Raw genomic sequence first — 139,015 nt, 5'->3', positions numbered from 1 at the left:
TTTGAGTTTGGGATGGTCAAAATCGGGTCAAAATGTTCACAGTATTTTCACTGTGCGACACTGTGCTCGCCGACGCTCATACCGCGACAGACACCGGCAACTCCACGCGTCGCGTGCGCCGGCGATCCTCGCCCTCCGTGCACTGTCCTTATCCGCTCGCGGCGCCCAACATCGTTTTCCCCTCCCCTTCTTCTCCTTCTTCGAGCTCGTGCCGAGCAGAGTGAGCAGAGCCCGCCGCCGGCATTGCTCCGGCCACCACTCGCCGCCCCCGCTCGAATCCTTCGCGCCCCGAGCTCCATGGCTTTGCCCCGCACCTGTCCTGCCCCTCCACGAGCTCGATTGAGCCGTTCCCCGGCCGAATCGCGCTCGCCACCGCCGGCCGCCATTGCCGCTCACCGGAGCTTCGCCCGCGCTCGTCGATCTCCTACCTCCAGCCACCCTCAGCCCAAATCGAGACCGCGGTGAGCTTTCCCGTGCCCCCCTCGTGCTTCCCGACCCCTTCTCCCTTCTCTTCCTCCGCGGGCGCCGCCGGAACACGGCCATGCCGCCGCCGGCCGGCCCGCCTATCACCGCCGCCGTCGCGGGCCACGCTCGCGCGACCCCACGCCACGCCACTGCGACATCGGGTTCGCCCGCTCGCGCTGGCCGTAGCGTTGCCCTGCCCCACCGCCACCTGCTCCGCGGCCGCTTGGTCTGCAGCGCCACCGCCGTGGCCGCCATGGGCGCCGCCACGCCGTTCCGCGCCGCCCCGTGCGTGCCCCTGCCCCGATGTCGCGCACCCCAGCTCCGCCGGCCCACCCTGGCCGTGGTCGGGCCAGGCCTCGCCGCCGGCCGGCCACCGCCGGCGGGGGAGCGTCGTGCCACCGCCGTGCCCGGCCGCATGCCGGCCGTGGCGTGCGCATGCGCGTGCGGAGCAGAGCAGGGGGGCCAGGCTGGGCTGGGCCTTCCACTGCCAGGTGGGGCCCAGCTGTCAGCCGGTTTAGGGTTTAGGGTTTTAAATTGTTTATTTAGCTGGAGAATTTAAAAAATTGTAGAAAAATGTAGAAAAATGAGAAAAATACAAACTAAATTTTGTTAGGTTGCTTAGATCGAGATATTTAGAGGAAAAATATTCATACTTGTGAAATGTCACTTTTGCCCCTACAAAAATTTTGGTTTGTGTTTAAGCTGGTTTATTTTGTATCGATTGTTCTATTGCTCTAAAAATCGTGAAATTTAGGCAGTAGTTCATTCCTTGTATGTGTAATCCACCGTAAAAATTTCATATGCCGGTGTTGTGCACTGTTGAGTACATTTGTTTATGTTTAGTTTACCTTGCTAGAGCTAAAATAAATACTTTCTATCATCAATAAATATTGGAAAAATTATGTGGCATGTTTTATCAAAATCATGTTATTTTGATAAATTCTTGTTTCTGGATCACATCTGTAAGTTAGGTCCTTGCTTTTAATTTGTTCCTAGCTATGCTCTTTTCTTTTATAGGTGTTGCTAGTTAATTCCTTCATGCATGTGAGCTCCTGTTTTAGTCATTCTAATCTTGTAGGCCCAGGTTGATGCTTGTTGTAGATACCTTACCTAGGGTTGCTTGATAGTAATTTCTTTTAGGTCCATAATTTAATCCATATTGCTTTAGGGCTGTGTTTAAGCCTCCGAAGCAAGTTTAGTAACTGTTATTTGGAGGAAACACTTCAGGCTAAAATAAATTGAATGAACTCTCGTATTGTAGCACCAACTCGTTTTTGCCTTTTGAGCTTGTTTGTCGTGTTTACTCGATAAATGATTGCCCAGTCAGGTCTTTCTTGTAATTGCATTGCATCATGAGCACTAATGCATCATGTGTTGTTTTCTTTATGTTCATGTACTCGCCTCGTTGCCCAGTCAGCTTATTTGTTGTAGCATTATTGTAGCAATTTAGTGTCTAATCACGTCCTAATTAGGCTCATTAGATTCATCTCGCGATTTACAGTCCATTTGTATAATGCGATTTATTTTTTGACTACATTTAGTATATCATGCAAGTAATTTACAAAAATTTTATATTTTGTGTTTTGGAATCTAAACAAGGCTTAAGCTGTTTTCAATTCATTTGGCGTCAGTGTTTGATCCATGACCAGCTAGAGCTAGCGCCAGGAGCATTAGTTGAAACTAATAATTTTTACTAGTATATATTAGTTGAAAGTGATCGATGTCGATGCTGCGAGAAAGGTCACTGACCTGGTCGCTGAGGAAAGGATAAAATAAATAAAAAACAATGAGGAAGAGAGATGATCCTCCCTGCCCGTCAAAAGCAGAGCTACGGCGGGCGAGGAAAATCATCCCCCCTCCGTGGACTTGTACAAAAGGGCCGGGGAAGGCGAACCCAGCAGAAGCCACAGCATTCACATGCATGTGTCAAAAATGTGACTGGTCTAGAAACAACAACAAACAATCCAAATCCAAACGCATGTCCATGTCTCTTCTGTTCTGATTTTGAAACCATACATCATCTTTTTTTTGCTTGCTGTGTTGCTAGTACTTTATGGAAACATGTTTCGGATATCTTTGGAGTCCAAATTGGCTCGAATTTTGAATCTGTGGCCCGAGTCCAAATTGGCTCGAATTTTGACTCTGTGGCCCGTTGGTGGGTGAGTAACAAAAGGAATTGTGTCTTAAACACGGTAGGTGCTGCTTTACTTTGGAATCTATGGAAACTAAGGAATGAAATTTGTTTTCAGGGGAAGTTATGGAAGGACGAACGGGTGGTGTTGAACAAGATAGCACAAGCACTAAAGAGTTGGAGACCGTTATACAAGGCGGGACACGAGGAGGAGTACAACAGAGCAATCAACAGGATAGCGGAGAAGAGCCTGCAACCGCTTCGTTTGACAGCAAGAAGTTCAGAGAGTGTGACGTTACCTTCATCAACATCGGCTCCACCATCATCCGAGTCGGAAGCTTTGAATCTTGCCTCGGGCGTCATGGTTGACATTTCCTTTTCTGTTAGATCATGTGCTGTGTAGCGGGCGCGCCTAGAATACGCATAAGACTTTGAATTGTACAAGGCTGAAAACCTTGAAAAATACTTTGTTCCTATGGAATAAAGTGGGGAGACCTTTTCTCTAAAACGCATGTCCATGTCCTGCCTGCCTAACACGCGATTGACTCGATCATCATCCCGGCACGCCAACAACTGGCTAAGCTGGAGGCATTTGCAGGCTTCCCATACATACAGTTCACACGCACCCGGGCGATCTCGATTAGTAAACTAGCACTACTTGTTACAGCTAGTGGCACCGATGGGGGGAAACAAGTGACATGCCTGCACGACGCAGCAGGCAGCAGCTGATACTGATCAGCAGCTACACAGTATATACGTGCAGCTAGCTACTCCCTCCGTCCCTATTTAAATGTCTGTCTTTCATATACGTGCTACAAGTTTGATTCGATTTATAGAAAATACGATCAATATTTGTATCTCCAAATAAATTTATTAAAAAATCTAAATTAAAAGATCTATCTAATGATATCAATTATGTATCATAAATATTAATATTTTTTATATAAAATTAATTAAAGTTATTTCTCGGAAAACGAAAGTGACCGATTTAGGGACGGATGGAGTAACTGTGTGCTTGTCTGAATTGAACTGGCCGGTTCGATTCGATCGTCTCCGTCGGCTGATCGATTTGCCAGCTCGCTCGGGCGGCGGCACCAGCCACCAGGGGGGTCGGTGATTTGCTTTGCTAGCTGCTGCTGCTCCTGGACGCGAGCTGGCGGCCGCGGCAAGTGGCCGCCACTGACTGAGCCCCAGCCGGCCAACCTCCTGCCGGGGCCCCTGAGCGCCTGAGAGAGAGGCGCGCGCGCACACAAACACACAGGCCGATTGACCTGTACCTCGCGTGCGTGCTCTTCCCTGGGCCTGGCTGCGTGTGTGAGGCGAGGGGGAGAGAGAGAGAGAGCAGTGCTCGTAATATTGTTTTCGGCGCGGCAATCAGGTACCGGTCGATTTGTTGTCATCGTTGTTGTTGACACGGCATATGTCAGGCTAGATTATCTATCGATCCGTGGGAGCACAATCCAAGCTGGACACCAACAAATCATGCTGCATCCATCTGCCGCTTTGTTTGTACTATACCGTATCCTTCTTCTGCAGTTCTTCTTTGATCTGATGCCCCGGCCCGGCCGGCTAAACTCACTCCAATCAATCACGCCCCCCATCAGCTCCGATCCATCATACTACTATACTGTACAGCACGTTCTATGGTCGTATATATCAGCGCTGCCAAGCCTACAGCTAATTGCAGGTAGTGTTGTTGAAAGATCGAATCGGGTGCTCTAGTCTAAAAAGGGAGAGGATAAATTAGGCAACTTAAAATCTAGACCTATGGCTCCAACTCAATTACACAATATTAAACTAAAACATGATATCTATATGTGCAACCAAGATGGTTCTAGTGTGAAATACCTATCCTAAAAAAGTTTAGCAACATATAGCTTTTCCTATCAAGAAACTACTCTATGAAAATAAAGACATACAAGAATTGCTAGTATGAAATGCAGAAACATAAAGAGCGGAATATGAGGAAGCAAACTCTTGACGCGGGTGTTTATCCCGTGGTTCGGTTAGCCACAAAGACATCCCTACATCCACGTTGTTGAAGCACTCACTAAGAGTATTGCTTCTCGGCAATCAAGGCTCTCTTGTGAACTCAATCACGGTCACATTGATCCCGAATTCCACTAAGTAGCTTCTCCACAAAGGATGGGGTCTCCACGTCCTCCGCACAAGATCGTCTACGCCGCTCCACACCAAGTCGGAGGGTCGTTGACGTTGCCGGCGAGCCTCAAAGCTCCAAGGGGCCGGCGCACCAAAATCTTCTTGTGGTTCACTCTAGAACCAGCTCACAAGGTACAACACCTTGCAATCTCACTCACTAAAGAGCTAACCTTTACACAACACTCTCAAAGTGTGCTAAGAACTAAAGATACGAACACTAAGCTTTTCGATGGCTTGGAGATGTTCTTGGGTGTGGGTGTGATGTTTCTAAACTCCAGCAAACTTCAAATGGCCGGGGGATGGCATATATATAGGCCACCAAGTGGAGAGAGCCGTTGGGAGCCGTTACCCAACTTTTCTGCGTAGCGTCGGATAGACCGACAGTGGGTCACCTGATCATCCGGTCACACTGAGCCACAGGGTAGCCGTTGGGGTCTCTGACAGCTGACGCAGGAGGCACCGGATAAACCGATGGGGTGGCGTCGGTTCATCCGGTGTGCGTTGGATCATCCGGTGCTGAAGGGATCTTCGGCTGTCTGCTGACGTCATTACTCCGATGCTATGCTCCGGTGCCCTTCGGATTATCCGGTGCTGAAAGCTTGGCTTCAGCTCGCTTGACATCGTCTCTGATACGTTCTCCGGTGATTGCTCCGACGCTTTAATCTTGGTAGCGTCGGATCATCCGGTGCCACTTGGCCTTCTCCCACTTGTGCTGCAAATTGCACCGACACCTCTGCGTCGGTTTATCCGGTGCCAACCGGATACACCGGTGCCCCTGCATCGGATCATCCGATTCCACTGACTTTAGCAGAACTCGTCCATTTAAAAAAAATTGAGTTCTTTCTTCGTGTTTAGTTTTGCTTGGCCTTTTTGCATTATCTCTGGGATCTATAATTATTCACTTGACAAACTTATTAGTCCCATTGATTACGTTGTTACTCAATTACTAAAATCACAAAATAATAACCTAACGGGGCCATTTTCCTTGTACCTAACTGCTCGATCATCTCTTGATATGACAAACCTGCATGCAGCTTGCGCAGGAAGGATGCTACGAATGGTAATAGACTATGACCCTAATGATTTCTTCACAATCTTATTTAATTTTTAATTTTTTATTTAAAATTATATAAAATTAGAGCTCGGTTTTTTAGAGCCCGATCCTTAAATTATTTAGGCTAAAAATTAAGACCCTTTTACCACCCCTAGCTACGATACTACATTACAACCACTTTATTTAAAAAAAAAGAGAATATGCATTACAACCACAGGATGACAGCAGATTAATTGAGGGCGCGTTTAGTTCCCAAAAATTTTCACCTCCCTTTTAAACACATATATGAAGCACTAAATGTAATTAAATAACAAAACTAATTACACAGTTTGGATGTACATGACGAGACGAATCTTTTAAGCCTAATTAGTGCATGATTAGCCATAAGTGCTACAGTAACCCACATGTGCTAATGACGCGGTCAAAGGCCTCAAAAGATTCGTCTCGTGGTTTCCAAGTGAGTTCTGAAATTAGTTTTTTAATTAGTGTCCGAAAAGTCTTCCCGACATCTGGTCAAAGTGCTGATTTGACATCCAAAAATTTTTAGATGGAGAACTAAACGCGCCCTGAAGCGACGATCTCGAATATATATAATGCTGTCAAATCAAAGAGCAGCTAGCTGATATGATACGATCCACAAGATGGATGGGGAGCAGAGGATCCATCAGGTAGAAGAAGAGTATCGGAGGAGGAGGAGGGAACGAAAGCAAGGAAACGTGGGGGCTGTCACCTCACCTCCTCCGGCCCGCCGACCCTGGGCCATGTTTGGTTAGAGGGTAGAAAAGTTTTGATGAGAGAGGAATGAAGCTTTGACCACTAATTAGTGGTATTAAATAAAGTCTAATTATAAAATTACCTCCACAACTGTGGTACTGTAGCAGTTGCTCTAGGTAGTGAGGCCTTTGACAGTACGTTTAGAGGATGATTGAACGCGGTTACTGTAGCATCACTGTAGCCAATCATGATGAAACTTGGCTCATTAGATTCGTCTCGAAAAATTACACCCATTCCTAAAAAGGTTTTGCAAATAAACTTCGTTTAGTACTTCATGCATGCATTCGTCTTTTTGTGCAAAAAATTTCATGATTTTATCCAAACAAGGCCCTGAATTAATTTAGGGAGGACGATCACGATGACGCGGCGTTATCCTTCCTCTCCCGTTTGCTTACGTCGAAACGATGATAGTGGAAAGACGACGTCCCGTTGACCTAGGTCTAGAGGCACGCGGACACGACGCGTGTTTGTCGACTTTTTTTTTTTTGAAGCAACGAGTTTGTGGACTTGCGCCATAGGAGTACATTACTGGCGCACGTCCGGCCGGGATTCCCTGCGGCGACCGACGCCTTTCTATCCCGTCTTCCTCTTCTTCTCTCCTAGTACTACCTGAGTCGGCTGCTCTGCAGACCATCAAATCATTCTCGTCAGATCATCACCACTGCATTATCGAACATGGAAGCCATGCATTCTTCACTCTTCCTCCCTAAACATAAGCTGCTAGTATTATTACCTGTACTAAATAAATCCTTCTAAACTTTATCCACTTTGTGTGCCTTTTTTTGGCAAAAAAAGTTGAGTAGGATAGATAAACCTTTTCAGATGTTGGGGGAATGGAGAGAATTTTAGACCAAAGACAACATTGGCCCTGCTTTTATTTAGAAAGCATTGAGATTCTGACAGAAGCTAACAGAAGTAAAGCGAAGCAAAAAGAGAATGATCTTCATCAGTGAACTGGGACTCCGGGGGCAGCAAGCTAAGTTGTCCCACAAAAATTAAGAAAGAATTCATTCGCTGATCGAGCCCACGTAACAGATGATGAGAAAGCCCACTACCGGCAGCGCTAACGCCACACCTAAGGCCCACACTTACATGAGCCCAGCAATCGAAGCCCAAGAGAACGTCAAGTCGTGAAATTCGCAGCCCACTTCCACGCGTCCGCCTCCGCGCCCCCTCATCGCTTTGCGGTTGCAGGCTTTGCTCTGCTCCATCAGCAGCAGGTCATCCCCTTTCTTGCCAGCAGCCAGCTGCAGGCGCGCAAGGGGTCTACCACGGCTGTTGTTGTTGCTTCAGAGAAGAAGCCCGGCCGCAAGCTGCACTGTGGATGCCTCGACGCGACCGCGCCAAGCTGCCCGGTGCGGCATGCTATAGCACGCCGCAGACACGCACGCCAGGTGTTCGACGAAACGCCGGCCGGTGGCAGTGCCTATCAGCCACCATGTCTCCGGTGGCCCTGCCAGCCTGCCCCTGCTGTTCTGGTGAATTCCATTCCATCCCATAATTGCGCTGCCACTCCCCGTTGATATTTCATCCCGTCGTCAACAGTTTTAACCTCTTTTCACCTTGTCCGTGCCGCTGTGCCTCTACAGTGGGATGGCCACTCGGATCCGAGCATCTCAATGCTTTAGGACCAATTAATTTCGTGTTATCTGACATGACTGTATCTTTCTGGTTGGCGTGCCGGGCTTCATGTCCACCACTATGCCAGCACAGTGTCCGTGCCGTGGGCATCAGCCTGTCATCATCTGCTGCTTCCTCACCGTTGAGATGCCAAATAAATCTAATCGGCTGTCTTTCAAGTGCCGAGCAACATCCTTTTCTGGAGTATAAACTAGAAAGGCGTCGCGGCATTGCCGCGATGGCCAGCAGAGGACCCTTTGATTTTAGCAGTTGAGACTTCGATGATGTTTTCCATTCATATAAGTGTGAGGCTGTGATGATGTCAGCAATGAAAGTTTATCTGGAGATGCTTTTTGTAACCATTTGAAGAAATAAAACTGTTAAATAAGCATGGAGTACTAATTCAAATGTTATGGCAAAGACAAAATACTGAGAATTATAAAGTACACAGTCGCTACACTATTCTTGTGGTTGCCTTTGCCAACAGTTAGCAGCAGACAATGGCAGATGACAGCAACAGCCTTTAGCAGGGAGTACAGTAAGGTTTTCAGTTGAGATCCCGCTATGCAAAAGACATCCATTTTGAGAGTCTATAACTATGAGGCTACCAGAATGGTGCTTGTAGTTATTAGATTGGTAGTCTAAATTATAGCTAGCTCCCACGTGGCTTTGCACTCCAAAATATTGCTCCCAGAACCTGTGTACGAAAGAGCAAATCAATTTTAATGGTTTGTTAAAGTAATTAGTGTATAAAGCACTAAATAACAGTTGTGTATGTATAATTTAATTTTTAGAGAGGAATTGAATAATGAGTAGAAATTGGATATTATATCATGAGTTATAGGTATCTCACCAGTGTCTTTGCTGACCAAAATGCTTCCCCAAGAACCTCTTGCGCTTCAAAGTTTAAAACACACACACAGGGAAATAGAGAGAGAAAACACATTCTAAAATTACAGGAAGGGGTTGTTTTGGTACCTTGTCTTATTCATGACGCTTCAGCTTCTTTGTTTTGTTCTCATCGTCTTCCTCGTCATCAGTGTTGTTATGGCTCTCAGTCTGATCCCAAGCACTGCAAATTTATTTTCAGCGGTAAATATTTGAGGATGTTTATTTGCTTGTTATTAAAATATATGCTACAGATATACATACAAAGATTGTCGATCTATGTCCATGTCCTTTATGTCTGCGTACTGTGTGACTTGTGATGATGAAGCCTGCAACAATATTACCATGAGTGATAGAAAATATAATGAAGGGTAAACAGGAAGTTCTAGTATCATACCTCAGTACTTTTTCTTTTGGATGGTATTGTTATCAGCGGTGGTAAATCATTATGCTCGGTTGTGTCAGTGTTGCCTTATTGAGGTCTTGTACCTAATAGTTGGTAGTGTTGCTTGTTTACCATGCCTTTCTTTAATCAAGAGTACCTCGAAAGAAGGATCAATGCTGTGGGCACTTTTCTTGGATAGCACTTTCACTATGAATGTGAATTTGTGTCCTATCCATTGTGATATCTCTGGTGGAATGGTGCTTGGTTCGTACTGTTTTCGTAGAGTTTCAGCTGATTTGCCTATGAGTTCTGCTCCTTTCTTTTCAAAAAACATGAACTCTAAGCTGTGAGTATCATCAGCTCCGACAAATGAAACTTTGTACCTAAAACATGTAGAATTATGAAAATTTAAGATTCTGTGTGAGGAAACCAAGAATTCAGAAACTGAAAGCATTATGTAACGTTGTTAAACACTACTGTGAAATTGAAGAAATAGGGAAGGTGCTGTTAATATTAAATCTAAGATGGCCTATGTACAGACAAACATAATTTACTTGGAGTAATCTTACTTCCAATCAAATTGTGTGCATGGGCAACCACTAACTTTTGTGCACTGATATCCATCTGTGCCCGGAATCATTTTCGAGTAACAAACTTTGCAAGCTTGATAACACCAGTGCTGATTATCCGATATGGAAATTAGTGTAGCTGTGCATTGGTATCTTTCAGTCTGCAGATTGAAACACAGTAGTGAGGTCAAAATTCAGTTTAATTTTGTATATAAATATGTATATATATTAAAAGAATATGTTGTAGTTGAGAAAGGTAAAGTTTTAGTACCCTTTGGGTGAAAGGATCTATTTCTCTAAGCTGGAACAATGTTTTTTTGCTCAAAGTTGTGCTGCATGTAGTCCTCACTTTGTAAGTGAAGTTGCTGAATGGGCGTGACGTGAGGTGGCAGCCTATGACATTTAGTGATGAATATTAGAAAAGTAGAATATTTTTTAATAGAATTGATATCAAAACATGTCATGAAAGACTTACGTTCTTTGGAATTCTTGATAGCAAAAATATCATTTTGATTAATATACCAACGACAGGCTGAAGTTCCACTAAGAAACTTGAAGTTCTCTTTGTATGTTTTCATCAAGGTACCTACAAATATTGCAATAATGTGGTTGCTCTGGCCAACTTGTAGGACTGCCTCACCATCAAACTCAAGAGCTCTTTGTCCTTGGAGCGATAGATCCATTGCGTTTCCCCTGCGACAATGGAAATTAAAAGTTAACATGAGTGAAAGTTACCTACACTATGAGGGTTTATTTATATGTAGAGGTATGTATTGAAAATTACTTATGGTCTTCAAGTTTTATCACTCTACGCATTGTAACATCACCAGAAGCATTGCGCACGACTGCTGCATTTGATACTGCTATAATTTTTCCAATAACATCTGTAGAGACATATTATTGCTTTAGTGGTTGTATGAGAGATGTTGTGTAATATAATATACATGATGAATATGTTACTCTTACGTAGGAAACGATCAGTTCTTCCCACATATTGTGATAGGTCTTCAATTGAAGTTAAGGAGAATACATACTTTGGAAATGTTGTATCATCAGTATCCGCATGTATCATCTCTGTTCTGATTCCAAATTTTAACTTGTAGGGCCCATCTACGACTCTATAGCCCGGTTTAGCCTTTTCCACACCTAGCTTGCTTATATAAACAATGTTCCCTTCTTCTAGATATGGCTTAAACTTATTTATCAACTGTGGTGGTATTTCCGAGTAGATTGCATGTCCCTGTATGTAAAGCAAAATGGTTGTTAGTCGGCATGTCTTAATTTCGCATGACTTCTAAATGATAGGTCTTCTGCTTGCCCAAATAGTAGAATGAGTATATAAGGTTGTTAAGAAAATGTGATTTATCGGTGATTGAGACAACAGAAGTAAAATGACAGGTGAATTTATTCTTGAATCATTTGAGACAGGTATCCCTATTTTTTTGTATTTAGATATAACCATCTACTATATTTAATTAAAATTTATGACTAAAAGTCAAAAGGTAGTTTTTATGACTGAAAAAAGGGAATGAAGTTGCACTATTACCTTCTGATCGATCAGAACCATGTCAAGATGCTTGATGGCGTTCTGTTCACTATTACCTCTATGCTCCCAGATCCTTGAGATCCTCACATGGATAGTAATTGCATCTTTTGTTGCACGAATCTCTGAAATTGGTGTAATCTTCGCCTAATCAGAAATAAAAAATCATGTGTTAGCCTTGTCCATGATTAATATTATTTGCATAAATGTGATTTGCTTACTTGCATTTCCGATCTGTAAGGAAAACACGAATATAATTAGAGGGGATATAGTAATTGCTATCAATCATGCAATCCAACTAACATAAGTTGTTTTTAAGGACATACCCTTATCTCTGCTGTTCTTTTTGAGAAGCTCCCTTATGTCGATTCTTTTTGTTTCCAGATCCTAAAAATGTTATTGGAAAAAAAAAATTCAGTTTTGCAATCCAAACAAGGATTATGAATGTTTGTCAAACATGCAGAATAAGGCAATAGTAGAGGTATAGAAATCTTTGTTCCACCAGATTGCAATAGATAATATTATAGTTACAGATTTCAGGGAATGTGCCAAATAGCAATCTAGGGCTTATTCTGAGCCATTGGCTTGGTTGCTTCTCGGTTTTATCTACGCGCTCGTGCCCACTGGCTAGGGCCTTCGCCAACCTCTAGGTTCGAGCCCCGGCGGTGTGGACATGTTGCGGGCGACGTACATCTAGGTCTGATCGCGCTCGCCAAGTGTAGGTCAGAGCAGCAAATGCAAGGATGGAGGTGTGTGGCAGCTTCGGCGGACTCAGGCGCGGTTGCTGGCCGGACACATCGATAGCGCCATGACCGCCCAGCGCGATGGGACGGCGGCCGGGCAGGTGGGACAGCGTATGGCTATGGCATTAGGAGGAAGGTAATCGTGGGGACCGAATCCAACACCGTTTGAGGAAGAATGAAATCAAGCTATGGAAAGGGAGAAGAAGCGCACCTGTTGCTTCGCTCTTTCTGTGCCGCTGTTGCAGATCGATTTAATCGGAGAGAAAGGGGGGTTGCGAGACTTGTATATTTATACCCGGGGGAGACGAACGGTCGGGGATGCGAGGCGGTGCCAGCTGCAGGGGGCACCGCGGCGGTGCTGTTGGACCGTGGGCTCTTTTTGTGGCGCTCGGCCCCATCGACGGTGCGCGTCGCCGCCTACTTCGGCCAATCGGTGCACCCCATATATCCGCCTCCCTCCCTGCACGCCTCTGCGCTTCCCTCCCCAGGCGCCTCTGCTCCTCTCTCCCGGGCCGCCGCCCGTGCCCCCAGCGTGCCTCCCCCACCGCCCGCCTCTGCGCCTCCAGGGCCGACCGCAGGAGCCAAGGAAGGAAGGAAGGAAGTAGATAGTAGCAGCAGCGGGCCGGGAGATCAGAGGCCCCACCTCATGGCGGGAGGCATGCTCCTGACCGCGCCGCCGGCGCTCGCGGCGTCCGGGAGCCCGTACGAGGCGCTGCGGGTGGGACGCGCCGGCACGCAGGTGGAGATCAAGGGCGCGTACCGCGCCATGGCCAAGCGCTTGGAGTTGAGTGCCGGCCTGCTCTCCACGCCGGGGTGCAGGCCGACGTCTGGGAACGGGACGACAGCGAGCTCGACAACCTGGGCGCTCTCGGTGCTGCGGCACGCGTGTTGCTGCGGACGACGGGTGTGCCGGAGGTGCGGGCGTTGGGCAACCTTCCTGATGCTGCTCCCATGCTCCGAGGTATGTAACAGTATGCACTCCATTTGTTTGCTGAAATGCCTGTGGGAGATTGAAAGCAGTTTTGAGCTAGGGGTGAGTGCTAGGATCCTTATCTATTCAGATGTAACGTAGGGTGAGAACAATGGCGATACTAGTAACTGAATGACAATGATCAAGTCAAAGATGTATAAATTTCAATCACCAACACTCGTATGATAAAGGCGCACAAATAAGTTAGCACCGCAGTGTTCTAGCACAAATTTGTACCACAGAATATATAGCTCTTTTTCTAGCTGTGTGCTTTGAAAATTGTAGGCAACCTTTTTAGACTGCAGGATTTAAAGCTGCTATTTCAGAGACTATTACTTGAACAATTCTATATGCTAATTTCAGTATATTGCCATTCAGTTAACCTGTACTCCCTAGAGACATCTATCTTCCAGCTAACATGGTGTAAATCTGAACTTATTCACAACACTGAACCTGCCATTGCTCACCATTAGGGGGGCACACTAATTGCCTCTGCTCTGCTGCTACTAAACTGCACTTGGACGTGCAACACAGGAGAGAAGCTATGATCAAATAGGCATTACTTTCAAAGAAGAAACGGAACAGAATTTGGCATTGGATATATGCTCTAAAATTACAACTTGTGATTTTGATCTGCTATATGACTAATGTGCCCTAGGCCTAAGTATGCCTACAGCTATTCCTTGGCTGGTAAGCTCAAAGATGGCGTGGCAACGCCAAGCCCATAGTTCAAACTGAGCAATCATCTCACAGAGGCAAAATATTGAACATTTGTTGTGCATATGTGCTCTTAATATACAGAGGTGGGTAGGAGGGCACGTACATGGCTACGACAGCAGACTGGGCAAGGGGCAAAATAGGCGAGCGTCATAGCGTGGCCGCTGGTTCTCCTGCTCCTAGCGTCACATCGCGGCGCCTTCCCGACCAACTAATTGCTTTCTTTTAATCTGCAAGTTCTTAAAAAAGTGTTGTCATGTGGACTTTAATCTATTATATGTAAAATTTCTTTGTAAACAATATTGTTTGTTTTATTTCCACAAGTTCCATCTTCATTTTCTATTCATATTTTCAGTCCACTCCTATCTTTTACTCGTGACACTGCAACATAAAGCTGTCCATGTGTAAATACTGGTTTTCTAAGGTATACTCCTACATTTGACAGTGTTTGTCCTTGGCTTTTATTTATCGTCATAGCGTAACAAACTTTTATTGGAAATTGCCTCCGACATAGGACAAATGGCCAGAGGCAGCCTTTTGTAGTTAGATTTATTCTAGGAATGTAAACTTTATCGCCAATATGTGTACCAGTAATAATAACAGCCTCTATAATGTTTTGCCCTAGGTTTGTCACTATTAATCTTGTTCCATTGCACATACCTAAGCTCTGGTTTAGATTTCGTAATAGCATGATTGGTACACCAATCTTTAGTTTCAGTTTGTGTGCTGCAAAATTATTTGCGTTTAGAATATTCAAATCTTCAATAGGATACAATACATCTGCATCATTGCAAGTATCTGTGCACTTAGATATTGAATCCGCACTGTAGAATTCTCTTTCATCTCCAGGTAATAAATCAAGCATGTAGTCATTGACTTCATCTACTATTTCATTGGTAGTTGCTAAGTTGCTCTATTCTTGATATAATCAGTGTTCTTATAGTTTGATAAGAAATCTGGATATGTTGATTCTACTAGTGCTCTGATTTTATTATCTGCCTCTTTGATTAATAAATCATCTGGAATTTGTACTACTTGGCTGTCGATATTGTCATCTGTGTTAGCTACTGAATCATTTTGTGTGTTTCCATTGCCTATACTTAGTATCCAATTGTTGAATTCATTTAGTTGTTTGTATTCTGATGTATTCATATCTAGTTTTTTTAATCTCATGTTCTCATATAGGTATATTTTTTTGATGTGGTTCCATAGATATGATCGAAATATGGTGGCATTAATAATTTGTGCTCTTGTTCCGTTTTCGATAACAGGTAATATTTGTTTTGGATCCCCTCCCAGTACAACAACTTTCCCCCCAAACGGTATATTCTCTAACTCTGCTTCTCAGATAATATATCTCTTAATGATCTATCTAGGGCTTCAAAACATTGTCTGTTTGTCATTAAAGCTTCATCCCAGATTATAAGATCTGTTTTCACAATAAGGTCGGCTAGCTTTGTTCCTCGCTTGATATCACATATTGACAATTCATCAAGATCAATAGGAATTCGGAATCTAGAGTGAGCAGTACGTCCATTTGGAAGTAGCAAAGATGCAACCCCTGATGAAGCCACTGTGAGTACAATTTTTCTTTTTGCTCTTAAATATGTAATAATGGTATTCCATAAAAATGTTTTTCCAGTTCCACCATGTCCAATAATAAAGAAAATATTTGGCTCTTTATTTAGAACAGAGTTGACTATACTATGGAATGCATTTCTTTGATCATTGTTTAGTTGGTAGTAGAGTTTATTTGATTCTTCTTCTAATTTGCAGTAGTCATAGTTAAGTTCTTCTTCAATCAATTTTTTATTTTCATCGATTCTGTACTGAGTTGTCTTGTGTGGTAGATTATAGGTGTACATGCTAATCCTATTCTTGGCAAATATTTCTTCAAGCTGTTCTAGTAATTTGTCTTGTACCTCTTCATCTGTTGGTGTATATATTACTGGTTGATATTTGTGTACTAAGTATCGCTCAATGTCATCACTCATTTTTCTCCAATTTTCATTATAAAATTTTCGCTCATCTTGTAGATTGCAGAATACAAGCATGGTAAAGAACAAATATCGTAATTGTGATGCTGTTGCCCAATTTGCTGCTTCACTAAATGTATCATGCCATTCCTTGTCAACTTTTAGTAACCCCCTTGCTGCGCATGCTTCCTTGAATGTTTCATACATTGTTCCATTGTATTTTTTTAAGTCATCATAGTTTTTTGCTCCTTTAACTATCATAAGTAGCATCCGTAAATAGAAGCGTTCTCCTTCTATTGGATTTACATAGTACAATCGACCAATCTTAAATTTTTGTTGTCTCTTAGTCCATTTCCTATTTTTTGCATCCCAGGTCCACTCTTGGGGGAATTCGCAGTATGTTAATTTTCTTGCATCTTCATAGTTTTTATTTGCTTCAAACCACTCTGTCAATTTTGTTTTATGTAATTTTGGATCTGTAGCAATTGATTTCAGTTTAGTTGCTTTACGTATTGATACTATATTTTGTAATGGTAAATGCACAGGCAACCGTTCGACTGGTGGCCAATGGTAATGTATGTCGTATCCTAAAAGTCTCCATAGTGCATCTTGCTCACATATGTATCGACAATCTAGGTATTCCTTAATCTCATCAATGTCTTTTAACCTTTTTGTGAACCTTCTTGCTCTCTATTGCAAATTTGTTCAAAGATCACGGTTGCTTGATCTGCCTTTTTGTTATCATATTTGCAAAGATATTTTAATAATTTGCTCTTGTTCACATATTCTACATTTATATGAGCTTGATATTTTTTAAGTAGTTTCAAATTATATGGAACCACCCATCTGTTATCTAAGTTGTGGTTTCCTCTTCTAATATAAATCTTACTGTCGCGTCTGCGATATAGTGTAAACCCATCATCTGTAAATGTTGTTTCATGTCTGAAATCTTTAGGATAATATTTTGAGCATTTTCCTTTTTTCATGCAAGGAGAACTTTCATTTTTGTCACCACAGGGTCCATGCATCATATGTTCAGATACAAGGACATATCCTAAAGGATCTTTTTCTGGATCAGGAATCTCAGCTGATATCCATGAATCAATTATTTCTGTATTGATATTTATTTTTTTATCTATCCACACTAATATATGCACATGTGGCAATCCTCTTTTTTGAAATTCTATTGAATATAAGATAGCAAGTACAGGACCGAACAGTTTACCAGACCAGATATCTTGTATAAATTGATTTAGTTTCATATGGAACACTCTGACTATAACATCAGGTCTATCACTTGGTTGTTCACCAGGTTTTAAAGCACGAATTATTTCTTCCCATCTAGGGTTAAATGTGAACGTTATAAAAAGATCTGGAGGTCCATATACTCGACAAATAGCTATTCCATCATGGTAGTTTTGTATGACAACGTTTTGATCCTGTATGGCTTGATGGTAATAATATTTTCTTACCAATTTGATTGCTATCAGTGAATCCTTTTTCTATTGCATCAAAGACACCTTGCAAATATTCAGCCCGTAGTTTATCTTGGTTTCTAGCTATGTATGCCAATCTATCTTCATCTTCCATTGCACGTGCATATACTATTGCTTGTTTTGATAGCCTTCCGTAGCTCAGAAATGGATTTGGTTGACCTGGTCTGTAATGCATGTGATACTTGTAATATTCATGCATTGTAACATTTTTCCTCTTCTTATTGTTAGTTGCATTATTTTGATTCTCATAATATGGTATACCAAGTTGGAATCCTCTTTCACCATAAGGGAATAGTAGTGGATATTGCAATGCCATATATGCTGGATGGAAAATAGTTATACACTGGAGGCCTCTTTGTTTTGTACTAACTATAATATCTCTTTTATATTTCTCAAGACTTAGGTCACCGACTACTAGCATTGCTAGTTCTTCTATGTGTGGCTTTTGATATTGTACTGCGTCACCTTTTCCTGCTCCTAGTATGCGTATGCTTATATCAATTCCTTTATTTTTGTCAAGTAAATCACGTGCATGTCGAAATATTTTTACCAAAGGATTGCATTTGTCAAGCATATCTTTTAGGTGTTCGACTATAAATGGATTAATATCTGATTCATTTGATTGTTCTTTATTTAGCGCCTTAATTCTATTTTCAATTCCATTCTTTGTGAAAAAAACATATAATTCAGCATATTCTGGTCTATGGCCTTGCTCTGGAAGCAAAGATCCAATGCGATGATGTATTTGTCCGTTTATGCAAAATATGTATGGACCCTCACCTTTGTTAATATCTTTTATTATATTGGCACCCATTGAGGTAAATGCAAATAGACTGTTGTATTGCCTTATTTTTTGAAAGAAATGCCTTGATATTGGATTGTTTTTATTATTGACTAATTGTGAAAGTAGCTCTGGTGGATTTTTGTATGGTGGTATTTTTATCTTTCCATTTTTGCAACAGTTTGTATACACAATTTGTCTATTTCGCTGGCTTTCTCGCTCGTTATGTTCGTTGTACCAAAACATTGCATTGCAATGTTTGCATCTATAGATAGGTTTGCCTAAATATGACCTTTCATTATATGTTTGTTTCAATTGCTCAATATATTCAGTTGAGAAAGATACCATACCTCGACAACTATTCAGATACGAATGGTGTGTGTCTGGTGCAGGTATTATTACCCTTTTATTCTTTTCAGTTGCTTCATCACTGGTCTCATCATTTCTTTTCCTTTTCTTTTTCTGGAGCACTGAAATTCTTTCTTGTCTAAATTTTTTATATTTTGGCTCAATATTTGTTTGATATTTCCTTTTTGTTCGTGCCATTTATGTGCTGTATATATGCCTTGAAATTTTTCTGTAAATATTGTCGCTTATATATATGGAGGCTTACATATATATCAGTTTTATATATCTGATTATTGGTTAGCTTATTTTCGCAGGCTATTTTTTGGGCAACAAATAGTACATCAAGTCGTTAGTATAGTCCTTGAAAAAAGAAAAATAGAAGTGGAGTTGATCTATGTAGTAGAAGAAAGATTCATTGCACAGTACAATCGAAATAGCAACATTAAAATGTGGTTGATGAGAAAAACTGCAGCTAGCGTGAGTAATTGGTGAAGTATTGAGGCAGATCAATACAGGGTAAGCTATTATTTTTTTCCCTACTTAGAGTGTGGAATGTATATTTCTAATTCTATCGAATAGGTTTGTGAAGGATAGATAGCTTAACGCTATTAAATTTCATGAACTCTGGTCTGGGTTATGGCATGAATGTAGTTGGACTTGCAATTGAAGGTCCCTGTGATTCCTTTGTGAAATAATTGTTGGCACATTTCTATGTTTACTCCTTACTTTTCTTGTATCTTTATGCCGTAATAAATTATTTGTGTCATTTGTTCAATTAGGTTGGTGATCAGTCACAGCGACATCAAAACGCACCATCCTTAGCGATCTAAATACGGTGTGTTTATGTAGCTCATGGAAATTTTAGATGCTTTTCCCTCCCCTATTCTCACTTTTCTGTTTGACTTTGTTGACCCTTGTGATAAATTAAATGGTACAAATAGCTAGCGCATGTTTGTTTTAAACATATAGGTATAATTTTTACTCTTACATGGTGTATAATTTTTTCTGCCTGAGAACATAATTTCATCCATGCATCTGCCACGTATATTAAACATATATGGATTCAGTTTATATATTAAGCTGAAACGTGCGAGACTGTGATTCTTGAATTCTTGTGTGAAACGTGCATCTGCCACGTATATAGGCTAGATCTGGCCACTGAGAGCAGCATTGCCTTTAATTGCTGGGCTTCGTTGGACCTGTCCATGCTTTTTGGTTTTTTTAATCAGGCAAGAACACTTGCTTTTTTATCTGGGGAGAGCACTTCATCCTACTTTTTACCCCCTGCTCATTTCCCTTTGATCATTAGCCTACGATAAGAAGTTTGAAATACCCTATGGGCAAAAAATGTTAATACTATCCTATTAAAAATAATATTGACCAGAAGAATCACATTCCTTCTCACAGGAAAAAGATTGGCGGTGAGCACGATATGAGCCCAATAGCTGTACCTGAATCAAGTTCTTTCAGCTACAAGATATGTCTAGTTGGTTGGTGACATGGATTTCAGATTTCTAAACACTATCTTAATGCAAGCTTTAGAGGTTCTCTTTGCATTCACAATGATAGAAAGGTTTGGACATCGATCTCATCACCAACTTATGTGTGATTGATGATCAAAAAAACTTATGTGCATGTCAGTGGACCTTTTTCCATTAATCCAAAATTCATTTTGAAGCACGATGCATACTTCAGACTTCAGAGCATCATTGCTCTGCCGTGTCATTTTTTCACAGTTTTGATTTCAAACATACTGTAGGATTGCCAGATGAGGTTTCATTGGCACTGACCAGTATTGCTTATGAGGCACTTCATGGTGATATTTGACAGTATCAGCGTGAGAGGACACTAAATGGATTTCGTCAAGGGAAATTTATTGTTTTAGTAGCAACTGATGTTGTTGGCCATTGTCTGCATATACCAAATGTTGATTTTGTGGGTTTGCAATCTAATTATTGAGAATCTTCAAATTAAGGGAACAGATCAGCTTACCTGTCGATTTGTTGCTTTGACTTTCTTCAGTGGCGTTGAGTTCCTGATTTTGGGTTAGTGCACGAAGTGGAGAGAAGGAATAGTAGTAGAATGGAGGAGTTGTTGAAGACAATAGTAGAAGATGTACTGATGCAGCGTGTACATATTATATATATGTTTGTTGTTTCCCAGCGGTAGAGTTTTGGTGACCTGTTTGGAACGGTGTGGAACATTCTTTTCAGCGGACGTCTCCCTTGTTGTAACGGGCCGAGCAGACCAGGCCGTTCTGGAAGTTTTATTGCCCATGACAAATTGATTTTGTAAAAATCAATTTTGATTAGCTACTGATAATCAAATTGATTTGTATTTGTGGCTTAATAATAGTATATATTCTTGTGTGGTGTAACGGGCCGAGCAGACCAGGCTGCTCTGGAAGTTTTGTCGTCCATGACAAATTGATTTTGTAAAAATCAATTTTGATTAGCTACCGATAATCAAATTGGTTTGTAGTTGTAGCTTAATGATAGTAAAATTATTGTCTTTTTTTTAAAAAAAAAATTGTTCGTAACTACTTGAGAAAACTACTTGTATTTGAATCAATCCATACGGTCGTACATATTAGATACAGGGTATGCTTAAATTAGGATATTGCATCCATATATATTAATCTATTATTTAACAAAAGGAATGAATATAGCACTGGTCTACGGAGTACGTAGTATCACTATGCATTATCTACATATCTTTATTTTTTACATTTGTTCTTATCCTCTCTATGCTGGACGCTCCTTTTTTTTTGTCTGGGAATGTGTGATTGACTTCCATCTCCTTCGTTGCTATCTTTAGGCTCTCTGCACTGGGGATCTGTATCCCGTCCTTGAGTATGGGATAGAGAAAATTTTTGCTACAGCGGGGCTCTCAATCCCATCTGCAAGTGTTGCGGACGAGAGTCCCGTCCGCCATGCCCAGCGCAATACAGAAGCTGCGCTACCGGCCAGCATGGCGCGGGCCCCACGCAACGCGCGCGCAGCCGCCTCGCTCGCCCGCGAGATCCAGGGCTGCTCGTCAGGGACCACGCCCCCGCTCGCCCACCGCTCGTCTAGCGCGCCGGTGAGGGGGCCGAGCCTGTCCGCCGCCGCCAGCCCCTTGCACCCGGTCTGGTGCGGGCAGGCTCGGCCGCGCCGCGCCGCCGCCGCCGAAGCCGGGAGGGTGGACAAGGAGGGCAGAGACGGCGGAGGGGGCAGTGGCCGGCCTCCATGGCCCCGGGCGGAGGGGTAGGTAGGCCCGGACGCGCGCGCTGCTGGCAACCTACGGGGGAGGGGGCGGGCAGAGCAGAGCAGGGCGGCGGCGCCCGAGCAGTGCCGCGGGAAGCTCGAGCAGCAGAGCAGCTCGTGGGGGAGGGGGCGGGCGCCCCCCGAAGCTGCCCGGCTGCGCCGCTGCAGCTCGGCCGAGAGGGAGCCCGGCGCGCTCGGCCCCTGCTCGCGGCGACCGGGGGGGGGGGGGGGCGCGAGGCTCCGCCGCCGGAGCCGGCGAGGAGGCGCGGCGGAGGGAGCAGGGCGCTCGAGCAGAGCCGAGCAGCCCGGCCCCCGCCGTGCTGGCCGCCCCGCCCCACGCGAGCCCGCCCTGCCTCGCCATGGCCGCGCCGCCACCGCCTGGCCCGTCGTGGCCTCAGCCCCACGCCGCTCGGAGTAGGGGAGGGGCCGCACGGAGGGGGCATGAGAGGGGCCGCGCCGCCCGGACCAGGGGCATGGCCGCCCCGGCCATGGCCGCCGCCTTCCCGCGCGCTGCGGTCCCCGTGCCTGCCGGGCGCCGCCGCCTCCCTGCGCGCTGGCCTGCTCCCCGCCCCGCCTCGCCGCTGGCTTGCGCAAGCGTGCGCTGTTGCTGTCCGCGAGCTCCGGGGGGGGCGGCGGCGGCGGTGGCCACCGCAAGCTCCAGGGGCCTGCGGCCCCGAGCTCCGGGGGGAGGCGTCCGCGAGGGAGGGTGAGGAGGAGCGCCGGCGAGGGAGGGTGAGGAGGAGCGCCGGTGAGGCTGCGGGTGCGCCGGGTGGAGAGAGAGAGGAGTGGGAGGGAGGGGGAGTTGCGGAGGGGTGAAAAGGTTAAAAATTTTCTGACACGTGGGTTCTGTAGTTGGTAGTTGATATAGAGAGGAGATATAGAGAGTGGATGGGTGCGGAAGAATGAGATATAGAGCAGAGAATCTTGATGACCAGGACAAAATATTCAGTTTAGAGAGTGAGTTTGGAGTATGACGAGTGCAGATAGCCTTAGCCGCCGGGTGGAGCCGCAATAGAGGAGAGAGGAAAGCGCCCCCTCCTCTGTTTTTGCTCCTCCGCCGTCTTCTGTCTCCGGGGTGGCTCGCCGCCTTGACTTCGTGGAGCTGTAGGGAGGGAGCGCGAGTGCCCGGCCCGCCGCGCCAGCGGGGCGGCGGCGATGGAGTGTGCGGCGGCGGTGCGTGGAGGGCAAGCAGGCGGCCGCCGGGTGGCCGTCGTGGATAAGCGTGGTGGCTGCCGAGGCCGTGCAGGGGTGGGTGCCGCTCGGAGCCGAGAGCTTCGAGAAGCTGGAGAAGGTCGGCAGGGGATCTACAGCAGCGTGCTCCGGGAGCGAGAGGTCGCCATCGGCCGCTTGGTGGCGCTCAAGAAGGTGTGGTTCGACAGGGAACTATAGATGGCCAAATGGGCGGCACGGCACGACCCGGCCCAGGCACACCTAGGCACGGCACGACTAGGCACGGCACGCCTGGGCACGAAAAGACTTTCGTGCCGTGCCGTGCCGCCCAACGTGCCGGACTTGAGGCCCAGGCACGGCACTAAACCCTTTCGGGCCGGGCCGTGCCGTGCCGCCCGCCGGGCTCGTGCTGCCCAAGTGCCCAGGCACGAGGCTAGGCACTAAAATCGCAATATGGCTCATTCAACAGATCGATTCATCTTGAGTAACAAAAAATGACAGAAATCAACAAAATATCAAGGATGAACTGTTTTGTGCAATGGCTGCCTCATTAAAAACCTATCTAGGTAAAAACTCACACCTCGTGAGAAAACCCTAGATAGGAAAAAAGAGTACAGCCCAGCTCATTAGTTCAAGTTCCAGTGTTAAGTTAATCTCATAGTCATACAGTGCAAATAAACTATCCTATTGCACAGCAGCTTGTGCTGGAGTTTCATCAAGGTACTGATCTTCATAAGCTGCCTCCAGGTCTCCATCCTCCACCATGTGCTGAGCTCTTTCATCTGCAGCCTCCCAGTCTTTGATGCATGTGAGCATTTCTACCATCTCTGTCTTCAACTGACGTCTCCTCTCCTCTATGATCTTGCCAGTTAGACTAAAGGTAGATTCTGAAGAGATGGTAGAAACAGGCACAGTTAAAACATCCTTAGCTAAGATAGAAAGTACTGGATAAGACTGTTTGTGCTCATGCCACCAGGTCAAGATGTTGAAATCATCATCAAACTGGTTGACAGTGTCACTATCTAGGTAGGCAGTAAGTTCAGAAGAAATACCATATGTACCACCAGTGCTTGCTGCTTGCAGCAAAGCACTTGCAGATGTCCTCCTACTAAGAGGAACAGTAAAAGAGCCACCAGTACTAACACTGCCAAGACCAGACCCAAGAGAAGTAGTAGAAGTAGAACCATCACCAAGGATCTTATCCCATTGAGCTTTTTTCTTACCAGTAGAATGTTTATGTGTAGGCCTTGCCAATCTAATAGAACCAAACTTGCTTTCATACTTGCCAAACATGTCAGACAGAGCAGCTCTCACAGAGGTAAAATAAGCAGAATAGTCAGTACCAGTTAAACTAGAGAGCAGCCTGAGAGCATTGCTAAAACCTTTTATTTTAGCTCTAGGATCTATTATGAATGCAATGGAATAAAGCAGAGGTATGTCATTCCATTACTTAAGGTATTTAGATTTCATAGGAATTACCACCTCTCTAAGCATTCTGTCATTTTCATAATTTTTAAGTTGCCCAGCAATTGAAATTTCCTAGGCCTCACACCCACAGCAATATAGTAGGACTTATAAGCAGCAATACGCTGGTTAGAAGAGTTCACAAATGAAATAGCAGTCCTAAATGCTTCCAAGTAAGGTTTAAGCCTTTTCAAGCCAGACTTAACAATCAAATTAATTATATGGCATGCACATCTCTGATGCAAGTATTCATCACCAATATAACCTCTAATTAAAGGTGTCAGTGCTTCCATAGCAGAGACATTAGCAGAAGCATTATCTAGAGTGATAGAGAACACCTTATTAGTCAAGCCAAAGTCTGAGATCACAGTGTGCACACGCTCAGCAATGTTGTCACCACTGTGACTGACATCAATAAGGCTGAGACCCAACACTCTCTTCTCTAGTTGCCAATCAGAATTAACATAATGACAAACCACACTAAGGTAATCTTCCTTAGCATTACCAGACTATATATCAGAGGTAAGACCAACAGAGCTAACAAAATTAGAGCTTAAGTACTTCACAAGATCATCACGGCGTTCACTAAAGTACTTGGCAATATCTCTAGTAGTGGTCTGCCTACTAACAGGAGTAAATCTAGGGTTATGAGCAATCTGAATGTACTCTTTAAACTCATTTGTTTTACCAAACCCTAGAGACAGATCAAGCTTTGCAATCAAACGGCACAATTGAGTACGAGCCACATCAGGACTGCACTCCCAGGAAACCACACTACCGTCAGCGTCAAAACTAAGGATTGACTGAGCACCAGACTTCTTTTTCTTACTACGGCAAGTTAGAAGATGCCGACTAAGATGGCCAGTGCTGCTACTGGAAAAGCCAGAAAGGACGGATTTGTAGTGAAGGCACTTGGCTCCATACCTGACGGTCTTACCATTGATCTGCTTGAAAAGCTTCTCGTACTCGTCCCACACCTTGGAGGTGCAGGGCCGTCCCCGCTTCTCGCCGGCGTGGCTGACAGAGTCCGGCGCGGCACCGTCAGCTGCACCACCAGCGCCACCAGCGCTAGTACCAGCACCGGCACCTACACCAGCATCAGCACCCGCACTGGCACCACCAACACCAACGGGAGGGGGAGGGGGTATGATTACTTCCACATTACCACGCCGACCAAAAAGCTCCTCCCGTTCCTCCTCCATACCGTCCTCGTCGTCCCCCTCCAGGCCCATCATCCGCAACTCATCGTTGATGGTGTGGCCCTCGTCGTCGTCCATGGCCTGGAGGGCAGGCCGCAGGCCAGGCCTTCGGCGCGTCACGGCTTCGCGTCGGCTGGCAAAACCGAGGGAACCAAGCTGCCGGTTAGGGTCCAAAGACCCCATATCCAGCCCCCTCAGGTACCCCAACGGCTTTGCATCGGCCGAGCAACTGCGCAGAGAGGTCAAAAAGATCAGAACAAGAGAAAGAAATAAAAAAACTGAAAAAAAACATGTTAGTGTTTAGGGACTTACCAGATCCGGAGCACCAAGGACGCCGGCGAGATCGAGGACGGCCGGATCTACGAGATTTATAGAGGGATGACCGGGTTTGGGGACAGATTTGAGTTGAGGAAGCGAGTCAATCGGTGAAGATGCAAAAGTAGGGAGGAAAAAAGAGAAGAGGGTAGAGTGGATGGCCAACGGCGGCGAGCCGGCGACCGGAGTTGGAGAAGATGGTCAGATCGAGACGGAGACGGGAGGGGAGCGGAGAGGCTTGATCTAGGGTTAGGGTTAGGCGAGGCCGCGAGGGGAGCGGAGAGGCCGAGAGGGGTCGGGGACGGGCGGGGCGAGCGAATGGAGGCCGGGGGCGAGCGAATGGAGGCCGGCGCCCCTTACATACCCGCTCCGCTGGGCTGGGCCGGCAGCAGGCCTCCAACGGCTCTTTTGCTGGCCTGGCCTGGGGAGCGGGCCGTGGGCTGTGCCTAGGCCGCCGTGCCGCCCATCGGGCCAATCGGGCCGGCTTTTTTTTCGGGCCGTGCTTGGACGTGTCCATGGGCCAGGATTGAGGCCTAGGCACGGCCCGGCTATCGTGCCCATGCCGGCCCGAGCCCAATAATATTCGGGCCCGTGCCGTGCTCGGGTCGGGCTAATATGGGCCGGGCTTAGGGCCCCCATGGGTATCGGGCCAAATGGCCATCTATACAAGGAGCCTTCGGATATTGGCTTGGAAGTGGCAAATCTACCCAGACCGGGAACGGATCTGCCCCTCTCAGCGCCGGCGGAGGCAAGAGGTGTGGTGCAGCGACGACGTGCCGGGCTGCCGGCGGCGGGCGTGCACGCCGGGAGCCTGTACGGGCGCCCAGGTCTGGCTTAACAGGCCGATCTACATGCCCGGTCCACTTAACAGGTAGGAGGCCCGATCCACTGCATGGTCCGGGTTTGCGGGTGAGATCCGATCCAACGGCCAATATTGTGTCTTGTGCGGATCCGACGGTTACCGGGTAAACGGGTGACGTGGATCGGGTCCCCGAAGAAGATTGCACAGCATTCGGGGAGCTGGGTGATCTCGACCGGAATCACCTTTTCTTCTCATCTTCTTCGACATCAGAATTCACAATTCAGCTCACCTGGTTTACAGGCCTTGGTTCTTCAAGGGCTGAAGGTACCGTAAAAGACCCATTAATGCTACTTCTATGTGGCTCATACTTCTTACCCTTTTTTATTCCTGAATGCTCCACATTGGATGCACTGACGCGCTACTCCTGCTTGCTTAGGTTTTATTCAGTGGCGCATGACAGAATGCTGACCACTGCTGATATATGCCACTAAACCATGTGGAGGTCAGCTTTACCGCATCTTCACCTTTTGTGCTTGTAAAGTCACCCGCAATAGTTTCATAATCCAAGTCCTTTCTTGGATGCCTGAAGAGCTACCAGCTAGCTCTGTAGCTAGTTCGGCATCAGCTATTCACCATCTCCACCCCAGAACAACAGACTGCTGGACTCTTAAACACACACATGAAAATGCAGGAATCTGTTCCTGGATCGACCTGTTACCCTTCATCGAATGCCCGACAATTCAATCGTCCTCAGTGTCCTTTTACATGTCCAAATCCCACCACGCATGCCTGTCTCCATTTCTTTGTACATTCTTGAAGCTGGGAAAGCAACGTGACGCTGTTAAACAGCGACTTTGCATCACCAAAGTTCTTGCAGGCAGCTCTCAACATTTGCCTAGCTGTTTTTTATTGGGAATAGTCCCACATGGTGAGTTGTGGGTGGGCAAGTATGGTTTATATGGTTGAGGGCACATCCCCCTAATGGGCTAGCTTTTTGGGGGGAGTGATGGCCCAACAGACCTAAGACCCGCTGCTATGCGTTCGGGCGCGTATGTCGCGGCCCGACGGCCTGGGCGCGTATGTCGCGGCCCGACGGCCTGGGGTGTGTGGCGGGCACGCTGTGCGTCGGCGGCCCGGTTCCAACATTTGGTATCAAGAGCTTGGTTATCATGGGATTCGTTCCCGTTGCCGAAGGCGCGCGGGTGCTGGCCGGCAGTCTGACGGCGTGGTGCGGTGCGGCAAGGTTGCACGGCCGTGTGCGGCCCTTGCGCGTGATCACCAATGGAGGCGCTACGGCTATCGATCGTGTGTCGATCCTGTCGGGCACGCTTATCTACATCCATCGCCGGTGGAGAAGAAGCTCGGCGTGTGTCGCTGAGGAAGAAGATGGGGCTGCGGCGTGTGGCGCTGCTCCCATGGCTAACGCGCGTGTGTCGACGGAGCCGAAGAAGACGCCGGAGGGTCCTGCCATGCGTCGAACGGCGTGTGTCGCCGGAGACGGAGAGAAGTGGCGTGTGTCGCCGGAGAAGGCTTCGACGTTCGCGTGGAGTTGAGGCACGCAGCAGTGGCCGTGTCACGTCGGGAGGCTGCAACGGCGGCCGTGGCGATGAAGACAACGGGAGAGCTGCAGCAACTCCGGCAACTGCAAGTCAAGATGGAAGAGGCGTGAGCCGGCGCTCCTGTACGACAGGACGCGCGGCGGAGTCAAGATTAGGGGGGAAATTGTTAGCACTAATCTTGACTAGTTAGATTGCATAGGTTGCATTTTGGCTAGGACGTGATTTGTTCACGGTGTGCCTGTGGTAAGCGCATGCATGTGTTGCATGCTTGCATGTAGATTAGTTTGTGCTAGTCCATGCATGCGTAGATAGTTAGCTAGTTAGTTCGCGTGTGCGCGCGTTCTGTTAGGATTGCAGCAGCAGGAATGGCCAGGAGTGAGCGGTTGGCGGCATCGGCGTAGGAGCACGACGGGCCACGGATCAACACTGGAAGACCGGTTCTCCCGGTGGAGTAGGAGCTCACGAACGGCAGAACGGCCGGGTCTCCAGGAAGCGTACGTGCGCAGGAAGATCGGTGTGGTGGGAGTCGTGTGGGCGCTGCGTCGCCAAAATGGGGCTACAAAAAGGCCATGTACATCCTGTGTAACTTTGAGCCGAGTCCTTGAGAGGGATGGGGTGCGTGTCCTGATCTGCAGGGAGGAGTGTCGCGACGTGCGGAACGAGCGAGTGGATCTCGTGCCGTCGCTGAGCCGTTCATGCAGTTCGTGGGCACAAGGGCCGGCTTGGAGATGAGCTTTCCCTGACCTATTTAGCCTGTGTACTCTTACGGTTGTGACTTGCCGAGTCCATTTTTAGTTGAATCAAGGCCAAGATACCGGAGCTATTGGCTCCGCGGCGTTCGTCGCCGAAAATCACTGTTCATCTTCCTCCTCGGATTCCCTCTGTGTGTGAGCGTTAGACAGAGCGAGGCAAGGTGTAGGCAGGTGGAACGTGCGTTCCTGGGCGTAGCCAACATACAGGCCGTCCGTGCGGCCGGGGCGTTCGTCGCCATTATCGTGTGTGTGCTGTTCATCATCTTCCTCCTCCGTCCGTGCGTGAGAGAGTGAAGAATCCGAGTGTATCAAGGGCTGGTTCCAACATCTTTGCAGTAATTAGAGTTCAGTAGCCAGTCCACTTTTCCCACGCTGAAATATCAAATATTGCTCTCAGAAAGAGAAATGTTCTACTCCCTTTTACTATGCGTGGATCAGTGTCTGTTCTCATGGTTTAGTCAGCTTCAGTCAGATAGTTTTTTTTTCTCCCTAAAAGAAAGTTCCAATTGAACTCACTAATGAATCCATGCTCTGCTGAAGAATGGAAATCGTCAAAAGGGAGTCAACACAAAACACACCGAAGTTTTACGTCTTGAAAAAAAAAAAAGTCAGATAAAAGTTTTCAAATACAAGCAGTCGTTTTATGTCTTAGTTACGACCAGTCAATAATTACTTTATGTCATGATGCGAGTAAATTATCTTACCTTGGCCCTTTCCTCCTCTCCCTTCAGCTTTTCACTTGTGACTTGTGCCATCACTTGGAAAAATGGTTGAAAGTTGCTTTTCATTGACAGGCAGAAATATCTATCTGCCTTGACTAACTGGTGTTTCTGCGCACCCCTATGAGGATCTATTTCGCAACAAGTGCCCTCTGCACAAAGTGGTAGTGACTTCCAAGAACTTTGCATTTCCCCTGATCTCACAGGGTGATATAATTGGTGATAAAGTGGAGCATTTCCATCAGTGAACTTGTCCTTTCAAAAGTAGAATCATGTCACTGTTTTGCTGGTCTATGCTATGGCAACTTTCTAGCACGGTAAGCTTGTTTTTTCTTACTCGATTCAAAGCATAAGAAAAAGGAAGGACATCAAAAGTTTGCCTCATCTTTTGGTAGCAACGCGGGTATTGAAAGGAGGTACTATCATGGGATGAAAAGTTGGCAAAAGGGAAAGGCGAGAAGAAAATTTCTGGAATGGGGTTCTAGAAGTTTTGGATTTGATTGCCTCAATCCTTTCTTTCTTAAGGTAAGTGATCTGTCGAAATCATATGAGCTGTCTACACTCTGGTTGCTTCACTTTCAGATCTGCAAGAGTTTTTCATATCAGTTTTACCATTATGCCGATATGAATGCTTGTCTAGAAAAGCTAAGCGTATGGCTAATTCAGATCCATACTTTAATCATCCCTTAAAATTTCGCAAAGTCTTGTGACCTTTTTTTTATTATTTTTGGAGGACCCGCGTATGGTTGTTTTCTTGCTGATTGTGGAGGGGTTTCACACTCTTTAACCTTTATAACCCAGAAGTAGTTTGAGCAGTGAGGACACTCAAAAGCTAATTAAATGGAAAGGACCTTTTCTTCTGTGGCACACTCGTATCCTCGTATCATTGCAATTTTACATGATAAAGAAAGAGAAAGGGCAATAGATTCGAGCATCATCATGATACAGTACACGAATCATTAGGCTGTTGTGTATCTACCATACATATCTCAGGAGAAGCTGCACAAATCTTGAGGCCCTGTTCAGTTCGCGAAAAGGTGATGGAAAGTTACTGTAGCACATTTCGTTGTTACTTGACAAATAATATCCAATCATGAACTAATTAGGCTTAAAAGATTCATCTCGTGCTAATCAGTTAGATTGTGTAATTAATTATTTTTTCAACTATATTTAATGCTCCATGCATGTGTCCGAAAATTCGATGTGAGGAGTACTGTAGAAAAATTTTTGGGAAGTGAACGGGGCCTGAGTTTCCCTGGGCATGTTGCTTCCTCTTAGGATTTTCTAGCAAATAGACTGTCTTGTTCTTGCTGAAGCATTTTCCTCTGGGAGAATTCTAACATAAGCTAGTTAGGAGCACCCAGGAGTCTATTGTTTTTGGTTTCCTCCTCACTTTGGAAAAAAGTTCAGAAATCAAAACAATTTTTTTGAATATATAAATATTTCTTAATGTTTCTCCATCGAGCTGATCATGCACCTTGGTTTACTGTATTCTTTTTTTTTTTGAATTCTTCTAAAGGACAGCAACTTACCCACCCTCTGTTAATGTTTAGACCAGTGGTAGAAAAAAAAGGGTGAAGAGGAGGACAGCATGATGGCGCGAAGGACTAGAGGAACAAGTGGACCCGCGTGAGGCACACCCACACGATGACACGAGGGGAGGCAGGAGGACGCATCGCTCACAGCATGTGGGCCCGTTTCTGTTGCTGGGGCGAAGCGGGCTTTTTACTTGCGTGTGGGGTCGGCCTCTCAGACACTTCACATGACCATTGTCTTGGTGGCTTCGTGTGGTGCCACGTGGGCCCCAGAGGTGCACACACACGCCCGCCTGCGTGTTCCAGTTAAGTAGCTTTAAGCCCCTTCCTGAATTTAGAGGTTTTCACTGGAACCATAGGGTTTTAATTTCTTTCAATGCAGGATCTTCAAATACATACACGAACTTAAGAGGTTTCCGGGTATGATGTTAGAAGCACATGAATTGAATTCTCAGAGGAAGAAGAGCAGCACAACTCCTCCGGCCACTCTTTCTTCTATTACAAGTAATCCTTTATCGATCTCCCCTTATTAGCTAGTGGAGTAATATTTTTTTCCGAGAGTAAAGTTTTTTGCATTATTCTTTTCAAGTAGCTCGATCTTTTCACAAGTCTCTGCATAGTCTTTTCCTCCCATGCAGCCTAGCTCTATTGTATAGTGGTAGGGAGTGGTCAGCATCAGATGGCGATGCTGCTGAAGGAATTTAACGTACGTACGTCTTGCGGTTAGATGGATAGATAGATCACCTAGGTTTAGGTAGCTAGCTGCGCCCCTTTCTTGAAAGTTGGATGCACCAGACACATAAATTTTGAGCAAACATATATGAATTCGCACTAAATTTTTGTAGACAAGGCGGTAGGTTGGTACATGGAGGTTTTGGAAAGTGGAAACCCTTGCTTGGGCCAAGCAAGTTGTACGTTAACCTTGTTGAGTCTTGATCTTATAGTGGTACGTTGACAGAAGAATATATAGTGAGTGGTTCTTGGTGTGAATGGAAGACAATTAAAGGTGTGTATGTGCGTGGCTGGGTGAATTATATTTTGTAGTACTAGCTAGGTTCGTTGTCAACACGATCGCCATTGCGCCATCAATCAAGGCGATCGACAAGGGCGGCTGAGACGACGACGGTGGACCACGCGTACGAATTCCCTTGGATCACCTCCTTTAATTTATTTCCGTGTCGCCTGCTTTTGGTTTATTTTTGCAGGCCAGGCTAGTAATATATAGTGAGAACGACTTACAATTTCGAACAAAGGGATCGGACTAGCATCATCCACTGATCATGCATGATGCATGTATCAACGAACTCGATCTTTTATCAGTCGTATCCTGTATTAGTATACCTACGTGCGCAATGCAATAATATATGCATGCATCGACAATATATATATATAATATATATTATTCCGATTTCGTTGCGGAGGTAGCAACAAGAAGGAATGAGTGGATCATGCGTGTACATGTGGCCCTCCGTTGTTGTACGCACAACAACAGCCATTTGCTTTGCTTTGCAATTGGGGGACCAGCTAGCACACACCATGCATGCACCCTTAGGCCTTAGCTTAGACCTGAAATGACCAATTGTTGTGATCTTTTTTTATTATTATTTGTGAAAGAAACATATATGCATGGTCACATACATTTTCACAGTATTCAACCAATGATCAGGACACAACAACTGCCTTGTTTCTGTATGGTAATATATATATATATATATATATATATATATATATATATATATATATATATATATATATATATATATATATATATATATATATATATATATATTAAAGAGTGTGATATATTGAGTGCATCCATCTTCCAGTCCAGCCCATCCATCCAGCCATCCATCCGGTTCAGGATTCAGGTTGCGATAGAGGCCCTGTCTGGTTTTGCTACGCAACTCGCGTTAGGTTGGTAGGACGCCAGTGCAGTGCAGTGCAGTGCGCCGGCATGCAGCATGCATGCTCTCCTCCTGCTGCTACTTGTGCTTGCAGCTGATTATTCACACTGCTCATCAACAAGCAAGTGTACTCGTCGTCGGTGTATGTACTGTATATATGCTGCCTATATTATGGATCTCTAGCTGCTTGCTCGGTTAGGTTGTTTTAGCGTTTCTAAGTTAATAGTGTTTGCTAGACACACCTAAATATAATATATATCTAGATTAGATGCATAGCAAAAACTATAAATATAGAAACGTGTTAAAACAATCTAGTATATTTTGGGACGGAGGGTACAAACAAACATGCAAGCATGCTGCTTCAAATGAAAGGATCACAGAGGATGTGCTTCGGTCTCAATTACTACTACTAGCAACAGCAAGTACTCCTCCTCGCAGCTAGCTAGCTACTTAATCTAAGTACTCCATCTACTGACCTAACCGACAGGCATTTCGCTGTGGACGAAGACTCGATGCTGCACGGCCGGCCAATATAATTCGCGTTGGCTCGGATCGGGGACGCGAGGACAGCCTCGTCATTTCCATCCCCTCCCCCGGTCGGGTCGGTCTCGGAGGGGGTGGGTCTGAGCGCAGCATCTCCGTGGTGGGCCCGCCCTGTCCCCCAGGCCCATCTCACGTCCAAAGCGTGACAGGGGCGCTGCCTGGTGCTTGCCATGGCGAGGCGAGGCGAGCAAAGCAACAGCCATCGCCCAACTCCATGCCCTGTAGCTCTCGATCACCTGCTGCACCTGCACCTGCACCTCCTCTCCCCATCGTCTACCTCGCTAGCTCTTGCATCATGTGTTGGTTGCCTTGGCACCATGCGACCTCCTCCTCCTCCTCTCTCGCTCCTTCATCCCCAATCCAATCCATGGCGTTCCTTATATATAAATCCCACTCTTCTCCACCCCTAGCTAGCTAGCCTAGCTACCACCGCGCCAAGCATGCATCATAATCATATACCAGGAAGCCGCATCGATCTGCCTAGCAGCAGCAGCAGCACCAGCAGGCTGCTTCTTCAGTTGTTCCTCTCTTCACTCAGGAAGCTAGTGGAGGACTCCAAAGGGATCGCATTGATCTAGCTCGCTGCTCACCATCCGCCGCCGCCGGCATGCCGGCGCCGCGCGCGAGGACAAGATCAGTGCAATCCCTTTGGAATTTTCCACTTGCGCCTCCGCACGCACGCCCTCGGTATCCGCGCCGCCGCCGTAAATCTCCTCGATCGCCGAGCAAGGTACATACATACAGTATATATATGCAGCCAGCCAGCGACCCAACCCGCCAAGATACTAGACATTTGGAGGAGGACTAGACATTGCTCACCGCCGGTAGGGTTCCAGCAGGCCCTCTGACGACGAATGCATCCTGGGCGTGAGGTAAGTAGCTAGTAGTATTAATTTTGGGTTATTACTACTGGTTCGCCCCCAAAATGTGATGATTAGACAAAGGGCCAGCCGGCAGAGAGTGAATTCTGATTTCATTGCAAAGTAATTAAACGTTTGATGCATGTTTATTAATTTCGTCTGTTCTTCTTATTTCGCTCTTCGTACGTGTTCTTCATTTCCGCTTGACTATGTCTATGAAATCTATTTGATAACCAAGTGCAAGTGGTGAGAAAAAGGAAACAAAACGATAGTGGGCCGGGGATGAAACGTGGAGAATCGGTTTTAATTTGCATCAACTTTATTTGCACGAAAAATTCATAACCATGTTGCCAATCCGCATCTCCTTTAATTTCTTGGTGGGCAGCAGCTACTGATGACCATCTGCGTGCTATTCCCTTTCGCTCATTTAGCATCCCGCAACTGATTGCATATATGCCTCTAAAATATCTTTCTCTTTGAGAACACGTTTAATTAGGCCCACCCTAGCTACCCCTAATTAAACGTGTTCTGAAATTGGTCTGATAATCACCAATTTCAAATGAAGGTGAAAAATTGAACATATAAAAGGATGCGTCAACATGCATGAAGTAGTACTAGCTAGGACGACTGGCCTGCTCTTCTTCTTCCTAACAGGATCCGTACGTTTACCCCTGCTTGTTTGGCAAACCCCATAAAAGAAGTGATTATTCGTTCGAGGTCGTTGTTTATCATCATCATATTGCATACATGCATCACTAATAACATGGTTAATATGTAATTTGTGCATGCAGAGAAAGATCGATGTGGCAGTGGGGCTAGCTCTTTATTAATTTCTCTTTGCCAGTTAGGGTAAAAGATGCAAGCAAAGCCCGGACAGGTTGCATGTATGAGGATTGAATATGCCTGCGTGCAGCTCCAGATCACTCGACTACAGCGGCACTGTTTGGTTTAGTAGCATAGACTTGTAGACAACTTTGACTATTAATTAGAGATATTAAATAAAAAAACTAACTTCACAACTCCCGTGCTACTTCGCGAGACGAAACTAATGAGATCTTTGACCGCATAATTAGAGTATGGTTATTGTAGCATTACTGTAGCCAATCATGGTGGAACTTGACTCATTAGATTCGTCTCGAAAAGTTATACCCATCTGTGAAAAATTTTGCAAATAAACTTCATTTAGTACTTCATGCATACAAAATTCTTTTTATAGCGCAAGTAGCGCTAGTGAAACACAGAGCCCGCATAGTATCTTGCTTCGATCGATATATATCGTCTCTTCTCTGTGTCCTTTCTCCTTTGTCCAAATATATACCAAACTTATTCCTCAGACACTGCAGTCTCGCACTAGTGGATATAGTATGCTGCTGCTTAATTTATTTATATTTATTGCGCGCCTGCACGCACGTTTCTGGTCGATCTCGATGGGATGCATGATACACTATAGTATATCTAAGTTAAGACATATTGTAGTGTCACGCGGATGACCATTTCATGTTTTAATTATACAATACACTGCACACACGGTGATCATTTATAGGATTATTTTTTTATATTGAACTAGTAGAGCTAATTAAGTTACTGTATATAGATCCCGTTTGACATAGCTTCATGAGCAGCTTCATGGACAGTTTATGCCAAATGGTTGTTTTGGACTAGATTCAACCTTGAAGCCAGCCATGAAGTCGGCCATATGCTTCCACTAGCGGGATGAAAATAAGAAACATGGATTCACCAAAAAGAAGTTTTTTGCCAAATGTTTTTCAAAATAGTTTCAACTTCATCAGAGAAGTTGCTTCACCAGAGAAGCTGCTTCACCAATTATTTCAAGAGAAACGGAAACTATACCAAGGAGGGCCATAGTTGATCATGGTTGAGCTTTGTGTACATCCACGATATGATGCAATTAAACAGCTGGTTCTTGTTACAGTTAGGGATGGCACCGTGGGTGCTGGTGCGTCCGCAAGCAGATCTGCGGGGTTGGCGAAAACCCACCCGCGACAGACCCGTGGGTGGATTTCTGCACCCATACTCGGACCCGCCGGGTTTCGGGTGTCTGCGGGTGTGGCAACAAATATAATAAAAATACACGGATCTATCAATTTAAATAGTCAAACAACACATTTCCATATGTAAGTTCAAAGTAACAAATAACAATTCAGCATAGCAGCACCACGACAAATCCACAATTAAGTGTTACATCCACGTATTTATATGCTCGACATTGCTAAATGGGCCGGACCGATACTATCTGGGTTGGGGTTTAAAGGTATGGTGCGGGTGCGGATTCACCCGAGGGTGAAATCCTAGACCCGCACCCACCGGGTCTAAAATCCGCGGGTACCCACATCCACGAATGCAATTGCCATCCCTAGTTACAGTTTATTCATAGCTGAGTTGTATGTATGTTACAGTTTATTGCACTCTACGACAGATAGAACGCTCACAAATGACTAAGTTGTTTGTTAATAATAACAAAATGTACTACAATATAGTCTCCATAAGGCAAGGCAAGGCAAGCCGTGGGTAACAACCATTACTGATGGGTCTGTTTGCCGTGTGCCTGGTGTTAGGCACTCCGCAAACATTGCATTTTTGCCGAGTGTCTGCCATGGCAAACGGCAAACGCTGATAGCCGGACAACAACCGTTACTGGTGGGTGTGTTTGTTGTGTGCCTGGTATTAGACACTCTTCAAACATTGTATTTTTTTCGTGTTGTTTTTTGCCGTGTGTTTTTACTTGAGGCATGCGGCAAATACGGTCTTGCCATGTGTGGTATGTTTGCCGTGTATTTCTTAAGCCGCTCTTAGCAAACTATCTTTTTGCCGTATGTCTGATAAAGTGCACACAACAGAAAAAAAATTATGCACACGGCAAATGAGCTGTTTCCGGTAGTGGCAGTGTTCTACGAAGGACAACCTGAAAACAAACGCACGTTTATAACTGACTTACTGCGATCGGTTTTGTTCATGATGAGAGATGAGATGTGACAGAAATAAAATCAAGGATTAATAATACATACAGTAACTATTATTACCTACCTGGAGACGGATCTGAAGAGCTGTACACTGCGTGTAGCTAGACATGAACGTACAGCTAACAGCTAGCTAGTGCTGTGCATGGTGCCGAGACAGAATTGAGCAGGCAAGCGACAAGTTGCATTGTGTGGGATCGGATGAGATGGAGAGGAAGATGGAAGAAGCAAGTTGTTAGACGAGCCAAATATAATATAAACCTGAATGCGGGTAGGGTTTCAGCTCATCAGAGAACACAGGTTTTTTTTTTCTTTAGGGAAAGAAAACGAGCTACATAATGACGATGTCTACCGATGCAATTTGAATGCAAGCCTGTTTAGAATTTGTTGGCAACAGCACGGCCTGGCAGCCTTGTTGCTTGTGCCGTATGGAAGAGTTGGGCCTGGCAGCCTTGTTTCTTGGGCCGTATGGAAGAGTTGGGTCTGGCCGCCTTGTTACTTGGGCTGTATGGAAGAGTTGGGCCTGGCAGCCTTGTTTATTGGTCCGTATGGAAGAGTTGGGCCTGGTAGCCTTGTTGCTTGGTCCGTATTGAAGAGTTGGGCCTGGCAGCCTGTTTACTCCATACGAATGAATCGGCCGGCCATCCTCGAGGGCCGTAGGCGTAGCTTTCGTAAAACAAGTTGCGGAGCCGAGAGGGATGGAGAGGAGAGAATTTTTTTATTTTTAATATAATTTTTAATCAAAGTTATGTATTAATACTCTGGATCTGATAAATTACAAAACTAGAGCACAATTGTCTACCCAGTAGACGTCTAGCCAGCAGACGAAATCTAGAGAAATTATCTACCAAGAGGACGAAATACAAATATTTCATCTAGCAAGAAGACGAAAATAGATTTCATCTATCCAGTAGACGAAATATATTTAAAATACAATTTTTGGCAATTTTCGTCAACTGTGCATGATTTTAAATGACGAAATATAGATATTGTCTATCCATGGGATGAAATCTAAATATTATCTACCCACTGGACAAAATCTAGATATTGTCGAAATTTAGTAAATTAACATTTTTAGCATTATTTGTTGTGTGCTCTATATTTTGAATCTATTTTACAAAGTATATTTTGATATAAACTTTATTTCTTTTCTATTATAAACTGTGTAGTCGTAATGTGAACTATCAATGTACTGCAATTAGTACGGCAAACTAGGCAAGAGTCATAAATTCCCGGCTTTTATAAAGATAACGATCACAAAGCAACGAGCCATTGCGTCTGTAGTATAATTGCAGTACTAATATTTATTACAATTGTAGTAAAGACACAATGACATGTTGCTTTGTGATCGTTATCTTAATGAAAGTGGGGAATTTATGGCTCTCGACTAATTTGCTATATTAATTGCAGTACATTGATAGTTCACGTTACGACTACACAATTTATAATAGAAAAGAAATGAAGTTTATATTAAAATATACTTTGTAAAATAGATTCAAAATATAGAGCACACAGCAAATAATGCTAAAAATATTAATTTACTAAATTTCGTCCAGTGGGTAGACAATATCTAGATTTCATCCAGTGGGTAGACAATATCTATATTTTGTCATTTAAAATTATGCACAGTTGACGAAAATTGCCAAAAATTATATTTTTAACGAAATCTATTTTCGTCTTCTTGCTAGATGAAATATTTGTATTTCGTCCTCTTGGTAGATAATTTCTCTGTTGAATTTCGTCTACAGCTGGGTAGACAATTGTGACCTAGTTTTGTAATTTATCAGATCCAGAGTATTAATACGTAATTTTGATTAAAAATTGTATAAAAAATAAAAAAATCTGAGAGGAGAGGGATCAGAGCGGCGCAGCCAGAGCAGCGTAGCCACAGCAGCAGGCACCTAGATCGGCCATGGAGTACCATGCGATGATGATTGCATTGCTCAGATGAGATGATCAAAGGGAAGGGAATTGAAGCAGGGATCTATCTGATGAGAGAGGCTAGGCTGGTGAATGGTGATGGACGCGAGGAGCCAAGCAATGAAGCAATGCAAATTGGGCGCGGCGGTCGCTGTTGGTTGGTTGGTTGGTATCTCCTCCTCCGATAGATATTGATAGATCCGGCCTTATCCTGTCAGCGGCTGCACTTATCCATCCCTTCCACACACCAAACCAAGCAAGAATCGCCATAGATTTCGATCTGCATGGTGGTGCACTGGAAGTGATGGCTACTCCGCTCCGATCCACTGGCCGCATAGACAGCAATTAAAGCTAAGCTCAGTCAAGCCCTGGCATTCCATTCCATCCCCAATGCCGGGGGGCTCTGCCTCTGTACTCATCAGCTCGTTGCTGTTGCTAGGCACACTAGTATTTCACATGGTCAACGGGTGCCCAGGTTTCCATCCGTCAGGCTACACCATGGCTGTGTTTAGACTTTTTTTGGTGTAAATTTTTGGAAGAGAATTTTATTATTTTGGAGCACTAAATAAAGTCTATTTATAAAATTTTTTGCATTGATGGGTTGTAAATCGCGGGACGAATCTAATGAGCCTAATTAATCCATAATGAATTTATAATTAGCGGATGGTTACTGTTGCAAATCATGGAATAAGTAGGCTCCTTAAATTCATCTCGCGATTTACAACCCATTTTGCAAATAGATTTTATTTAGTACTCCATACATGTATCCAAACATTCGATACGACGTTTTTGGGTGTAAAATTTTGGAATCTATGCAACCTCATCATCTATGGGTCCACGCTTGATTTTTTTTTTCTCGGCAACAAACTAACTGTTGTTTCTTCTAGGCTAGGCCTAGACCAAGCCTGTCCACAGATTGACGACGGCGTTCCAGGGGGAACACAGGAGGGCGCGGCCAGGAGGGGTTGCCGCCATCGTTTTTGAGTTGAGCGCGAGGTGGCCGCGGGTCGGCCTGCGCGACGGCGTTCCAGTAATCCAGTTGGTTGCTTGGCACGCAGCAGGGCGCTTGCCTTGCGCTACTACGGACGACGGGCCGGGCCAGCCACCGTTTGTGTGGTCCGGCCACAAGTTGCGATACACATCCATCGAGATGGAGCGAGGCGAGCAAGGTGAGGTCGATCGGCATGAGCACGACTGGGCAAGTGGCAGCCACTTGCATTGTCCATGTATCTCGTCTATCTGCCGTTGCGTTGCGAGCGGATCGGATCGGAAAAGGACGCCACTTGGAATGGAATAGTAGTAGATATTTGTTGCAGCTAGCTACCTAGCTAGCGTTAATTGGTGACTCCAACAACTCGACTGAGGCAGCAGATCGACAGGGAGTGTCCATAGATCATGCATGTCAACATGGCCTGCGTGCATGCCCTGCCTAATTATTCAGTGGCTAATCGGATGGATGCCGTCCTGCTACGAGCTCGCTCTGCCCTTGGATGCTGGGTCGACGTCGATCGTGTACGTCTTGTGCTGGCCTGATGCATGGGATCGCAGCCCGCCTGCCGGCCACGGCCGCTCAACCACAGATCGATCGATGGATCCATCCATCCACGCAGACAGTTTAATCAGAATGAAACAAGGAGCGATGGCTGAGCTCATAAACATATATATTCAAGGGCATCACGGATTGTATTGATCTACCGGTAGTCCGGGACATGCTATGATCGAGATGGACGGACTATTGTTTCGTGCAATATATGCATATAGATGTGCATGGTGCTAGCTAGTGTATATATATAGCATATTATATACCAAATTACCCATGCATGACCAAGACGGTTAGAAATCTAGGCAATTTTCGGTATATTTTAATTTCAAAATTAACAATGTAATTAAATAATATTTCCATGACTATGGTGAGTGAAACTAAGCATGTGTAAGTGTTCAAAATTAACATTAAATCGAACAAAATGAAACATATGAGTTTCAGATTGTACCCCAAGACGTGCCGGAGACACCGGTTGCGTCGTTACCAGCTGGAATAGACATTCTATTCGACTGTCATTGCTTTATGTAGCCGAACGACATCGATGCAGGAAGATGTTCGCAGTGCAGTCCCACAAACCACGAACGATCACCAGGAAGTAGACGAAGTAGTCGTTCGGGTTGCCGGGATGTAGACGAAGTAGTCGTTCACGCCGCCAGGAAGTAGCCGAGGTAGTCGTTCAGGAGCGAGCAGTCGCGCCCCAAAAACGTGATTGCCCGCTATCCCGTGTAGGACCTTCAGCGAGTAGAGGTTCCGGAGGCCTGCTCTCGCTAGAACTGTGCGCGCAGTGCTAGTGATGGAGATGGCAGAAAGCAGTTGAGGAAGAAGGGAGAGGTCTCCTAAGCAGGAGTACCTGAAGCAAGTGCTTGTAGTGCGAGGAGGGGCTGGTTTATGTAGGCGTGGAGGTGCTTCAGATTCAACGAACCTGGACGCTGTAATTGGCTTTGATGAGCGGCAGTTACTGGTGAATCACTGCCATCAGTTACTAGTAATGGTCAAGGACATGATTCTCCAGTCATTACTGTCAACGTTTATTGTCTCTGATTTCATCTCAGCACATCATGTCGCACCGCACCTACACGTCATGTCACGTTCGGCCGGCCGCGCCACGCACACGCACTGCCCGTCCGGCCGCGCCGTGCCACGCCACGCCCACGCCCACGGCCTCGGCCCGGCCCAGCGAGGCAAGCGAGTGCGCGCGCGTGTGGTTCATCGACCTCCTCTTATCAGCTTCACAAGTGGTGTACATAGAGTCCACCCTTTAAGTCGGTTGAGATCCTCCTCAAATCTCGATACGGGTTTCCATTATAGACTGACTCACGTGGGTTTCAAGCCCAATTCCATAGATGCATTGTCTATCACATTCCGTGAAAGACCCTTTGTAAACTGATCTGCCAGATTTTTAGCCGTCTGAACGTAGTCCAAGGCTATTACTCCGGAGTTTCTCAATTTTCTGATAGATTTCAACCGACTTTTCACATGTCTTGATGACTTCATGTTATCCTTTGAACTGTTCACCTTGACAATCACCGTTTGATTGTCACAGTTCATTAGAATTGCCGGTATCGGTTTTGCAACTATCGGCAAGTCCATAAGGAGCTCACGAAGCCACTCAGCCTCAACAGTGGCGGTATCTAATGCTGTGAGTTCTGCTTTCATAGTTGACCTCGTTAAGATAGTCTGCTTGCAAAACTTCCAGGAAACAGCTCCACCACCAAGTGTAAATACATATCCACTTATGTCCTTTATTTCATCAGCATCAGAAATCCAGTTTGAATCACTATACCCTTCTAGTACCCTAGGGTACCCGGTGTAGTGAATTCCATAGTTCATTGTGCCATTTAGATAGCGCATTACTCTTTCAAAAGCCTTCCAATGATCATCTCCCGGGTTTGAAACGAACCGGCTCAGTTTTCTTATAGCAAACGAGATGTCAGGTCTTGTTGCACTAGCTAAATACATCAATGATCCAATGATCCTTTTGTTCTTCCTTAGAATTAAACTGGCATCATATGGTGTTGAGACAGGTTTATAGTCGCTATAACCAAGACGACTTAACACCTTCTCCACATAGTAAGACTGTGTAAGAATCACCCCACCATTGCTCTTTTTTACCAATTTTATATTAAGGATAACATCAGCTTCTCCCAGATCCTTCATATCAAAATTTTAAGATAAAAAGTCTTTGACTTTCTTAATCACATTAAGGCTAGTGCCAAAGATCAGTATGTCATCCACATACAAGAACAAAATCACTCCTTCAGCCTCACCAAAGCGATAGTACACACATTTGTTAGCTTCGTTCACAACAAAGCCAGCAGACGTCAAAGTTCTGTCGAAGTTTTCATACCACTGCTTAGGCGCTTACTTGAGACCATATAAAGATTTCAACAACTTACAAATCATTCCTTCTTGACATTTTGATACAAACCCATCTGGCTGATCCATATAGATCTCCTCTTCCAACTCTCCATTGAGGAAAGCTGACTTAACGTCCATCTGATTAACGAGAAGACCATAAGAGGCTGCCAAAGAAAGTAACACTCGAGTTGTGGTCAATCTGGCAACCGGTGAATAAGTGTCAAAGAAATCTTCTCCTTCTTTTTGGGTATAACCATCGGCTACAAGTCTAGCCTTGTACTTTTCAATAGTACCATCTGGCCTAAGTTTTTTCTTGAGCACCCACTTGCATCCAACCGGTTTACATCCATAACGACGTTCAACAACCTCCCAGGTTCCATTAGACATAATAGAAACCATCTCACTCCTCACTGCTTCCTTCCAATAGTCAGCATCAGGAGATGAATATGCCTCTTCAATGGTTCTGGATGTATCATCCATGAGGTATACAATGAAATCATCACCAAAAAACTTCACAGCCATTTGTCTCTTGCTCTTTCTAGGAGCATCATTGTTATCCTCCTCAGGATTTTCCACAAATGTAGGTTTATTGTGTTCTATCGGCTCAGCAGAGCTATCATCCTCGATGAACTCTTGCCTAGATGAATTTGTTCCATCTCTCATGGGAAAAATGTTTTCAAAAAATATAGTATCTCTGGACTCCGTTATTGTACCAACATGCATGTTAGGTACTCTGGATTTCACTATTAAAAATCTATACCCAACGCTGGGAATAGCATAACCTAGAAAGACACAATCCACAGTTTTAGGTCCAAGCTTACGTTTCTTGGTTATTGGCACACTTATTTTTGTCAAACAACCCCATGTACGTAAGTATGAAAGTGTTGGCCTTTTTTTCTCCCATTCCTCGAATGGTGTTATCTCTTTATTCTTTGTAGGAACACGGTTTAGGACATGACATGCAGTCAATATAGCCTCACCCCACCATTTCTTGAAAAGTCCCGCTGCATCTAACATGGTGTTAACCAAATCAGTTAGAGTGCGATTCTTTCTTTCGGCAACCCCATTTGACTGAGGTGAATAGGGAGGCGTCCTCTCATGAATAATACCATGTTCCTCGCAGAATGAAGTAAATAAATTTGAGAAGTACTCGCCACCACGATCTGACCTAACTCCTTTGATCTTTCTCTCAAGTTGGGTTTCTACTTCAGCTTTATAGATTTTAAAGTAGTGTAAAGTTTCATCTTTTGACTTCAACAAATAGATGTAACAAAATCTAGTGCAGTTATCGATCGAAGTCATGAAATATCTTTTACCACTTTTTGTCAACACGCCATTCATTTCGCACAAATTGGAATGAATTAATTCTAAGGGTGCCAAGCTCCTCGCCTCCGCGGCCTTATGAGGCTTTTTTGGGTGGGTTAGATACATCTAACCCTGTTCTAACCTTCATGTTTGGATACTTTAGGGTTAGGTGGCCCCAAAAAGCCAAATCTAACTCTAACCCAAGAATCCAAACAAGACCCTAAAAGTATCCAAACAGAAGGGTTAGATTAACCCACTCAAAATATTATCCCCTCCAACGGGTGCTTATTAGGGTTAAATTGGGATGGCCCTACCTCCCCTCCCTCTCTCCCCTTCCAAATGGCAGGAAAAGTGTTTTTATTGTGCATCTAACCCTTCAATCCAAACATCTCTTTGGTTAGAGTTTGTTTATGGTTAATCATGAGTTGGATATTAACTCTAACTTCTAACTTAGTTAGTATCCAAACAGAATCCGAGAAGAAGTGTTTATTAAGGTAGGATCGTCTGCATATTCTTTGTACTGTACGTGAGGTTATATCCAATTATTTTTTTACTGCACGTAACGTGATACTCATAGTCATTTTTGCGTGGTCCTCCAAAAAGGTCGTGGACCTGGAAGTGTGGAAAAGTCTCTCTGGTAATGGTTCCAGCGAAGCTGAAGGATGGAAGAGAGCGCGTGGTGGTGGTGCGCTGGCTGATGGGTCGGCAGGCACTGTGGCGTGGGGCTGGCGGTTAGCGACAGGCCACCGCCCGCGGACGGAAACGACGGCGGCGCGAGCGAGGAGAGCGGCGGAAATCGGGGCGCCGTTGCTTTTCGTCGGCCGCACGGAAAATCTTATCGCCTCGCGCGCGGCTCTGCTTTGCTTGCTTGCTGGTGCCCATCGCCCCATCCATCCTGAAAAACACAGCGCCGCTGCCGTCAGCTAGCCTAGCCTGGCTAGCCCCCTCCTCCTCATCGCATCGCATCGTCTCCCTCCGCTCCGCCTCCGCTCGTGTAGGCAGGCGGGCAGGCAGGCCAAGCCAACCGCGTCGCGTCATCTTATCTCTCTCCCATCATTTCATCTGATCTATCGTCTCATCTCCTATCCCCTTTTCCTTTCTCTCTCCTCCTCCCCATCCTCCGCTCCGCCTGCCCATGCCCGTGGTGCTCCTGCCTTGCGCGATTCTCCAGCAAGGCCAAGCCGGGTGTACCTCCGCCGGAGGAACAAGAACGCTCGCTCGCGGAGACCACACAGCGTTCCTGTGATTCGCAGGTCGTGATCGGAGCCGGAGAAACAGAGCGCCGGAATAAAGCTTCGTCCTTGGGGGCGACTTCCATGCATGGATGGCAAGGAACTCATCTCACCGTCCGACCTGCAGTCATTCTACCAGCAGCACCAACAGCAGCAGCAGCAGCACCGGGCCGCGCTCGCCGGCGGCGCCGCCCATAGCCCGTCCTCGCTGGCCGGCATGCACTCCGTCATCCGCCCCATGCCCAACATGCCCAACATGAACATGAGCGCCACCGCGATCCTCAACTCCATCGGCGGGGGCTCCCTCGCCGGCATGCAGTTCCAGATGGACACCGCGCCGCCGCCATTGATGCACAACAGCACCATGGGCTCCGTCTCCGCCTCCGCCTCCGGCACGGTCCCGCCCGCCCCGGCCCCCGCCGAGCCCGTCAAGCGGAAGAGAGGGAGGCCGCGCAAGTACGGGCCCGACGGCACCATGAAGGCGGCGGCGCAGCAGCAGCAGCACCTCGTCAGCGCGCCGCCGAGGATGGGCTCGTCCATGTCAGGCCCCGACATGCTGGGCACCCGGGGGATGGAGGACCCGGCGCAGAAGAAGCGCCGTGGGAGGCCACCGGGCACCGGGAAGAAGCAGCAGACGTCGCCCTCCGCCGTAGGTAAGTGGACCGGCTAGCTGATCTTTGCCCTGGTCTTTTAATAATTACCGAATAGTAGATGGTTTATTTTCCCAAATCTGAAATATAATTCCAAACGACTTTAAAGGGACACTTTGTTGAGGTGTTTTTTTTATAACCGTTTCGATTGATATGTACATGGAAGCCAAATCTTCTAGCTAAAGAAAGTATAAACATGTCAGATTTTGCGGTGTCAATTGCACCTTTCTTTAACGAGTTGGAGAATCATTCTGTGGTATCAGAATTTGTAGGTTTTGCTTTCTCCCTTTTTCCTTGTGCCACCGTATCCAGAGCCTGCAAACCATGTCAAACTCAGCTATAGACCAATGTCGTCCATTCATTGTCTGGATGAAGAACATGTTAATTCGGGCAAGCCAAACAGGAAACTGAAAAACACGTTTTGTCAGCCAGCTCAGAAATCAATGGTAGTATAAAAGAAATCATGGGAGAAACTGAAGACAGCGTTTTCTATTCTGTCGCCTGACCATGATTTGTGTCGTGTTTCAGGCAATGCGTTCGCTGGTTCAGCTGGAACGAGCTTCACTCCGCACATCATCACGGTACCTCCTTCAGAGGTGCGCCGGCAATGCATACTGCTGTTTCGCTGCACTTTGTTGTGCTCTTGACGTTTCAAGAAAATGCAGCATCCCCGTTAGTTGTTCTTTCTGACAGTCGCCGTTGGTGCAGGACGTCGCGGCGAAGATCGCTGCCTTCGCGAACCAGTCTTCAAGGGCGGTGTGCGTCCTCTCGGCGACGGGGTCCGTGTCCAGGGTCGTGCTGCGCCACCCGGGCGACGCCTCCCCCATGACAAGGGTTCACTCGTCGCCGCCTTACAAGAACGCGGCCATCTACGAGGTACGTGCCCAGCGCAATGCAACTGTAATGAACTTGGTGGAATTCAGTGAAACTTCCAGGGAAATCGTCCCTGGCAGCCGCCACGTTCCAAATGGGGCCTGATGCTTTTCAACTTATACTAATAACTCTTTGCACGTTTGCATGATTGCAGGGTTTCTATGAGATCCTAAGCCTAACCGGCTCTTACAACCTGGCCGAGGGCTCACAACAGGGGCAGGGCCAACAGCAAAGCGGCGGACTCAGCGTCACGCTCTGCAGTCCGGAGAGGAATGTGATTGGAGGTGTTTTGGGTGGCCAACTGGTAGCTGCAAGTACCGTGCAGGTAGCATACACAAAATGAATGGATGAAGTGGTTGCTTACTGAATGTTCAGACATGAATGGAGCTTACAATATAATTTTGGCTGGCCTATATAAATGCAGGTTGTATTGGGGAGCTTTCACCAGGGAGGGTCGAGATCCAAGTCGAAGAAAGCGGCGAAGCAGGCGGCCTTCAGCCCGGACTCGCTCACCGGCGGGCAAGAGGCGTCGCCCAGCCCCGGCCACAACCAACAAAATCTAACGCCGCCCTCCTCCGTAACAGGAGGGTGGCCGACCTCCGGGATATTTGACACCAGAAGTTCCACCATTGATATCAACTCATCTAGAGGCTAGCTCATTTGTCGATAATTCCAGTTCTCTCTCGCCAGAATTTTCTGTTTGCACAAGAATACCCAAACCATACTTCCAAATAGCTTATTCGGTTTTTTTTTCGAGTAAATTGTTATAGAATTCAATTCACTAGGCGTCGCTCAAATGTTCTTGCTTATTCGAATCTGAAGATGCCCCTTCTTCCTTGTATCATGTGCCATTCCCAGTCATGCAGTCTGGTATTAGTACAATTTTCTCCTCCCTATTCTGATTGCCGTGACAATTGCTTATTCCATCGCCAAGGAAACGAAATGCAGCGAACACCGTAGCATAAAAAAGCAGGCAGCATGTAACAGAACCGCATGATGGTCTTCGAGTCCACACAGAGCTCTAGGCTTCCAGAAGCTTCTCGATGTCATTCTGCAGAAACGACGTCAACCAGGTGAATCACCATGTTCGTGCAGAGAGCAGATTATTATGTCTTGAACCATCACCTCAATGCTCAACGGGGAGCTCATCGGTGCAAATCTGCCTTGGACTTGCCCATCTTTGTCAACTAAAAACTTGGAGAAGTTCCACTTTATGCGCTCTCCAAACAGACCGCCTTTCTCTGACTTGAGGAACTTGTACATGGAGCGGCATTGCTGCCGTTCACATCAACCTGCTTGACAACACTGGGTCTATTTAGATTGAAACCATTGGTTCCATGCTAGCAAACACCAAAAATCAAGAAAGGTTCTTCATTGGATATACCTTGCCAAAAATAGGATACTCAGCTTTGAAACGGGTGCAGGCAAACTCAGCAATCTGCTCATTGGTATCTGGCTCTTGTCCACCAAATTGATTGCATGGGAACGCCAGTATCTCCAATCCTAACCAGAACAGAAAACGGCAAAGATAAATGGGACGTGCAGAGAAAACAAAGTTTTGGGTTATTGGCTCTACTGTTGAGAGCAAGTTATGCCAACATCAGAACAGTATAAACTTGTTAAAAAAATAATGATAGGATATAACAGGAAAAAAGGATGCAGCAGACTCCATTTCCAGATAAATGCTAGCCCTAATGATCTGAGCGTCCACAATAGCACGAGGAAAATGAAAGAATCCATGCAATGCGAATTTGGATAGAAGTCCAAGGGACACTGGAATTTACACTTTGTATAAAGTAAACAAGAAATAGATTAATTGAGTTCCCCAAAGAAAATGGAGAAGCCCTCCCTACAGTTACAGATAAGCCAAATCAACTAGTTTGGTTTTGACACTAGTCGCAGCATGCTCAACCAAGGAATAATAGCTATCAGGTTCTGGTTTCAACTGTTCTCCAAACAACTGAATCAGGATCTGCTCATACTACAAGAAAGTTAATGGTAAAATCAGGAGAACACTGCTTATTTGCCGTTGTTACTTTGAGCCTTGAGGGAACTAGAAAAATACATGCAATGGATAAACGAAAATTACCTTTGTCCCCATATTTCTGATGGAGTGATCCCAACTCAGTATAGTTGGAATTCGTCAGACCGCTACAAGAGTATCAAAGTCAGGTAGAAAAACACACACAAAAAGAATGAAAAACTCGATAAACCATCTAAATGAAAATTTAAAAATCTAACCATTGGGAAGCCACATTCACGATAAGCAGAACCTTCCCCTTGTATCTGCTAAGCTCCACATCATTTCCCTTCGAGTCCTGGAAAATAAATTGTGGAATTCAAGATTTCAAATACCATAACTGTTAAAAGAAAACCAAGAATTTGGATTTTGTTCTATTCTTCATACATAGTACAAGTGCACTCATTAAACAAAGCAATGCAGTCTGTCAAAGTTTCACATATAAACGAGGACACATTCGATGAGAGAAATGGATGCCAGAAAGAAATCAAGGGCAGGATGGAGACTAGAGTCTAGACCTTCACGACGAAGTCATGGACAGAGCTAGCAAGCTTGGCCGAAGACTCCGCCGCACCCATCTTTGGTTCAAGCAATGTTCAAATGTTTTCTTGGACAAGGTGCTGGAGAAAGGATTGTTTGTAGAAGAAAGTAAAGTGATAATACTTGGAACGAGAGGAACAAAATTATGGCAACTGGCGAGTACCTATCATGGAATTTCGTTCAGCATTTCAGAAAACATCCCCTTTAAGAATTCTCCCTTTTTGCTGTCCAGATGCTTTCCCTAGATGCTAATGCCAGCCACACACAAATAAAAGAACGAAGTGATACTTGCCTGGGCTAGTTCTGAATCACAAATAATTCAATAGCAGATAATGATACACTGAAACAAGTCAGGATATTATAAAATGTTGGGCCACGCAACAGCAACAAAAGATAGCCTTCGTCCTATCCTTACATGAAGCTGAATTACAAGTAAAACTCGCATGCGCAAACCTGGACTAGTTTTAAAAAGCAGAAATTAACCCCAGAAAATGGGCTGCACAACGATCAGTAGTTGCTCAAGATTTCCGTTTTGAATATAAGCTAGCAGATCCATAGCTAAATGCAATTTTAGGACTGCAGATGAGGGGACAGCACAGAACAAAGCGAGCTGCTAAACAGTGGCGAAGAATGAATTTCAGAAAGGATCAACACAAAACCAAGAACTGATAGGTCTAAACATGATTTTAGCAATTATTCCAAGAATTCAGCAACTGATACGATTTACAGGCTCTCAAGTCCTGAGCATAATTATAAATAGCAACAAAGTCAACCAGACTACAGTAACAGAGAAAGCATCTCTAGGTATTACAATTTTAAGACCACCAAATGGCAGCTTATTTATAGCATACTGTCGGTCCTTGCTGGCAACCGCCTGAAGAAGTTCACTGGTACTGATGGTAACCTATGTCTGAACCTTGGGTGCCTCATGACATAGAACCCGCCTAGTGCAGCAAGAACTTGAAGTGGTGTAACATACAGGACTACTGCTGCTATCAAACAAAATAGGACAAAGACTGCTGTGGCCCGAGGGTCCCTCCAGCTAAGCAATGCTTGAACCCTCTCCCCTTGTGTTGCTATATCACCAATCACTGTTTGAATCCTTCCAGCAACACTTCTCAGTCTGTCATACCTCATCCTTACAACCTCAGTATTGCGGCTTGTAGGGAATGTATCAAACTCCTCATCAAGTTCATCAGGATGAACAGCCTCTGCATGAGAGATCTTGGTATTCATGTGTGGAGGATAGCGAGGTCGGTAGCGGAAGTTCCAAATCCCTATAAGAAACATGTACAAGAACACTGTTGGGAGCATGAGCTCTGGAAAGCACACCAGCATTATATAGAGAATGTGAACTAGCACAGTGGTAATAGGATTCTTCCATGCACAAACACCACTGAACCACTTGCTAACTGCAAACAAGCCTGAGAAAACTGTCATGAGTCTGAAGAAGTTTGCTTTGCTTTTTCTCATGCTCCACAAGTGAGAATCAAAATCTGTCATGTATTCAACAACTTCCTTTCTCAAAGGTGGCTCCATCCGGCTAAGTCGAGCAGCCACAATCTGGACAGCTTGATGGCGCAGCATATCAACCTGAAGCACAGGTATCGGGCGCACATAGTGCATTTTTGGAAGCAAAGGACGAGAGTACAGATACAACATGTTAACCAGTGATGTTGAGGAAAATCGAATCGCTAGGTGCAGTTCACCCATCTTTTTGACCCCCGATGAGTGGAGAACCAGGAGAGGATATGAGTGGGTGTACACACGCCCAGTTTCAAGTGTGGAAAGGCGTATTCGAACCTTGCCTATCTTCCCATCTTTGCCAATGGATGTCTTCTCCCCACTCTTCTCTCCAAGTTGGCCATTGTCAAAAACACCAATAGTCAGGACAGTTGCTGGATCATAGACTTCCCAGGTGTACTGTTCGTTGAATCTGGGGTTTGGATTGTTCATGATGGTACGTGTCCTTACCCACTTAGACCCGTACTTAGCAACACAATAGGTATCTGATGAACCTTTTCCATCCCGTGTTTTCATAGGAACAATCCCTTGAGCACCAAGGATACCAAGTTCAAGCAAACCAATGGATGGCTTCCAGAGTTGCTTGGCTGTTGGTCTAAGGTCACTGCTGTAGTTTGTCGACTCATCAAGAACATGGTAACCTCCATCAAGACAGAGACGGAGATGAAGCCGAGTAGAGAACTTTTCCTTTTTCAGTTGGTCCACATCAACAAGTACGGGCTTCTCGAGATTGAACCACTTTCCATGGACAATACGGTCATCAGCACGTCTATCAATCATTGTCAATGGTATAATTACTCGGCCAAGCATTTCATCTTTATTAGGAGCTACACGATCTTCAAGAGTCAGAATAAGGTTATCCTCAAATGGTTCAGCAGCCACAAACAAAAGGTCTTCATTCCAAAATGGGTTGAAATTTCTAGCCTGCACAGGTTTTGTCCTCCCCAGTTGATGCCCCACCTGAGCTCTCACAAATACATCAGGATAGCGGGTCTTATCGAATATAGCAACATCTTGGGCCTCAACTATATTAACTCGCAGGTACCACAATCTGGGAGCATGATAAACTTTAGACTTCATGTGTGTTACAGCAGATGGATCTTCAAGTGTTGCAGCATCTGAATGCCAGGCATCAGGAAATGCTTCATCAGCTTGGGTGCCAACCCAAACTGCAAGCATGAGCTCACCCATGGACTTATCCCCACTCTTTCCAACAAGCCGGTACCATTCTGGAGCCAGTGGGCTGTCAGGGGGCACACGGATTGGAACATCATTCAAATCAAATCGCACCAAGCCAACAAAGTCATCCTTTAGCAAATCTTTGTCTTTGACCACAACTTCAAGGACAGATGCCTGCATACGGTCCCTGGAAAAGGCAAAGACTGCATTCCACTCAGGATTCCTCTGCTTCTCAAAGTGCTTAGTTATCCCTCTATAGTTGCCAACTCTCACTTCAACAAACGGATCCAGGCTTCCAGTGACATCCATGTCAGGCAAGTCCCGAGCCCTGACCACACGAACAAACAAATACTGCATTCGCTCCACAAGGTCATAAGTGCTAGCATGCTTTTCACCACGTATAACCCGGCCACCGACAACCTGCCCACCACCAAGAAATGGACTGGTCTCTTTGAGTGCATAGTCCATGGGCTGCTGGGAGGCCGCTGAATACATTCTCACGATCCTGGGTTGTTGAGGTTCAGGTTTCATCTGGTCTACAGAGTACTTGGAAGGCTGCTCACCAAAACTAGCTGGAAGATGGCCATGGTTATGATGATGCTGTGCCTCCTTAGCAATGGTGTGTAAGGTTCTCGCCTCAGACCTATGCTCCTGAGATTGGTGCAGGTTAGTACCAGTTATATCAGCTGCAATTTGCTCTGCTGCACTTGGAGCTAGAGGAGGATTATTCGAAACAGGGTCCATTGCAGGAAGAGGGTTTGAAGCTTTGATGGCGGGGTCATTGGTGATGTATACTTTCAGACCCAGTTCTCCTTTGACGCGAGAGAACATCCCGCGCTTCTCTAATGGATAATGCATGACCACCGCGTCAGGAAAGGGCACAAATGAGGTTCCAGCAATCCTAACCTTCCCAAGGAAGGACCTGGAACTTTCCATGGTTTTGTGGACATTGTAGACATATGCTTCAAGGGCGAGCTCAGGAAGATTAGAAGGATCTGATACATTGAAGTAGAAGCGCTCATTCCACACTGGGTTCAGGTCCTTCTCCTTGACGGCAGTGCGGAACCGCTGCCCATCAAAAGTGAGCTCGACGCAAGCACTGGCAGAACCTTGCCCGTCCTTGGGCATCAGGTCATGAGCACTTACGACCTCCACACCCAGCTTATATGCAGCCATTGCCTCTGCTGATGTTGTAGTTCACTATACTGCACTGCACAAGAGAGAGAAATTGTTGGAATTGCCTAGAAATAGGAATCCATGAAATAGCTACTTGAGCGAAAATATAAAAATACAATTGTAACAGGCTAACACAAACAACAACAACAAAACAAACAGAACGTGCAAATTGAATTACTAGAAAGTATAATTACATTTAAAGATACAGCTTAAATGAGAATTATACTTCCATATAGTAACTCATGCAGCAATTTTTCGATCATGTCGTAAAACTTGTAAACAGACGACGTACATTGAAAGACTAAATCACTAGGAGTGTTCAGGTGAACTCCCCAACACTTTTTTTTGGAAAACAAAACGATATTACTACTACAAAATGCAGCAAACATACCAGAAACAATCTGAGTGGAACAGGTGTGTACCAAGATCTAATATTTGGATTTGAGGACTGGCAGTGAAAGACACTAATCTTCCCAAGCAAGCAAGGTTCCCTTACCAACAAAAGAAGAGTCAACTCAAGGCTGGCTGGATCTCCACTCCACGCAGACGTCGAAGGAAGAGAGGCACAGTTGCGTTGTAAGGATGACTGGATCTAGATCGAGACGTGTTGCAGCTGATGCTGTAGTAGCTCACAGTATTGCACTGCAGAGAGAAAATAGTGCACTGTTAGCAATGCCAGCAAATATGAGTCCATTGAGTGGCTACTTGAGCAGGAGAATTTATGAAATAGGCTATCAGTAACGAAAAGAAATTGTAGAATCCAGTTTTGTTAAAAAGAAAAGGAAAAAACGCTTGATGGATCATGTCCTAAAACCTGTATCTGTCCACATCAATCAAGCGAAGACTAGAATAATCCTTTTGACACCTGATTCTGGGACCATACATAAGTCTCCGAGGCGATTCGCTAAGCACTGGTCGGTGACACCGATGTTTGGTAGTTGAGAGCTGATGTCGACAAACCCAAAAAAAAAAGAACAGGCTAGGATTATTAATATTTGGGTTTCTGGACTTATCTGAGGAAAGAGCACTGAAGCACATCAGACTTTACAGATAGAGCGCAGGAATCATAGGGCTGAGACTGACGCGTATAATCTATTGAATCTGAGCATGCACGTTGGCGCGATTAGAGTTGTTAAATCAGGAAGCATATCGAAAAAAGTTGTACCGGTGCAAAAGGATGGAGCTTTTTTTGACGTCGCGCCCGGAGCGCTGAACTCGGACGTTCGAAAGCAACGCAACTGATGACCTGGTGGAAAAAGGAAAAGGAAGGAACTAAGATAAACATCCAAGTGAAGCTGGACTTTCCAAACAGACGCATAAAAAGACCTGCGATTCCAGAAACATACAGAGCCTATTGGGGGGGGGGGGGGGGGGGGGGATAACACAAACACGAGAGAAGAACCTAGAATTGGAAGTAGAAAAAACCAAACAAAATCCTAGAGTTGGACACGGGAGGCATTGCAGGACGCTGAATCGAACATACGCACATACACAAAAAAAGGCACATACACAAAAAAAAGGAAGAAAGGATGCGCAGATCCGGTGACCCGTCAGCGCGGCGCTCCCAGATCCGGCTGCCCCTGCGTAATGCCGTGCGATCCGAGGCGATGGGTCCCTCAGGCGGCGGCGGCGGCGTCCATGGGCGCGGCGGGGATAGATGGATGGAGCGGGGGATGGAAAGTAGGGGATGGGGGAGGAGACGGAGAGGCTTTCTGGATGGGTTTTGGTTTGGAAGGCAATGTGTAGGGGAGAGGGGGAGCGTCTGGGAAGGAAAGGGAAGCCAAGACGAAGTGGGCGTGCGTGTTTCTTGCCCGTTTCCGTTACCAGTGCTACTGCTAGCTGTGGTAGGAGGATGCCGCCACGCCCGCAGGTTTTGACTGACCGCCGCCAGCCTGGGGACATTCACCATGCTGCCTGCATTGCTGCGCCTGCACAAGATATGCAGAGGAAGTTTCCAGGAATCCTCTCCGTCTCTATGATGAATTAAACCTACAGTAAACATACTTTAACGATAAATTAATTAGGCTCATTAGATTCGTCTCGTAGTTTACGGACGAGATATTTAATTAGTCTACATTTAATACTTCAAATATTAAAAATTTCCTTCCAAAAATGCAAAAATACAAAATGTAAAATGATCTAAATAAGGCCAAAATCTTTTTGCAACATCACTACTCACCGGCAGTAGTGAACCTGAGCATATCCATCACCCACCACCTGTATTGTACTATCAATGAAATGTGAAAATGTTTATTGCGCCATGCCATGCCAACATGAGCAGCCGCGAGGACACGCTTGAGCATGGTCTGGCGGGCCATATGGGTCTGGGGATGGCCGGATGGGCGACCGTATCCCATCGATACTACTAACTATCTGCATCCATCTCTACGCTTCCTTTCCTTGGACGACGCACAAGAGTGCTGTAATTTTTTTTTTAAAAAAGGAGAGAGATCGAGACAGACGGCAGGCCAGGCCACATGGGCCCTGGCTTGCGTACCGGTAAACGCGTCGTTCTTATTGCCATCAACCTTGTCCACATGGGACGGCTGCGCTCCACATCCGTCATGGGTGTGGCGTGCCTCTAGACTCGAGGCTGCCGTGCCTGCGTCGTCCGTCCCATGTAGACCGAGAGGAGGCGCCTTTTCCGTGCCACCACCAACCGAACCGCCAACCATACTACTAAGCATGCATTGAGTGCATTGCAGTCCAAGCAAGCAGAAATAACTCAACTCAAGTCCTCGACCCTCACACGTCACGTCACAGCGGCAGCGCCTACATATTGATGTATAGGCCGGCCCGGTGCGGGACAGCCCACAAAACTAGTAACAGGCCGCGATGCCGAAGGTAATAACGGGCCTCTTGCTTTTCCACCGGCTCGTCTTGTTTTTTTTTCAGACGACACCGGCCCGTCTTGTAGTTGTCCATTGGAGGCCTCCTCGCGAGAGGCCCATGTAGACTAGGCCCGCGTGTGGCATCTTGTTGCCAGCCAGCCTTTATTTTCATCAAAGTGGAAACCAAAAAGAATAGAATTATCCTGCGATGCGATGCCATGTGACTGATCATCCAGCAATATTGTTCTCTCATACTAAATCAGTACCAGCCACCAGCTACTAGCCAGTCAGAAATATTGAGTACCAGCCATAGTCAAGCGAGCACAAGGAAACGTTTTCTTGCTTGTTTGCTGATTTGTGTTTTCTTGCTTGCTTCATTCACGTACTATCTTCTTCGTAGACGAAGCCACCTTATTCCATTATCCATTATCTTCCCGCGAGAGCCTAGCTCTATATGAATATATTCTCCTTGTTGCTATACCAAAACATCTCTACTACGGTTCAATTCGGCTTCAGTTCCTCCTTTTTTATATATAAACAAAAAGAAGAATCTTTAATTTAGGGCCGTTTGCATCCTCTCATATTGGAGGAATTAAAATCTACTTAATAAACTAGGCTATTTAGTTTAGAATTTGACATCCCACCACTTTTCAAAGTTTAGATATAAGTCTATCCTAAATTTAGGGCGGGAGATGAAAATTGATTATGTACACCAAGCAGCTTTGTCTTAATTCCATAACTTCTGGTACGCTCTTTGGCTCACTCCTCTGTACTAAAAATAGAGCATATAAGTATCTCCCTTCATATAGTCAACAATAATAGTTTGTGACTATTAGAATGGAATTCAATTCCAAACTTCCAAACGGGGTTAACAGTAAAGTGGTTCATCACGCTAAGCTAGGGCCATTTAGTATTCGCCCCTTCAAGGCGCCATAAGGCATATATCATTGCATGAAGGTGACCGCGGCCGGGTACGACACGTGTGCAGCTACCTTTCATTTAGATTCCGTTGGCGGGCACACGGTGCGGGAATTCCTTTATTTGTATGATATTGCCTGCCCGTCGTCAAGTACACATCCGATTATTCCTACATCTTTATTTTATAATGTTAGCTTGATGACTGTATGTACGTCGATCTAGATAGGACTAATAATTAACGCCAAATTAAATATGAAGCATGTCAAAGATATTGCTTGCTTTCGTGTCTGATCTACTCGTCAGTAGCTAGTTAACTAACAATAATCAATAATAATGGAGGTCTCGTTGTATCATTAATTCGTGGCCAATACCGACTTGCATTAATTGGGGTATGTCGTTCTCTTGGGGCCGGCCGGGGCAACAAACTTGAAAGATGCATTCGCGTGCGCCGGTGGTTTTTCGCCCATTGTGACGACGTGAGTGCGTGACTTATTGCTTGTCCGTGGGTGGCGAGCCGGGGGTTAAAAGGAAAAAAAAAAGGTTTGCCAACGCTGTCACGTAGTATATCGTGACCCCCTAAAAAAGTAGTATATTGTGACGTGTAATTATTTTTTTCAGTTTCTCCGTTAGCCGAGATAGAGGATTGCATGCATTTGGAGAAAGGAAGCCGCTTGGAGTGTCGCCATCAACTTTATATAAACAGTTTTTGAACAACTTTTATATAAACAGTAGACGCACCCTGCATTGGGAGCGAGCTAGCAGAGGGAGCCTCAATAGGAATTTCATGGGGAGTTTCATGATATTGGATTGTATATTTTATCATTGATTTTGCGTACATGTCAAGAAGGGAGAAGGAGAGAGTTTCATGGGATCGAGAGGCATCGACAGCGCTCGTACTCTCGCTCGCCAGCTTCTTCGCGGTTCTCTTGAGTCTTGACGCTGTAGCGGCACCTCTCTCGCACCTCGCGGACGAAGATCCGGCCGCATGGTTTGTCGATGGATCATGGATAGTTCAGATTTGTTTGCTCTTTGGTGATCTATTATTTTCTTGGCATATGAATGATAATCAGATCAAGTGGGGAGGTTTGCTCGCCAGTCTTTGAGAAAGCACGGAAAGAGGCTTGCTTTTCGGAATTTTCTTGGTATATGAACCTGAGCTATGAAATTATACATTGAGAGAGAGGAGCTTTAGCATTTGCAATTGCAGCTTACTAGTCCTCTTTGGCGGACTTCATGCCGCGATGTCTCCAACCCCCCTCCCCGCGCCGCACCCCTTCGCCCCAACCCGCCGGCGACTGCTCCGGCGCCGGCGGCCACCCCTCCCAGGCCTCGCGCCGCAGATCCCTGAACCCCAACGCCAGCCCCTTCTCCTCCTCCTCGGGAGCTGGCCCCAGCCACCGCCCTAGCTGCACGCCGGAGGGTATTTGCTTTAGCATCCCCTCCAACTCCGATGTCGAGGAGGACGACCTGCTGGACCCCCACCCCCTACCTCGAAGGGCAAAGCGCCGCTCCTCCCGGGTCGCCGTGTGTCGCCGCCGCACCGGAATGCTGGAGGCTTCATGGCTGATGCCCGTCGGTCGTACCCACGCCGGGCACCGTCTCCGCCGCCTCGGTCGCGTACTGCCCCTTTGGTCGATGCCGACGGCTTTCAGCGTGTGGTGAGCAAGCGGCAGCTGCGGGCGGAGAGCCGCCGCGCCCGTCGTCCCCCTCCCCGTCGGCCGGTGCCCGCTGATTTAGTGGGACGATGCTTCAATTGCTTGTCCCATGAGCATATTGCGGCGCGCTGCACCTTTCCTTCCCGCTGCCTCCGCTGTGAACGCGAGGGCCACTCCGCCAGATACTGCAAGAGGGGTCGTTCGGGCGCTCCCTCGAGGAACCTCGGTCGACCGTTTCGCCGGATTGGTGCTTGCCGGGATGCGGCGGCCGCTGCTCTGCTGGGTCGCCATGGTCGCTCTGCGGCCTCGGCCTCCACAGTTCCGTCTGGGTCGGCCTCCACTGGTCGTCAATATTCCGGCCCGCCCTCTATTTGCGGGCCGTCGGCGGCACCATCCCCGGTGTTCGCCTGGTCGCCTTGTCCGCCACCACTGCTGCCTCGGGGCCACCCCTCCCGCCGACCCTCCTCTGCCACGGTGACCATCCCACGCTCCGACGCGCTGCAGGCAGAGGAAGACGTTCTGTCCTCGATGGCACTGACGGCAATCGTGGTGGGCACCAGGCCGTCGTTCTCCCCCTCGGCGGTACATCGGTTCATCGTGGAAAACTATCATGTCCCTGCTGATGGTTTCACCATACACCGTTTCCACCCAGAGGATTTCCTGCTTGTTTTCAAGGAAGTTGTCGTTCTCGAGAGGGTCCTGCATGCTCCCCCTCTGCCGGTGGCGGACATGGTCCTGCGCTTCCGGAGATGGCGTCGCTTGGCTTCAGCTGACGCCGAATCCATGAAGTTCAGGGTTCTTCTGGAGATGCGCGGTATCCCATCCCACGTTTGGTCGGTCGATACTGCTCAACGCATTCTCGGCGATGCTTGTGCTGATCCGGTGCCCACCCCCGCCACCATCGCTCGTCGCGACCTAAGGCGCTTCCAGGCGGCTGCTTGGTGCGTTGACCCTGATCTCATCCCCAACGAGGTCGTCATTCGCATCCCGGAACCGGTGGACACAAACGTGGGTGCCGAGCTCTTCCTCCGGTCGGCGGAAATCATCTTTCACAGTCAACCCCTTCTCCGGCACCGGGTCGAGATCGAGATTCTGGAAATCCAAGACTGGAATGACGACTCCGACTCGTCTGTGAGTCCGTACGACATCCCGGATCGTCTGAACAGTGACTCCAACGAGGAAGACGTGCATCCGGGTGTTCGCCGAAGTTCCCGCTCTTGCTCCTGTCCGCGGCGCACCGTCTTCCGCAAGCTCGACGACCCTGGCAGTCTGCCGGTCGGTGCTGGCGGTGGCGGCTCTGATGCTCCGGCGGACTCCATTATCGCTGACGAGGTGCGTTCGGAGGGGGGGCCCACCAGCCCCAGCGTTGAGTTGGTCGCTCAAAGCCCCGCTATGCTTCGGGCAACGGTCGTTGGCCCGAGACTCGAGGCGTGCCCAGTGCCCCAATCCCCATGACGACCCCTCATTGGCCGTTGTCCTGCTCACGCCATCCCATGCTGTTGGCGGGCCCCAGGTTGAAGCTGTTGACCCGATGCTCGCCGAAGCTTCCCTCGGAAGCCCTCCCGGTCGGTCCGGTGGCCATGGGCAACACCCGCTCCTGGACAAGGCGGCGTGGCTTCTGTCCCCTGTGGAAGAGCGGATGCCGACCTCCTCACCTGGGCCGCATCGCTGCATTGGACTTGACCCAATGTCGCTAGAAGCCTCCTTGGGCCGCGACGGCCTCTGCGCCGCGCCGTCCCTTACTGGGTCGCCACATCCCTTGGGCCGGGACGTGCCTGTCGATGGGCGGTGCTCCGTTGGGCCGCCTACTCGGGTTTCGATTCCTGACCCCGTCCCCTTCTCCTATGTGGATTCTGGCGTGCATGACCTGGGAGCCGCGGACCTTGAATTGGTACGTTTCGGCGCCGAGTCGCAGTTGCCCTCAATCGCCACCCCTCCCGGCTCTTCGCGACATGTTAGTTTCACCCGGGGATCACGGCAGCCGCTACCAATTGAAGCCCTCTCTGGTGCTTCCTCGCCGGTTAAGTTGGTCGCTAATAACTTTGCTTCTGCATGCTGTATGGCGCACCCGCCCGCCGTCCTCTGCACTACTCCACCACGCAGAAGGGCAAAACCTCCAGAGCTCCCGGTGTCCATCCGTCGCAGCGAGCGCCTCGCAAGGAAATCTCGTCATCGGGCGACAAAACCAGCTCTCCAGGTGCAAAACGTCATGATGAAAAAATTTGGCATAACCTCTGCCACGCGCCCTCCGGATGCTACTGCGTACCAGCAGTTTGTGGATACTTTCTCATCCACCCTCACCAATTCCCAGTGTGAGGCCTTAGATGTGCTGTTGCCGGCCGGCGCGCCACACGCTGGTCTTGTGGTTGACGAGCTGGTCGAGTGAGCGTGCCTGCTCCTTTTGGTCGCTTAATTTGTGTATCAATGAATTCTGAGAACCTCCTTGTGTGGAACGTGCGTGGCCTCAATTCCAGGGCACGGCGTAATGTTGTAAGAAACCTGGCAGGGGAGCAGCGTGCGTCGCTTGTTTCCTTACAAGAAACCAAGTTGGATTCATGCTCTGATTCCATCGTGCGTGACATGTTGGGTCTTGATTTTGACTGCTTTGCCCTACCAGCGTCGCACACGTGTGGTGGGATTCTCCTTGCTTGGAACCGTGGCGTCTGGTCAGCATCTTGTCCGGTTTACCGGCAGTTCTCACTCTCCGCGCTTATCACTCTTCGGGCATCAGGGGACTCTTGGTGGATCACCGTGGTCTATGGGCCGCAGGGTGATCGACTCAAGATGCAGTTCCTGGAGGAGTTGAGGAGTGTGCGGCAATCTTGTTCCGGTATGTGGATGATATGTGGCGACTTCAACATCATTTACAAGGCGGAGGACAAAAGCAATGGTAGCTTACACCGAAGGATGATGGGCCGCTTTCGCCGCCTTATTGATGATTTGGAACTCCAGGAACTCTATCTAAAAGGGCGTCGCTTTACCTGGTCCAATGAACGGGACTCGCCCACGCTCGAAAGGCTTGACCGCTTTTCTTGTCTCCGATGATTGGCTCGAGGCATTCCCGAATCATGACCTCTCCGCCCTCTCCACGGAATGTTCAGATCATGCTCCTTTGCTCCTACGTACTGATTGCGCTATCCCACATTTTAAGCGCTTCAGATTTGAGAACATTTGGCCGAGATATCCAGGGTATACGGAAGTGGTTGCCGAGGCTTGGAACGCTCCGTTGCCGTGTACTGATCTGGATCCTTTCCGAATTCTTGATATCAAGCTTCGCGCCACGGCCAAAGCACTGAAGAGCTGGAGTGCCAAACATGTTGGAAATGTTCAGTTGCAGCTGGCAATTGCCAAAGAGCTGGTCCTCCGATTTGATTGTGCGCAAGAGCATCGTGCCTTGGCGCCATACGAATTGGCTTTGCGACACAAGGCCAAGCTTAACTGCTTAGGCTTGGCTTCACTTCAGCGGACCATTGTTCGACAGAGGTCGCGCATCACCTACTTGGCGGAAGGTGATGCGAATACTAAATTCTTTCACCTTCAAGCTTGCCACAGGAGCCGTAAGAACTACATTGAAAGCGTACGTGTTGGGGATGCACGTCTGGTGCGTGAAGAGGAAAAGGCCGAAGCTTTTTTCAAGCACTTTGATGATCTTTTGGGGACCGAATGTACCCGTACTGCGCAGCTTGACTTCAACTTTCTTGGACTGCCCACAATTGACACCTCGTTACTGGATGTTTGTTTCACGGAGGAAGAGGTGTGGCGCACTATTCTGGAAATTCCGATTGACCGCGCGCCTGGGCCCGATGGCTTCTTCGGGCTTTTCTATCGAACTGCGTGGAGCATCATCAAGCCGGACATCATGCGAGCTTTTCATGCTCTTTGGTCGCTTGACGGTCGCAGCCTTTATCTAATTAACCAAGCCTATATTGTGCTGCTCCGGAAGAAAGGAGATGCTTCAGAGATCAGTGATTACCGCCCGATTAGCCTCATCCATAGTTTTGCCAAGCTCTTCACTAAGGTGCTGGCTACTCGTCTCGCGCCCCTCATGCAGCAGCTCGTCAAGCCAAATCAAAGTGCTTTTATCAGAGAACGGCTGATTCATGAGAATTTCAGAGCCGTACAGCTCTCGGCTAAGCTGCTGCATCGGAATAAGAGGCCATGTGCATTGATGAAGGTGGACATCGCTAAGGCGTTTGATACTGTCAGCTGGTCATTTTTGTTCCTGTTGCTTGAACACATGGGTTTCTCCCGCCGTTGGATCAACTGGATCTCCTTGCTCCTCTCTACAGCCAGCACACGAATTATCCTTAATGGCATGCCGGGCCGTAGAATTTGCCACGCTAGAGGTTTGAGACAGGGAGACCCGCTTTCGCCGCTTTTGTTCGTTATGGCCATGGAGGCGCTTAATGCGATGTTCAGAGCTGCTGACAACTTGGGTCTGTTGGAAGTTTTGGACGGCAAGATCAAAGAGCGTGCTTTCTTCTATGCTGATGATGTGGTCCTCTTCTTGGCGCCCAAGCAGCAGGACTTGGTGCTCGCTCGGGTGATTCTGGAAATTTTTGGCCAAGCTTCCGGGCTGCGAACAAATGGTAACAAGTGCCTTATCTCGCCGATAAGATGTCATTTGGAAGACACTGTTACTTTGTTGACCTTCTTTCCTGGCAAATTGGGCTCTTTTCCCATCACATACCTTGGCATTCCTCTGGCTATCTCCAGGCTAAAGAAAACAGACCTGCAGCCACTTGTCGACAGAGTCGCCAATTGTTTGCCGGCCTGGAAAGCGCAACTTATCAGTAAGGCAGGTCGAACTGTTTTAATCAAGTCTAAGCTCTCGGTCATCCCCATCCACACTGCCTTAGCCATTGAAATTTCTCCCTGGGTCATTAAGTGCATAGACAAATTAAGACGATCCTTCCTATGGAATGGCGGGGCATCAGCAAAAGGTGGTTGCTGTGCCATTGCGTGGCCCAAGGTATGTCGGCTGCCCGAGCTTGGAGGTCTTGGTATTATTAATCTGGAACTGTTTGGCTATGCTCTGCGTCTGCGTTGGCTTTGGCTTCAAAAAACGGATACTTCCCGGCCATGGTCGCACTTACCGGTCAAGCATGACCCCATTGTCACTGCTATGTTCGATGCCTCCATCTCGGTTCAACTGGGTGATGGCTCAGTGTTCTGTTCTGGCAAGATCGCTGGCTGCAGGGTCACTCTATTGCTGACTTAGCACCATGTCTTTACAATGCTGTTGGCGCCCGGGCATGCCAAACGCGGACTGTGGCTGCTGGCTGCTGCCAGAGGGCATGGGTGCACGATATCTCTGGTGCATTGACTGTTCAAGTGATCCTTGATTACCTCAGGATCTGGGACATGGTTGAATCCACGCAGCTGCAAAGTAGCACACCGGATCGTTTTCTCTGGAAGTGGACGGCAGATCATGTTTTCACTACGGCATCCGCTTACCGTGCTTTCTTTCTGGGTCAAACAGCAGTCGCGGGTGCCAAAATCCTCTGGAAAACAAAGGCGCCTGGGAAATGCCGGTTTTTCGGTTGGCTGGCCCTCCATGACCGATGCTGGACAGCGGAGAGACGGAAGAGGCACAGTTTACAACAAGATGACACTTGCGTTCTGTGCTGCCAAGAGCCTGAAACCATCTCTCACTTGCTTATTGGCTGCTCTTTCTCCAGACAGGTCTGGTACCGGTTGTTCAGGCATGCTCGCTGGCAACTTGCGGCGCCTCAACTGCAGGATGACAACTTCGCCGACTGGTGGCTAGCTGCCTGGAAAAGATTTGGCAAAGTCGACCGCAAGTGTTTTGACTCCCTGGTGCTCTTAACCTTCTGGATCATCTGGAAGGAGAGGAACCGGAGAACTTTTGATCATGTCGCTGAGCAGATCGAAGCGGTTGTCCTTCGTATTTTTGAGGAAATCTCTGACTGGATTCAGGCGGGCTTTAGTTCTTTGAATACTTTTCTTAGCCTTTGTGGCCATCAGATACCTAATCGGCGAGGTTGCGTGCCTGGTCGCGCAATTGTTACCCTGTAATTAACGGAACTATCTGTACCCCACCTGTGTGTCATGAACCATGGTTCATGGCCAATCTGTCTGTTTGTTTTTTTTCTTCTATCCTCTTAATGAAATACGTGCTCAGGCACGTTCGCTAAAAAAAGAGAGAGGAGCTTTCATTATGCAAATCAAGATTGTAGGTGTGACGTGTCATTCTAGAAAACTCTCTTCAAAAGACTGGCCTAAAGAACGTGACGCCACTGCAGCAGTTTTTAGACGCATGCTCGACCTAGTAGCTAGGTAGCTAGTGGAAGGATGGTTATGATCATCGATCAGCCAGAGATAGGACGGGTGCGATGCAACTAGCAGCTGCGTAGTATATATACGAACCAACCGCCCCCGCAACATTCCAAAATAACGTAACAGACGGCAGCAGGCTGCGTCGTCCTTGCCGACTCGCAGCGGGCAGTGGCTTGCTAGGCCCTCCGATCCGATCCGAGGTCGGCACGAGGCGGGTCTATCCAGAGGAGGCCGGCCCGTGTGCTCTCCTCATGCATGTGGTCATCAGCTCCTGCGTCCTGCCCTGCCTGGAGCTAATTCATCCAGCAGGTCCTAGGCTCGCCCCCGGTTCCCGCCTGTCCGAACACGCCTGCCTCGCCGCGTCCACCACCACCACACCACACGTCCCAGGGGTAGGCCCCGTCGCCTTTCTAGCAACTTTTACCACCGCACCGCACGCTGCGTGTGCGTGTAATTCAGCAATCGCTCACTTGCAGTTAGCCGTCGACAGCTCTTCTTGCCTTGCTCGCCACGCGCTCATACCTGTGCGACCAATACTAAACTTGGATTGAATTAATCACGACACTGATCCGTGGCCCATGGACGGTCCAATGGATCTCGGTCTCGTCGGGCTCTTTCCCGGCCCGTCGTTTCCTGGAAATGGGGAACAAAGCACACGCAATCATCCTCGTCGTCTTCTTTCGTGATTCTTGCTTACTCCTACTTTAATTGAACTATATAGTCATAGCTTAATAAGCACACTCACCAGGTAATACGGACACGTCAAGATAGGAAGCTGGAACCAACTCGATGGCTCCGTTTGTTCGATTCAGAAGGCTAAATTCGAAAAATTCAGAACTCAGATGACTAGAATTAAGCTGATTATGGACTGTGGATTTTAGGAACCATCAGTCTAACTTTTGAATTTCTCAAAATTTAGCCTTTTAAAAACAACCATATGCTGAAACAAACATGGCTGATAGGGTCTCCATCTACGAGTAGTATTAAGTTTTCTTTTCTTTTCTTCTCGTGATCTCATTGATGACCATCATTAGTCATACCTTAAGCACAAACATGTCAACCGTGCTGCTGAAAAGCGGCCTTGGAACACGAGAATTTTCTCCCCTTTTTTTTCAAAGTTTGATTTGAAGGATCCAGGTCCACGGTCCACCCCTGTAAAGTCGCATATGAACCGCTCCGTTTTCTGGAACCTCCTCCTCCGTTTACTTACCATAGCAGCAACCAAACTTGATTTTGGGTTCTCCCCTTCCCTTCCCTTCCCAGGAAGAAGAGACATGTGACACCAACTGCCGCTGCGCTGACGAGGCAGCCCTCGGGTCCCGCCGTGTCAGGTCACGCCGGCCGTATAAATACGGGGAGGCCACGCCCACGGGTCCGCCGTATAAAACGCGCCAAGCAAGCAAAGCACCCGCACAAACGCAACAAACTCGGCCCCCGCACCACCTCAGCTTTGCTCTGCTCTCCCCTGCTCCTCTTGCCCCATGGCGGCGGACGCCCCCACCCCCACCCTCACGGCGCTGCTCAACAAGGCGGCCGCCGCCTTCCCGGCCCGCCGCGCCGTCTCCGTCCCGGGCAAGATCGAGCTCACCCACGCCGACCTCGACGCGCTCGTCGACGCCGCGGCCGCGCGCCTCGCCGCCGACGCCGGGGTCCGCCCGGGACACGTCGTCGCGCTCTCCTTCCCCAACACCATCGAGGCAAGCAAGCAGCAGCATCAATTTGCCTTCTTTTTTTGATTCATTCAAATAGCAAACCTTCTCTCTCTCTTTTTTTTAATGATTGATTCCCTAACAAGTACTAACAAACAAAACAACCCGCCGCCGCCGGTGCAGCTGGTGATCATGTTCCTGGCGGTGATCCGCGCCCGCGCCGTGGCGGCGCCGCTCAACCCGGCCTACACCCAGGACGAGTTCGAGTTCTACCTCTCCGACTCCGAGTCCCGCCTCCTCATCACCAACGCCGAGGGCAACCCCGCCGCGCAGGCCGCCGCCGCCAAGCTCGGCCTGCCCCACGCCGCAGCCACCCTCAAGGACGCCGCCGGCCCCGTCCACCTCGCCGGCCTGGGCTGCGCGGCCGCCAACGGGAACGGGAACGCGAACGGCTCCCACTCCAACAAACAAGACGACAACAACGAGCCGTCCGACGTGGCCCTTTTCCTGCACACCTCCGGCACGACGAGCCGGCCCAAGGGGGTGCCGCTCACGCAGGCCAACCTGGCGGCGTCCGTGGGCAACATCCGGTCCGTGTACCGGCTGACGGAGGCGGACGCCACCGTGGTGGTGCTGCCGCTGTTCCACGTGCACGGGCTCCTGTGCGGGCTCCTGAGCTCGCTGGCCTCCGGCGCGTCCGTGGCGCTCCCGGCGGCCGGGCGGTTCTCGGCGTCGAGCTTCTGGGCCGAAATGCGCGCGTCGGGCGCCACCTGGTACACGGCCGTGCCCACCATCCACCAGATCATCCTGGACCGGCACGCGGCCAAGCCGGAGGCGTCGTACCCGGCGCTCCGGTTCGTGCGCAGCTGCAGCGCGTCGCTGGCGCCGGCGATCCTGGAGAAGCTGGAGGCGGCGTTCGGGGCGCCGGTGCTGGAGGCGTACGCCATGACGGAGGCGTCGCACCTGATGACGTCGAACCCGCTGCCGCAGGACGGGCCGCGGAAGCCCGGCTCGGTGGGGCGGCCCGTGGGGCAGGAGCTGGCGATCCTGGACGAGGAGGGCGCGCGGGTGGCGGGCGGGGCGGCCGGCGAGGTGTGCATCCGCGGCGCGAACGTGACGGCGGGGTACAAGGGCAACCCGGAGGCGAACGAGGCGGCGTTCCGGTTCGGGTGGTTCCACACGGGCGACATCGGCGTGGTGGACGAGGAGGGGTACCTGCACCTGGTGGGGCGCATCAAGGAGCTGATCAACCGCGGCGGCGAGAAGATCTCGCCCATCGAGGTGGACGCCGTGCTGCTGGAGCACCCGGGGGTGGCGCAGGCGGTGTCGTTCGGCGTGCCCGACGACAAGTACGGTGAGGAGATCAACTGCGCGGTGATCCCGCGCGAGGGGTCGGCGCTGGGGGCGGAGGACGTGGTGGCGCACTGCCGCAGGAACCTAGCGTCGTTCAAGGTGCCCAAGAAGGTGTTCATCACCGGCGAGCTCCCCAAGACGGCGACCGGCAAGATCCAGCGGCGCATCGTGGCGCAGCACTTCGTGCAGCTGGCCAAGGCCGCCTGAATGTCCCAGTGCGGCGCAGCCTGTGCCTTGGATTTTACTAGCTGCCATTGACGAGGAATAAACAAACAACATTTTGATTGATTTTGTCGCGCCGCTGTTTGCTTGCGTGATTCTTGATCATCGTCATCGTCATCTCCTTTGTTGTTGGCCTGGAGTAACGTGGTAGATTCCGGAACGGTGCTGCGTGGCCGGCGCGAGGGTCGCTGGGTAGGGACGGCAGGTTCTTGACTCACTGTACCTGGCTGCGATGGCAGCGAAAATTGGGATGGGATGTCGTCATGGAATCTCTCTGCCTCTGCCAGGACAGACGACGACCTCGACGTTTCAGTCAACTAGGTGAGGTCGTTACCGGCCGCCGCGCTCCTTTCTCGGTCTCGCCAACACCCCAGACAGCGATTTGGGCTAATAAACCAGGTGCTAGTGTGCAAACCATCAATCGTGCGCGAATATTCGATGGAGCTAGCCTCCCTGCGGCCATGGAAATGGAATGCAAGATGATGATGCGACGGCCGCCATTGTGGCGTGCGCTCCTCGTGCCTTGTTGCCAAATGGACGGACACAATACTCTAATTTATAAACGAATGAAAAAATTTATAAACTTGTCCACATTTTGATAAGACACAATTTAGAAACGAACCAATCAGACCCCAAATATTGATACTGTTGTCTTAGTCAAAGTTTCTGGTCACAAATGTGAGTGGACTACACTTTCAAGTTTCTGGTCACAAATGCGAGTGGACGACACTCACTGCGTTCGGCAAGTTGGAGCTAGAGCCTGGAGCTGGAGTGGTGTGAGAGAAAAACACTGTTATCTGGCTGGTGGCTGGAGGCTAGTACTGGAGCGATGTGAGAGAGAAATATTGTACGGTTAGAGGCTGCTGCAACAGCCGAACACGGTGACTTTCTCTCCACCCCTTTTGTGCTTTTTCTTTAATTAACTTGTACAACCATCTTGGCTTTCGAATAAAGCAGTGAGTTTTATTTTTTAAAGAAATGGACCATTTCTCTGTAAAATATTTTTTGGTTAAGACTTTTGAATCATACGGGTGTCCGTGTCTTTTTTAGATTTATTCAAATAACGATTGAAAGGCATCTTCATCCTAAGAGGCTGGCTAGGTCGTCTGAAACGTCGATAGAGTGTACGAGCACGGCTTTGTAGGAACAAGTGAGCGCGCTTATGACGAGTGTATGTGTATGTGTATTTGTTTGACGAGTGTACCGTGGCCCCTTTTGAAAGAGAATAGTGCTCGGCTGGCAGAATGAATAGTGCTCGACTGGTAGAATGAATAGTATTTTGTGAGAGAGAATAAACCGTAATATGCCAGCCTTGCACTGCTCATCTGCCAGCCGAACAGGCTGGATGTTACCATAGCCCCTGATTTAATTTATAGTATGCACTGTTACCATAACCCCTGATTTAATTTATAGTATGCACTAACTATGTTCAGCTACAAACGTTGCTTGCCATGGTACGCTTTTTTCTTGGCCTGTCGAGAACGTGGCGCTACCTCTGGAGACTGGAGGTGGAGGCTACTCGCAGCGCGCGTCGTCGTCCATTGCCCTTCATCCGCAGGAACCAGAGAGGCACAGATGGCTCCCCGCGGCGCCGGCCCGCCCAGCAGCACCACGTGTGCGCGCCTCCGCAACCCGCCGTCTGCATCCTGCCACCAACATTTCTCTCCGCGCAATGCCGTTCCATCACACGATCCGCACACGCACCAGATGTCGATTTCAGACCAAGCGGGGACACGCTTGATCAGATATTCAGATGGGCTATACTACTCATGCTCCACGCAACAAGAAAAAAAAAACAAAGCCTGCTCTGCTCAATTCAGATACCAGAAAACACACCATGCCATTCACAAGGCGACACTGACACTAATTCTCCTTCAGTTATGCAGAATCTCTACACACTACTACTGCCATTCACAAATCACAAACACAGGTCTCAGCAGGCCACCAGCAGCACTACCTGAATATATATACCTGATGATCAATCTCAATCTGTAGGGGCCAGGGGCAACCGAGATGCCACACAACTTCCTCATTCAGACATGACAGGCGACAGCATCGCACATAAGTACACTCGCAATGCCTCCCCCGCACACCATCATCTATAACAACTCGTACTACATCAGTCGAAACAAATCAGTGTCGTGCGCGAACCTGAGCAGCTCCCGCTCCTTGGCTGCAGCCAAAGGTAAGGTTCCTTCTCTCTCACTCTCTCTATACGTCAAGCAGACAACCACGGCTAACATATATCAGTGTGCGTGACGATGGATTTACATGGTGACGGGAAGGCAGGCATGTCACAACGCCAGCGCGAGCTCGGCCCACGCCAGCGACGACTCCTTGAGGATGGCGGCCGCCGACAGGTCGATCCCGTTCTCCAGCACGCCCGTGATGATCTGCATCGACGGTCTCTTGGAAGGGTCAGGGTCGATGCACCGGCTCACCACGCTGCACAGGACCGCGAGGTCCTCCGTCCTCACGTTGCTCAGCTCGGGGTCGACTAGCTTCCCGATCTCCTCGGGCTGCTGGAGGAACTTGGTAGCCTGCGTAAAGAATCAGAATCAGCAGTGAGATGTGAGCACATTTCTTTTTTGCCATGAATGGCCTCTTTCAGTTAGTAGTAAGCGTAATGCTTCTGAACCCATGTTTTTTCCAACCTGCAGTCCCCCATTTATACTTCTGAAATTCCCATTTCTACTTCTGAATTTTCTTTTGCAGTCTACTTCATGGTGATACGAAATTAGGATTGTGGAGCAAGCTTGCTTAGCTTTTTATGTAAATCAGCAGTGCCGGAAATAGATAAAGGACATAGATGGGCTTACCCAGTCAACCAGATATCCTTTATCCTTGCAGTATGGGAGCCGTCCACTGATAATCTCCAGTAAAATCACCCCGAAAGCATAGGTGTTGCCTTGGATATCTGCATGTTTATCCTCCGCAGAATCCCCATGGCCGGGGAAAGAACCTTTACTATTGAAGTGGCTTGGAGCCTTCTCATGTTTTGAAAACATCATTTTCCAGCATTCGAAATCAACCAGCTGCAAAGAGACACAGAACAGGAAAATGATTGTTTTGCCAAGTTGGTGAGTATTTAAACGTAGGATAACTAAAAAATATTAAATGTAAGACAACCAAAAACATGCAGAAGACAATATCATGTTATTTCTGAAGAACAGAAAGGAAAGTAGTTTTTGATGGCTGAATCAATTAATGCGTACTATGTACTAGCTTATGTGCAGAATATACCTTTGGCGTAAAATCTTCTGTAACGTACACAGAATTCGAATTCAGCTCAGATATAGCAAATGGGGGCTGCAACTCGGTATGCAAGTATCTTAGACCCTGGGCGATCCCAATGGCTATTTTCATCCGCCTGAGCCAAGATAACTGGGCTCCATCTCCATCTAAAGAAAAACGTCCCCAATAAAATCTATTAGACATGAATGCCTAGGCTGCAGGTAACTACAAAAACAATAGAGCGGACGGCTTACAATGTAGATGTTCAAATAAGGTCCCATTTGATGCATACTCAAAGACTAGCATCCTTGAGAATGGATCACTCTCTCTGCAGTAGCCTAGAAACTTTGCTATATTCTCATGATTCAATCTTGCCAGATCAATAACCTGAAAAGTCATCCCGTTTAATTTCAAGGAAGGGAAGTGGTTGCATCCCATAATGACCATAACTTACCTTGTTTTGGTAAAAGAGTTCATGGTGGCTAGTCCAATGACCTTCAAATGCACATAATGATATGACGGAAACTTCAGGCCCATCCTTCATGGTTCCTTTGTAGACTACTGTCTCAGGAGACGAGCCAATAATGTTGCTAAAATCCTCACAAGCTACTTCAAGCTCCTGGCGACTTAGTTTTGGTAAACTTTTCAGCATATCAGAATCTGGAGAGAACATGGATACATCAACAAAGTACATATTAACTTATTCATTGACTGTTGTTTTGGGCAGTGAACTTAATACTAACCGATCAACACTGTTATCTCATCGCTCCAACTCTTTGATCGATTCCATGAGGATATTCTTATAGAAGGCTTCAGCTTGCAGCTTCTGGAAGCAGTAACAATACCAGTAATCACAAAGACAACCAGAAGAACTCCAGTTGCAATTTCTAAAACAAGAAGCCAAGTTGGTTGCTGCATTCTTTCATGCTTATGTACAGGATGTTTGGATCCATTTATGCCACCTCGCTGGCCAGTAGAACCACCTACACCAAAAGAGTATATTCATGTTCAGTGGGAGTTGAAAAGTGATCTTGGGAGACTACAAAGTGTTAATTATATAGACTGTGGCGTAAGTGCATGGAAAAGAAATTGGTACCTAGCATGACAAAATGATAGAAAACTAACAGAAAACATATAAAGGTACAGCAGGGATAGTGTCAACAGATGTTTAGTATTTCAGTGATTAAAACATTCCACTCAGGTACAATATACAAAAGTAGCCGGAATGTATCCATTTATAATGATTCATCGGGGTTGTAGAAAACAAAAAACATACTTATACAAATTTGCAAAGCTCGCTGTTGGTTAGAGTACTCATCCTGGAAGCAATTCCCTTGGAAACTTGACCTGCAGAAAGGCCTTGTAAATGGGCAAACTTAATGACATACAGAAATTGTAGCAAGTATATCACGTAAAAGTACCTTGGTAGATATTTCAAGCAGGGTGGAATTTTTCCGACAAGAAAGTTGTAAGAGAAATCCCCAACATATAATCGGGGAGAAGGGCATAGTCCATTGTGAGCTGTGGATCTGATAGAGCAAACAAATACTAATTCAGATAAAGTAACACAATATCAGGACATTGCTCGTTTGCTCTGAAGTTAATATATTTCTTTTGTTTTCCTATGAATCATGAATATTTTGATGACGCAAATTAAAATTCAATTTGGCTATACATGTATGCATTCCATTAATACAGAGTATAATAACAGAACTGTAACTACCTGCATTTGTTATTCTGGCAATTCTCTAAAATTTAATATAGATATCTCTGTTACAGTGTGGAGCACCACGCACAGGAGGAATTAGGAGAAGTCACCAACCCGATATTTGAAGTAGGAGAAAAACTGCCAGTATTGCTTCCCGGAATTGATCCCTTCAATCTATTCCTGTCCAACCTCAGCTCAACGAGGTTCTGTAGTTTTCCCAACTCCGATGGTATTTTCCCAGTCAACCCATTTGAATGGAAATTTCTACATGACATGAATGAAGAAGCAGCCTTTAGTTCTGATATCAAAGATGAAGCCACACTAGAAAGTAACAAATGCGAAAACAAGATAGATATGCCTTACATCACGCTCACGCTGCTCAACCCGCCTAACTCGGATGGAATAGGGCCAGTGAGCCGATTAACACTCAAATCCAGAACCCTCAAGTTCCTGAGCGAGCCAATTTGTTTCGGAATTGTACCAAAGAACAGGTTATGATCCAAATACCTGTTTAGAAAATGAGAGAACTTTAGAGAAACCGTATAGCTAACTTCATAAAAACTAGTTGAAACGACATAGAAAAGAAACATACAGCTCTTGCAAGAAGTTGAGCCGTCCAAGTTCAGGTGCAATGAATCCCTTGAGGGATGAGTTTGATAGCTTCCTGAAAGATGCAAAGTCCACATCACTAAGTCATTGACAGCAAATCCATTAGAAAAAGATTTTTACCTGATAAGCAAGTACAAAATGTTGTTGGGCTGTGCCTGTGAAGTGTGAATCAAACCTACTGAATACCGAGTAACATCTAACTGGCAAATCGCACTGCATCTTTTGAGCTGTTTGCACATGCAGTGACGGGCCAGTGGCAGTGGATAAGTACTACCAAGCAAGACTTCACTTGAACGCCTAATCCTACTGATACGAAGCTTAAGCAAATAAAGCTCCTTTTCACCTGTCGACTTAAGTACCCAGCAAAAAAATAGCAGGTTGTTGGTACTGGCCAGCTGCTAACTGGGTGCCGAGCACGAAGCAAAGAGACCGTGAGTGAGATCTAGGAGTAGGGGAGCGGCGGAGTTGCTTACAGTGAGATGACGGAGCCCTGCGGCGCGGAGCAGATGACGCCGTGCCAGTCGCAGGCGTTGCCGTCCGCATCAGTCCAGTCTGATAGCACGGAGTGAGGATCCTCGATGATTGCGCGTTTGAATGCCATGAGCGCCGACACTGGCACAATGAAATCCACGCGTCAGAGAGAAAAGATCAGGAATTTGACAGGAGCATAAGGAGACCAGAATGGGGAAAATTGAAATCCTAATTTGCTTAGCAGTTACTAGCAGCAGCAATTGGCATATCAGATGTTACAACAGTGGCACGAGCTCGCAGATCACAAAAATGTATGTGCAAAATGAAGAAGTATTCTTTTCGATTTTGCAAATTGAAGCTGGTGTAGTGAACTGGAATTGATTGTCGCAGGCGGTAATGCGGTTGCATTTGGCAAGGACGGATTTCTGAAGTGAACAGATCAGGACGCAAAATCTGAAGAAATCAGGAGGGAGAAGAGAAAAAGGAAGGAAACTGAAATTCCAGGAATGCAGGCAAAAAGGAGCAAATTGAGTCTGCAAGAATTCGAAAAGAAACCGCACAAATTCCCCGTGGAAAATGAAGAACGGAAACGGAGAAGGAAACAGCACTCACCGTCGCCGCTCATGGCAGAGGCGGCGGAGCATTGCAGGAACACGACCCCGCACTGCAAGGCGAGGAGGACCTGCAGGAGGCTCGGCACCGGCACCGGCGCGGCGGCAGCCCAGCGCCGCCCACTCATGTCGAAGCCTAAGCGGCGGCACTAAGCTAGTGGTGCCAAATCGGTAACCCCCAGCTTGATCACGACGAGTGAAGAGTCCAGGAGGGAGAGCGGCCGCGAACTGGTTCACGGAGCCATGGGTGGCGCGCCGCTGCTGGGCACCGCCGCTGCCGCACAGCACGGGCACATGGGGATGGAGGGCAGAAATGAGAGTGGGGGAGTGGAGTTGGTTGGGGAGTGGGAGCAGTTGGAGTAAAAGAGAGGAGGAGGAAGGCGAGCAAGGGAAGCAGCAGACTCCGCCGGGGCCAGGGGCAGCGGCAGAGGAGGAAGAGCGAGAGGGAAGCAGAGGATGTAGAGAGAGAATGTCGTGTGAGGGCAGGATCTAGCGCGAGGAAGGAGGCGGCGGAGGAATTAAATGGCGGCTCGGTGAGAGAGAGAGAGAGAGGAGGAGGAGGAATCAGAGGAGGAAGGTGGCGGACTAGTTATTGCGCGCGCTAGTCTAAGGTAATCTTGGCAGCAGCGAGCATAATCAGGGATTATGTTATGTTATAATGAGGGCATCAGCATCTCTCTCTTTTCTTAAGACTGCCAAAGGCATGGAAGTATTAGCGCTAATTGAATCTCCCTGCTGCCATTGGGGGGACTCCTGTCTCTTCGCCTATGAGGAGATCTTTTCCTTTTTTTTAAATTTTTTTGCTCCATTTGATCTCTGGTTTGATTCGCCGGAAATGTGTGGTTTTGACTGCTTGCTGGTACGTCTTGGTGACCTCTCTCCTGTTCCTTTTCGTGCACCACCTGTGGTCCTCCAATTTCTGAATCTTCTTCTTGCCTTGACATGGGCTGGACCATGAAAATGTACGCTAGCCATTGTTCGAAAAAAAATTGTACGCTAGACATACGCAAAGAAAACGTTTTTCTTCGAGGATTTGATGAAGGGATCATCAGCTGTCAACTGAGAGTAATTTTAGATCAGATGTGTTTTGGTAACAGAGATGTTGTTTGTTGGGCACGTACGTACTGTACATGGCTGTGTCAATCGTCGACAGGAATGCGAATGGGATGCTATGGTTGCAGTGAGCACCAGTGGAGGGGAAGGGGAGGGCAAGACTATCCAGGACAGCACGGCAGTTTCAGTAACTAGTTTTGTCTGGACCCGTGTCTTGTTGCACTTGACGCTCACAGGCATGATACAGTAATGAATACTGTAGATCAAATTCTGGGAAGATACAGGAGGTAGGTTGCAGCTCCGTTCAGTTCCAGCGTTGGCTTAACCTCCCGTGATTTCGTTAACAAGAATCTTTTCCTGCTCCCGGCAGTTTGCATTGGTGCTAGGATTTGAATTTGCCCGTTGCCTTGCCCCCTCCAGCGCTGATTGCTTACGTTGCTTACGGTTAGGGTTGCATAACTTGGGGGATCGACGGACAACCGAGCGGAAACATGGTACCCTTCCCGGAGGTCAGGACACGCGACAGCGAGGAGAGGACGAAGAAGAAAACCGAAGCGAGGGCAGGCAGGGCGAAAAGGCAGGCGGTCAGGCGGACGCCGCCATCCGATCCCAGAGCCAGACTCATCTGTACAAGCGAGGGAAAAGCTGCCTGCCTGCAACCAACGACGGCGTGTCCCATCAACAATCGTGCATGCATGGATCGCCACGGCGATCATCGATCGGCCATGGCAGATTGATAGTTGGGCTGGTACTAGTAGCAGTGGAGGACAAGACAGTGGCCATGGCGGCAACAACGAACGAAGGAACCTAACCGTGCTGTTGCTGCCGTTGCGGCCAGGCCACCGGCGCACCTTACCAACCGGCAGCCGCTGGCCCGGATCGCATCGGATCGTCCACCCACCGCAAGGGAAGGAAGGAAAAAGCACCAAGCGATCGAAGCGAGCATTCAAGGCCGTCCGCTACAGTTTTCCCTTCCCTTGTACAGTGGAGTACTATGCATTTTTAGCTGCCACCGTCAGGACTGGACATGAAGAGTACACTGTCTCTTTCACTCAATCACTCGGATACCAGCTCCATAGGAGGAGGATTTCTCTTTCTTTCGTTCCCCTCCGAGAAACTAGCAAGTGGCTCGCGCTAATAGCGCGGGTCCTTTGAGACTATATTTTTATGTCTGTAGAGTTTGTGAAGATAACCTATTACTCCTTTCTCGAGATGGAAATTCAGCCTTTCGACTGGTGTATCACGATAGTTGAGATCAAACTGGAATAGCCTTCATCATGTCTTATTTGTTGATATCTTATCTCTAGGTATTTCTTGATCTCATTAGTTTCATTTTTTTATGTGTTTTCTTTAAGTAACCCTACTACATAGTCAACTTCTTTATGAATGTACTTGAATAGGTATTTGATAGACCTAGACCTTTTGCGCCACTCCACATTAATAAGAGCTTGGAATTTGACCAGGAGATCCCTATTGCAGGATACGACAAATCTGTTGTCTAGTGTAGTTTTCCCTTTTTGATTTGTTTCTCATTCTCTCTCCTCTTGTACACTTGAAATCCTTCTTCATCGATTGTTGTTTCTGAGTTGTATTTTTTTTGGAAAATGTTTGGTGCATTTGTTGTCCACCATGCATGGAGATTTTGTGTTTGCCTCTCCACAAGGTACGTGCATCATGTAATTTTCCACAGCTACATATGCTTCTGGGTCTTCATCCTTGTCTGGTATCTTTGAGCATATTATATCATCAATCTAGGATGGATCATGGCATTTGCTTTTGTCCTTAAGTAATATCAATATATGTGCTTGTGGGAGACCTCTTTTCTATATCTCTATTGTATATAGCACTGTATTAAAATTTCAAATTTGTTAGATTTTTTATCATTGCATTTTATAGATAACATAAAACATAGTAATATATTAATTTTTTTTGGATCTCACCTGATGTTAGTTTTTCCAAATCTTTTTTCTTGCACTATGTCCTGTAGTAGCCACTTTAGTTTAATCATGAACACCTGGTCTACATTATCGGGCCGTTCAGCTGGTTTTTGTTTGCTTCCTATTTCATCTAGCACGTACATCTGTCCGCTTAGGTTTGGGTATCCTGCCCAACGGCGTATGACCATCACATCTTGGAAGTTTTGTATCTTGTTTCGTATACTTCCTGTGAAAGTTAAAGGTAGCAGTATCCTCTTTCCAACATATTCTGCTTTGGTGTAACCCCTTGTAGAGATAAGACATTAGCAATGATATAGATTGGTCAGGGTGATGATGAAGGTAGTATGCATGAAATTCAAACATAGATATGTTGTTCCTTTTGTATGTAACTCCATCCTTTTATTGTTATGGTATTTTAGTGTTGAATCCATCTTCTCTGCACGGGAAGAGCAGTGAGTATTGCATAGACATGAATTTTGGGTGGATTTCTGATATCCATTTAGGCCTCATATCTTTGTATTCAATAATGTCACGCCCTTTGGCTTCATCTGTTGGATCCTCTATGACCGGTGCTGCAACCTCATCTGCTCCTAGCAAGCTGTGTGTCCCGTTTCTGTTTCAATCTACTATTAGCTTAAGAGTGTAATCATGGTAGTCTAGGTTTTTGAATCTTTCCCGGGCCATTCGAAATGATTGAGCCAAGACATTATTCTCATCTAGAATGCTCTGAAGGCCAGCTACAATAGTAGGGTTAACTGGTGTTTTTTCATTCGAACTTCTCAATGCGGCTATCCTATTTTGTACCTCATTCTCTGTATTGTAGATGTATAGTTGTGCCCAGCGTGGCTTGGTACCTTCTTTAGGTAGTAGAGTTCCATTGTGATGATAATTTTGGTCGTGAATGCGGGATACATATGGCTCATATGTAATAAGTTTATTTCTTTGTCTAACAATCCCTCCTGTGAATGTCAATGAGAACATTGAGTAGTAAGACCAGATGTTTTCTCAGAAGCATTTTAAATTTTCCCCTTCACCATTCAAAAGATTTTCAAGATAATAGGGGGGGTGTTGGTGTGGAGGTAGTCTGATTTTTCCTTATTTGCAGCACATTCCAAAAGCTGGCCTTTTAGTTGCTAGTTTGGGTCTTGGTTTGTCCTCGTACCATAGGAGAGCATTGTAGTGTTCACATTTGTATTTTGGCTTTCCAAACTTCCATATATTACTTTCAGTACCACCCATCTTCTCTATTTCGCTAGGTGCTTGGCTACTTTTCTCTTGATTTGCATCTTCATTGCCTATTCACGTATGCTTTGGATTCCTCTTTTGTTTAAGTATTGATTTCACCTTGGTCGTTTTCTCTATTGTGCATGCTCTTTTATTGCCCTTTTTGAGGTTTAGTTGTTCCTTCCTCCTCTTTCTATTCTGCTATGCTCTTTCTTTTTGTTGGTTTGCCATTTTTCCTATTTTAGATATAAAATTAAGGCAAAAGGAAAGGAAATTTGTACATATTTGCTTGTTATAGAATTTTAGTTGTTGCTACTAAGATATTGTTACTATAATTGAATTAACAAAAAATTTCATGAGATGTATTTGCAATGCATAGTAGCATGCATGAAAGAGAAGTAAAAAGTGAGGTATTAAAAATTTATATATCTAGGCATATTATTGTTTTGACAAACATTAATTTGCATGATATGTATATGCAGTGTAGCAACAGGCGTGAAGGAGAAGAGGTTGGTGTATATACTCCAATTGAAATTTTTATCTCCCACGAAATATTGTGGTTGCAGGTAACTTGTTCAATGAACAGTGATGTTACAAATCAACATGCTTGCGTAAGGAGCCAGTAAAAAAAAATATGATTTTTGATTTTCGGACCAGAACATGAACTTTGAAAATTACCTGTCTTTCGTTGGTTGTTGATGGAAAAAGATAAGTTGTAGCGGTAATATAGATTGTTTAATACCTATTTGCAAAGAGATGATGCTACTTGAATTCCTGGCGAGTGGAGTGTCAGCCGAGAAAAAATTCAAAGCAACTTGGCGCAAAAATGTAGTGGCGATGCAAAAAGTAAGAACTGTTGCGCAAGAACGTGTTGGCAAAACGTGCATAAAGCTCGTAGGTTTTGTTCTTGTTTGAAATCTCCTAGGTGGGGGCATCTATTTATTTACTTGGCTGGAACCATTTTCTTACCCGAGTTCTATATCTTGATTTATAAAATATGTACATGCTATGCTATGGAATATGAAAATATTTTTAATAATTGTGTTCAGCCAATCAGGTTCTTTGGTCACGGCTAGACTTTTTTTTCTGTCCGTGTCATATACAGACCAGTCCCCTTCCAAGTACACATACGTACATGCTATGGAATATAAAATATTTTAATAATGATTGCTATCGTTGCATCTTAATTGAATTTGGCATAGACTCTTCAAATTACTTTAAACCGTTGGATCTTCATAAAATCCGACGGTGTATATTTTTCTCATTTTTTCAATTAATGTGGGAATTTTTAGACCCTCTCGGCGAACGTGGTGGCTTCTTTTAACACTCTCTTAATAATATAATAGATAGATACCCGCCAAATTAGCCCGTAGAGCCCTAGTCAAGATACTATTTGTCTGAATTCCTGTGTGCGTCTCAAGATCGATGCATGGGGAAGAGTAATAATATGTAATGACATAAAAAATGCAACACCCTGCAGTCCGTATGATCCCTTGGGTGGAATTACTGAATTAGCACTTGCCACTTTGTACTGCATTAGTGCATGTCGTATACAAATCCGGGTCCTGGCCGTTTGAGTAATTTGGAAGCGACCGGCCTTGAAGCGGGCAGACACCCAGATGGCTGCCTCCTTTCTGACACCACAATACCTTTTGTGTGCTCTCATGTGCTTGCTTAAAGCCATATAAATATAGATAACATTTTATTTCCTTCAGATGGTGGGTACTGGTAGTGGTGGCATATATATGTAAATGCAGGCCAAGGCAGCTCATGCTGTCATGGATGCATATAGCACTATCATTGCAGTGAGCACCATATTTTTAGATAATTGATAAAATATTCAGCCTCTACGTCTAGAGACATACACAGCCCCAAATATTACAACGATTATGAAAAAGAGTAACAACTGTTCACAACTAAGAACAACGAACTAGCACAGCCTATATAAGTGCTTCCAACCACCGTTAGCCTGCTCCAACGAGACCATCTCAATTCTAGTGCTCAACGATGATAGTAAGTTCTTGTTGTGCTCATCCCGCTACAACTGCGCACAAAAACGTAGCCAGTACGTTCCCCTGAAAATAACCTGCAGAATAGAGTTATATTTAATTTTATAAAAAATAATGTCATTGCAGGTATTCCAGATGGCCCAGCATAGAGCAGCGACCCCAACCCAAATCAAATCCCTAATCTTAGTATTTTGATTAGAGAGCCAAGAACCAAATAAATGTCTAATGGATTTGGGTTGAGTTAGACCTGTAGCAAGATACACCATCCTCCAAACCATTCTAGCAAAATGACAATCTAGGAACAAATGTTGGATTGATTCATCTAGATTACATCCAACACATTTATGGCTGCCTTCCAGATTTTTTTTATGGCCTTGTTCGGCTGGGAGATTCAGCCAGCCACAACAGTATTTTTCTCTCACGCCAAATCAGCCAGCCATCCAGCCAGCCACCAGCCGAACAAGGCATATGTCTGAAAGGGGTATGAGTATTAATTAAATGCAGATACAAAGAGCGGACCGTAAATAACCCAGATTTGGTTAAGTTCCATCTGAAAGAATCCGACCCATCCACTAGATTAAAAGGTGCTATCTGTGCTACAAGATTAGACCAGTCTCTCAGCTTAGGTCCCAACAACGTTCTCCTAAAAGAAATATTAAGAGGTTGAGAAGCCATAATTTTGGCCACCGTCGCATGAGGATCTCTCACAATATTATAGAGAGATGGGTACCTATCCTTGAAAGACATATTGCCTACCCAAGTGTCTTCCCAAAACCGCGTGGCACTTCCATCCTTAATCAAAAAGGTGCCATTGGTTAAGACCTCATCTTTAATTTTCATAAGTCCCCTCCAAAAATGAGAATCATACGGTTTAGCCTTAACCTACGTTAAAGATTTGAACCGCAAATACTTGTTCTTCAGCAACTCTTGCCACATACCATCAGTGTTAAGCAAGTTCACAATCCATTTTGCTAGAAGGCATTTATTTTGTATTTGGAGGTCTAAGATGCCTAAGCCACCCTGATCTTTAGGGCGACAAAGGATGTCCACCATATAGTTCAAGCAAGTCATTAGTTTGTCCTTCAGCCGTCTACCTCGCAGGACGTCCTTGTAGCGGCGTCTCATTTTTTGGAGCAGGTGGCCAAGAATTTTTTTGCCCGGACACATAGGTGGCGGTCTAGTCTTAGGATTGACAGTCATTAGTTTGTCCGGTTTTGTAAGACTTTTGTAGGCTGTGTGCTTTTTCGGCAGAGGTCGGGAAAATTTCAAAATGATGTATCACCTTGATGTATCACTTTAAAATTAATAAAGTTCCCTTTTCAAAAAAAAAAGTTCAAGCAAGCGGGAAGAAGAAGAAAAATCAGGCCCTCTGCGGCTTTTGGCAAAAGGATGCAGCAGTAAACCATTGCAAGAGGAGAGGAGGATATCAGGCTTTGTCTTTCATCTCTGAGACGGCACATTTTCTGGTCGGGGCCCTTGTCTGTGGAGTAGGAATAGCCGAATAGGACGGCACACCACCTAAAGATCTCATGGCTGTGTCTCCAGCTCCTATGATGGCGCAAGGCATGCGGTAGTCGCAGTACTGTAAGGCCCCAGGGGCACATGACCAACCGTGTCTTTATTTTGTATACTCATCCAATCACAAATAGTAGCTGTTAATATATTAATTCAGTAAGGTACGACTTTGTCCACCAAGTCAGAAAAATATTAATTTAAATGGAAAAGTTATGAATTATGAAATTATTTTTCATAATGAATTTAGTAGCTAATAACATCAACTTTACGTCGCCGAACTATACATAGCTTTAGTTATTGACGGCAAAGCCTAAACAAGTTTTACTTAGAACAAACATAAAACTAAACAAGTTTTACTTAGAACAAACATAAAACTATTGGAATCTACTAATCTAAGGGTAACACGAGGAATTCAAGTTTGACCGCTTGTTTATTCCAGGACAACATCATTTGTTTTAAGCTACCGGTAAATAGTGATGTAATATGAGGTTCTTAGTCATCACCAAAGGTTGGACCATGAACATCTAGACATTCAAAAGGTTTATTTGTAGATTCGATTATCCTATTAAAAAATTGTTTCTCTAAGGAAAAAAAAGTAAAAGTAGCAATTAAGGAACCATTTAATTTGAGACTTGATTTTCTCTTAAGAAAACAATGCAATAAGTGTGAGTACTAAAGTATCTTTTCCCTACAAAAGGGAGCACTCACACTGTTGGTTTTGTACAAGTGTTGATGCATGTATTCAAAGCAGCTAGGCATGTGGTCGACGATCCCTTTGGTTTGGTCCAACCTCGCTCATCGCTCGCAATAATCATCTTCCTTTCGGTCTCTGATGTTGGCCTCTTTTAATACCTGCACTGCACCTGCTCTTCTCATCCATGGATCGGAGCTAGTATTAGCCTTGAGTCGACCTGGCCTAGATCCTGCAGCAGCAATTGCAAAAATGGTCCCGCGTACGTACGTGCTGTGAACAACCAGCCATCCGTCACCCACCTCACCTCGATCTCTCTCTTCTCTCCAGCCGATCACACCTCCTTTTCCACGCTCACAAAATCTGAGCTTAGTGGTGTCACCCCAGCTAGATTGTAAAAAATTCAGAGGCTGGGATGCAGAGTCATCCTGCATGCTTAGTGTTGTCACCGTACCCCAGCTAGATTGTAAAAAATTCAGAGGCTGGGATGCAGAGTCATCCTGCATGCTTTTTCGCGAACGATGCAGTCAGGCATGCTGAATTGCTGACTGGTCAGTCTAGCTATGCATGTTGCAAGTATATGATTAGACTGCACTGACCACAGCACCGTGGTTTTGTTAATTGAAGAGCAAGTGTACTTAGCAATGATCGTCTGTGTAGGAAACAGAGATGCTGGTGGCCTGATGGGCTTTCAAGCGGCGTTGCTTTTGGAAAGCAGCCCGCGCTGCTGGTAGTTTAATTTATAATGGAGAAAAGGAAGGGCCACGAGGTGGGTGGTAGACAAAGAAAAAGGAGGAAAAAGAAGCTTTTTTTTTTTGTTGAGGCAAGGATGAAAAAGAAGCTGCACGATGCTTCGTCTTATATTATATTTGTACTGCTAGCTAATAAGTATACATAGCAGGAAATATTACATACATTCTGCACCTCTTAAAACCGTCATCTGAAATCAAGGCAAGCTTGTTTTTTTGTTAGTCTTTTTCATTACATTCGCTGTTTTTCTTTCTTTCTTTTGGGTGACACATGTAAAGTAGACAGTTCACCGCTGAAAGGAAACCAGACTCACAACTAATAACCAACCATGTATCTTTCTTTCTCCAGTTTGTTAGTTTATTATTCCCCCACGATGGTATATCACTAGAGGCCATGCAGTAGTGTGATTGTGTGAAGCCTAAGCAAGCATACTTTCATGACATGCATGTTTCGAGGAATCCCCTTGTCAAGCAAGCCGAGGATATATTTCTTTCAGTTTCAGGAACTGCATTGCAAGACCAAACTGCACTTCAACGCACACCCCACCACCACCTGCATCGGGCACCGTCACTTCCAATTGCTCCCTTCCCTTCACGTACAAGTGAATATCATAACACGCATAGTTTCTCCCTCTCTTGCAGCTGAAAGGAAGGCTGCTGCATATTCTTCAAAAAAAAAAAGAAGAAGGAAGGCTGCTGCAGACTCCAAGTCCTACATAACACGCATAGTTTCTCCCTCTCTTGCAGCTGAAAGGAAGGCTGCTGCATATTCTTCAAAAAAAAAGAAGGAAGGCTGCTGCAGACTCCAAGTCCTAGTAGAGAAAGTAAAGAAGTGTAGACCAATTCAGTATGTAGCTGGAATTCATGCTAATTCATTCCAGTGGTGAGAACCTGGACTTGAACTCCAAGTCAGACTAGTCCTTGTTGTGCACTCGCTCGCTCATTTGGGCTACAGCTGGAGCTGGGGGAAAGACTGGACGTCGTCATATGCACGGTGGATATAGGAGTCTAAAGGACAATAGTTTGGTAGTTGGTACGTACTCCATCTCGAGGAATGGACTGTCCCCTCTGTCACAGTGCCACTGATGACTGCTGCTAAGTAAAGTGCTGTAACTCCTACATCTCGCAGTTTGTCGTCCAGAAAAGTCAGTACTGAACGGTAAAGAATGATCGAGAGTGCTCATCCTACGTGGATGCGGATCAATTCGCTTGTGAGCTCTGAAGAATTAAGAAATGATAGCTGCTCCTCAGTAGACAGGAGCAGTCAAAAGGCATGCAGAAACAAGAAGAGACGATGCCAGCCTCTGCTTTTGATGCATGGCTTCCTCGGATGGAAGAACGATTCTGGGAGCAGGACCGGCAGGTGACGCCTCCACGCGTTTTCTCTTGTGCCGTGAAGCATGGGATCGGAGGGTGTGTTGTGTTGTGACCACCGTTGCTTTTGCGGTTTTGCCCTTTGGAGAAAGACAGAGAGGCTTCAGGTCGCCATGGATTGTTCGTTGCATAGATTCTCCAGGTCAGGGCAGACTTGGGAGCAGCGAAATCAGGCCTGGGCCTTAGCCTAAATCCGATCTGATCCCACTGCGACTCCGTGGAAATTTGGTTCAGAAGAATAAACTGGGTTAAAGATTTCAGGTGGATGAGACCCTACACACTTGACATGATGACATCAGGCCTGCACGCAACACGGTACAAACACACCACAGGTACACATGAGAGGAAGCAGTAGCGAGGAGGAGGAAAAACAGTTTCCTGAGAGAGGCTTCTTTGCCTTCTTTCAGTTCTTTGACTACGGTGTGTTGCTGCAGCTTCTGTACTCTGGCGACATGGCCGCCATTGCTGAGAGGCCCATGGGCCCAACATACCTAAGGATGCAAATTAACAATCTTGCGCTTTTTTCTTTTTTTATATTTTTAAAAAATCAAAATTTCAAAAATATATGCCCGTTTTGAAAAATTTCAAATATACCCCGTCGTCCCCCTATAGAGCGACAGGCCCTAAGTGTATTTTTTTTTCAAATTCGCAACGAGGTCCCTGGGCAAAAAAAAATACAAGGGGGCATGTTGCCCCCCACGGGCGACAGGGGCCTGTCGCCCACCCCAGGGGCGACAGGGGCCTGTCGCCCGTTGGGGGGGCGACAGGGTCCCTCCCCCTATAAGCCCTGGCCGCCATACACCGCCATTCCCTTTGTTATTTGAGCCTAAAAATTCAGAAAAAAAGAGGGGTGAGGAGAAGAAAAGCGGCGAATAGTAGAATCATTCCCTTTGCCACTGGTATTGTAGAGTAATTTAATTTAATTAGTGCTATAGTAAAACCATTTAAGTATGAGTTTAATGATACTTTATTTTTTTAGTTACGTAGTAGTAAATTAGTTTAGAAAATTAGTACTACGCATTTATTATTACAATTGTTGTACTATTAGAGACGTGTTTATAAATTAATTATGATTTAGAATAGAATTTGGCATATGCAGTATAGAATTTGAGTGTCATCACGTAGTTATGAATACTTATACGTTGTAGTTCAATTTCATTCTTAGTTTTTACGGATTATTGAATAAGGTAGTGAAGTAAAGAGTATAACTCGATAAGTATTCTGTGATATACAGATATGTCGAGCAAGATGCAGTTTCAAGTATTTTATGGTGACTACAATGTTTTGTATGGGCCAAATGGAGTAGATCTTTCTGCCTTTAAGTGCACATCTAGCGCCATAGATAAACCTTTGGAAAGGAGTTTTGGTTCCATATGTAAGTGGCTGCAGCGTGGGTTCGGTGTTGATCCGTTGACACATGTGATCACCGTCCAGTCTCTTGTTAATTTGGAGGTAGAAAGTGATTCATGGGAATTAATGATGATACACAACACTGATGACTGGCAGAAATACATGCAAGCAGCTCTAGAGCGTGGGTGGCCTCTGGCCATTCTTGTTCAAATCCGGGAGAAGACACAAAATAAAATCCAACAGGGTGCAGATCAAGCAACTCCGAGTATGTATCCAGTAGTCATTTCGAGAATCGAATCTAGCCTTTTCAGTGTTAGGTCAGCTAGCCTCTTCACTGTGTTGTCATGTAGGCTTTTTAGGTGCATTTACACTCCACACTCCGGGTATCAGACCTTTGTGCGCCTATAAATACTCCGAAGTTTGTGAACTCCCATCAGCACTTAAACACCAAAGCTCATTGTATACCCAATGTCTGGAGGTGGGTCTAGCGGGAAGAATTACTACGGTTTTGGGAAAGGAAAAGGGGGAAGAAAGTGAGACCCCATAATATGGGAGGGGCCTCTTGGACATGATTCCTGTCCGGAACCAGTGTTTGAGTTTCCGCAGCACAAGAGTGAATTTACCAATGAAACTCCTCTTCGACAATACGATAACCGTAGAGAACTGTGGCCAAAATGCAGACATGGTGAGGACTGCTTAGTGCAGATGTGCACAGACGAGATGGATGGCGGTCGGCGTTTCTTTAAATGTCCACACGCATGGATAATACTCGGTTGTTTCATTTCTTTATCTTCAATGAGACACCTTACATGAAATTTATTTTGCAGTCTTCCGATGCTCCAGAAAACTGTGGTTTTACTAGGTGGGTCGATCCTGCACCAATTGATTCTGTTCAGGAGTTTATCGAGTACCTCCAGATAAAGATCTTTGATCTGGAATGCAAGGTGAACCATTATGAGGAAGTGAGCGAGGGTAACAAAGACGACGAAGTTGATGATACCAGCAATGCTGCCGGTTCACATGATGAACCATGCACTATTCCTTACTGCAACTGCCCTTGTCACAAGAAGAAGGGCCCTGCGCCTCCGGCACCACCGCCTGCACCACCTGCAATGGGTGGATACTGCGGAGAAGGCTCAACGCAGTTTGCTACGTGGGGTTACGGCTACTAGGACACCCTAGTGCTAGTGACATGCTGCATCGTTGTGTTTGTTCTGTTTTTTTTTAAATTACCTAAGGCATGTTAGGTTAGTCCGGAATCTGTTTACCGTAGTTTGCAACGGGTTCTGCCATGCCACTGCATGTGTGATGTGTGTTTCATTATCGTTGTATTATGATGTAAAATTTGATGGTTCACATTATGTAATGCATTTCTTAATTCTTATTTCTTATCGTTATATTAATTAAATGTGTGCTTTTTAGTATTCTAGTGACATGAAAAGCTCCGAGGGCCATGTCCGTGTCCAGCAGAAGGCTAAGAGGGTCCGACGCCCTAGGGGTGGTTAGATATATCTGATGTTTGTATCTCTGATGTTTATTTGTAATGAGATAGCTGTGGACCGCTTATTTATACACTTCAACGTTCGCCTCTGATCACTCTCGTATTTTCCATTACATAAAATAGATGGTATGTTTATACTTCGATGCTCCATTACGACTAAGTACGATTCAAACTCGACATTATGTACATGTCCAGTGAATGCAAGTTAGGTACGAGACATACATACAAGCATAATACAACATTAACAATACTAAATGCGAATACATCTTAAACCGATGAACATCATATGTTATAGATCATGGCATGAAATCATCTAGGTCGTCATCCCAGTTGACAGATGGTGGTGCTGCAGGTGGTGTAGTATGGCTCGACGAACCTCTTGGCTTTCCCTTTCTCTCTTTTCTGGATCTACATTCATGTACAGAGGGAGGAACATCATATGTTGGAGGCCATGGTTTGGGGGGCATGAAGTCATCCATGTTGTCATCCCAGTTAACACAAGTTTGTGCTGCAGGTGGTGCAACATGACTTGACGAACCTCTTGTCTTTCCCTTTGTCTCTTTTCTGATTCTAGGTTCATGTAAAGGGGGGAGGAACATCATGTGTTGGAGGCCATGGTTTGGGGGGCATGAAGTCATCCATGTCGTCATCCCAGTTAACACAAGTTAGTGGTTGAGGTGCTGAAGCATGACTCGACGAACCTCCGGACATCTGTTCTTGCGCAGGCCAAGTACTATCACCCGAAGATCTTATCCACCTCCTTCGTCTAGTTTGCGGCATAAGTCCACCGAAGATACATACACATTTACGGAAATTTGGTATCGTTTTGTTAATCAACTCCGTGTCCTCGGGGTAATCCTAGCATATAATTAAAAAACAATGTTACTGTTTCATAAATATGGATTCGAAATGACGGACGTGATTACAACTGAATTAGAGTTACCTTAATGTGCATCTCATACACCTCTTGCCGCATCCATATCTTACAAGAACTTTGTAAGAATCCAATGATATTAGGATGATTCGCTAGTTCACATACTGTCATGTATATCTTCCGACGTTCTAGCAGGTGTCCCTTTACATCTTGCGTCGTAATACCTCGAAATAATGTGAAATCTTTAAACTCTACTACTTTGGACAACACCATCTCTATCGTACCATCCGCTAACGGATCCAACTTCTTACTGATAACAAGATGGGTCATGATATCAAGTACTATACTAGATTTTTCTTCGGTCCATGAAAATCCTCCACAATTGGAGGCAACCATTGCCTTATGCTGCAATATCAATAAGGTACTTTCATAATTCTATTCTAATTCATAATTAATTTAAAAACAAGTCTGTAATAGTACTGAAATTGTAATACTAAACGAGTGTTCTAAAGCACCAAATCTAATTCAGATAATCCGCTAATTAAATTAAATTGTTATACAATATCAATGGATTCATACGGAAGTTACCGGTAGATCACAAGTTACCGGCGGCGCCAGGTGCTGGAAGACGGCGTCACGGCAAGAGCAGCAGAAGAAGAAGAAGTCGAGGGCGGAGCAGCAGAAGTAGGAAGACGAAGGGTGTAAAGGGGCCCCGAGCCATCACATCAGAGGAGCGGATGCCGAGAAGCCAAATCCTTCACAGTAAGACCAGAAGAGTCAAATTCGATGGAACAGGAATTGTCAGCGGTAAACTGGCGAATGGAAAGAAGGTTGTGAACCATCTAAGGAGCAACAAGAACATTAGAAAGACGAAAAGAGCCAGGAGCAGAACCCACGGCGGTGACAGGAAGGCAAGACCCATCACCAACCATGATGGAAGAAGGACAAGAGGGGTGTGGGGGTCGGACAGAAGAGAGGATACCGACATCTGGGGTGGTGTGGAAGGAGCCACCCGAGTCGGCGATCCACTCAGTGCTGACCAGCGGCGTCAGTCCCATGGTGCTGAAGGACTGCGCCAGAATGGCCTGGTCCCATCCCCCAGGCCAGGTCGGCTGCTGGCTGGGCTGAGCAGGCGGGGTCCAGGACGGCACGAAGAGGGGAGCAGCACCAGTGAATATGGCCGCCGGCTGAAGCTGAGGACGAGACCCCCCACCCGGACCCTGGAACGGCCACATTGAGATGCGCCTTGACCATGGGTTGCTGAAGGATGGACAGGGCGTACCTCCAGGGGCAGGGCAGGGGCAGGAGCGGGAGTCGGAGCCGGAGTCGGCACGCCCCGACGGCCCCCACCGGTACCCAGAAGCAAGGCCACCAGTACCACCACCACCCCGTCCCTCCCACCCCCCCCCCCCCGCCGACGACGTCCACGGCCCCCCACCTCCGGTCTGCTCAGCGGGAGCATCACCAAGGAGGGAGGCGGCAGGAGCGGCGGAGGAAGCCGGTGGAGCAGCAACAAGCGCGGTGGGGGTGGACGAGGACAATCCAGGCGCGAGACCCCTGGTGATCTCCTCGAGGGCGAGGTCGTCCCGGACCTGCAGGAAGGAGGGGAAGGGCCTCTGGCGGGTGATCCATGTCTTCAGATGGTCATAGGTGCTGCTCATGCCCTGCACGACATTGAGCACCAAGACCCAATCAGACATCGGACACCCGAGGTCGTGAAGAGCATCAGCCATGCCCTTCATCCGCCGGCAGAACTCACCAACGGAGAGGTCCCCATGCTCGAAGGTGCAGAAGGCGGCGTCGAGCCAGAGAGCGCGGAACTCGGCGTTGCCGAGGAACTGCCCCTCGAGCGCCAACCAGGCCTGTCGCGCGGTGCCACCGTGGGTCCTGACGAGGTCCTGAAGATCTAGGAAGATGGTCCCAAAGATCTAGGACATGGCGACGCTGTCGAGCCACAGCCACACCATGTCTCGTGCCTCGATCGGCATGTCCAGGAGGACGTGGTCATCGAGGGCGTAGCGGCGGAGGGTGAGGAGGACCTGGTCCTGCTAGTGTCCGTAGGAGGAGGACGTGGGGTCGAGAAGGACGGTGACCAGGGCCCTGATGTTCTAGATGCTGGCGGCCTGGAGGTGGAGCTGGGCGACCATGGGGTCGGTCGGGTCGGGCCAGGGTCCAAATCCAGAGGGCGGGCCTGGTGGGAAGAAGAGGCGCCGTGCTCGGCGACGACGAGATGCTGGCCGGGGGAGACACGGAGGTAGTGCTCCGCCTCGCCGACCCAGAGAGCGAGAGCATCGGCCGTGGCGCGTTCGCGCTCCCAAGTGAGGGCAGCCACGCGGACCCGCTCCTGGGCCACCGAAGCCTCCGACTTGGCGGCGAGGAGGTCCGCGGCGAGAGCAGCGTCGGCCTGTTGGCCACGGAGGGCGGCCACGGCGAACGGTGTATCCGCGGGAGGCATCCCGAGTCCAGACCACGCGGGCGTGAGCACGGCCGGCGCGGGGAAGACCTCAGGAAGGGCGGCGTCGGCGGCGGGCTGTTTGCCCACAGTGACCGCGGCGCGGTGGGCCGCAGTGGCGGCGGCGGGATCGACGGCCGGCGCTTGCAGCAGGGGCTGCAGGGCGGCTGGATCGGCGTCCGGCGACAGTCGGGGCAGTTGCAAGGCGGCGGCGGCGGCGGCGTCGTCGTCGTCGGAAGCTCCCGTGCCGGCGCCCCCGGCGGCCGGGGCAGGCAGATCCACGCCCTGGGCGGCAGAATCGGCGGCGGCGGCGTCACCCAGCGCGCCCGCGCCAGGATCCGCGCCCAGGACGGGCGGATCCGGCGCATGGAGGGCCGGCGGCGGGTCGGGGATGGGCACGAGGGCGGCGAGGGCTGCGGCGGCGGCGGGCGGCCACGGAGCGGGCGGGCCAGGCCACCGGCGGCGCAGCAGCGCGCGGGGCAGAGGAGGGGCCGCCGGCCGGCGCGACGGGTCTGGGAGCAGACCACGCGCCCGGCGTCGGGCCGGCGGCTGCAGCAGAGGAAGAGGAGGGAAGGGGAGGGAAGGAGGAGAGGGGTGGAGGCGCCGACGGCCGGCGGCCAGCCATGGCGGCGGCGGCGGCGGGCTGGAGAGGGAGGAGAGGAGAGAGACTATGATATCATGTAAGAGAGAATAGAGTGTTGTATTCCTCCATACTCTAGAAGGGTGGGTATAAACAGAATCTATACATGGGCCTTTAGATGGGCCGTAACACTGGGCCAACACATACACCAACAATTTCAGTTGGTGGAGCCATTGCAAACAAAGGTCAAAATTCTTACAGAGTGCATCAAACACCTGTGGAGAATAAAATGTGATCCCTCATTAAGCACTGAAAATACAATATAAGCAGTCCAGTTCCACGACAGTTGCATAGAGGTCACTGATGTAAACTAGCTAGGAGCATCACACTTACATACCACCATTTTTTTCTTCTGATAAGAGCAGCAGACAAAATTGAAACCATCATAATTTAAACACAGCGGATTGGTAAAGTAAAGAATCCTCAAACCAATTTGTTATTTGTCAGTACTCAAGAGTCAAGATAAGAGTTGTCAGCAGGCTATGGACCAAGGGACACTTTATCATATCTAACAAGTTACGGCATATGAAAACTACCACTGGATCCATCCATTCACACTATTCGGCAATTAAGCAGGGCTCCGATGAACTCCGACGGGTAGAATCAGCCCGGGAAGGGCCTCTTCCTCCTGATCTATCTTTGCCTGACCTCAAGCTCCCATCAAATCAATCCGTGTGTGTTCTTGTTCCTCATTTAGCCCCTTTTTGTCAGTGAACTGAAGAAAGCAATTTGCCGTTGCAACATTTGCAATTGCAACAGAGAACTGAAGATCTGAACATTTTTCCAGTCACTAGTTACAAAACCGAACACCTGCTCCAAGCCTCCAACAGGTCTGAACATATTTAGCCAGTTCGACATGCCCCTTTTGCATCATGAATAGCGTTGAAATGTTGCCGAAATAATTATCCCAGTGGCACCCTCTAACGAAGCAGCTCGTGACTGAGCCCTGACCGTTTCTGTGCTTCCTGCAAGCTCTCGCCATCGCAATCTGGGTGACAAGTGCTGTGATGCAAGCAAGAGTGCAAGAGGTCAGCAGCGCGCAAGGATGCAAGCAACAGCGTCCAAATCTGACCGCACAGTACAGGCGAAAGCTACGTCCAAATCAATTCTCTACTCCCCCTACGTACTCTATTGCAGCAACCTCTACCTTTGTTTATCTGCGTCTCTCTACCGCCGGTCCTTGTCGAAGCAGCCGGCCGCCTCCATTGCCGGCCTTGGGCAGCGACGCGCCATGCCACGCGCTTCCCTTCGCCCACCTCACCTCACTCCTTGCAGGGTCAAACCCTACATGCGTGTATATATAACATCCTTCTCTTATTGCTCTTCTCTTCATCCGGGCGAAGGCGAATAATAGAGCCTGTGATCCATCGTTGCACCGGCGGCGCGCGCGGTCACCACCATGAGGCAGGCGAGGCCGTACTCGGGGATGTTCTGCGGCGGGGTGTCGGCGCGGACGGGGCCGCACGCGCTCCCGCTGGCGCGCATCAAGAAGATCATGAAGCGCTCGGCGGGGGAGACCGCGGACGGCGGCGCCAGGATGATCTCCGGCGAGGCGCCCGTGGTGTTCTCCAAGGCGTGCGAGCTCTTCATCGCCGAGCTCACGCGCCGCGCCTGGGCGGCCACGCTGGAGGGCAAGCGCCGCACCGTGCACAAGGAGGACGTCGCCACGGCCGTGCAGAAGACCGACCTGTTCGACTTCCTCGTCGACGTCGTCATGGCGGACGCCGGTGGCGGCGGGCACGCGGCGGCCGGCCAGTACGACGACGACGACGGCGCGCTGGAGTAACTTAATTAACAAAGCTGCGAGTGAAATTGCAGCCGGCTCCTTGCGGCCACAGAAACCACCGTGCCTAAGCTACCGTGCTGCGTTTGGTTGAAGTAACGAATTCACCCGAGTAAGGGCGTTCTACTTCGTCAGGGTACCTTAATTTACTGATTCCTCTTGCAGCTATTATCTATGCAGCAAGAACGATGGTGCAGTAACTTGTAACTTTTTTCATGCAACACTATACTTATGCAACATCATAATGTTAACCTGTTACAACTGAATGAATGAAATTGGCATTGCTAGAGCCACATACGTGTGTCCCATTTCTTGGCAGTAAGGGGTATGGCAATCTGTCACTTTCTTTTCACGCCGTTCCTTGGGCAAAAGGTTCACCAATTCCGTCGGTCAAATTTTGGGTGTCTGCTTTGGATGGCGGATCCATTGTTGTTGGTGCAAGACTGCAAGAAGCGCAGCTGCACCATGAAATCCATACACTTGAATTCAGACTGTTGCAAGCACGCATGAAAGTAAAGGAGCGCATCGTCTGAAAACTGTTCAGAAATCGACATCCATTTCAGTTTCAACCAAAGATAGGCGCACATGGGGAGCCATTTTTTCATGAGTCACCGACTCCGGCCACCGCACCCTCACACCCGATAGACCTCACCCCGTCCATCTCCGCCGCCGGCAACCGGCGCGGCCTGCTTATACGAGGACATGACCCTCCAGCTCTCGCACCGCGTCCCGATCCTCCTCAAGGACTGCGGCAGCAAGCGGCAGCTCGACCAGATCCATGGCCTGCTCCTCACCTCCTGCCTCCACCGCCTCCCGGGCCTGCGGGCCCTCCTCGTCCGCCGCGCCACCGAGCTCGGCGACATGGCGCACGCGGACCTGCTCTTCTCCTCGTTCCGGGGGGCCGATCCACCTGACGCGGTCGCGCTCTACAACGCCATGATCCGGGGCTGCGCCTACCACGGCCCCCACGACCGCGCCCTCGATCTGTTCGCCGAAATGACGCGCCGTGGGGATGGCCTCGCCCCCGACAGCTTCACCTACCCGTACGTCGTGGACGCGTGCGCGAGGCTCAAGATGTGGCGGGGCGCCGAGGCGGTGCACTGCCGGGTGCTCAAGGAGGGGCTGGACGCCGTGCCGGCCGTCGGCAGCTCGCTGCTCGCGTTCTACGTCGCCCGTGGCTCTCTGGGCGACGCGAGGAGGGTGTTCGACGGCTTCAGCATCAAGTCCGTCGGCCTGTCAAACAGGATGGTGTCGGAGTACGCCAAGGCTCGAGATATCAAGTCGGCGCGGGAGTTGTTTGATGCCATGGCGGAGAGGGACGTCGTGTCGTGGAACGCGATGCTCACCGCATACGTCAAGGCGGCGGACGTCGTCGCAGCAAAGGAGCTGTTCGCGAGAATGCCTGTGAAGAACATCATATCATGGACGACGATGATCAGGGCGCTATCTGATGCAGGGGATTTCGTCGGCATGAGGAGTCTGTTCAACCGGATGCCTCAAAGGAACCTGGTGTCCTGGAACTGCATCCTCTCGAGTTACACCAAACATGGAAGGTTCTGGCAGGCGCTCCAGATGTTTCCTCGGATGCTGCTTGAAGGTCTCATCCCTGACAGCTTCACTGTTGTCTCGGTTCTCTCCGCTTGCGAGAACTTGAAGAAACTGAGGCTGGGCAGATGGATCCATGCCAACCTGGTGACTCCGGCGCTCCAGGTTCACGCTGAGGTTGGGACGGCCTTGACCGAAATGTACGCCATGTGCGGTGACATAGCCCGTGCACTGGTTGTCTTCTTCAAGATGGACAGGAAGGATGTATTCTCCTGGAACGTTATGATCAGAGCCCTTGCCGTGCACAGACAAGCTGACGATGCCTTGAAGCTGTTTGACCTCATGAGGAAACAAGGTTTCCAGCCCAACCATTTCACCTTCATGGGCGTCCTGCTGGCATGCAGATATGGCTCTCTCGTTGACCAAGGCCGCAGGTTGTTTGACATGATGCACAAGGACTACAGCATCCCGCCGTCATTGCAGCACTATGGGTGCTTGATCGATCTGCTCTCTTGCAACGGCCATGTCGACGAAGCGGTGGCCGTGCTCCAGGGCATGCCTTGCCGACCTGATTCTGAAGTCTGGAGGGCACTGCTTGGCGGGTGTAGGATTGAAGCTGGCCTCGGATCAGCCGAGGAGGCGACAGTGGGTGTACTTCAGTCAAGCGGTGATGAGATGTGTACTTCAGTCATGCCTTGTCGAATAAGCTGATTCTTTGGTTTTCTTCTGCCAGATTTTGATTCTTTATCTGAAATCTGAAACTACACAAAGTTTACAGGTTCTGTATATGGTTCATTCCTGAACCTGCAGTGGCAAATTGGGCTACTGTTTGTACTGGGAAACAAGAGTAGCAGATTGTACAATGTAATTTAGTGTCGATGGCATGTGAATTGTGAGCATCAAACCTTTCGTTTTAACATGCTACTCCTGTTACTACCAGCATCTCTGTTTTGAGATGTTCGTCCGTTGTTGCAGAGCAGTGCAGTGTACCGTGATTCCAGGACTCGTTTGGATTTTTGAAATGAACCAAGCAGATGAACTGCTAACTATATTTGAAAAAACAAAATTTAAACTGCACGGTACAACTAATAGAAAAATAGGAACAAAAGCGAGAGACTACCTTTGCGCATCTTAAACAAAGTCACGCAAATATCTAATCGAATTGGCAAGTATCTGGACGCAAATATCTTTGCTGGGCTATTTAGTTTAGTAGGAACGATGTTATCTTAAAAGGGTTCTACCTCTACTAACTCATTTTTGTAGGTTATTTTCAGAGCGATTTACTGGATCAAACACTGTTACCTGAAGACGAAGAGAGGAACTTCCTGAAGAAAAATTGCCAACAACACTTAGAGGATGTTGTGATGGCGATCTTTAACAAGGTTGGCTGGAAATTCAGAAATAGGATTGAGAACTAGTTCCTGTCTCGTGGTCTTTTATGTCTCTGAATTTTGTAAACGCTTAAGTCGTTCTGGCAGGTTTAGGACTGTATGGTCTATGCTCGTTGGCTTCAAGCTTTTCATTCAGTGATAAGCCGAGACTGGATATTTTCCAGGTTCTAAAAAATAATCTAGACTCGACTCGCATTTTTGATGTACTCCCTCGAGGTTGGTAAATGAAGTCGTTTCAGACATCGATATGGTCTTTAAAAATAACTTTGACCACTATTTTTGCTATAAAAAATTATAAAATATAATTAAGATATATTTTTATGAAACTATATTTCAAGATAAATCTACCTACATCGCTTTTATACTATCAAACTCGGAAAAAAATTGGATGGGGACCGTCCGCAAACTGCCGATTGTGCGGACCCTCTCCGGATGGCTGACGCGTGGCTACTCCAGCGATCCGACGCCCGCTGCTCACTCGGCTCCCACACGGACGATTCATCCCCGCAGCGCTCGGCTTGCAGGCTCCCAGGCTGCAGTACAACTGGATCGCAAAATCGACGCGTGCTCCGCCAAAATTCGATCTCGCGCTTAGATGTCCGGCTATCCTTCGACGGCACCATGGTCGCCAAGCTCTGCATCCTCATCCTGCCCAGGGCCCGCAGCGTCGCCGTGGAAGCCGCGCTCCGATCCGGGACGGCGTGGTGATCAGGGTTCAGGGGTCGACAACTCGACGGGAGGCTAAGACGGCATGGAAGATCGCAGGGCTCTTCGACATCCACCACCAGACGCGGCTAGCCTGCTAGCTCTACTCACGATGCTCCTATCCGAACAGAACCACGCTCCGATCAGCTAGCTAGCTATACTGGACTTTCTGATCTCAAATATATGGCTGGGCATGGATGCCATAGAAGTCTAGAAGAGCGCGCGATGGATCGATATTGAAGAACAGAGCTGGGTTCTCTTCAATTTCTTGGGTTCTCTTTCTGACTTAAATTGCTCTCAACATCATGGCCGTCGTCTGCGTCGTCGTCGACTCGTAGGCTTCGGCCTAGATGTAGTGGTTCGTCCTAGATGTGGTGGGCTATGGTGAGGAGGATCGAGCAGGTGCGTCGGCGGCGTGCCGCCGGAACGGTCACCGGCGTGCGAGCAGGATCGACCTTTAGATGTGTTTTTGTCCACAACGAGCGCTGCGACCCTCGCTCGGTTGTAGGGAAGGCAGCTGAAAAAAAAAGTTTTTTTAATTCCTGCCATTACAATTATTGAACCTTGGAGATATGCCATTATAATTCAGCTATTTTGAAACTTACCATTATAATTCTTCATCCATCTGAATCTTGCCATTTTATACATCTTTTACGTGCCCAGACCCACGGTCAGATCGTATACATGTGCATAAATTTCGTATGGACGAAAACACCCCTACTGCTTTACACTCTCTCCACTCAATGACGTGTGGGCCCTAGTCGTCAGGTTCTTCTTCAACCTCCAGCCGTCTTCCTCCTTCGAGTACCTCTCCATCCACCAACCATCGAGGGGAGTGCCGGAGGGGCGACAGCGGCAGCAAGCCCGCGCGCCTGTGCCCGTGCCTAGAGGTGGCTTCTGCTGCTGCACGCTCGCGCAGCCGTGTGGCGGCGATGCCCCTAAGCGGCCGTGACGGCGGCGGCTGCACGGTCCCACGCGAAGCCTCCTACCGCAGGCGCCCTCGGCCGGCATACGCGCTAGCAGTGTGCACCCCACCCTCGCCTGCTGCCTACGAACGCGCGCTCCACCAGTAGGGGTCGTCCTGCCACCGGGAGATCTGGATCGGCCGGGTCGCTGCCTTCTAGCTGCTAAGGAGCTCACCGGTGAGTCTGCAAGGGGGAGGACCTTCCTCGAAGCTGCAGCATGCCTTCCCTCTCCCCCTCTTCTGTTCTTGCTCGATTTCATTCAAGAAATTCCATCGATTTCTTCTCTGTACGATGAGGACAGCCAGCAAGACGCCTGTCGCAGCCGTCGAGATGCACACCGGCGAGTTCGCCCCGTCACTATGGTGCCGTAGAGCCGCCATGCCCGTCCTATTATGGTCCGTAGCTCTAGATCAGCGTACGCAGGTGCTCCATCCATGGCTTCTTTCTGGAAACAGAGGTTGAAGAAGAATCTGACGAGTGGGGCCCACACGTCATTGAGTGGAGGGAGTGAAGTAGCAGGGGTGTTTTCGTCCATACGAAATATACATACATGTATACGGTCTGACCGTAGGCCTGGGCACGTGAAAGACGTATAAAATGGCAAGATTCATATGGATGAAGAATTATAATGGCAAGTTTCAAAATAGCTAAATTGCAATGGCATATCTCCAAAGTTCAATAATTGTAATGGCAAGAATCCAAAAAACCCAAAAAAAACGGGGGGGGGGGGTAGGTTGAACGGACCCACCATTTTTCATTAAGAGGAAGCGACTACGGCTTCTCCTGGCTGCGGAAAAACCCCCGAATTCTGGCCCATGCCCGAGAGGGCCAAGCCTTGCGGCGAACACAGCGAGGGAATTTTTTTACTCCACGGACCGAAAATTCGCTCCACACGGGAATAACTCCGGTCGTGGGGTGCCACCGGACGCCCTCGACCAACCGAGCTAGCGACCTTAGGCAGCAAAGCCAGCTGAGAGCCTGCAAGCCGAGCGCTGCGGGGATGAATCGTCCGTGTGTGGGAACCGAGTGAGCAGCGGGCGTTGGATCGCTGGAGTAGCCACGCGTCGGCCATCCGGAGAGGGTCCGCACAATCGGCGGTTTGCGAACGGTCCCCATCCAATTTTTTCCATCAAACTCAACATAAACATATTTATTTATAGTCAAAGTTTAAAATATTTGATTTAAGATAAATTCAAAACGACTTTCTTTTCACATATGGAGAGAGTATTTGATTAACTTTCATAATCCAAAAACCCGAAACACTTTGTTTGACTAGGAGGCACGGGCAGTCGAACATGTAAAGAGCTTCGAGATGGATCGGACGGCTCACACCAACAAGTTTCGGTGTCCCGCACCATCCTGTCGTCCATTCATATAATAAACACGACTCGCCAGTCCAGCTGTGATCGAGACCGAGACCCTTCGCAGCGCCTCCCCCAAACCCGAGTCGATTCGACCAAACCCACCAGCCTCTGTGCCCGCCGCCACACCGCCGCCTCCGGCGACCGCCGGAGCCCCACAACAAGAGATCTCGTTGGAGCGGAGGAGCAGGAAGAGGGGGAGAAGATGGTGAGCTCTTCGTCGCCGGTGGTGAACGTGTACCCGCTCGCCAACTACACGTTCGGCACCAAGGAGCCCAAGATGGAGAAGGACACCTCCGTCGCCGACCGCCTTGCCCGCATGAAGGTCAAGTAAGTGTTTATCTCCGCCACGCCCGTCTTCGGTTCGGCCCCCGGCTCCGCCGCCCTGACCCAAACCCTAGATTTCCTAATCTCATCGGGAACCCTAAACCCTAGCGCCCAGATCACAGAACTCTTTAAGTTTTCTAGTTAGCGAAGTGAGGTGCTTGGACTGGAAAGTACTAGGCAACTTTTTGAGTCCCCTGCATGCTCCGACATTGCTGCACCTTAACAGGCAATTTCTGGAAATCACTTCGATAATCATATGATTTTTGCTAGGTGTTCTAGCCTATTGTGCACTATGCGTCTTGGCTCCTCGAAGGGAGAAAGTGGGTCATGACTATTTATGGAAGTATTATGTTAATGTTGGATTCTGTTGATTGTTATTTTTGCTGTCAAGTTTCAGATGAGTGGATTTGGTGGGAGGTGGGTAGCAGGATGTTGGACTGCAGTTTCAGTAACAGCATAATAAGAGAAGTTAGAATGCTTTGGCTTGGAAGTAGGACATTTCCCATCCTGCTTTAGGTTATTTCAGTTGCCTAGGCAATTGGATGCGTATTTTGATTGTCAGCAGTGGGGAAGAAAGAGAAACCATGCTGGAAAAAAAATGCTAAAACCTGGTAAATAGTTCCAGGCTTTCAGGGTTTTAGGTGGTGCTGGTTGAATCATTCTATTACCACTAGCCACCACTTTATTTACTCGAGCACTCCACAAATAGTTTTACCATAGAATTGTGTTTGTCGAGATAGTGTTGCAGAAGCAGATTGCCAACCAGGATGGAAATGAATAATGTCTCATTCAGTTCATTGTAAATATACCCCATTTGAATTCAAAGTTATAAGATGTCAATGCTTGTTTGTCTTAGCAGCAGTGATTATGTCGTCTATATTTTATTTATCTTTGTAAGAATCTTCCAAAAGTCAGGCTACCTTGCTAGTTATGCTCTTGTAAACTGGTTCCATCCAATGCACTATAAGCTAATCGGTACTCACTTCTGTGAATGATAGCTACATGAAAGAAGGAATGCGCACAAGTGTTGAAGCAATCCTATTGGTATGTATCTCTTTTATTTGTACGAGTATTTCTTTGATAAGACTTCTTTTTGTGCTTGAATGTCAAATTGTTGGTAAACTTCTAGTAACTTTTGATAATTTGACTAGGACCTTTGTAGCTTGAAAACAATTTAAATCTTCACTTGACACTTGCCTATATAGGTGCAAGAGCACAACCACCCCCACATACTGCTCCTGCAAATCGGAAATACATTTTGCAAACTTCCTGGTGGACGGTTGAAGCCTGGAGAAAATGGTGAATATTTGTGCCCAGATTCTATACGATCCATTCTAATTCTAGTTTTATTTTATATTTAGTTATGTATTTGTTTACTGACATTTGTGAATGGAATTTGCAGAAATTGAGGGTCTCAAAAGAAAGCTGTGCAGCAAACTTGCAGTGAACTCGCCTTCCTTTCCACCTAACTGGCAGGTAGTTTGTTAAAGAGATTATTAGCTGTTATCAATTAGTCATGGCATACTTCAAAGAGTCAGAAATTAGTCGTATCTGTCTGTTCTCTTGTTTCTATTATGTTGTGTAGTAATTATCTGCATGGTAGCCCTGAATGCTCCTGAACATGTGCATCCCAACATTCATATAGGCTGATTTAATGTTAATCTAGAGAAGGAGAAAAACGAACTGTAGGTCCAGGCTTTCTGCCTGCCTTAACTCGCTATTTATCATGCTTGCTGTTGCCTTTTTGTTATTTAAGGCATATAATAACAAATCTGTTTAAACATAGCCAAGTTGAAACAGTGGCATGGTTGATTATTTGCACATTATGAGTGTCACAGGTTTGAAGATGTGACAGACGGACTGACATGCTTATTGTGCTGCTATCTTTCCCCGTGTACTTCTTCACATAGAAATATTCATGTAGATGTATGTTATATGTGTTTTGGTTGATGGTGAACTTTCATCATAAGATGGAAATCAAGGCCTCAGCATGTACATTAGAGCATACATGCTCTAACTTAGTATGTTATGGATTAATATGGATTGAGTCTAAACCTGAGCACAAGAACAGATCGATAATCACCCAACTCGCCCTCCTGGGAGGCTCTGAGCTTGCGGGAACTATCTTCTGCCTAAAAACCCTAATGAGCCGCCGGCTCTTACATTTATAGAGTCTATGACAATTAACTAAAACACCCTTGACAAAACAGCCAAACTAATAAGAAGGAAAATAAACTCTTGCTAATCCGTTGTGGACGCCGCTTGCTTCTTCTTGCATTGATATTTCTTCCCAAAGAATGTGTCCACAACACTCCCCCCCCCCCCCCCCCCCCCGACCAAAAAGCTCGTCCTCGAGCTTGAAGGTTGGATAACTCTCCTTGAAATCTGTCAGAGGTTCCCATGTTGCTTCAGCTGGACTACGACCTTCCCATTGCACCAAGAGATTCCAAGAATTATGCGCCGGTGTTGCACAAAGTACCTTGGCTGGAACCGGAAGAGCACGACCATGAGCAATCGGAGGTAGGGCGACAGGAGCAGCTGGAAGGTCGCCAGTATGCTTCTTCAGAAAAACCACATGAAACACATCATGAATGCGAGACTTGGGAGGGAGACGAAGACGATAAGCTACTGATCCAATTTTTTCAACCACCTGAAACGGACCATAGAAACGTGGTGCAAGCTTTCCCTTAGAGCCATCGGTAATACCAACTGCGGTTCTGTGATGAAGGCGAAGCCAAACCCAGTCCCCCACCGCAAAGGCAACCTCACGATGCAACCTGTCATGAGAAGTCTTCATGTAATCTTGAGCTTGTAACAACCTCTCCTTAATTTCTGCAAGAAACACATCACGATGCTGGAGCTGTTTGTCCACGGCAACAACTCTTGCCAACCCGGGCTGATATGATGCCAATGTTGGCGGTTCACGGCCATATACCACCTGGAAAGGAGTGGTGCGCAAGGCCGACTGGTAGGACGTGTTGAAACAATATTCAGCCCAAGGAAGCCACCTGAGCCAACTGCGTGGTCGATCCCCAGCCAAACAGCGCAGATAGACACCAAGTACCCTATTAGCAACCTCTGACTGCCCATCCGTTTGCGGCCGAAATGCAGAGCTAAGACGAAGCTTGACACCAGCCAAAGTAAAAAGTTCAGACCAAAGGGTACTTGTAAAGACAGGATCACGATCACTCACAATTGATGAAGGGAACCCATGCAACTTCACAATGTTGTCGAAGAACGCTTGAGCCACCGTTAACGCGGTATACGGATGTCCCAACGGCACAAAGTGCACCATCTTTGAGAGACGATCCACCACAGTCAGCACCACTGATTTGCCGCCCACTCGTGGAAAACCCTCCACAAAATCCATGGAGACGTCAGACCACACCATCGATGGAACGTCCAGCGGCTGCAACAAACCGGCTGGATGAAGATGCTCGGTCTTGTTCCTTTGACACACCAAGCAGCCACGAATGTACTCACGAACACGTGCTGCCGCGCGTGGACTGTAAAATGACGCACGCAACCGAACCAAGGTCTTTTGCACACCTTCATGACCCGTTCCATGAGCATGGTCCAGAAGCTGGGGCCAGAACGTGGAGGAGTCAGGGAGAAAGATCTTCCCTTGATATAGGACGAAGCCATCCACCTCTGACCAACCCTCCCCAGCAGAACCCGTCGAGATCTCTTGCCGCTTGGCCAAAACTTCCGGCAACGATGCAGACTCGCGCCTGAATTCCTCAAACAACTCGAACTCCGGCCGCGAGATAGAATGTAGACGAACAGCTATCTCTTGCTCGTCACGGCGTGATAAAGCGTCAGCCGCTGCGTTCATCTTGCCCGGTTTATACTCCACCTGAAAACTGTAACCAAACAATTTGCTCACCCAAGTGTGTTGTGGTATGGTGGAGAGTCGTTGATCAAGTAGATGCTTCAGGCTACAATGGTCAGTGCGCACCACGAACTCCCTCGTCCACAGATACGGTCGCCAGTGACGTACGGCCTTAACCAACCCGATGAGTTCACGCTCATATGCCGCTAACTTGGCGTGCTGCGGGGCCACGGGACGACTGAAGAATGCGATCGGCCCCTCACCCTGATGGAGGACCGCGCCAAAGCCCGAACCAGAGCCGTCGCAATCGACTACGAACGCCTTTTCGAAGTCCGGCAGTTGAAGTACCGGAGCCGTAGTCAAGGCATGCTTGAGGGCTTCAAATGCTAATGTTGCCGCTGCTGTCCACTGAAAAGCCTCGCGCTTGAGAAGAGCCGTCAATGGAGATGCAATGACACCATAGTTGTGGATGAAACGACGGTAATAGCCAGTCAAGCCTAGAAACCCACGAAGTGCCTTGATGGATCTCGGCAGCGGCCATGCCTGCACCGCACTGATCTTGTCTGTATCCATGGCGACCACTCCGTTAGCAATGACATGGCCGAGATACTGAACACGCTGCTCCCCAAAAGAACACTTGGAACGTTTCAACACGAGGCCGTGCTGCCGGAGCGCCAAGAAAACCGAGCGCACATGCTGCAGGTGTTCTGACCAAGATTTACTGAATATGAGAATGTCATCAAAAAACACGAGAACGCACCGGCGAAGAAAAGGTTGTAGCACCGCATTCATCAATGCCTGGAACGTAGATGGAGCATTCGTGAGACCGAACGGCATCACAAGGAATTCAAAGTGCCCATGATGTGTTCGGAACGCCGTCTTGGCAATGTCATCGGGGTGCATCCGGACTTGGTGATAGCCGCTCCGCAAGTCCAACTTAGTAAAAAACACCGCGCCCTTGAGTTCATCCAACAATTCCTCGACGATGGGAATGGGAAACATGTCCCGCACTGTTTTGCTGTTGAGGGCGCGATAGTCTACACAAAACCTCCAGGAACCGTCACCCTTGCGAACAAGAAGCACCGGCGAGGAGAATGCCGAGGTACTTGGACGGATGATGCCTTGCGCCAACATTGCCCGACATTGAGCTTCGATCTCATCCTTCAACAACTGAGCATACCGTTATGGACGTACAGCCACCGGCGGTGTTCCCGGAAGTAGATGAATACGATGGTCAAACGAACGCGCTGGCGGTAAGCCCTTGGGCTCGGCGAACAAGTCGGCGAACTCGTCGAGTAGAGCCAGCAAATAGTCACGCTTGTCAGCTCCCGCGATAACCATGGCAGCCGTTGGTCGCATGCCACTCCAACGGACGCGATGGTCGTGCCACCAGAACACCATGGTGAGGTTGGTGAAATCCCAGAGGATGGGACCGAGAGTGCGGAGCCAGTCACACCCCACGACCATGTCGATGCCCCCAAGTGGAATGACGAAGAAGTCGGCCACGAACTCCTCTGTACCAATTACGAACCGCACCGCCTTGCACACTCCCGACGCTGCGACGCGATCCCCATTTGCTACACCGACAGAGAGACCAGGCCGGGGCGATGGCACCAGACCCAGACGGCGTGCCGTGGCCTCGTCAATGAATGAGTGAGTGGAGCCAGAGTCGACCAACGCAGCGGCGGTCTTATCACAGACCACCGTGGGCAGCTGCAACGTTGCGCTTGACTGAATACCCGTGATGGCGGCCACAGAGATCTGCAGTTCATCATCCGAGCCACCGTCCTCAGATGCGAGTGCCTCGGTGTCCAGCTCAAGGAAGTAGATGCCTTTTCCCGTGCACTGCTTCGCATGCTCCTTGGAAAACTTCTCCAGGCAGTTGAAACACAACCCCTCCAAATGCCGTTGCGCCATCTCCTCAGGCGAGAGGCGTTTGAACCGGCTGTCCACCAGGGGTGCAGGTTTAGCGGGCGCGGCGGGCGTTGCTGATGTAGATCCCGTCGCGCCAGGTTGCTGGGACGTCCGCAAGGTCGAAGCCGGAGGACGTTGAGCCGAACGCTTGAGAGTGCGGTTGCTCCCGGTAGTCGCATCGGCTCCCAGCACTTGGCGGCGCTCGTACGCCCGGGCGAGCGCCATGGCGTCCTCCAGGGTTTCTGGCTTCTGGAGCTCCACATCAATGCTAAGAGGTTGCTGCAACCCAGCAGTGAAGATGGCAATCTGTTGGGCCTCCGTGACGTCCTCATAGCGTGCCAGGAGGAGAAGGAATTTCTCCTGGTATTCATCGACGGTGGAGGTACGGCGCAGATGTGTGAGCTCGCCCAGTGGATTACTGCGAAGCGGCGGCCCGAAACGCCTGTTGATGGCGTCGACGAACTGCGGCCATGTTGGAGCGCCTTGGTTCTTCTCGAGTCTGTAATACCATTGGCTGGCGGCGGCCTCCAGATAGAACGATGCCGTTGGCACCTTGAGGTGGTCCGGCGTGCCGTAGGCACGGAAGAACTGCTCGGCCTTGTGCAACCATGTGATGGGATCGTCGGATCCGTCGAACTTCGGAAATCGGAGCTTGTGCGACGGCGCGGCCGGGGTGTCGCCGGATGACGACGATCTATCGGCGTCGAATCGGCCCTTGCTGGCCAGGACTTGTGTCTGGACGTTCTTGATGGAAGTCGACAGAAGCCCAACTTCCTGGCGGAGCGACGTCACGTCGTCGTCCATCTTGCCGTTGTCGCCGATCATCTTGACGATGCGATCGACCACTTCGTCCAGGATCGCTTTCGTGACCGGGACGTCGGTATCGGCGCCGTCGACCATGGCGGTAGGGTTTTGGCGGCGCGCAAGGGAAGCGGGATGTGGCGGAGGCGACGATGGAAACCAGGCCAAGGAAGATCCCTAGACTGATACCAAGATGTTATGGATTAATATGGATTGAGTCTAAACCTGAGCACAAGAACAGATCGATAATCACCCAACTCGCCCTCCTGGGAGGCTATGAGCTTGCGGGAACTATCTTCTGCCTAAAAACCCTAATGAGCCGCCGGCTCTTACATTTATAGAGTCTATGACAATTAACTAAAACACCCTTGACAAAACAGCCAAACTAATAAGAAGGAAAATAAACTCTTGCTAATCCGTTGTGGACGCCGCTTGCTTCTTCTTGCGTTGATATTTCTTCCCAAAGAATGTGTCCACAACATAGTATCTGCCAAAAGCAAAATGTTGGGTACTGTTCTTTTTCTTCATGTTGTTTAGAATATTGGAGCCTTCAAAAAGTAGAGCTAGTGCAGCATAATTCTCCTCCCATTGTTATAAAAGGTATAACATGCTTGCTACTTCCAGGTTGGAGAGTGTGTCGCTGTGTGGTGGAGGCCGAACTTTGAGACTGTGATGTATCCTTACTGCCCTCCGCATATCACCAAGCCCAAGGTACATTCTTGCTTTAGGAGCATTTTTTTGACCTTGTATTGTTGGGATCATTATGGAAACGAATGATTTGTTGAACAGGAGTGCAAGAAGCTTTTCATTGTTCACCTTTCTGAAAGAGAGTATTTCGCTGTTCCAAGGAATTTGAAGCTGCTGGCTGTTCCACTGTTTGAACTCTACGACAATGTCCAGGTAATGTAGTAGAGTTCAGTCCCATTGTCGCCATGGCCCTACTGAAAAAGTTTGGTAACCTTTACTTATCCATTTGAATGTAATGCGGAATATGTTAGGAAAATGTCAGTGCATATATTTTTGTAGTCAAGGTAGAGTATTACTATTACCTATGTTCTGGTTTACCTTGTTCTTTTTGTATCTCTTTGCTTTATTTCTTCTTTAATCTATATTGCTCTGTGGTGCGAGCAACACCATTTATCTATAAGAAAACATGTTAATAGAATACTATTTGAACCTTCAGTTCTTGAGATTCTTATTCAGATTCTAGTGAGCCCTATTATCATCTGCAATGTTAATTTTGTTATTGCATTATGCTTTTTAGAACTTGTTACAAATTTATGTATCTGAAACTTGCTTTGTATACGTTGATCCAGTGCTACGAATTTTGTTATTGCATTGTGCTTTTTAGAACTTGTTACAAATTTATGTATCTGAAACTTGCTTTGTATCCGTTGATCCAGCGCTACGGGCCTGTCATCTCCACCATCCCCCAGCAGCTTTCTAGGTTCCAGTTCAACATGGTTAGCTCTTAGGGCAACAAAACAGGAAGATTAGTTTGGTGGAGGCTGCTCTTTTGTCAGACTTAATGTTGAGATGGATCTTTGACGTGCTGAGCCAGCGGATCGACGTATCATGACTGATTTTATTTCACCATGCTGGATTTTTATCTAGACTGCAACAATCCAGACCTGCATTTCTGACTGTATTTTGTTGGTTTATTCTGTTACAAGCTGGTGCGTGATGTATGTTAGATTATTGCTGTTTTATCTGTCATGCTAATTGTTTATGTAGATGCACGTCTGTATGCTTGTTCTGCCGCATTGGATTATGTTGTAACTTCACCAGCTCTTCGGGCTGCCATGTTTTTTTTTGGGGTCTTAGAGCTTGTAATGTTTATCTGCACGGAGCAACCCCTGTAAGCTGTAAACATGCACATTGGCAAATCTTATCTTAGGAAGTTAGGATAAATGATAGAGTACACATGATTGGATATTTGAAAACATCTCGTCCATCGTTATCATCATGATTCACTAATCCTTGTGTAATGATGAATGCAAATAGTTTTTATTACTGGGTACGAACCTAATGTGATTTTGAGCCCTTTGGTTTTAGCTTGTCAGCCGAAACACCGGAGACCCAGTCGACAACAGAACATAAGGTTGTGGGCAAATGCAAGTATATGACCAGATGCACTGGGGCGTTCCTTGCCATGTCGTATAAACCGGTGATTTGGAGATCTGAGATCTCCCGCACCACAGAGTGTTACTTCGAACCATCTCAGCGCCTCCACATCCAATAAAAAATGAGACAACTAATGAATTTGTCCTGCAGACCTAAAACTAACCATGCATCCAGACCTTTATTTATCCTTGTAGCATCGGCTCACGAACTTGCATTGCTCGCAAAAATTCCTGACGCTGGCATTGCCTGTTGCAACATGAAAAGTGATGCCTAAATATTCTACTGAAATTAATCACTCTGTTAACTTCTTGTCAGCTAACCAATCAGCAATGTTTTTCTCTCATACCTAATCAGTATCAGACACAACCAAACAAACAGTGACTAAACATCTACTCGCAAAAAAAAGAAACGTCACTAAACATCCAAACATCCATCAGCTTTTGGACTGTTAGCGGAAACTTCGAGTACTCGCAATCCATGGCTAGAACAGCGCCTTGATTGGTTCCTGAATCCTGAGAGGCTATTCAGCTGGTAGAATGAATATTATTCGGTTGGTAGAATGAATACTATTATGTAAGATGGAATAAGACAAGACAAACCGAGACAAATCGAGAACCGATCGGCCTAACAGCCTCTGAGTTGCAAGCCACAGAGACGCGGCGGCTTCCGGATGCAGTCCGCCGCCCCTGAAGCCTGAAGCTCTCAACTCTGAACTTTGGAAGTCTGAACCCCTCAAAAACCCTTGCGTTGCTCGCTGCCGCCCGCGCGCACGCCCCTCATTTCCCGCGCTCACCAGCGGCAAGACCGCCATCGCCGCCGCGCCATGGGCAAGCCGAAGCAGCAAGTCCTCTCCCGCTTCTTCTCCCCCAAGCCCGCGCCCTCCTCCGCCGCCCCCGACCCGCCCCCGCCGCCCAACCCCAAACCCTCCGCCGCTCATCCGCCCGTCTCCACCGTCGCCTCCTTCTCCCCAGCCAAGCGCGCTCGGGCCCTCTCCCTCTCCCCCAAATCCCCCGCCGCCAAACGGCCCAATCCCACCCCTCCCTCCCGTGATGCCGTTCGCCGCAGGCTCCTCGAGCCGCTCCACCCGGCGCCGCCGCCGCGCCCCCTGAACCCTACCGGTGGCAGCGGCGGCGTCAAGGGCTACACGCCGCTGGAGCAGCAGGTCGTCGACCTCAAGGCCCGCCACCCTGACGTCCTCCTCATGGTCGAGGTTGGATACCGCTTCCGCTTCTTCGGCGAGGACGCCGCCGTCGCCGCCGCGGTGCTCGGCATCGTCGCCCACCCCGACCGCAGCTTCCTCACCGCCAGCGTCCCCACCTTCCGCCTCGGCTTCCACGTCCGCCGCCTCGTCGCCGCGGGCCACAAGGTCGGGGTCGTGCGCCAGACCGAGACCGCCGCCATCAAGGCTGCCGCGGCCGCGCAGAAGGGCGGGGGCGCGGCGGGCGCGCCGTTCGCGCGCGGGCTGTCCGCGGTGTACACGCGCGCCACGATCGAGGCCGCGGCAGGCGAGCTGGAGGGTGGTGGCGCCGCGCCCGAGGAGGGGAGCAGGTACCTCCCTCGTCTGCGTGGTGGATAAGGAGGTGGAGGTGACGGGGAGGGAGGGGTTCGATGTGAAGGTTGGGGTTGTGGCGATCGAGGTGTCCACCGGCGAGGTCGTGCACGGGGAGTTCATGGACGCCGCCTCCAGGAGTGGGCTCGAAGCTGTGCTGCTTGGATTGGCGCCCGTCGAGGTCATCCTCGGGATGCCACTCACGTTCGCCACAGAAAAGGTAGGTAACTGACAAGAATTATTAGTCCGTTGATTTTAGTCATTATGTGCTGATGTTCAAGTTGTAGGTTTTTGAGATGTTTTTCCCCTCTTCACATGATAGCTTATCTTTACCATGTATAATATACAACACTAACTAGTTGATCATAGATTCTGTACGTTCTTCCTCTCAATGCTTCGGTTATTTTTCATGGTTAGTGTGGTTTGTTAATGGAAGCTTGTAGTTATTTAGGCAACTAATCAGAGTTTTAGCTAATTCTAGCAATGATATGTCAGTTTCTGCTTGTTTGCTGAATCGTTTTGTCGTCATGCCACATGGTTTTGGAATGTTGCATCTGTCCCTGAGACACCATATTGCTCAATTTGACACTATGGTTGCTACCAAAACTGTTTGACACAGACAATTCACTGTTACCATGTATAATACAACACTAACTAATTGGTCATAGATTTTGTATGCTCTTCCACTTGACCACTTAGTGCTTCACTTATTTCACTTAGTGACTGTAGTTTGTTAGGCTATAATGTTTGTCCGTTTGCTAGCTAAATAGTTGTCTTGTACATGCTGTATGGATTCTTAATCTAGAAAAATTGCATGTACCCGTGAGACACCACAGGTTCAATTTGACGTTACGGTTGCTTGCAAAATTGCAAGAACCACAACCATTCAACCTATCACTGTTAGCATATTTTGGTAGTATTCATAACACACTTTTCTGTTCCCACTATTGCGAATAATCGTTTTTCTCTGTTTCGAATTGATGCCAAGTTCATATCCACTATACATTGTCATTGCTTTTTCGTGATGACAGATTCGCTCAAGTAAACTATTCTCCTGATGGTGTTTTTTTCCCCCAATATGCTACTTGATCTACTTCGTTTGAAGTTCTTGCCAATTTTAGTAGACTTTGCCCTTCCAGATTTATGTAGATCAATATCCTCTGCCTGTCCTTGTTGTGTAGGTGATGACGGCATATGTGGGAACGACCTCTAATGTGCGGGTTGAGCGTGCATCATGTGTTTGTTTTGGTGAGGGTGGTGCTTTGGCTGAACTGATGACTTTATTTGAGAAGTCTGTGGACAATACTTCTAGGGTTGAAGATGACAGACAACTGATGGAAACAAATGATGATGACACCAACCTTTGTGGGGATTGAGGTACAGTTACCCTTTTAATTCTATTTTGAGTGGTGTTTTCGTATATGCCTCAATCAGCAACTTTTCATAATGTAGTTTATGGTGTTTATAATAATAATTACCATTGATGGAAATTAGGGTGTCATGGCTATGCCAGAGCTAGTCGTTCAAGCATTAGCATTATCAGTTCGGTATCTCAAGGTTTTCGGCATGGAAAGGATAATATGTTTTGGTTCTTCATTCCGGCCATTTTCTGCAGATACTGAAATGTCCTTATCAGCAAATACTCTTCAACAACTTGAGGTAGAATCTTTACGATACTTTCTGAGTAAAAATTTCTGTTTGGATATTTCTGATTTTTTACTTTCTCAAGTCTGTGTTTGTCTTCTAGCTTTGTGGATAATTTAGTGGACAATAAATTCTTTCTCCCATAAAGTGAACAGGAGACCTAGAGTTGGTCTTTTATGAACAGCTGCTTCTCTTCTGTTCAATTGATGAAGTAAAACCTAATGTGCTTTCAGGTATTGAAGAACAACTCAGATGGCAGAATAGAAGGGTCTCTGTTCCAAACTATGAACAATACGTGCACAACTTTTGGGTCTAGATTGTTTAGAAACTGGGTAAGGTTGTCTATGCCTCAACATAAATGGATGCTTGCATGATGCATCATTCCACTCAAACCAAATATATCGCATAACATTTCAAAATATAAAGTGTGAAAACACCTAAATCCATTATCTCAACTGTTCTTCTGTAGTTCTTTGATCATGCGACATTCTTGCAGTTGACACACCCTTTATGTCATCGACATCTAATCTGTGCACGTCATGATGCGGTATCTGAGATTTCTGAGTCAATGGGATCACGGCACTCAATTAACAATCTACAAGATGGAGGGGATGGGTCTTGCACAGCTTTGGCGCGTAGCGATTTGAGTACTATACTTTCATCCGTTTTAGAAATGCTGGGAAAATCACTTGACATCCAAAGAGGAATAACAAGGATTTTTCATTGCAAAGCCACAGCTAAAGAGGTGAAATATGTGCTCTTCTTTTTGTTCTGGTTGATTGAAAACCAAATATTTTTGTTTTCATCATTTCGTGTATCCTTCCTTGCTAAATAACATTTTGGTGACTTGGTAATTAATTACACCATTAGTTGACTTACCTATGTTTATTGTTTGCATTTCAGTTTGTTGGTGTTATCCAGTCTATCCTCACAGCTGGAAAGCAGCTGCAGAAGCTTTTTCTTGAGGATATTGACACTGTCTCCTCTCATCATAAACCTGTGCACTCCTCTTTGCTGAGAAGGCTAATAAGTACAGCTTCATCATCCACCGTACTAAATAATGCAGTGAAACTTCTGTCTTGTCTTAACAAAGATGCGGCTGATCAAGGAGATATGCTAAACCTATTCATTGCATCAGTAGATCACTTCCCAGAGGCAAATCCCTCCCTTCTAGTGAATTGAACTTGTTTTTGTTGTTTATCTGTTCTTTTTCTTTGACACCGTTCCTTATCATTTCTGATGCTTGATACTTGCATATCTTTTTATGGGTTGCAGAAGGTCATGTAAATGTAGAAATGGCCCAACATAAACTGGACTTATTGATTGTTGAGTACCGGAAGCAACTTGGTATGCGCAACTTGGAGTTTAAAACTGTAGCTGGATCGACCAATTTGATCGAAGTTAAGTGGCTTGAGTTCAGCTACCCTCAAATATTGTTAACTGCATTCGCAAGTAGCAACAAAAAAAGCTGTCTTCATTAGACTGTTAATACTATCTGTTGTATGCCTGCAGCTACCAGTGGATAGAAGGGTGCCTTCAAATTGGATAAAAATAAATAGCACGAAAAAGACCATCAGATACCACACCCCTGAAATATTGAAGAACCTGGACAACCTATTGCTGGCTAAGGAGGAGCTAGCAGTTATCTGCAGGTCTTCGTGGCATAAATTCCTCACAGATTTCGGCAAGTATTATGCGCAGTTTCAAGCAGTTGTTGAGTCTCTTGCAGCTCTGGACTGCCTATACTCACTTGCTGTTCTTGCAAAGCAGAATGTAATGATTAATGATTGTTCATCTCTCCTTATGTATGAGACTGTTCTCTTGAGAAATTGTTCACCAACCTTTGCTCCATGTTGCAGAATTATGTGCGACCTATTTTTGTCAATGAGAGTGCACCAAGTCAGATTCACATAAAAAATGGATGCCATCCGGTTAGTTCTAGTAGTTGTAACTCACTTTCCATACCATTGGCAATATAAGTAACAAGATCACGTAATTCGATCAGCAAAGCACAAACAGTATAATGTACTTTTGCATTTAAACTTTCTGGTGGATTCTGGTATCATCGAAGTATATTTCTTTCAATTTTAGTTATGTAGTAGTATTTCACTGCCAAGTTTCTTTTCCTGCATCTCAAAGTCAAGAAGAAAACAAACAGAAAACCTTGAAATTTGAGAGTCTACTAAAATTGTTGGGGGTTCAGTTCTTGTTTAATTGCGTGAAAACTGCATGTGTGCTTAAAAGGTTGTATTGTACCTTATAGTTCACTATATAAGATATTCATATACAGTTTGTTGGATTATTCTGATTCAGATTATTAAAGCCTTGTAAAGATCACAAGGTCTTTAGAACTGAAGCTTTGGCTATGATCCTAACCGAGATTAGCTCTGTGGTAGTAGCACTTGAATAGAAGTAAATGGCCTTGTAAATGCCTGATTGATCTTGTCTTGCCATGTGCTATTTAAGCATGGCAAAGGCTCCAGTACAATTCATTTTGGAATTATTCTCTTTCCTTCACTGTATAACCTAGATGCTTTTGCTACAACTACTGACAAATTGCACACTGTTATGTCATGTCAATTGTTAAATTGCCCCCCTTTCTTCACATCTCAGCTTACAATGTGCTTTACTATGAACATTTAAAAGAGGAGTTACGATGATACTTTTACCTGGTTAGGATCATGCTTGCAGACTGTGTTAAAAATATCCGATAGGTCTTTACTAGGGTGCATACATGGGTTGCTCCTTCCTGTCCACTGTATTGTCTGTCTTAGGCCATATATCACTGCTAAAAAGATTGGTGACAATAAAAAAACTTATATTGCTTTTAGAAACTTACTTCCAGATCTTTAAATCCAACTGGTTCTACATTTCAAGAGCTGTCAAGCTTCCAATCTTTTTTTTGCTATACTCTAGGTGGAACATGGTCTCTTTTTTCCTTTTCCAGTCTGGTGCCGTTGTAGGTTTATTGTTAATGAGGTGACAGTTTTGCTGTTGGGATTTAGGTTCTGGAGTCTTTGCTTGGAGACAACTTTGTTCCAAATGACACAGAGCTTCACGCAGATGGTGAGTACTGCCAGATCGTTACAGGACCAAACATGGGAGGAAAGAGTTGCTATATTCGCCAAGTCGCACTAATTACCATGATGGCCCAGGTATAAATTTTATCATCACATCCTTTAGTGGAGCACATTCAGTGTATAACATGATTATAGTATATATGGTTTGACCTTGTGAAAGGATGAAAAAGCATTGATGAATACAGGGGTGGACCAGAATTGGTCTGGGACCTGGGCTGAACCGTGTTTGCTATGTTGTGCTCACATGGGAATGAGAGCCTGAGTGAATGAGCCACTCAGCTGCAGACATTAGCCTTGGTATGAGTTGCATGTAGGCCTTTTTGCGAACTGGGCTAGTGCTGGCCTTGTGGGCCATTTTGTCTGGGATGAGAGAAGTCTGGGCCCTACATCCACCCCTGGATGAATAGATCTTTTCTTTTATTTTTTTTATTCCAGTAGGTCTTCCACTACAATTCTCATAAAAGGATTCATTTCTTTTAGTAGCAGCTGTATCAAACACTCAAACTCATCTTGATCCTGAGATGATTCCTGAAAAACATTGCCATGGTTTCTGTAGGTTGGTTCCTTTGTACCAGATTCATCAGCTATGTTACATGTTGTTGATGGAATTTATACCCAGATGGGTGCGTCTGACAGTATTCAACAAGGAACAAGTACCTTCCATGAAGAGATGAATGAAGCTTCGAACATATTGCATAACTGCTCATCTCGATCCCTAGTGATCATCGATGAGCTTGGTCGTGGCACAAGCACACATGACGGCGTTGCTATTGCTTATGCTACTTTACACTATCTTCTGAAAGAGAAAAAATGTATTGCCATTTTTGTCACTCACTATCCAGAGATGCTCGACATTCAGAGAGAATTTGAAGGTTCTGTTGGGGCATACCATGTTTCATATCTGGTAACAAAAAAGCTTTTGGAAGTTTCTGTTGGGGCATACCATGTTTCATATCTGGTAACAAAAAAGCTTTTGGAAGTTACTGATAAACCATTGGAGACTAGTCCAGAGTCAAAGGATCTTGGAGAAATTACTTTCCTGTACAAGCTTGTTGCTGGAGCTTCAGATAGAAGCTTTGGTCTTAATGTTGCCCTGCTTGCACAGGTTAGTTATGGTTATATTCAATGTTTCCTGTGCTACTGTTCATCTAGGTATTGTCTAATCTTTAATTGTCATGGTGTCCTGGGCTAATTAACACTGGTGAGTCAAATGGCCTTCTAGTTCATTATTTTTGTCTTCTTCAGTAACTTTTTAATGCATGTGTTTTGATTGTCATTGCGAGTGCTGGTTTCTGATTATAGGTATGGTTCAGTTTTGTTGTCACTGCCTCATTGCCGTTGCGTGCGTTGTAGCGAATGTCTCCTGTGTTCATTGTTCCAGTAGTAGGGATGAACCCTCTAACTTCTGCAATAGAATGTACCGGTTAATTTTTTGAAGTGGGTCCTTTTGACGTACTATTTTCCAACTGTTTAAGTTAGACACAAGTAATGATCCCCCCCACCCCACCCCACCCCTAAATGTCAATTCCTTGGTTACTGAGGTCTATCCTCCTTTCAGCTTCCATCTAGGTGTATTAAGAGGGCATCGGTCATGGCAGCCAAACTGCAAGAAGAGCTAAGCATGCGTGAGGAGGTCAAACTTTGGAGGACAACGGATGCAGCAATGGTGGATGGACCATCTGAAAGTTCCACAAAAGTTGGTTTGCTTTGTGCACAGCCTTACCAAGGATTAGCAGAAGCTTGTCGCAGGGTACTGCTGAACATGACTTTGGCTCAAAGCTATAATGATGTAACAAACACACTATCTTCTTTGAAGAATGCACGGGAAATTGCAAAGAAGACGATAGAAGGCTTCCTCATGTGAAGCAGTGGCTCATTTGAGAATTTGAGTTATTCTTAGTAAATGTGAAGGGAACGGGAACTTATAAGGTAATTGTCTCCCCCTCTGTTCACATGGTTTAGATCTAGCTAGCATCCAGTATAGATTATAGTTCCTAAACTTGCACACTTGTGACACGTAGCACCCTTAAGAGCAAGTATTATAGCTGACTGTAAGCCGGCTAAATGATGAGGTGGAGGAGAGAAGAGAGGAGAAGCGGGCTGTAAGCTTACAGCCGGCTTGGGCACAATAACCAAGAAAATCTGTGAGAGACAATTGGGCCATGTATTAATTGTGGAGAGCTAACTATTGTACAGGTGGGCCGAGAGAAGGCTGCAAGGATCCTTACAGCCGGCTTGTTGGCTGTATTATTAGTCTTGCTCTAAGTGACATTGTACTTTCCCGGCTTCATAAAACCTGTAACCTTCTCCATATTGCTGTTTAACTGAACTTGCCAACATGGCACAGTCAACTAGGTAGCACCAAATGGTGTGGCACGCCGTCATGATTTATGGTTCCCATCTTTTCTTCCCCTCTCTTTCTTTCCATTTGCACTTTATTTGCTGGCATGTGAGATGATTTAATGCTACCATGGTTTGACCGGACTGCCCCCAACAAGTCCAGTATTTTACATGGGAAAAAGAACAGTCGTGCAGAGTGCTGTAAGTTTATGGCCATATTGGAGGACATATGACACAACTGAGCAATACAAATGGAATTCTGGATTTCTTTGCAGGGACATACTCTGTGGAGCAATATTACGTTGACAATTGTAGAATACAACACTTGATGTACACTTTGCACAGAATTTTCTCTGGAGCCAACTATCTGAGGATGCAGGTAGCGTGTACCTTTCTACATAGGATCCATAATGCCGAAGAAGCATTTTGCTGGAGTGGTTTTTGGAACTGCTGCTCTGTCAGGTTAGGTTAGCATGCTAACCATCTTGGTCACGAGACTTCATGGCAGCAGTACATTGTTAGAGGGCTCTGATCGTTGCTGGTGGCTTAGAGGTGGTAGCGAAGAAATTCGAGTTTAAACCAGCCATAATATTAACCTTTTGCAATAATGTATGATAATGTATGTAACTGTATATTCCGTCTCTGTATCTGGATCTCCTTTTTGGTGATGTAAAGTGCAATGCATTTCTTTACCTGTCTTGTATTATTTAACTGTATATATTGTCGTACAGAACGGGTAGTATTCTGTACGACAATATATGCCTGGGAGGTTTTCTTATGTGGTCTGAGGCTTAGAGTCTCCCGAGATTTGAAACGCCAGTAGCTGCGCGAGAGGCCCATCTGTGGTGATGGGCCGTTGGCCTGCAGGTGCTGTCATTGTCATAAGCCCAGCCCAGGTGTCGTGTCGTGTTCCGGTCCGGTCCGGTCGCTGAATCCGTAGCACCTTAGGGATTTTTTTCTTTTTTATATTTAAAAAAAATCAAAATTTCAAAAATATATGTCCGTTTTGAAATATTTCAAAACTACCCCCGGTCGCCCTATGGGGGGCGACAGGCCCTAAGTGTAATTTTTTTTCTTCAAATTTACAACGAGGTTCATGACAAAAAAGAGGGCCTGTCGCCCCCCAACGGGCGATAGGGTCCTGTCGCCTCCGGTGGGCGACAGGGCCCTGTCGCCCACCAGAGGGGCGACCGCCTCTCAGCACACTGTACACCTTCCTAAGCGAGCAACTGCCTAATCGAGCAACTGAAATTTCGAAGTCGCAACAAGAGCTTGCTGATTGGCTGGTTAGTAACGTTGTTTCTACTAGTAGCGTGCGTTAGTTTCTTTCCTGTGACAACGTACCGACACTATGCGTTAGTACTAGCGCTGCTGCTGTAAAGATCTAAACAGGGCCTTGGTTTGCTTTGCCAGTTGCCTCGTCTCCGCCGCCGCCGAAACAAGAGGAAGATGAGGGAAGGGACACGCAAAACAAAACGGATCCCTTGCCCTTCACACCTCGGCTCTGCTCTGACCTCACCTCCCCAAGGGCAACAACGAGCAGCGAGCAGGAGTGAGCTCGCCCCGCGCCTCCCCTTGCTGGGCGGGGGGCAGTCCTGCACCTGCGTGCAGGGAGTGAGAGAGGAGACTGGAATTAGGCTGAGCCGCTGAGGCCCCCTCTCGCCTCCCCCGTGTCAAACCTCCCTTTCTCCGTCCGGTCGCCTCCCTCCTCCCAGTCCCACCCAATCCGCATCCCATCCGTGAGGAGCACTTCCCTGTCTCTCTTTCTCGGTTTTTGGTTTTTTCTCCCCACCATTTTCTGGGTGGTTTGATATACGTTTCCGATTGTCCCCGTGCTCCCACAGCGGGGCGATGGATTTGTCCAGGTTCGCCTCCGGCGTCGGGCCCAGCCGGCCGGCTCCGCGGCCGGACCTGCAGATCGGCGCCGCCGGGAATGCCTTCCGGAACTGCTCCCTGCGCCGAGCGCGGCACCGCAGCGGCGGCGGCGGCATCTTCTACTTGGCTCCCAAGCACGGGAGCCCCTTCGTTTTCCGCATCAGAGGGCGGCCGGCGCCGCTGCGGTGCCAGGGCAACGACTCGTTGGCATACGTGGACGGACCATTGGAAGGCACAAAGGGCTCCGGCGAGGTTAACGACGACGAGGACACCAGCAGCGGGAGGGAAGTCGACCTGGATGCTCTGAGGGAGATGCTGCAGAGGTCGAGGAAGGAGCTGGAGGTGGCCAGGCTCAACAGCACCATGTTTGAGGAGAAGGCGCAGCGGATATCCGAGTCCGCCATCGCCCTCAAGGACCGGGCTGACAGCGCTCAGCGGGATGTGTCTGCGGCCGTCGCAATGGTGCAGGAGATCATCAGCAAGGAGGCAGACGCCAAGGAGGCCGTCCAGAAGTCTACCATGGTGCTGTCCATGGCTGAGGCAAGGTTGCAGCTGGCAGCCGAAGCGCTGGAGGCGAAGAGGGGGTCCGTCGGGCCAATGGAAGTTAGTTTCGAAGGCATGGAGGAGGAATCCCTTGCGTCTGCACAGGAGGAAATTAAGGATTGCCGAGCGGTTCTGCGGAAGTGCGAGGAGGAGCTGAGACACATCCAGGACAAGAAAATGGAGTTGCAGAAGGAAGTCGATAGACTGACGGAGCTCGCCGAGAAGGCTCTCTTGGACGCATCGAAGGCCGAAGAAGATGTTGCCAATATAATGGTGTTGGCTGAACAGGCAGTGGCTCTTGAGATGGAAGCCGCGCAGCGTGCCAATGATGCGGAACTAGCGCTGAACAAGGCTGAGAAGGCCATCTCCTCAGTTGATACCGTGGTGGAGCTGCCATCACCTGCTGAAGAGCAGAAAAGCGCTGAAGAAGATAGTGTTTCTGAAGGGTACGAGTATAGCAGTGATGGTACGGAAGATGTTTCTGTAAGGGATGAGGTGTCAAACATTGAGCGTCTAATGCTTGGTGACTTAGCTGTTGAGGGCATTGAGCAGCTTGAACCATCCCATGAGATATCTGATGAAGCAAGCAGTGATAAGATGCTTGTTGAGCCTCAGAAAGAAGCTGAGCCTGATGCAGATAAGTCAAAACAAGGGAAGAAGCAGGAAATGGAACGAAAGGAGTACACCAAGGAACCATTGAGTGCTCCAAAAGCATTGCTGAAGAGATCATCCCGCTTCTTCTCGGCATCTTTCTTCTCCTCCAAAGTTGATGGAGAATTCACACCAACATCTGTCTTTCGGGGGTTAATGACATCAGTGCAAAAACAGGCACCAAAGCTTGTTCTTGGGATCTTGCTTCTTGGCGCAGGGTCAGTCGTATGACAAAAGTTGTGTGTTTTCTAGGTTTTGCACTTTTTCAGTAAGGATTTGATTTAGGAAACTGTTATTATTCTGTTATCTGTACAGTCACCTCTGTTTTCCACAGAAATTTAGGAAACTAACTGTCAGCTTCATTTTTATGCATGTTGATTAGTCACTACCTTTCTTAAAAGGTTTTTGTTTCATGTGTCCTGTAGGGCATTCTTCTTAAATAGAGCTGAGAAGAGTCAACTATTTCAGCAGCAAGGCATTACCACGAGCATTGGAGAAGTAACTTCCACAACGAAGCCCATAGTTCGTGAGATACGGCAAATCCCACAAAGAGTAAAGAAGCTAATAGAGCTCTTACCTCATCAAGAGGTACAGTTTCTTTTTCATCTGAACCTGCACATGGCTGATTTCATTGTGTGCGGGTATGAAATGCAACAGTTATAATGAAGCTTAGTTTGCGTGTAAATTCCTTATGCTCTTCATTTCCCTATTCAGGTAAATGAGGAAGAAGCTTCACTTTTTGACGTTCTGTATTTGCTTCTGGCCAGTGTTATTTTTGTACCGCTATTTCAGAAAATACCTGGAGGTGAGATACATGTTCTAATACATTTTGTGCACAGGATGATTATATAGTATTTGACTATTTGTAACTTTGTCTAATCTTTGGTCACTCAGAAAGTTTACAATTGATTAGTCAAGTTCAACTTCTGGTCTAGTTAGATTTTACTGTTTTAGTCATGCACCCTGGTTCACTATGATTTCCTAAATCCAAGAACTTAGAAGCCTTTGTCATTAAAATCCTCGGTTTTCATGAAAGTTCTGTAACCTCCTGCAGAAATAATTTTTACCTTGATATCTTAGGCAGTCCTGTTCTTGGGTATCTTGCTGCTGGTGTCCTCATTGGTCCATATGGGCTCTCCATCATTCGTAATGTGCATGGGACAAAGGCCATTGCTGAATTCGGAGTCGTATTCTTGCTATTTAACATTGGACTTGAGGTACACAACTCAGTACCTCTGGATGCTGTTTCTTCTTTCAGCATAGACTGGCTTAATATCCTATTATCCTCTATCTGCAGCTTTCCGTGGAAAGGCTAAGCTCAATGAAGAAGTATGTCTTCGGCTTGGGCTCTGCTCAGGTTCTATTCATGCTACGCAACCATCAAATAATTATTCTTTCTCAGTTGCTCGTTGATAAATTGGAACAATCGGCAGGTGCTGGCTACTACTGCAGCTGTTGGTGTGATAGCTCATCGTTTTGCCGTAGTACCAGGACCAGCAGCAATAGTTATTGGGAGTGGTTTAGCTTTGTCATCAACAGCTGTTGTCTTGCAAGTACTTCCTTTAGCACTCATCTTATTTGTCAAATTTTTGTTGCTTTGTCACTGATCAGAAGTCTTTTTGTTAGCAAATTTCTCTTTATCCATCACAATCACATCGTAAACTAAATGAAGGTACTTGTTTTTTTTATACTGAATGAAGTTACTCGTTGAAAGCATGGTTCACATATGAGCAGAAACATATGCCCCTTTTTAATATTCTCAGCTAATTTGAGTTGCCATTACGATTTAGTAAGCTAGGAAATTTGTTTTCTTGCCATGCTTCGTTCAGGCATAAATTAGGTTTTGTTCAGGCAAATATAACATGAGTAATGTGAAATGCAAACTTCTACTACCTCTGGTCAAAGAACATTTTGGACAAGGCAAGGTCTCCAATCTGTAGCTTTGGCCACTATTTTCTATTTTAATTCAATCAAGTTGATATATTACTGAAGTGCTTTCCAAAACGTGGTTTTGATTTTTCCAATCCAAATGTTTTAGAATATATTGACTTTCAAAATTTCAAATGTTTGACAGGAACCATGTCTGATTTGTCATGTTCTCGTGACTGGGGAAGTATATGTTTATTTGTAGGTTTTAGGTTCTGTAACAGTCGTTTGTTGCTTTTAAGCAGTCTGTGTTCTTTCGTAGGTACTGCAAGAGCGTGGCGAGAGCACATCACGTCATGGACGTGCTACATTTTCTGTGTTATTGTTCCAGGTATAACTTCACCATCCTCAGATACATGCCCTGCTTTTTTTTTGAGGAATGCCTCTTAGTTTCAGCTTTCCATTTGTTCATTTTCTTGCTAATGTACTTCTGCACATAACTGTTGTTCAAAGCTTTAGATCACACCTTGCAGTTGCTGTCTTTATGCATATTTTGCTGTTTTAATTTCTGATGCATGCGTGCAAGTATCAACTTGCATGGCATACTCATTCTGACGCTTAGACAGCCATCAATCTTTTACTAATGTTAATCGAGCCTACCTTTTAATATATGTCTCTTGTGTTGTCCCCAGGATTTGGCTGTGGTGGTCTTGTTGATATTAATACCTCTCATATCACCTAATTCTTCGAAAGGAGGGGTAATTTGATCTTATGATCTTATTCTTATTTGTGCTACAGGACCTTTTGCTTATTGATACAAATAATTGATGTTCATGGTAGCCGAATGAGATCATGAGTTAAAGTAGTGTAGCATGAGAAACTAGTCTGCGATGATAGTATGATTTTTAGTGCCAAGGAGCAATTCAAAACTCGTTTTCAAACAAAGGTTCTATATTTAACTCTCGGAGATATTTGAGACGATTATACTACGAGTGTAGCATAGACATCTCTATATTCCAGGTGCCATAGATGAAATGCAAATTTGTTTCTTGAGTAACTTATGTGCTTTGCACATGTTATCTATGCGAGAGTAAATTTGTTCAGTAATGCTAGGATATTTAAATTTGGAAATAACATCCAACTTTAGGATGACATGTGGGGCCTGGGGACACGTGCGAGTGACACAATGGGTACCTTTCCCAATTTAAACATATCTGTTTAAACTGTTTGACCCTTGAGGCCTTGGTTGAATTTCTTATTTTTTATAGGTTGGTTTCCAAGCAATAGCAGAAGCCATGGGGATTGCTGCAGTGAAAGCAATAGCTGCTATAACTGCCATAATTGCTGGAGGTCGTCTGGTGAGTTGATTGTTCATTTGCATTATTTTGCTGTAACTCCTTTCTAGGACTATGCATATGCTAAAGCCTAAATCTAGACTCAGCTCAGTTGGACATGGGCTTGTTTCCTTGTATGCATGCATTTTTTAGTCTTTTATCCTTGCAGATGCATTTTTCTGAATTTGTTTGCACCTATTTGACATGCAATTTCCATTTTTGTCGAACAGTTGCTTCGGCCTATTTACAAACAAATTGCTGAAAATCGGAATGCTGAAATATTTTCGGCAAATACACTCCTTGTTATCTTCGGCACAAGTCTTCTTACAGCCCGGGTGCGTAGCTTACTGTTTATATTCTAACCTCTGCATTGCTTAAACTACTTTGCATTCATGGCACTACTCTCCACAGGCTGGGTTATCAATGGCACTTGGAGCTTTTTTGGCTGGTCTATTACTAGCAGAAACGGAGTTCTCCTTGCAGGTTGAGTCAGATATAGCTCCATACCGTGGGCTTCTGTTAGGACTTTTCTTTATGACGGTGAGTCCGTGAACACCATTGCATCAAGACTTCTTTTCTATCACTGATACATAATTGCAAGGGCTTCTAACCTTATAGCATCATCCAGTGATGCAAATATGAAATGCAACTCTGTGGGCACCGAATTATGTTGCCAGACTTGTTAGTTTGTTAGTCATGGTGGCATCATTATGTTTACAGGAACCACATGAATCCCTTGTCAATAGAAAACTTGATAGTCAGTATAAAACTCACCATCTTTACTGGAGAATTGGAGATGGTACCACTTTCACGAGTTTCTCAGACCATGGCTACTTTTTTCTTATTGGAATAATCATGCGAGTGATCAATTGATAGTTTGATACTATCTGCCTGTAAATGAAATCACTATTTTGCATTACAATCTGGACAGTAATGTGCATTTTGTACCATTCCTATATGTTACCCTAAAAAAGTAGCATAGCATCTTCTTTCATCAACTTGTCAAATAAATGCATTTTTATTTATTTATATGATCATCTGCTGGGTAGAATCAAACATACGCTACTAATCAGTGCTATAGCACTTGTTTATCTGCCCTTTTTGCTCATCCAACATCAAAGTATTTTTATTACTTCCTTTAGGATTATTAGAATTCCTTGCTTAATTCTAACATTAGGATTGGATGTCCAGGTTGGAATGTCTATGGACCCAAAGCTGCTTCTGTCAAACTTCCCAGCAATCTCTGTGATATTAGGTCTCTTGATATTTGGAAAGACATTGTTGGTTACATTTGTTGGTAGACTATTTGGGGTTTCTACTATAGCTGCCATTCGAGTTGGTCTCATGCTTGCACCAGGTGGTGAGTTTGCTTTTGTTGCCTTTGGTGAGGCTGTCAACCAGGTAATATGTGCCATCTTTTTGTGAACAGATCTGGTGTTTTGTGTTTTCCTTAGGTTCTCTTTCTATGTCACAGGTTTCTAGTACTCTAGACCTACTTCTCATGTACATTGTAGTTGATTGTAGGAACATCTATAGTTTCTTTATTCCACAAATCATGATTGCTGTGCTATGGATAGATGTTTTAGAGCAGTGGGAAAACTATTGAACGCTGTTTTGCAGGGTCTTCTATCCCCTCAATTATCATCATTGCTATTTTTAGTTGTTGGCATTTCAATGGCCCTGACACCATGGTTAGCTGCTGGAGGGCAGTTTCTGGCATCAAAATTTGAGCAACATGATGTGAGGAGTTTATTGCCGGTGGAAAGTGAGGTATTAGTTCATTCCCACTTTTGCTTCAGTTACATTTTTGTAATTTTGACCACAGGAAAAAGCACTGCCAGTCTGCCATACTCTCACCCTGTCAAATATGTTACAAACCTACCTTGTAGAATACAAGTTTTCATCAAATACCTACTTGTGTATGTTGGTGTATATGTGAGCCCATGTATAGAGGCCCATCTAGAGGCCCATGTATAGGATCTATATATATCCCACCCTTCTAGGTTTGGAGGAATACAAGGCAATTATTCTCTCTAATATGGTATCAGATAGCCTTCTCTCTCTCCCTCTCTTCCTCTAGCTGCCGCCGGCACCACCTCCCCTCTCCTCCTTTCTTCTTCCTGCTGGCGCGGGGGGCTCTGCCCCTGACGCTCCTTCCCCTGGCGCCCCTGCCCCTGGATCCGCTTCCTGGGCAGGGGGCGCCGCCGGCGAGGGCATGGCCGCCGTCCCTGGCGGCGCCGGCGTTGGGGGCGAGGGCATGGCCGCCGCCACCCGCGCTGGCCCCGCGGGATCCTCCCCTGTTCCCGCCTGGCACAGACCAGCCGCGGCTTTCGTGGCGATTCTGCCCGCCCCTGTCGCTGCCCCTGCGGGCGTGAGCGCGGGGGCCTCGCCTCTGCCCGCCCCTGCCACTGCCCCTGCGGGCGTGAACGCGGGGGCCTCGCCTCTGCCCGCCCCTGCCGCTGCCCCTGCGGGCGTGAGCGCGGGGGCCTCGCCTCTGCCCGCCCCTGCCGCTGCCCCTGCGGGCGTGAGCGCGGGGGCCGTCGGGGTCACGGGTCCGCTGCAGCCGCCGCCTGGGCCGCTGGCGCCCGCGGCTGACGACGACGCAGCCGCTGCCACCGCCGCGGTTGGCGCGTGGGCCGCCGCCGCAGCCGCCGCTAGGGCCGCGGCCGCTGCCCAGGCCGCCCACGACACTGCTGCTCCCTCCTTCCCTCCATGGCCCGCACCCGCGGCGCGGCAGCGGCCCCAGGCCGCCGCCCCTACTTCCGGAGCGGCGCGACCATGGCCCCAGGGCGCCGCCGCCGCCGCGCCCGCGCTCGCGGCGCCTCCCCTGTCCCCCCTGTTCCGCTAGGCGCTAGTCGGAATCTAGGCGCTGACCCTCAGCCTAGAGACTAGTCGGGAGTAATCGCGCCTAGGCGGTCCTAGGCGTTGTTCTAGGCGTTTCACAAATACACGTGTATACACGTATTATTACATAAAGAAAGGCCCATCAAAAGCAGCCCAGCCCACCTTATCCATCTGCTGTGCTCTGCTCAGCCCAGCCCAGCCCACGTATTATCTCTCTGAGGTGAGGGGCGCGTGCTCTGCTCCCAGCCGCACGCCCGCTCCCGCACGAGAAACGCGTGCTCTGCTCCTAGCCGCGAGCCGCCCGCCTCCACCACCGCCGGCCTCCTCCCTGCCGCCTCCACCGGCTCCTCTTCCTCCGCCGCCGCCTGATGTCCTTGCCTCCTCCGCCGCCGCTCTCTGCTGCGCCTCATCCCCGGGTCTCCGGATCTGCACGTGGGGCCTCACCGGCAGGAGCAGCTGAGCAGGGCGACCGGCGCGACCTCACCGGCGGGAGCAGGACGAGCGTCAGGCGGGAGTAGGGAGGCCGGCGCGCCGTCGCAGGCGGAGCCGCCGAGGACGTGCGTGAGCGGCCGTCAGCGAGCGGGTGCGGCCGTCTACGCCCGCCTAGGGGTCCGACTACCCCCCTAGGCCAGGCGACGGGTCTCGACTCACGATTAGTCGCGCGGAATCGCGCCTAGGCGAGCGCCTAGCGGAACAGGGCCTGTCCCCGGCCGCGCCCGCGGCCCCTGGCGGCGCCCCTGCTACCGTGCATGAGCGCACGCAGGAGATGCTGCGGGACCTCGAGGCCAAGCTCGTCCAGGCCGCACGGGCGCATGCCGCCTCCCTCGCCGCCGCGCACGCCGCACAGGCCGTCGCGCCCGCCGTGCAGACCGTCGCGCCCGCCGCGCACGCTGCGCAGGTCGTCGCGCCCCTGCACGCGCCTGCTGTGCCGCCCCCCTTGGCCGCCGCTGCTGCCTCCTCTGCGCGCGCGTGGCCAGCCCCTGGCGCGCCCGCGGTGCCTCAACCTGCGATGGCCGCCAATGCTACTATGGCCGACGCAGCTCTCGCCGCGGCTGTACTCGCCGCCAAGTCCGAGGCTGCGGCGGCTCAGGAGCGGGCCCGCGCGGCTGCCCTCGCTTGGGAGCGCGAGCGCTCCGCGGCCGACGCTCTCACTCGTCGGGTCGCCGCGGAGACACCCTACTTCCTTGTCCCGCCCGTCGTCCCCTTCACCGAGCACGGCCCCCTCCTTGGAGCTCCTCTCACCGGCCAGACTGGGGGTGGGGGAGGCCGAGGGCGTCGTCGGCGGAGGGGACGTGGTGGTGGTGCTCGGGGCACTCCGGACCCGACTCCGGCTCCCACTCCTGCTCCTGGCCCTGGAGGTACGCCCTGACCATCCTTCAGCGCCCCATGGCCAGGGCGCATCCCGATGTGACCGTTTCAGGGTCAGGGGGGCCTCGTCCTCAGCCCCAGCCATGCTCGCCGCCGCTGCTCCCCTGTTCGCGCCGTTCTGGACCCCGCCCGCTCCAACCAGCCAGCAACCGACCTGGCCTAGGGGGTGGGACCAGGCTGCACTGGCACAGTCCTTCAGCGCCATGGGGCGGACGCTGCCGGTCAGCACCGAGTGGATCGTCGACTCGGATGCTTCCTTCCACACCACTCCAGATGCCGGTATCATCTCTTCTGTCCGACCCTCACACCCCTCTTGTCCTTCTTCCATCATGGTTGGTGATGGATCTTGCCTTCATGTCACCGTCGTGGGTTCTGCTCCTGGCTCTTTTCGTCTTCCCAATGTCCTTGTTGCTTCTCAGATGGTTCATAATCTTTTTTTCCATTCGTCAGTTTACAACTGACAATTCTTGTTCCATCGAGTTTGATTCTTCTGGCCTCACTGTAAAGGATTCGGTCTCCCGGCGTCCGCTACTCCGGTGTGACAGCACGGGGCCCCTTTACACCATTCGCCTTTCTTCTTCCGTTGCACCACTCTCGCCTTCTTTTTCGCCCTGGCCGTCTTGGTCTGCCACTTTTGCCGCAATGCCGTCTTCCACCACCTGGCACCGCCGTCTTGGTCACCCTGGCCCCGACGTTCTGGCTCAGCTCAGTCGTAGTACCGATGTTCCTGGTACTAGGGCTCCTGCTGAGCTCCTCTGCCATGTGTGCCAGCTCGGTCGTCATGTTCGGCTCTCTTTTTCTTCTTCTTCGCCTGCGACTTATGCATTTGATCTTGTTCACTGTGACCTGTGGACCTCTCCTGTTCTTAGCTTTTCTGGCTATAAGTACTATATGGTGGTGGTCGATGATTTCTCGCACTACTCTTGGACGTTTCCTTTGCGCGCCAAGTCTGAGACCTTCCCCACCCTCCTCCACTTCTTTGCTTGGGTGTCCATTTAGTTCGGCCTCACCGTTAAGGCCGTCTAGTGTGACAACGGACGGGAGTTCGACAACTCCACCTCCCGTTCTTTCTTCCTCTCGTGGTGTTCAGCTGCGTATGTCTTGTCCGTATACATTTCCTCAGAATGTCAAGGCTGAGCGGATGATTCGCATGACGAGCGACGTCGTGCGCAGCTTTCTGATCCAAGCCTCTGCCCCCGCGCTTCTGGGCTGAGAGCCTCCACACCCGCCACCTACTTGCTCAACCGTCTTCCGTCCACTGCTTCTCCTGCTCCCACTCCACACCACACTCTTTTCGGTACCCCTCCTCGCTACGACCACCTTCGGGTTTTCGGGTGTGCGTGTTACCCTAACACCTCCGCCACTGCTCCTCACAAGCTGGCGCCCCGCTCGACTCGTGTGTTCCTTAGTTACTCCCCTAACCATAAGGGGTACCGATGCTTTGACCTCACCTCTCGCCGCGTCCTGATCTCCCGACACGTCGTCTTTGACGAGTCGGATTTCCCCTACTCCACCTCCTCCACACCTTCTCCTGACCCCGAGCTGGAGTCTCTGTTTCCGACTGACCCGGTGGTTCAGCCACCTTTTCCTGTCTGTCCTTTCCCTACAGGTTTTTCCGGTACACCGGCAACGTTCCCGGTGATCCCTGCTGCGCCGAGCGCGGCCCCGGTGCCCGCAGTCGCGCCACGCGCGGCCCCCGGACCTCCGATTGTGCCGCGCGCGGACCCGGTGTCTCCTGCTGCGCCACGCGCGGCCCCGATGCCTTACCCTGCACCTGCGCGGTACGCTCAGCCGGCACAGGTGTACCGGCGTCGTTCGGTGCCGACACCGGCGCCGGCGCGGTACGCTGAGCCGGTGCAGGTGTACCGGCGTCATTCGGTGCCGACACCGGCGTCGCCTCCTGCTCCGGAGGCTCCTGCGATGCCTCCACCAGCTCCCTCTCGAGCCGTGTCGGCGGTGTACCACCCGCCCGTCGTCTATCGGGATCCTCGGCATATCCATCCCATGGTGACTCGGCGGATGGCATCTCAGACCGCGACTCTCTCCGCCACCGAGGGAGAGCCGCGGGTCTCTCCGGTACCCTCCTCTGTCCGCGACGCCTTGGCGGATCCTCACTGGCGTCGCGCGATGGAAGAGTAGTACGCGGCTCTTCTTGCCAACTAGACGTGGGACCTCGTGCCGCGTCCGTCTGGTTGCAATGTGGTGACTGGCAAGTGGATCTGGACGCATAAGCGTCGGACTGATGGCACACTAGAGCGCTACAAGGCTCGCTAGGTTCTCCGGGGGTTCACTCAGCGACCTGGTGTGGACTATGATGAGACCTTCAGCCCAGTGGTGAATCCTGCTACTGTGCGCACGGTCCTCTCGCTTGCGCTCTCGCACTCCTGGCCTGTGCACCAGCTGGACGTGAAGAATGTGTTTCTTCACGGCACTCTGTCAGAGACTGTCTACTGCTCTCAGCCAGCGGGATTTATGGACTCGAGTCGTCCGGATATGGTTTGCCGACTCAACAAGTCTCTCTATGGTCTGAAGCAGGCTCCTCGGGCTTGGTACTCTCGGTTCGCCACGTTCTTGCTGACATTGGGGTTCACCGAGGCCAAGTCTGACACGTCTCTCTTCATCTACTGCCGTGGGGATGAGATTGCATATCTGCTGCTCTATGTCGATGACATTGTGCTCACAGCCTCTAGTCAGCAGTTGCTTCAGAGTGTCATCTCTCTGCAGCAGGAGTTTCCTATGAAGGATCTGGGTCAGCTCCACACTTCTTGGACGTCACTGTTGAGCCTCGCCCGTCTGGCATTCTCTTTCACCAGCGGCAGTATGCACTCCATATTCTGGAGCGAGCTGGGATGATTGATTGCAAGCCCTGCTCCACTCCTGTCAACACTCAGGCGAAGCTGTCTGCTAATCTGGGTGATCCGGTGGCTGATCCTACTGCCTACTGGAGTTTGGCTGGCGCTTTGCAGTACCTCACCTTCACCAGGCCGGACCTCACCTACGCTGTTCAGCAGGTCTGTCTCCATATGCATGATCCCCGGGAGTCATATCTTGCTGCGCTGAAGCGTCTCCTCCACTATGTCTGTGGCACTGTGGACCTCGGCCTGGTGCTTCATCGCTCGTCCTCTGCTGAGCTGGTGGTCTACACCGACGCTGACTGGGCTGACTGCCCGGACACTCGTCGCTCCATTTCCGGCTACGCCGTCTTCCTGGGCGGCAACCTGGTCTCTTGGTCATCCAAGCGGCAGCCGGTTGTCTCCCGCTCCAGTGCTGAGGCGGAGTACCGAGCTGTCGCTAACGGCGTGGCGGAGGCGTCCTGGCTACGACAGCTCTTGGCGGACCTCCACAGCCCGCTCGCCAAGAGCACACTTGTCTACTGCGACAATGTCGGTGCCATGTATCTCTCCACCAACCCCGTCCAGCATCAGCGGGCGAAGCATGTGGAGATCGACCTACACTTCGTGCACGACAGAGTCGCCATCGGTGATGTTCGGGTACTCCATGTCCCGACTACCTCCCATTTTGCTGACATCTTCACCAAGGGACTGCCCTCCTCGACCTTCTCGGAGTTTCGCTCCAGCCTCAATGTAGCCGGTGGCTAGTTGTGGTTGCGGGGGGTGTATTTGCCCTTTGTACTCTATTTGTACTCTCTTCTTGTCCAGTCTTGAGCACCGCTGCGCCGGTAGTTCAGACTGCAGGGGGGGTGTTGGCTTTCTTGTTGTCCAGTCTTGAACACTGCTGCGCCAATAGTTCAGACTGCGGGGGGGGGGGGGGGGGGGGGGGTGTTGGTGTGTATGTGAGCCCATGTATAGAGGCCCATCTAGAAGCCCATGTATATGATCTATATATCCCACCCTTCTAGGGTTTGGAGGAATACAAGGCAATTATTCTCTCCAATAGTGTAGCCACGGGCATTCCCTGTGTTAAATGTAGCTAGACTCATTTGCCGTTTTTATATTTGTGTCATATTAAGCAGCCCTGACAATTCCTCTTAATACAAAGATACGCAGCTCTCGTGTTCGAGAAAAAAAAGCAGCCTTGACAAGTAAGGAATCAAGCTACAACTCAGTAGCCTTGTTACTATGTTTTTCTGTGTGTGTGTTTCATTATTCTGGACGAAAGTATTTTCTCATGGCCAGACAGCTCTAAAATTATTTCTTGCTGGTCAACTATTGCAATAGCCAGTGGAAGATTCTAATAAGAAACTGGCTAAAACTTTAAAACTAGGCAACCTTATCTTTCTTCGCATCAGTTGCCAAGGGCAATTGATAAGCATAGTGGAGAATTCTACATTGCTTTAGCAACCGGAATCCACCTGAGAACTGACAGTAAATTGATGAGTTACATAGTTTCTTGTTTGTACAAGAATAATATGGATATTGCGTATAGGTGCAGAAACAGTGCTGAACTTTGACTAGAACATTTCGGTAGTCATAACTCTGGCTAAGACATTTGTCTTCCTACGAGAGAAAAAAAATCCAAAAGCCAAGTCAGGTCAGGTATTGTCATATATCTCCCAGCACAATGGAACTCAGTACCAGCTAGTTTTGTAGCCATTGTAGATGACAATTAACCAAGGGGTTTATGCTAATTGCGAGGCACAAAAAACACATGGTAAATTGGTAATGGGATAGTGTTGCTTCTTTTTACTATTATCTCCCGAGTTTGCAGCCGATAGTATGCAGGCTCTCAAATATCCTTTAATATGTCATTTATTATCTAATGTTTCTAATTTCTGTTTATGCAGACTGATGATTTGCAAGATCATATTATTATACTAGGCTTTGGACGTGTTGGGCAGGTTGTATTGCAATCCCCACACAGTACTAACTTTTTTCCATGTTTGATAGGTCCTAATAAAGCCTTTTTTTCCTTATACTAGATCATTGCCCAACTCCTGTCAGAGCGATTAATTCCTTTCGTTGCACTTGATGTTAGAAGGTATGGTGCTTTTTGCAACCACCTGAACTTTAAAGAAAGTATGGATAGTGATTCAGAACCTTTGTGTCCCTATTGAATAAATGATTTTCTCGAAGACTATTGAATTAATGTTTAACCATGAAGAAGTATGACTGCATGAACCTGCGTAGATTTGGGTTTGTAAGTTTGTAGAGCTTACCTCTATGATGTTCATTGATATCCAATGTTTTCAAATCGAGCGACTAATCGCGATTAATTGCGATTAATCGACCTTATCGGTCCAGCGTGCTCGATTAGGGTCCACGACTCGATCAGGAAGCCTGATCGATCGTTCGACCGACTAATCGGCGATTAGAGGCGATTAATTGTCCGACTAGGGGTGTTTGTTTGTGTAACTGGGCTGGATTGCTTGTGGGCTGGTGAGAAAATGAGAGGCCCAAAGCCCACTAGGGTTAGAACTTAAGAGGCAAGACTGGAGAGGCTCCCAGCCAGGCAGTCACCATTTGCTCTATATTCAGTACTAGACATAGAAAACTAGACACTTTCTTGGCCTGAAATATATATGAGAATATATACTAGTACTTTAGGACTTAACTCCTATACTATATATATATATATATATGTCCTGGACAACTAGGGTCGATCAGACCCGACTAATCGACCCTAGTCGACGACTAATCACGATTAGTCGTTTGGTCCACCCATTGTGCGATCAGACGATTAGGCGATTTAAAAACATTGTTGATATCATGTTTAGACTAATGTGAGACTGCAACTGAAATGTAGTAAATCCACTAATAAATAAAACAAAAGTTCAGGCGGATGTTTTCAGGAAATCAGGAAATGCTGGCAATACCCAGCAATCTGGTATTCTGGTAGTTGCATGTCAAGAATAACTTTAATTTGAAACCAAACCATCCTTGCTCAATTCATACACCTTAATGGTCAAGTTGAACAAGGACAGTTTGGGTGTATACTTGACCTTTACATCCAGTGACTGCATGTTAAGAATAACTTTCCTGATGCATGTATTCTTTTCCAGCGACCGGGTAGCAGTTGGGCGTGCACTTGACCTTCCAGTATATTTTGGGGATGCTGGAAGCAGAGAGGTAGGATGAGTTTGATTACATTTTAATATTCATATAGCTTGTTAAAAGTACTGTTCTGAATTGAATTTTAACAGGTACTGCACAAAGTTGGAGCTGAGAGAGCTTGCGCTGCTGCAATTACTTTGGATACTCCTGGTGCAAACTATAGAGCTGTCTGGGCATTGAACAAATATTTCCCAAATGTGAAGACATTTGTTCGAGCACATGATGTTGATCATGGCGTTAATTTGGAGAAAGCAGGTGCAACAGCGGTAAGTGGATGTTACAGAGCATTATTGACCATGATGGTTTATTGGTGCAACTTGGATTGGCCATGTATACTCACAATTTTTATTTGCATAGAGGGAGTTCTATTATTTTTATCATAACAAACTGCAAGCCATGTGAAATGATTTGCGGAAGTAGATTTAATTAATTATTCTGATCTATATGATAAAGATCCAGAGCTTGTGTTTCCAAATCCTGTGATTAGTTTCTACATTCAGTTATTGGTAACATATTTTTGTGGGTCATCATGTTTTACTTCTTTGGTCACTGATAGATTAAAATTTGAGCATGAAAAGTTAGTAAATGCTTATTTGCAACTCTTCTTGCACTTCTTAAATAATACCACAATTGCATGGGACCAAGCATCGCTTATTTGTGTGCTGTGTAACTTGTACAATGTCATTGCTATTATACACCACTGGTAGTTTTTCTTATCAGATATTTTATTTTACACGTGGTTCTTTTAACATGCTGATGAATCTGTGTGAAAAATTTGAAGGTTGTCCCTGAGACCTTGGAACCGAGTCTTCAGTTGGCTGCAGCTGTTCTTGCACAAGTGAGCTCTTACATATTTGATTATCATCCACTGTGTATTATTGATGTATGCACTTTAATGCGTATGCTTTATTTTAGGCCAAACTTCCAATGTCAGAGATTCAAGAAACCATCAACGAGTTCAGGAATCGTCATCTGTCGGAGCTCACAGAGGTGTGTAATTGTGAAATATGGCAAACCGAATTTCCGAATGGTAGTGAGTGAAGGATTGCTTGTGTTGATAGGTGTTGAATTAAACTTGTAATGGAAGTCACGTGGTAGTAACTAGTTACATTATTACATGGTTAAACGCCATTGGTATTACCATTTGCTGTCTGGAAGAGTGATGGTATGAATCTGGCATGATTCTTCTGCCTTTTAGCTCATGAAGTCAACCTAGAAAATTGGATCAGTAATATATCGTATACCAAATCATGCAAATGGATGAATTTCTTCATTTTGTCTCTTATGATTCATGTAGTGCAAGTAAATTTTAGATGACTTACTTTAACGTTCTTGAGTTGAGTGGTTTTCTGATGTCCATGTTGGAATATCACAACATGTGTTAAGAATAGCTTGTGTCAAGTTTAAATAATTTATATTGTGTTCATGCAATTTATATTGGCTAATATCAATTTTTTTCTATTTGATGTCATCGTCTCCTTCCCTTTACAGCTGTGTGCTACGACAGGAAGTTCTCTGGGCTATGGATTTTCAAGAGTCATGTCAATGTCCAAATCGAAGTCCTACGCCTCTGATGACGAGAGTGAAACTGTTGATGGTGCACTAGCAATCTGAACTAGTTATATAAAATGGCATCCTTGATGATACCAAATTGATTGTACTGCACAGTAGATAATCAATCGGCAAATTTTGTTGCATATAGAAAGATAGCGAAATAATTCATGCAGCAACTGCCATCAAAGTTAGCATGCAATTTTGTATGATAGAATAGAATGTATAAAACATTCGGTGGCACAGTGTGGTTGGAAACGTGAAACCCCCACTAAGGCCCCCTATGGATTGGGGCGGATTTTAAGAATCCAAAATCTATAAGCTATTCAACTTCCAAGCAGGGTGAATTTTGGAGCTGATTGTAGAAGCTGAATAGCTGAATATTCAGATTCGCAAAATCCTAAAAGCTGGATGGGGGGGGGGGGGGGGGGAGCATCTAGCAGCTATTGGATATATTCTGCGTATCTTATTTTGCGTTAAGATACGGTTTCTTCAACCCTCTATTTTGGTGGTGAAGGATTGCAAGTCTGTGTTGTTTGGGGGTGTTCCTCCAGCCGATGTTCTTTCTGCAGCGAGTGGTTTTTGCAGTCTTCAAAGCCTTGTGTGGTAACGACATTTGCAGGTGTCCCTCTATTTTGGTGGTGAAGGATTGTAAGCCTGTGTTGTTTGGGGTGTTTCTCCGGCCAATGTTCTTTCTGCGGTTGATAGATCTCGTTGTAAGCAGCGAGTGGTTTTTGCGGTCTTCAAAGTCTTGTGTGGCAATGACATTTGCAGGTGTCCTTTTCCCTTACTGCCATTTCAGTGTATTTTTCAAGCTCTGGTAGACGACGAACAATCGAATAAAGAAGACGACCAGAGATCTCTTCGATAATTTTTTTTATGTCGTCTTGTGTCAAGTTGTCATTTTATTGTACTATCAATTGTTTTCCTTAATATGAATCAGATATGAGACATCTTTTTGGTGTCTTCCTAAAAAAACCATTTCACCTTTTTGTGTCTGGTCAAACATGTGGCGACCGTCGCAGGGAACCATATATATCATCTGGCTGGCTGCTGCAGGCAGACAATAAGGCGTTCAAGCAGCGAAGAGGTCAAGGTTATTCTGCTTTTTTTCTAAGGGCTTCATCACTCATCTATTAAGTGATACAATGAGAGGTATGGACGCCATCAGCTAGATATAAAAAAACCAAACATGCCGGCCGGTCGAGCTGAACAGCGTGTCCTTTCCAAAACATGTGGCTGGCTTCTCTCCTTTCATGAACAAATTACATCTCTTGGAAAGCTGCAGAATCTACTTTGATCTCCTTGACAATGTGACTGCAAACTCCTAGATTATCTTGTGCCAAACTTCCTACTGCTTTAGTGCAGTCACTCCATCCGAACCTGGCGTAGAGACAGGTCATTCGCCAAAGCTAAACCTTCCCTGAAAGCCAACACTTCTATGGTCTCCAAATCAGTAATCCCCTGCATTGCCACTGAAGACGCTCTTAGAAAATTCCCAGCCGCATCTCTAGCAACTACAGAAGCTGAGGTAGTTCTTGAGTTTTTGGATAATGCAGCACCCACATTGATCTTAGCTACACCTTGCAGAGGGGGAATCCACACCGGCTGCTACCAGATATGGAGAAGAAGATAAATAGTAGGATGATGTTGGGCTGCAAGTTAGCAAGATTATCTATGCATCTTCCACTTGATAGATAGGGACCACCCTAAAAAAAAGGCAACAGGGCAAAGTCATCGTACATTCGTACATGCTCCTTCTGAGGATCTCGGAGATGGTGAAAGACAAAAGCCGGTAAACCGACGTCGATTTGTGTCATGATGGGCCAGCTGATCTTAGCATCGACAATTGGATCGAAAGGATTCATGACATATGGGTTTTGGCCTAATACCCATGGTTTGATATTTATTTATGTCTAACTTTTATTTTTCTAAATATATAGATGGTCGCATATATACCCGTATGCACGTGCACTTTTATAAAGACAAAAAAAAGTTTAATCTAAGTGAAACTCATGTCTTTTTTATTGAGAAGAAAATGGATATACCCAAATCAAGTTGAGGAGACCTAGATGGTCAGGATATAGCACTACCACATCTTAAATACTACTAGAAGTTAAGTGTAAGATAGAATAAGTTGCCTTTTTTTGAAAAGTTTGCAGGAGCATTGTTATGTCATTTAAGATAGAAGCAAGTTCGAAGTCTTACAGTAGAGAAATTACATAGGTAAAGAAGCACTCAGACTCTAGAACAGCTAGTGCCGGATGCTGGAACCATGAGGTTGTGACAAGTATCCCCCATTCTAGAAATTTCCTAGATATTACAACATTATCTAATTTATTTTATTACCAAATCTAGATTACTCTATAGTAAATATCTTACTCTTGCATAGTGTAGAGCATTCTAGAAGGTTACCTGGCCTTATTTCAACATTCTACATTATGTAGAATTGTTAGTCCAAATTAAAGATGCATTTTTGGTCTGCCAATCTTGTTATGCGTGAATAATCCTTTTATTATAACCTTTTTGTTTCAAATTTCGTTATGGTCGTGTATGGCAGGAATAGGCACTTGAAAGTTGGGAGGAAGAAATGTAGGCTGGGTGTATGTAATGAGCACGGCATTAGGGTTTTGCTACCGTACACCGAAGTAATTGTGGACCGTTGATCTAATGTCATATTATCTCTTAGGAGGTAA

General features: G+C 47.4%; 12 protein-coding genes, 2 long non-coding RNA genes and 2 pseudogenes across 29 annotated transcripts; 10 read left to right on the top strand and 6 right to left on the bottom strand.

Annotated features, from left to right (window-relative positions):
• Positions 1–8,582: 8,582 nt before the first annotated feature.
• On the bottom strand, positions 8,583–12,670 carry LOC120682675 (probable replication factor A 73 kDa subunit). Of its 3 annotated transcripts, XM_039964652.1 has the most exons (14): positions 12,544–12,670; positions 11,916–11,976; positions 11,811–11,823; positions 11,593–11,736; positions 11,013–11,286; positions 10,831–10,930; positions 10,522–10,739; positions 10,318–10,439; positions 10,047–10,207; positions 9,490–9,860; positions 9,357–9,421; positions 9,183–9,276; positions 9,058–9,101; positions 8,583–8,901 (listed from the first exon to the last, which is right to left on the bottom strand). In XM_039964652.1, the coding sequence occupies exons 3-10, from the start codon at positions 11,814–11,816 to the stop codon at positions 9,554–9,556; spliced, it is 1,332 nt and encodes a 443-aa protein (XP_039820586.1). In that variant the 5' UTR covers positions 11,817–11,823; positions 11,916–11,976; positions 12,544–12,670; the 3' UTR covers positions 8,583–8,901; positions 9,058–9,101; positions 9,183–9,276; positions 9,357–9,421; positions 9,490–9,553. The 3 variants fall into 3 exon arrangements, with proteins under 3 accessions (XP_039820586.1, XP_039820588.1, XP_039820587.1); XM_039964654.1 differs by lacking the exon at positions 10,318–10,439 and having other exon boundaries at positions 10,637–10,739; XM_039964653.1 differs by lacking the exon at positions 11,811–11,823.
• Positions 12,271–20,977, top strand: LOC120682676. 7 transcript variants are annotated; one of them, XR_005678534.1, is made up of 4 exons: positions 12,271–13,293; positions 15,291–15,341; positions 15,516–19,455; positions 20,643–20,977. XR_005678534.1 is itself a non-coding variant. In XM_039964655.1 (3 exons), the coding sequence occupies exons 1-3, from the start codon at positions 12,508–12,510 to the stop codon at positions 15,564–15,566; spliced, it is 888 nt and encodes a 295-aa protein (XP_039820589.1). In that variant the 5' UTR covers positions 12,271–12,507; the 3' UTR covers positions 15,567–19,456. The 7 variants fall into 7 exon arrangements, 1 of the variants encoding a protein (XP_039820589.1); XR_005678532.1 differs by having other exon boundaries at positions 20,380–20,883; XR_005678537.1 differs by lacking the exon at positions 20,643–20,977 and adding an exon at positions 20,028–20,307 and having other exon boundaries at positions 15,524–19,455.
• Positions 20,978–24,939: 3,962 nt separating this feature from the next.
• LOC120680645 lies at positions 24,940–26,171 on the bottom strand. 2 transcript variants are annotated; one of them, XM_039962149.1, is made up of 3 exons: positions 26,011–26,171; positions 25,665–25,927; positions 24,940–25,544 (listed from the first exon to the last, which is right to left on the bottom strand). In XM_039962149.1, the coding sequence occupies exons 2-3, from the start codon at positions 25,879–25,881 to the stop codon at positions 25,009–25,011; spliced, it is 753 nt and encodes a 250-aa protein (XP_039818083.1). In that variant the 5' UTR covers positions 25,882–25,927; positions 26,011–26,171; the 3' UTR covers positions 24,940–25,008. The 2 variants fall into 2 exon arrangements, with proteins under 2 accessions (XP_039818083.1, XP_039818082.1); XM_039962148.1 differs by having other exon boundaries at positions 24,940–25,927.
• A 7,782-nt stretch (positions 26,172–33,953) lies between these two features.
• LOC120683718 lies at positions 33,954–35,706 on the top strand. Its single transcript, XR_005678890.1, has 2 exons — positions 33,954–34,699; positions 35,479–35,706. It is a non-coding gene; the product is annotated as an uncharacterized LOC120683718 (long non-coding RNA).
• Positions 35,707–45,580: 9,874 nt separating this feature from the next.
• LOC120682823 (AT-hook motif nuclear-localized protein 9-like) lies at positions 45,581–48,407 on the top strand. The gene is made up of 5 exons (XM_039964853.1): positions 45,581–46,676; positions 47,202–47,269; positions 47,382–47,549; positions 47,701–47,871; positions 47,971–48,407. Exons 1-5 carry the CDS (start codon positions 46,112–46,114, stop codon positions 48,199–48,201), a joined length of 1,203 nt encoding a protein of 400 aa, XP_039820787.1. The 5' UTR covers positions 45,581–46,111; the 3' UTR covers positions 48,202–48,407.
• LOC120682824 lies at positions 48,335–50,262 on the bottom strand (annotated as a pseudogene).
• Positions 50,263–50,772: 510 nt separating this feature from the next.
• On the bottom strand, positions 50,773–55,757 carry LOC120682821 (FT-interacting protein 3-like). Of its 6 annotated transcripts, none has more exons than XM_039964848.1 (4): positions 55,495–55,757; positions 55,151–55,231; positions 54,482–54,627; positions 50,773–54,014 (listed from the first exon to the last, which is right to left on the bottom strand). In XM_039964848.1, the coding sequence occupies exon 4, from the start codon at positions 53,983–53,985 to the stop codon at positions 50,947–50,949; it is 3,039 nt and encodes a 1,012-aa protein (XP_039820782.1). In that variant the 5' UTR covers positions 53,986–54,014; positions 54,482–54,627; positions 55,151–55,231; positions 55,495–55,757; the 3' UTR covers positions 50,773–50,946. The 6 variants fall into 6 exon arrangements, with proteins under 6 accessions (XP_039820782.1, XP_039820783.1, XP_039820780.1 ...); XM_039964849.1 differs by having other exon boundaries at positions 55,533–55,757; XM_039964846.1 differs by having other exon boundaries at positions 50,773–54,019; positions 55,495–55,756.
• An 11,310-nt stretch (positions 55,758–67,067) lies between these two features.
• LOC120682853 (oxalate--CoA ligase-like) lies at positions 67,068–68,982 on the top strand. Its single transcript, XM_039964885.1, has 2 exons — positions 67,068–67,386; positions 67,522–68,982. Exons 1-2 carry the CDS (start codon positions 67,171–67,173, stop codon positions 68,896–68,898), a joined length of 1,593 nt encoding a protein of 530 aa, XP_039820819.1. The 5' UTR covers positions 67,068–67,170; the 3' UTR covers positions 68,899–68,982.
• Positions 68,983–70,755: 1,773 nt separating this feature from the next.
• On the bottom strand, positions 70,756–76,289 carry LOC120682155 (probable LRR receptor-like serine/threonine-protein kinase At1g63430). 2 transcript variants are annotated; one of them, XM_039963922.1, is made up of 13 exons: positions 75,548–76,289; positions 74,938–75,076; positions 74,448–74,519; positions 74,219–74,362; positions 73,970–74,119; positions 73,569–73,676; positions 73,424–73,494; positions 72,891–73,130; positions 72,602–72,807; positions 72,402–72,534; positions 72,157–72,314; positions 71,733–71,948; positions 70,756–71,453 (listed from the first exon to the last, which is right to left on the bottom strand). In XM_039963922.1, exons 1-13 carry the CDS (start codon positions 75,672–75,674, stop codon positions 71,208–71,210), a joined length of 2,010 nt encoding a protein of 669 aa, XP_039819856.1. In that variant the 5' UTR covers positions 75,675–76,289; the 3' UTR covers positions 70,756–71,207. The 2 variants fall into 2 exon arrangements, with proteins under 2 accessions (XP_039819856.1, XP_039819857.1); XM_039963923.1 differs by having other exon boundaries at positions 70,772–71,453; positions 73,430–73,494; positions 75,548–76,110.
• LOC120682156 lies at positions 71,300–71,762 on the top strand. Its single transcript, XR_005678247.1, has 2 exons — positions 71,300–71,484; positions 71,629–71,762. It is a non-coding gene; the product is annotated as an uncharacterized LOC120682156 (long non-coding RNA).
• Positions 76,290–91,467: 15,178 nt separating the features above from the next.
• On the bottom strand, positions 91,468–92,643 carry LOC120681398 (DBF4-type zinc finger-containing protein 2 homolog). Its single transcript, XM_039962885.1, has 2 exons — positions 92,190–92,643; positions 91,468–91,487 (listed from the first exon to the last, which is right to left on the bottom strand). Exons 1-2 carry the CDS (start codon positions 92,641–92,643, stop codon positions 91,468–91,470), a joined length of 474 nt encoding a protein of 157 aa, XP_039818819.1.
• Positions 92,644–94,119: 1,476 nt separating this feature from the next.
• Positions 94,120–94,940, top strand: LOC120682856 (nuclear transcription factor Y subunit C-2-like). The gene has a single exon (XM_039964887.1). It carries the CDS (start codon positions 94,315–94,317, stop codon positions 94,699–94,701), a length of 387 nt encoding a protein of 128 aa, XP_039820821.1. The 5' UTR covers positions 94,120–94,314; the 3' UTR covers positions 94,702–94,940.
• Positions 94,941–95,400: 460 nt separating this feature from the next.
• LOC120681397 (pentatricopeptide repeat-containing protein At3g29230-like) lies at positions 95,401–96,954 on the top strand. Its single transcript, XM_039962884.1, has one exon. It carries the CDS (start codon positions 95,401–95,403, stop codon positions 96,952–96,954), a length of 1,554 nt encoding a protein of 517 aa, XP_039818818.1.
• A 3,748-nt stretch (positions 96,955–100,702) lies between these two features.
• On the top strand, positions 100,703–109,474 carry LOC120682159 (pre-mRNA cleavage factor Im 25 kDa subunit 2). The gene is made up of 7 exons (XM_039963928.1): positions 100,703–100,995; positions 101,991–102,036; positions 102,198–102,291; positions 102,395–102,468; positions 108,164–108,250; positions 108,329–108,439; positions 108,943–109,474. The coding sequence occupies exons 1-7, from the start codon at positions 100,871–100,873 to the stop codon at positions 109,012–109,014; spliced, it is 609 nt and encodes a 202-aa protein (XP_039819862.1). The 5' UTR covers positions 100,703–100,870; the 3' UTR covers positions 109,015–109,474.
• Positions 109,475–110,440: 966 nt separating this feature from the next.
• On the top strand, positions 110,441–118,968 carry LOC120683170 (annotated as a pseudogene).
• Positions 118,969–119,750: 782 nt separating this feature from the next.
• LOC120683104 (K(+) efflux antiporter 2, chloroplastic-like) lies at positions 119,751–136,659 on the top strand. Its single transcript, XM_039965122.1, has 21 exons — positions 119,751–120,015; positions 120,121–121,563; positions 121,771–121,933; positions 122,060–122,150; positions 122,426–122,562; positions 122,643–122,702; positions 122,779–122,898; positions 123,534–123,602; positions 123,904–123,969; positions 124,480–124,569; positions 124,776–124,880; positions 124,957–125,085; positions 125,737–125,946; positions 126,166–126,315; positions 133,502–133,555; positions 133,637–133,695; positions 134,717–134,783; positions 134,858–135,034; positions 135,550–135,606; positions 135,684–135,758; positions 136,260–136,659. Exons 2-21 carry the CDS (start codon positions 120,128–120,130, stop codon positions 136,380–136,382), a joined length of 3,438 nt encoding a protein of 1,145 aa, XP_039821056.1. The 5' UTR covers positions 119,751–120,015; positions 120,121–120,127; the 3' UTR covers positions 136,383–136,659.
• Positions 136,660–139,015: the final 2,356 nt, after the last annotated feature.

This window comes from Panicum virgatum, chromosome 7N (genome assembly GCF_016808335.1).
Source record: "Panicum virgatum strain AP13 chromosome 7N, P.virgatum_v5, whole genome shotgun sequence".
Classification (NCBI taxonomy): domain Eukaryota; kingdom Viridiplantae; phylum Streptophyta; class Magnoliopsida; order Poales; family Poaceae; genus Panicum; species Panicum virgatum.
This window is presented reverse-complemented; position numbering and strand designations above follow the sequence as displayed.

Coding starts and splice junctions, on each gene's coding strand:
- LOC120682821 (XM_039964848.1), bottom strand. CDS start 53,985: ATGGCTGCATATAAGCTGGGTGTGGAGGTCGTAAGTGCTCATGACCTG.
- LOC120681398 (XM_039962885.1), bottom strand. CDS start 92,643: ATGCGCCGGATCCGCCCGTCCTGGGCGCGGATCCTGGCGCGGGCGCGC. Junction 91,488..92,189: donor GCGGACCTCCTCGCCGCCAA/GTCGGAGGCTTC, acceptor AATGTCGTGCAG/GGCATGAGCAGCACCTATGA.
- LOC120680645 (XM_039962148.1), bottom strand. CDS start 25,881: ATGGGGTCTTTGGACCCTAACCGGCAGCTTGGTTCCCTCGGTTTTGCC.
- LOC120682823 (XM_039964853.1), top strand. CDS start 46,112: ATGGATGGCAAGGAACTCATCTCACCGTCCGACCTGCAGTCATTCTAC. Junction 46,677..47,201: donor GACGTCGCCCTCCGCCGTAG/GTAAGTGGACCG, acceptor GTCGTGTTTCAG/GCAATGCGTTCGCTGGTTCA. Junction 47,270..47,381: donor TCACGGTACCTCCTTCAGAG/GTGCGCCGGCAA, acceptor CCGTTGGTGCAG/GACGTCGCGGCGAAGATCGC.
- LOC120682853 (XM_039964885.1), top strand. CDS start 67,171: ATGGCGGCGGACGCCCCCACCCCCACCCTCACGGCGCTGCTCAACAAG. Junction 67,387..67,521: donor CCTTCCCCAACACCATCGAG/GCAAGCAAGCAG, acceptor CCGCCGGTGCAG/CTGGTGATCATGTTCCTGGC.
- LOC120682856 (XM_039964887.1), top strand. CDS start 94,315: ATGAGGCAGGCGAGGCCGTACTCGGGGATGTTCTGCGGCGGGGTGTCG.
- LOC120682675 (XM_039964652.1), bottom strand. Junction 10,931..11,012: donor AAGAACTGATCGTTTCCTAC/GTAAGAGTAACA, acceptor ATGTCTCTACAG/ATGTTATTGGAAAAATTATA. Junction 10,440..10,521: donor TATCAAGAATTCCAAAGAAC/GTAAGTCTTTCA, acceptor TAAATGTCATAG/GCTGCCACCTCACGTCACGC.
- LOC120683104 (XM_039965122.1), top strand. CDS start 120,128: ATGGATTTGTCCAGGTTCGCCTCCGGCGTCGGGCCCAGCCGGCCGGCT. Junction 122,151..122,425: donor ATTTCAGAAAATACCTGGAG/GTGAGATACATG, acceptor TTGATATCTTAG/GCAGTCCTGTTCTTGGGTAT. Junction 133,696..134,716: donor GTTGCACTTGATGTTAGAAG/GTATGGTGCTTT, acceptor ATTCTTTTCCAG/CGACCGGGTAGCAGTTGGGC.
- LOC120682676 (XM_039964655.1), top strand. CDS start 12,508: ATGAAATCAAGCTATGGAAAGGGAGAAGAAGCGCACCTGTTGCTTCGC. Junction 13,294..15,290: donor TGCTGCTCCCATGCTCCGAG/GTATGTAACAGT, acceptor TTTCGATAACAG/GTAATATTTGTTTTGGATCC. Junction 15,342..15,515: donor AACAACTTTCCCCCCAAACG/GTATATTCTCTA, acceptor CAATTCATCAAG/ATCAATAGGAATTCGGAATC.
- LOC120681397 (XM_039962884.1), top strand. CDS start 95,401: ATGACCCTCCAGCTCTCGCACCGCGTCCCGATCCTCCTCAAGGACTGC.
- LOC120682159 (XM_039963928.1), top strand. CDS start 100,871: ATGGTGAGCTCTTCGTCGCCGGTGGTGAACGTGTACCCGCTCGCCAAC. Junction 102,292..102,394: donor GTTGAAGCCTGGAGAAAATG/GTGAATATTTGT, acceptor TGGAATTTGCAG/AAATTGAGGGTCTCAAAAGA. Junction 108,440..108,942: donor AACTCTACGACAATGTCCAG/GTAATGTAGTAG, acceptor CCGTTGATCCAG/CGCTACGGGCCTGTCATCTC.
- LOC120682155 (XM_039963922.1), bottom strand. CDS start 75,674: ATGAGTGGGCGGCGCTGGGCTGCCGCCGCGCCGGTGCCGGTGCCGAGC. Junction 73,495..73,568: donor TGCTTGAAATATCTACCAAG/GTACTTTTACGT, acceptor GCCTTTCTGCAG/GTCAAGTTTCCAAGGGAATT. Junction 72,808..72,890: donor TGAGATAACAGTGTTGATCG/GTTAGTATTAAG, acceptor TGTTCTCTCCAG/ATTCTGATATGCTGAAAAGT.